The 111039-nt window shown below is 38.8% G+C and overlaps 2 protein-coding genes and 1 non-coding gene across 8 annotated transcripts; 2 read left to right on the forward strand and 1 right to left on the reverse strand.

The window, feature by feature from the left end:
• The first annotated feature begins 19656 nt into the window (after window positions 1–19656).
• LOC104589013 (glucosidase 2 subunit beta-like) lies at window positions 19657–86672 on the forward strand. Of its 6 annotated transcripts, none has more exons than XM_088903707.1 (16): window positions 19657–19912; window positions 19994–20107; window positions 20528–20623; window positions 29816–30055; window positions 38944–39119; window positions 39285–39389; window positions 39632–39736; window positions 53194–53524; window positions 53635–53736; window positions 53830–53931; window positions 54038–54095; window positions 54277–54345; window positions 85335–85437; window positions 86052–86113; window positions 86218–86269; window positions 86360–86672. In XM_088903707.1, exons 1-16 carry the CDS (start codon window positions 19804–19806, stop codon window positions 86420–86422), a joined length of 1887 nt encoding a protein of 628 aa, XP_088759833.1. In that variant the 5' UTR covers window positions 19657–19803; the 3' UTR covers window positions 86423–86672. The 6 variants fall into 6 exon arrangements, with proteins under 6 accessions (XP_088759833.1, XP_088759834.1, XP_010245476.1 ...); XM_088903708.1 differs by having other exon boundaries at window positions 85335–85422; XM_010247174.3 differs by having other exon boundaries at window positions 53197–53524.
• Window positions 86673–107273: 20601 nt separating this feature from the next.
• On the reverse strand, window positions 107274–107380 carry LOC148792271 (small nucleolar RNA R71). The gene has a single exon (XR_016071006.1). It is a non-coding gene; the product is annotated as a small nucleolar RNA R71 (small nucleolar RNA).
• An 801-nt stretch (window positions 107381–108181) lies between these two features.
• LOC104589022 (uncharacterized) lies at window positions 108182–109150 on the forward strand. The gene has a single exon (XM_010247189.2). It carries the CDS (start codon window positions 108182–108184, stop codon window positions 109148–109150), a length of 969 nt encoding a protein of 322 aa, XP_010245491.2.
• The last annotated feature ends 1889 nt before the right edge of the window (window positions 109151–111039 follow it).

A 111039-nucleotide genomic window follows, 5' to 3' on the forward strand; every position in this document is an offset into this window, starting at 1 on the left:
AAACCTTTAGCCAACTCTGGAGGTATGCGGAGAGGATGACACGCACTGTCAAAGACACCTCCTCATACAACAGGAATGAGGCATATGCAGTTGACAGGAAGCCTAGAAACAATGGAGGAGTCAAACAAGGGCCGTACCAAACCGATAATGCCCTAGGAAGAAGAAGTGTTTCTCCCCCCTTTCCCTGCACAAGGGAGGAGGTGATCATGATAGTGAATAAGTTAGTCAATGACAGGGTCATCAACTTGCCGCCACCACTAGCAGGAGTAGACCCGAAGAAGGACAAACGTGGCCGGAGATAGTGCAACTTCCACTAGTCATCGCACCATGACATGATGGATTGTTTCACTTTGAGAAGATTATTTGTATAGAAAGTAAAGTTGGATCAGTTCGTCAAAAAAGACCCGGCACGTGTAGAAACTAATCCCCTCCCAGCCCATACCCAGGGTGGAAGCATCAATGTGGTAGGAGTAGCCAGCCAGAACCAATCTGATGCCCTAATAGAAAAGCTAGAGCAGAGCCAAGAACTACAGCAATTCTTCACTAAACAGCGGGCAAACACAACAACGGAGAAACTGGCCATCACGGCACTAGTGGAAGTCTCCAGGCATCCACTACAACCCTATAGTCGTGAGCATAGTAGTGTAGAGTTCACAGTAGATGACATGTTGGCCACTGACCCCCACCACAATAGACCGTACATCATGGCGAAAATAGGCGGTTTTAAAATAAGAAGGTCGATGGTTGACCCAAGAATCTCTATCAACTTCATCGCCATTAGAGATGACAGACTTCAATGGGAACACGTCGGTAATAGAGGGGTCCATTAAACTGCAAATAACGTCAGTAATAGGTGATCCTAGGGAAGACCTCATACCATGCCCTCTTAGGATGCCTGATAATACATGCCTTGGCCCTCATCCCTTCAACATACCACCAATGCGTCAAAACCAAACATAGGGAACGATCAATCAAGATCCCAGCCACCAGGGCCCCCTTCGATGAGACAGAAATGCACCTACAAGATGTTATGTACTTCACAGAGTTGTTAGGCAAAGGGGAGACGAAAATAGCCAAGGTTGAGGGGACGAAGCTTCCTAACCCCACAGAGAGAAAGCTTGCAGAGATCGCGGAACGAAATAAAAGAAGCAGATGCTTCCGAATGACGGGGAGCAATGGAAAGGACTACTACACCATCTTCGTGGATTATGAGGACAATGAACTACCCACAGTCAACAAGGCCTATTCCTAAGGTATGACTTTATAAATTATGATTTATCCTATCTGCTAAGAATAAAAAGGTGACCTTATTGCGGTTTGTAACCAATGTCAAATGCTTCTCTTTCAAAACATCCATCCCTGATGTATGATCCCCTTTAGTTTTTCCTCGAGTTCTGATTGCTTGCAATATCATCATCCAAGAAAATACATTTTGAACTACAATTTCCTCCAAAGTATATCGGTGTAGTCCTCTGTTAAAACATATACAGTCTATCCTTTTCTTGCCAAGAAAGTCACCATAATCATCTAACAAAAAACTCTAAGTAATGTTTCAACTATTAATATTTCATCGCACCATCCTCGCAAACCAATGTCACTGTAGTAATGCCAGCGGACAACGAACTAATCACTGAGCATGACACCAAGGTACAACATTTAATCGCAACTATGCCAGATAGAAAAGCCCAAAAAATGTATGAGACAACTAGTAACGGGAGCAATGACAGGAGTTGAAAGAGGACGTTTTAGAATACTACAATGAAGACAGAGCACCTCCTAGGTGCATGACGGATTCCGTTGACACGGTAAAAGAGCCGTTAGAAGAAATCAACTTAGTGGGCGAAGGAACAAAAAAAAGACCAATATACATATCGGCCAAACTAGCAGCTAAAGACAAAGGAAAACTTATCACACTATTGAGAGGCAAGGATCTCTCCTTATCGCAAAACAATAAATGCTATAAACTAGCCTAATCTATGTACCTTCACAGAGTTTCAAGATGTGTTTGCCTAGTCATATGACCAGATGTTGGGCTTAGATCTAGACCTCGTCAAACACTCCCTGTGCATAGATCCCAAGTTCCGACCAGTAAAGCAACCATAGAGGATTTTCAAGCCGGAAATAACCTTAAAGATCAAAGAGAAAGTATAACGACTCCTAAAAGTAGGTTTCATCAAACCTATAGTGCACCCCCAGTGGCCATCCAATATATTACCAGTAAGGAAGAAGAATGGACAACTCAGGTTAGTGTTCCCCACCTAGTCCTTTAACAATAGTACACCTTATCGCATACTAACCTCACCGTATCGTAGGTGTTGTGTCGACTTTAGAGACTTAAACAAGGCTTGTCCAACGGATGAGTTCCCTCTACCCAATATGGAGGTGTTGATAGATTCGACTGCGGAACACAAGCTCTTCTCTTTCCTAGATGCCTATGGCGGGTACAACTTGATATTTATGGATCCTGTCGATGCACCCCACACAGCCTTTAGGACAACAATAGGGAATTTCTACTACAAGATGATGCCCTTTGGCTTGAAGAATACTGGGGCAACATACCAGAGAGCGATGACTAGTGTCTTCCATGACATGATACACAAAAAAATCGAACGCTATGTGGAAGACATAGTAGTCAAAGCGAAGAAGAAAGAGGACCACTCCGAAGTCTTAAGGAAAGTCTTCACCCGATGCAGGGATTTCAAGCTAAGGTTAAACCCATTAAAATGTGCATTCGAAGTGTAGTTAGGCAAGTTCTTAGGCTACAGAGTGGACCAGACAGGGATACACCCGGATGAGAGTAAGGTCAAAGCCATCTTAGATCTCCCACCTCCAGCCAATGAGTCTCAACTAAAAACTTTCTTAGGAAAGGTTTCATACCTAAGGAGGTTCATCCTTGGCCTCCCGCATGCAGCACTACCACTGATGAAGTTAGTCAAGAAGTCTGTCGAGTTTAAGTGGACCCATAAGCATCAGCAAACCTTTGAACAACTAAAAGCAACCCTTGCTAGGGCCCCAACCATGTCACCACCCAAGGACGGGCGAGAATTTAGGCTATACAACGCAACAGGCCTAGAGGCCACAAGATGCTTATTAGCAAAGGAGGACGATGATAGAGCGAAACTCCTAATATACTATGCCAGTAGGACTCTCAAACCAACCGAGAAAAATTACTCCCACATTGAATAGCAGTGTCTAGCGATGGTTTTCACTACACAAAAGTGGATGATGCAACTCAATGAATACACGATAGAGTACACCCAGCCAAGGGCTATTAAGTGTCAAGCAGCAGCAGATCTGTTGTCCATGTTCCCCTCAAGTGGTGATTTCCCTATATCAAATGAAGTACCTAGAGATAATACCCATGATCGCTATGGCCGAAAGAAGTGAGTGGGTTCTGACCTTTAACGGGAGTAGCACTAACACCTTGGTTAGCGCTGGGATTACCCTAACCTCACCTGATGGACAAACGTCCACCTACTCCTTCAAACTTCAGTTCCCCTACTCTTACAACATAGTTGAATATGAACCCTGGTCCTAGGTCTGATCAAAGCAATAGAAGTCGGAGCACAGAAGATAAAAGTGATTGGTGATTAGCCAGATTGATGGAAGTACAACAATAAAGGAAGTGACCATTCTGCCATATAGGACCCTGATCCAACAATTAGTCCATAACCTAGACATAGATTCCAAACACCAAAGTAGAGCAAAAAATAGGTTAGCTAACGCACTAGCTACCTTAAGGTCCAAGATATAAGCTAGCATGAAGCCAATAGAGATCACCATCCAGTTGGTCGACAAGCAATCAACCGTCACATTGAGGGATTGGGTAGAAAAAGAGGATGAAGTAACAATGGATGATTGAAGGCATGAAATAATTTAGAAACTGAAGAGTCAAACCATAGGGACACAAGATAGAAAGTTGATCGCAAAGTTCCAACTAGTGAATGTAGTACTATATCATAGACAATCGGACGGAGTAAGGACGAGATGCCTGGGAAAAGTGGAGGCTGAAACTGTCCTGAACGAAGTGCACAATACTCACTGTGGGAATATCACGAGCACATTATTCCAAAAATTGCAAAGGTTAGGGTATTGTTGGCCTGCGATGAAGTGGGACTCCACCAAGGTGCAATGGGAATGCAATAAATGCATCCCACAAGTAGATGGCAGAGACTGCCTCTTGGATTGTGAGGAGGACTGGAGAATGATGTATATAGGCTACCTAAAGGACCACACATTGCCCATTGATACTACATTAAGGAGGAGGTTATTATCTAAGGCCAGGTGGTTCTACCTCCAAGATGGACTGCTATATATAAAGTTACACACAAGAAAGCCCTTGCGATGCTTGGCTAGTGACGAGATTGAAGAAATACTAGAGGCAGCCCATAGCTCCGAACCAACAGCCCATCAAGGACAGCTAGCGTTATACAATCATATCCTACACTTAGGCTTCTACTAGCCAACCATGATGGAGGATACACAGAGACATGTAGCATATGCCATAAGTGCCAAATCCATGCCGAAAGAATTCACAAACCTGCCAAGAGTCTCCACCCAGTCATCACACCTTAGCCATTCCACACTTGGGGGGTAGACCTCATAGGCAAGATACATCCCCCTTGTAGAGGGTACTAATTCATCATAGTGGCTACGGATTATTTCACCAAATGGGTTGAGGTCATACCCCTACGCAGAAAACATAGCTAATTCCCTAAGTCTGAATGTGGTCCATAGAATCGGAGGCCCAATGAAAATCCTAACAGACAACGGCCTGTCCATAAAAAATCAATAAGTTTGTAACCTCCTAAGGGAATATGGTGCAAGATTAGGAACATCAACAACATATTATCTACAAGAAAATGGACAAGAAGAAGCCACAAACAAGACCCTACTGAGGATGTTGAGTAAAACAATGGTTGATAATCAAAAGGATTGGGTAGAAAAGTTGTCAGAAACCCTTTAGGCCTATCGCACCTCTATTAGAAGGAGTACACAGGCGACGCCCTACTCATTGGTATATGGTCAAGAAGCAGTACTACCAGCAAAAATATGGGCCATATCTGCCTGAGTAGCCTTTGCGATGGGTAAGAAAGTCAGATCAAAAGACATGGACCACTTACTCGTAGACAAGTGATGAGCACATAATTTACTTATAATTTATGAGGTTTTTGCATGGAGTTTTATGCCGGTTTAATTGAATTTTACCCTATTTTAGCTTGATTGCAAGAAAGATTTCAGGGGCAACCAACTCAAGAAAAAAAAAGGCAAAAAGCAAGAAAAGAAAGCCCAATTTTAATCAAATTCAGCCCGACCCATCCATGAGAGCAAAGGAGTATCATTCGGCCCAAATAGTGCAAGCTACACTCTTTGAGAAAACCCAAAAAAAAGAGCCTAGCAAGAAGAAAAATTTGGCCCAGCAAAGAGGAGGCCCATTTCAGCCCAAGAATAGCCTAGAGTGCAGCCAAAATATGCTCAAAACAAAGCTAAGTTGCAACCCAAATAGCAGCCCAAAGGGAGCTAGGGGCGGCAACTTCTAGAGGATTCTTGAAGAGAAGGAGGGAGCACTCTAAAAGGTTCAAGAGGGGTGTAATGCACCCAATTCTAGAGGCTTCAAGAAGAGGTTAGAGCTTCCTTGAAAGCCTATATAAGGAGGTCCCTAGAGGGGGGAGAGGTGTTCATTTGCCCAAGTTCAAGGCTCTCCATTCCCTTAGGGTTCGAAATTCTTGAAGAGAAGAGGAGAGAAGGAGATAGGCGCAAGAAGGAGAAAGGGCTGAAGAGATTCAAGCAACCAAGAAGAGAAGAAGGTGAGTTCGAGTTTGGGGAAAACTTGATTGAGAGATCCTTGGTTCTATTTCTACATAATTTTTGTTTTCTTGAGTTCAAATTCAGCTTCAATCTATGTAATTTCTCTTCCTCTCTTTAATTCTTTCTTGTTGTAATCAAATGCTGTAAAATTTCAGTTTGTGTAATCAATTTTCTTGAACCATTCAAGTAGACCAGATTTCATCTTGTAGTTTCTTCAATAGAGTTTGAATTTTAGATCAGATTGGCCAAATTTATCTCTTATAAACTTATATCTGAAATTTCAGATCTGAGATTTGTAAGGTCTTAATTGCTTGAGAAAGAATTCAGACCTTCATAATTCAAGTTGGCTGATTTGATCTAATATTTGGAATTTTTAGAGTGCTTGAGAGAGACTGTAGGGATTCAGATCTGCTATTCAAGAACTGAATTGCATGCAAGGTTAGAGATAACTTGTACAATTCAGTTGGTGATCAATTCATATCTGAATTGATGCCCTTGAAATGTTTGAATTAATGCATGTATGAATGATTAGATTCTTGATAGAGATATAAGAATCATCATTCATGCATAGGATGAACATGCTCTTGAAAGAGGTTGTTCATGGCCTTGGGGTTTCACCAAACCAAGGCTGAATCATGGCATATTCAAATGAGTTAAGAAGTTTGGTTGCTGAATCATGAAATTGGAGTTTTAGCTTACTCTTTCAACTTGAATGTAAGGTATTTGAGCCAATGCTTCTTAGGTAGATTGTAGCTTAGGATTTTAAATTGAATAAAGTTGTGATGTTTTGTTAATCAGATAAGCGTGACCAATTTAGTATTAGTAGTTGCTTCCTAAATCCTCATGGGAACGATACTCTACTCATCTCTTTATTACTTGAACGGCTAGTACACTTGCTACTGTCACAATGAGCCACACCAACAAGCTCGAAGTTATAGATGAAGCTAGAAACCAGGCCTTCAGGGGCAGACCAAATATAAACAAGCCCTAGCCACAAACTTCAACGGACTTTTGAGACCCAGAAACTTCAAAGAAGGAGACAAGGTACTCAAAACAGCGATAAACGTTAGGCAGGGCAGGTCTATAAGAAAATTTGCCCCAACATGGGAGGGGTCATATTTTATACAAGAAGTCCATGCTTCGAGGTATTATGTATTGAAGACTATAGACACAAAAGAAGAAGAAGATGAAACAATCAATGGCTATTAGTTGAAACCTTACTTCGAGTAATCCTGTACTTCTGTAATTCCATTGCTACGTATACTTATTTCATGAATAAACGAAAAATGTTTCAATATATCTACTTTCTTATTTAACTATATTGTTAATGCATGTATCAACAACTTGCACTTCTGCGATAAAGTTTCTTTTTATATATAGTTCTGGTTGCGATAAAGTATGTATGCATCTATATACTTTGATAGTAATCAAATGATCGAAATGTTATAACTTGTGTACCAATTTTCAGATATGCTCTCCATACTTGGTCACACCTCGTAGAAGCCCCAGGATTGCACTCATTCCCCGGCAACCTCGGGAAAGCCCTGGCAACCCCAGGCACATTCATTCCCTGGCAACTCCGGGAAGGCCCTACAACCCTAGGCTCATTTCATTCCCTGGTAACCCCAGGCACATTCATTCCTTGGCAACTCTGAGAAGGCCCTAGCAACCCTAGGCTCATTTCATTCCTTGGCAACCCCAGGCACATTCATTCCCCAGCAACCCTGGGAAGGCCCTGGCAACCCCAAACGCGATTTCATTCCCTAGCAACCCCAGGAAGGCCCTGGCAACCCTAGGCACGATTTCATTCCCTGGCAACCCCTAGTACGGTTTCATTCCCTACCAACCCCGGGAAGGGGCACTAGCAACCCTAGGCGCGATTTCATTCCTTGGCAACCCTAGGAAGGCCCTGGCAACCCAGGCGCATTCATTCCCCGGCAATCCTCAGAAGGCCCTAGCAACCCCAGGCATACTTATATCACTTGGCAACCCCAGGCTTGCACTTACATTTCTTGGCAACCCCAGGCACATCCACACCCCTAGGCAACCCTAGGGGGGCTTCGTTTATGTCAGGTACGATCTTTACACAATTTATAAGCACAGATGATTCTGTCCAACCCGCACAATTGACGCTGACACTTTGCTAAAGAACAACAATAATTTTGGTCATTGATATCTCACTTCCATAGAAAGGCTTAGATAGCCCTCTCATGCGATGGCCAAAACCATACCACAAAATCAACATGGTTGCAAAGAAACTCTGACTTATGCCAATTATTCATACTACGACCGACCTTAACTGTATCGCCTGTGAAGGGTCCCCATCGTCCTCAGACACAACAAGCCTCAACCCTGGCATCAGAGGCAGAGCAGCAATGCATCTCAACCTTTTTTTCAAACATGAACCTTAATGTTCACCTTACAGCAGACTATGTACTGGTCTCTCACACTTGACAATGTTGTGATATCGGACAACTCCTCTTTATGAGCATGTTTAGTATTTTGTGATTTTACGTAACCTTATCGTACATGATAGTACTTCATACGGAGGAATAACACTGCTTGATCCGCAATAAAGTTTACTATGTCAGTCCTAAGTGCAACACTCTCCAACACTCGCAAACATTCACAACTCTTAGTGACCTGCACCGAGCCTCCAAGATAAATGACACGCATGGTATTGTTCCCATTAATGCGCAATTAGTGCCTGATTACGGACACAATGGTGCCCAACTACAATTAATCTCCACAGTACTCCAAAGTACTTATTTACAACAGAAAACACAAAATGCGTAACTTCAGACAATTTGACTACCATTTGACACTCACACTGAAACGGATTACGACAAAGTCCCATAAACAACATGATTTTCAAAGGAAAACCGCACCACAAAAAGCTTAGACTACTTCTCATATGCAATAAAGTCTTATGCAACATAATTCTATTTGTGATAAAGTATCTCTCTGGTAAGTCATAAGAAAGGCTCCCCATAGGGAGATCGAATACAAATGATCACGATGAGAAGTACTTTTTACCCTCACAGTCGTAACAGAGGCAAAGTAACTAAGACACACAACCACAAAAACATCGAAAGACAAATTGAGCAAAACATGGGTCTTTACATTGCACTAAGCATTTTTCTTTACAACAACATTTTTACAATCATGAGCGAGCCCAACTCTGCCTTATCTCAACAAGGATCCTCTACTGCCTAAACTACTCAGCCTTGAGTTCCTCCAATTTACCCAAGACCTTGGCGATGCTAGCTTTGACCACCTTCCGACAAAAACTCACATCCTTCATCGAACAAAATAGTACATATTGCGATACATTTAAACCGGCCTTCCAAAATGCATGAGCCAACACCATGACCTTGCATTCGATGTCAGACATATCAAAACCCATCGTAGCAAAGGTCTTGCATGCCTCAAGCCAACAGGCGAAGTTAGACTAGGACAGCTCCTCAACAGGCGTGTACATTATATGATCCATCATAGTGGCAATAGTGTTCAACGTAGGCCCGACAACCACTGGATGAAAATTCGCTGAAGGGAGCCATCCATGTCATATAATTGTTGAGGCAAATATAGCTACCGAGCCGGAGAAAGAGTACTTCTCACCCTCGCAGCAGCCCTGAACTTCTACAGGATCCTCAATTTGATAACCCAGTGGAGGGATATTATGCTTATCGCAATACTCCCTCAATTCCCGGTAAATCTGGACCAACTCCTCTAACGAAAAGACAAGCCCAGGCTCCGCATTAGTATCCCCATACTGATTCTCCATGTCTTCAGGGGTCTCAACTTCTATGATGGGAGACTCTGGCTCAACAGAAGCCCTAAGTCCCGCATCTATGGGGGCTTCGGCGTTGATAGTGGAGGCAATAGAGGGCTCTTCACAATGAGTCGTCGTGTCTATGACTACAGCTGCCTGACCCGCCTCACACACCATAGTATCAGGAGCAACATTGCTACCCCCGATGTCCTCAACAACTCTTGAACTGGGACTGGGGGGCTGCAGTGATCTCAACTTTTCAACCAGGCGTCTAATGAAAGGCGTGTTCGGCACGCCAGAAGGATACACAGTAAATGGTACCTGTGATAAAGCTAGACACAAGCAGTCAACACAATAGACCAGGATATGTGCAAAGTAGTAAATGTTTAACGAATAACAAACAGCGCCTACCTCTTGACCCGGCTTAGGGACCCCTGAAACATCTATGCTAGGTTGAACGTCCTCAAATCCCACTCACTTCAAAACAAATGACTGTATAACCGTTAGTCATCATAATGTGCAACGAGCATAACAACATTCAAAACATATAAAAAAATAATAATAAACAATAGTGCTCGTCTACTCACCAAATTCACCTCTTTAGGGGAGTTAACCGAGGCTCCCGCTAATTGCTCAAAAGGAGCAACCGGAACCTCCATTGCCCGCACAAGAGGATCCACCAGGACCTCCGTTGCCTACGAAGCATCACTACTCACCTCAGACTGTAGAAAAACAAACTAATGCGACTCAACCACACACACCAAATGAAAAGAAGGGCAGTATATCAGACACCAAGACTAAGGGAGCAAAATCAGTCTAGCGCCATACTGAATCATCATCCGTGGGCCCCCATTTTGGCCGAGGAGGGGTCATCCTATTCATACGCCCACTTGAAAATCTAACACAAGTGATCTTACCAATAGGTGTCGTCACCACCAACTACGCTAGACCCACTATCAGCGTCGCTTCCTCTATAGACGGAGATACTGGAGATTCCTGATCAGCTTCCACTTGACGCTACTAAGCCTATAACGAAGTCTTGCCCGAGCGAGCAGGGTGTAGCATAGACCTCGGTGGGTTACTACGAGATGCCCGCGCCGTCCTTCGCCTTTTTACAACAAGAGGATGAGCACGTTCTCCCTCCTCCAAAACAAGCCCCCTTTTCTCGCGTGTAGCATTCATTTTCTTTGTCAAAGGCAACGAAGGGGGGACTAGCTCCTGTCCAGGTTAGCAACGTGACCCTCCGGGGGTGCCAATACATGACGGGGGCAGGGGTTCACCCAAATAAGCTACTGAAAGCCACCAAATAAGCTCCTGAAAGCCACCAAATAAGCTCCTAAACCCTAAAACGACCTACAATGGGAAACCTTGATATCCTAGGAAAGGTGAGCTCATGACACCAAGTCCAGAAAACATCCTCCCGCAAAGCTTTCAAAAACTGGGCACCAATATCATCGTACCTAAATTGATGCAACACTCGATTTGGACGGTGCACGGCCAACTATGTTTCGCCAGTGCGATCAAGGTAGGCCACCACACCCAGCCAAACCACCAATCACGCTATACCCACAGAAGCACTCCTGACGTCCACAACACAATGTTGGTCACCCCCCTCTAGAGAAAACATGCCAATATAGAATGGCATAACATGTAGAACGACCTGAAATATAGGGCTGCCAGGTGAAGCCATCGAGCGAAGTGAGTCTTACATTGATATAGCTCATCTTGAACTCCTTATGCCTGTCAGCTTGCAACCAACGCTTCCCGCAGCAGACATAGAACACCTTCTCTTCAAACTCATTCCCTACCTTGGTAGCCACAACAATGCGCATTGGAGAGAGCTCCCGAGTTGTGACACTGAGATTGAGACACTCATACAAATACATCCAAAGAAAGGGGGCACATATGTAACTAATACGGCGCTTGCAACTGGGATCCATCATCTGGTGAACGATGTCGTCTAGTTTCTCATATAAGTACCCCAGAAACATAGACGCCAAACCAGGGAAAGGAAATTGCAAAGCCACATATAGAATGTAGGCGGCAAGATGTCATTGGCTATCTGCCCCACGCACCATCGCGTCCCTCCCACTGTGGCATTCAAACCAATACACCAGCCAGTGTTCCAGCGGAAATTTCCCATGAGCAATGGTCCTGTCTTCTTGGGTTTTAAATGACGCAATCTCCACAAGAAGCTGGTCATAGAGTCCCCTAAGATCATTCGAGATAGACTCGATATGCTAGAGGTGTTGAGCAGACATGGAGCCCCCAACGGGCAATGCCAACAACGCCACCATATCCTCCACTATAACCGTAAACTCCCCAAATGTGCCAACGAAGGTATGAGTTCAGCAACACCAATGTTCTAAGAGGGGTTTCACATACTTCACACCTTCCTGACCCCTCAGCCTAGTATAGCAACCCACAAAACAAAGAAGACCGCATCTTGTAGCATCCTTCTATACATAGGGTTTTCCAGCATGAACTGTGTCCAGGCACTATAGCTATTCGGGGACTTTGAGTTGTCAGTCCAAGGCTCTTGGCACTTGTAGGACACCAACTTATCTAATTGGCCACAGAGACACATCAACTCGATGACCTTGACGACACCGAATGAACCACCTTTGCCTCTATAAACCGACATTGGGCTTTCCCCCGTTGGCCACCGCAACTGCTTCCCTCTCCAACAAAAGTTTCACTGTATCAACTTCCTTGACAAAGTTAAGGAAGGGACATTCGACCTTCTTCTCCACCTTCTTCCCAGTCTTCTTCTCTACCCTTTGCTTACGGGGAGCCATTACAAGAAAAGAAAAGAACAAAGAAAGCGTTGAGATGAAATTGAAAATACACCTAGAGCAACAAAGATACGAATGCAAGGGTAACCAGAGTATGGACCCGATGCGTTGCTTCCTACACGACTTTTATAGGCAGTTGTCACACACTCGAAATACCAAACGACACCGGAGAACATCAAACACTAAATTAATTCACCCCATGAGGTTGCATGCGAATAGCTTACAATCAACTTTCCTATTGTGATGAACCCGCAATGCACCATTGGTTTTGCGATGAACTCATAGAACGCATCGTAGAATCTCGATAAACCCACGGTTCACCGCACGCCTATGAGCCCATTCGCGGCTCGAGCCAAGAGAAACCCAAGCTAAGCCCATGGAGAGGCTCGCGTGTGCCCAAATCCGCGATAAACCCACAGCCCATCAAAACACGTGGTGGAACGCCACGTAGGGTTAACAAGATACCGCCCGCTGGGTAGTGACGTCACTAAATGTCACATCAATTAAATAAAGTACACGAGAGGTAATAGCACACATGAGTAATGAGGGATCTTGAGGGGAAGGAAAGCCGATCCTCAAGGAGATCTCCACGAGACACGTGGCAAAAACCCAGTGGTGCACTTAATGATTAACATCGAATCTAATATTTCCTTTCTCGATAGGTCATAAGTACCTTTATCTCCTACCTTTTAGGATCTCGGGATCTCCTCCATAAATAAAGATCCTCCTCATATTGGAATCCATTCAGCATCTAGCACTCAAGCACCCTTTTGCTTTGACTACTTACCCTAGCACCCTTAACCCGAAAGCCAATCTCCCTACTTCTTGGCTTCTCTTTGTCTTTCAAAGAGACTGTTCCCCAAGCCTTACCCTACCTACAAGGGGTATTTTAGTCTTTTAGGTTTATCTATTTGAGAGTAAAAGGTCTGTTTTATTCAAGTTTAAGTTATGTGTCCCATCACTTATAAGGGACAATATTGTCTTTCTTGTAACTGAGTTTATTTGATATAAATACAAGTGGGTCGACTAGTGAGGTAACTTTTCCTCTACTGGCTAAATCCTTCTTCTTCTTCACCTTCTCCTTCTTCTTCTTCTCTTCTTCTTCTTCCTCTTCTTCTTCTCTACTTTAAACTTAGAATTGGATAGGGTTGTTCACTACTAACTGAAACTAACTACCATTATAAACTAACAAACACAATGGGGACCACATTAATGTTCTCTACACACTCCCCCTCAAGCCTAACCATCACAACTCTAAATAAACTTAAACTTGGGTGCCATCGACTTGAACCTCGGTGTGAACATCATTTGTCACGGTCTCCTTCCTGCCCTAACTGTCTTCAGGCTTCCCTCATCCTTCTTGGCCTCAGTGAAGGGGTCTAGAATGCCAGCGTCAAAATTGGGGACGACAGCTAGCACTTGCCCCTTAACAGTTCAAACCCCTCCAAGTACGATAGGCCTCTGAAGTCAGCTAAGTCCTTGTGCTTGTTCATAGCCTTGTAAGCCTTGATATCCCTGATTGCCAACTCATCCAACTTTTTCTCCATGAACCACAACTCCATCTTCAAGTCCTTCACAAGGTATTTCTTCAACAAGGCCTCAGCCTTGGCTTTTTGGCGCCTTTCCTCCACATGCTAAAGCCTTGCCCCAACCTCCTTGAGCTTCACTTTCAACTTCTGGTTGTTGGCCTTAGCTCCTTAGGAGTGACCTCTAGTCTCAATCAACTCTCGCTTAAGATGGTCGGCACCTGCCTTCACCTACTTCGATGATAGGGCTTGGACTTTGAATCATAGAGCCTGGCAAACATCGAGGCCAGCTGTAACAAGACCGAGTAAGGATAAAACAACATATTATAACATGATAATTAGCCAATACAGGGAAAAATTAAATACTTACCTTAGCTAGTTTTCCAATAACATCCCTTGGAAAGTTGAAGATGACTCCCGAGCCCAAGTTTGACGGTCGTCGGGGAGAACTATCCCCATTGTGATTGTAGATAATGCTAGCAAACTTTGTTGATCAAGGCCTATCACCCACGCGAGGAATCTTAGCCCTATAGCCATCGAGGATATGGTACTTATTGCAAAGCCTCTCTATATCTGCATGACGAAGGGTGTTGTCCAACTCTGATTGCACTGCCTCGGTGCCCTCACCCTCGACTTCATTCCCATTGATCTAGTCACCCTCGGATTCAGCTTATCCCTCTCTTTCCTCACTCTCTAGGTTCACCACCGAAGTTCCACTAGGAGTGTCAACCCTCGGAGCCCTTGGTCTTGTTGACCTAGTACTCTCCTTTGACGTGTTAAAAGTTTGGCTACTCGGCCCCATGAGCAACAACCCTCTTTGCAGGACCTTCAGCTTTGGAGGTCAAGAGGAACTCTCGAAATTAGAGCTAGATTCATAGGATGTAGAATAAGATTGATTGGGTGGAGTCATTTCAAGAGCATCATAAGCCTCTCCTCCCTTTTTATAGGAAATTGAATGGTCCAGATTTGCATCCAACAATCACCATTGCCTTGACTCAACTTCTTGCATTGCCGACCACCATGTTGTCACGGGGGTAATCGTTGGGGCCCCGTGCGGCACTCGAAATGGGCGAGTAAGCCTACGCAACAAACCAAACACACACAAAAAGGCAACAAGATGGCACACGAATTAGCAAAAGGCTATTTGTAATTGCATTAATCAGTGGTAAGCACAAGCACACAGTACAGTGTCGAGGGGATCTCGTGCTTAACCTTTACATGCTTATGAGCTCACTCGACTACCTACCTCCCCTCAAAGAGTACGTTAAGCTTTTGGGGGAGTGACAATAAGAAACATCAAAAAGGTGAAAAGTCATACTACAGTATTACAATAATGCCATTGGCAATCCCCCATACAAAAGTACATGCATAGCCCACCCATGACACACACTTGGACACTAGAGTGGCGGCTGAAGGCATGATGGTTGGCACTTGATGGCGCGGCGAAGAGAACACTTGTTACAGTCTCCCCCACTCAATTCAGTCTTCGTCCTCGAAGACTAGCTTCTGCTTGAGGCTTCAACTTGTTGTTGGTGTAGGAAGGTTCTTCGACTGCTCCACGAACAGGGTTTCTTCCAAAGCCCAGATGGGAGATTGGGTAGATGGCTAGTGGATGTCCTTGATGGTTGGAAAACCTATGGCTAGTCCCTAAGTTAAGTCCCTGCCTGGCTGCTTCTAGGTAGGATTTTGGATGGTTCCTGATGGTGGAAGGAAAATTGGTGGCCAAGGCTGGGTCAAAATGGTATTTTGGATTGTTAGGGTGTTCGTTCCCATGCATTTTTCCCCAAGGGTGACTCACAGGGCTACTACAGGATTTAGCTTGAGGGATGGTGTGAATATGGTCCCTAAATGGCTTGCCGGCACTCGTTCTCCCCGATGGTTGTGGTAGTAGATGTTGGCAAAGTTTGACACGGCCTTGGGTCTTCTGATGGGCCCACCAGTTGTGGGTGTGTGCGGCTTCTACTGCAAAGGTGGCTTCCGCTGCTATTGTTGTGGCGGCATTGGCACTGACGCTGGCGCTGGCGTTGACTTCTTCCTAGAGTTGCTTCGATCACTTCTGGTTGCACTGGTGGTGGTTGTAGATATCTCTGCCATCAATGGTTGAGGGTGGTGTTGGAGTTGCAAGGCGGAGACTTGCTTCTTCTTGGTGCTGGTTGTGGTGATCATGTTGACCATGCAAGGTGACTGCTCGTCCAAGATCATTAGGGTGTCAAGGTGAGGCGCCGGTGCCGCTTTTGCCTGTATCATGAAGTCCATTCCAAGGACAATATCAAAATCATCTATGTGGACGACAGAGAGGTCAATCTCTCCATCCCAGGTGCCGAGTTGTAGTCTTACTCGGCGAGCCATGCCTTCAGTAGGTTTGGCACCTGTGTTAACTGCTTTGAGCCAGCCAGGCTCTTTGGAAATAGCCAAATTAAGTCTCTTGGCCTCTGCAATGGATATGAAGTTGTGAGTGGCCCCTGTGTCAACTAGGGGCCCTGGTTGGCCTCCCGCCAATGGTTACATCAACATACCTCAGTCCTCTCTTGACTGAGGAGGGTTGTTTGGAGGTAGCCCCTTTCTTCATCATGGCATTGAAAAGTTGGAGGGCGCCCACTCTTGGCGCATGGGTACTCCGTTCCCCATCACTTTGCTCATCATCACTTAGCTTGGAAATGAGGGCATTCAACTTTGCTCGCTTTGGGCAATTCCTGGTGAAGTGCTCCTCCCCACAAATGTAGCAAATGGGAGGACAGTTGGGTCTCCCTTGATATTTGTTGTTGTAGTAGCTTTGACTTCCTTGGGGCTGCTTCCCTTTGTGATGCTCGACTGGTTTGTGGTTGAAGGGTGGCTTTTCCTTCAGGGGACTTGGTTGTCTATCTCCCCCACTCGAATGTGTGGTACGCGAGCTGCCTGGTCTGCTTCCTTCGTTATCCGATAGTCTCCGTTCAATAAGTTGTTCAGCCACGGCCATGGCGGAGGCAAGGTCCTGAACATTGCGTCGTTGGACCTCGAGCTCGGCCCAAGGCTTTAGGCCATCCATGAAGTTGAACAATAAGTCATTGTCTGACATATCGGTGACTTCTAATGTGAGGGCTGAAAACTCTTTGACATAGTCATGGAGGGAGTCGCTGTGCTTGAGAGTCTTCATCTTGCGACGAGCGAGGTATTTCATGTTCTCTAGGTAGAACTGTCTCTTCAGCTCTCTTTTAAAGTCAGCCCAGGTACAGATAACACACGTACCACGTTCTATATCAATACACCTTCTGCGCCACCACAACATAGCGACATCAGTCAAATACATAGTAGCAGTACGTACCTGAGTCATTTCATCAGTCACATTGGCGGCGGCAAGGTACTGTTCCATTTGCCACAGGAAGTTGTCGAGCTCTCGTGCATTGCGGGTACCCGAATAGGGAGTTGGCTCCCTAATCTAGATGTGGGAGGGAGTATGTGCAAAGGGAGTGCTGGCTGGATTAGCGACGGCCCTCTTCAAGATTGCACATTCTGCTTTGAACTCCTCTAATTGAGCTTGGGTGTCGGAGAAGGCACATGCGGCGGACTTCAGTGAGGCCGACTCCGCTCTCATTTCATCTAGTTGGGCCTGCACGACCATTGATGTGGAGGTGCTTCTTCTCCACGTTGCCCACTCATTCTTCATCTCATCGAGCTGGGCTTGAAAACTGTCAAGCCTGTCTTGGACCTGCGAGTTGGAGGAGCTTGCTTCTTGTTGGCGCGCAGTGCTGCAAATTTGCTTGAGCGTGCCATTGATTATGTCTCGGACCTCGTCCACGACTCCACTCAAGCGACTTTCAATCTCGACCAGTGTGTTGTCCATGGCTTCCATGTTTTGATGTAGCTCGTCTATCGAGTCTTGCATCTCACCTACGGTGGCTTCGCAACGCAGCATGCGCAACTCAACGGCTGCATGCTTGTTGGAAGATTTCTCACGTTTGCTGGGCTTCGGTTCCTTGTCCTTGCCGATGTCGTCGGTGGTCGCATCATCGGCCTCATGGGATGTGGAGAGTCCATGCTCGATCTCCTCCACGATGTCCCTGTTGTGCTTCATGCTGTAACTCGCGTCGCGGGTCGAATGGCTTAAAAAGAGCTCCTGCTCTGATACCAACTATCACGGGGGTAATCGTTGGGGCCCGTGCGGCACTCGAAATGGGCAAGTAAGCCTACGCAACAAAGCAAACACACACAAAAAGGCAACAAGATGGCACACGAATTAGCAAAAGGCTATTTGTATTGCATTAATCAGTGGTAAGCATAAGCACACAGTACAGTGTCGAGGGGATCTCGTGCTTAACCTTTACACGCTTATGAACTCACTCGACTACCTACCTCCCCTCAAAGAGTATGTTAAGCTTTTGGGGGAGTGACAATAAGAAACATCAAAAAGGTGAAAAGTCATACTACAATATTACAATAATGCCATTGGCAATCCCCCATACAAAAGTACATGCATAGTCCACCCATGACACACACTTGGACACTGGAGTGGCGACTGAAGGCACGATGGTTGGCACTTGATGGCGCGGCGAAGAGAACACTTGTTACAATGTGGTACTAGCCTCGATAACCAAAACAATGCCAAGAGGTTTGACCCTAGTTTGTCTCCACCCTTCGGGTCAGACCTCTTGAACCAACACATGTGTGTCCCAAGTCACAACTTTTACCAATGGACGAAGACATGGAGTGACGTCAAGCACAACCACTAACTTCATCTCTCTACTCCCTTCACCCGAAGTCGAGGTCTATTTGCTTAAGTCGACAACGCACACCACGCTAACTCCTAGGCGACACTGACTATATAAAGGACCCTTGGCCTTAGATATCTCACTTATGCACACTTGTATTCTCAATTTACTCTAGCTTATTGAGACCTCACCCTTCTTTGAGCCCTCAACTAACTTGACTATTAGAGTACTCGCCCTTGGGACAACATTATGGGGACTCTAACATCTTATGATTGGTTGCAGGTGGGCCCCTTGGCCTCTTCACCTTGAAAGTGACAAAAAGAACTACATGTTATATTGTTAAAGGCTTCCAGGTTACAGCCTTTAAGATGAAAATACTTTGTTTTGTTCTTTTCTAGGGTCCCAGCCCGCCTGGGCTTGTGTCTTAGGCCCGCATCTAGCCCGCCTAGGGTTAAGCCCGTAATAATTGATGCTAAGCCTCGCCCACCCAAGCCCATGATCACCATTGGGCAGTCTTAGGGGTGAGCCAAAAAAAAACCTGAAAAACCAAACCAAACAAAAAAAATTGGTTAATCGAACCGGTCGATTTGGTTTTGGTTCAGTGTTTTTTAAAAATTGAAGGTACCAGTTTGGTACCACCACCGAAGGTACGGGTGGTTAACCAAACTGACCGATATACATATATTTCTATATATTTTATACATATTTATGTATATCATATATTATATATATTATAAATTAATAAATATGCATTATATATAAATATATATTTGTAATATATGATATATTATTTATTATTTAAAATATAATATTATATATATAATTTTTTATTATATATTTATATATATTTTTATAATATATTGTAAAAATCAAAAAGCCAAAAAATCGATGAACCGAACCGGTCAACCGGTTAATCGACTGACTTCGGTTTGATTTTGGTTACCGGTTTCCAAAAACCGCTAGTACCGGTTCGGGTCAAAAAACCCACGGTTCGTTTAACCGAACCGTGAGCACCCCCAGTCTCTCTCTCTCTCTCTCTCTCGTACAGAAGCTATTTATGATTTCTGTCTTTCTGAAAGACTGAAACAGAGAGTAAAAAATTTCACAAAAAATTTGCCCGTCCATCATCGCTATTTGGTTGAAAAGAAATGCATGTTTAATTTATTTGATTCGCATTATTATCTGGTATTTCTCTGTTTGGATTTCATTCGATAATGATGGGAACCTGTCGATTTTCTCTGCTGCTGGGCATCTTCTTTCTGCTTTCAATTCCCAGATCAGGTTCTGCTGCGTCGAAAGATTCACTTGGAATTGCTCCCGAAGGTGAGGACTTATTTATCTTCGTATTGTTTGTCTCTGGTTTAAAGTAAACTGAAATATTTCTGGATTTCTTTGACTACTCAGATGAGAAATACTTCAAGGGAGAGATTATTAAATGCAAAGATGGATCAAAAAAATTTACCAAAGCTCAGATGAACGATGACTTCTGCGACTGCCCGGATGGAACTGATGAGCCAGGTTTGCCATTGTAGCCTTTTGCATCGGCATAATGCAAATGGGTATTGCATTTGTTCTCTATGTCTCCATGAGGCTTTTCTGGGTGATTTTGTTTTCTGGTCTAGGTGTTTCGAATCTTTGGCTTGGTTGGTTTTTACTGCTAAGAAGTACAGAAAAAAGCGGACATTAGAGATCATTTTGAATATATAGAGAAGGGAATTGGTTAGTCGGGTTATTATACTGGTCTGGGGTCTGAACTGATCATAGGGATAGACGCTACAAAGTCTTTTATTCAAAGGAACTGGTTATGGGATTTTGGTTTTCTTATGTGTTTGGGTCTTTTTGTTACATTGTTCATTGAACATAGAAGCTGGCCTGATTTTTCTCTACTTTCTATAAATGTTATTGTCAATGTTTAGATATCAGTTTTCTGATTTGCAGGCACATCGGCATGCCCGGGAGGGAAGTTCTATTGTCAAAACGCAGGATATGTCCCTTCTTCACTGTTCTCTTCGAGAGTCAATGATGGCATTTGCGGTGAGAATGGGTTTTTCCTTTTCTGAATTCATTGTTATTGTAAAAAAGGTGATTGGTGGGAATTTGATTTTATGCTTCTAAAATTAGCTAACAAGACATTGAATTAAGTCAATTTGCTTTATGCTTCCTTTCAATCTCACTATAATGATGTCTGTTTGGTCTATTTAGTTTTAATATTTCTTTATAGTTTTCATGTTAAAAGATTGTGTCATGTCCCATGTTATTAGTATTTTATTATTATAATCTAGTATTTTAAAAAGAAACTAGTATTTTAACTAACAAACTGAATGGTTTAGTTTAATAATGTCTATTTTATTATTATAATCTCAAAAAATCAAGAATAAAGTATACAATGGCACCATGTAGAAATCACGAAATAGCTAGCCAATTAAGCAAGACCCTCCATGGTTGCCTTTTCCTCTCTAGATGTTGCCTTAACAACTATGGTTCTTATCCTTTTGGTTTGTATCCTTTGTACATGTTGAGAGTATATATGGGTGATATGATAATTTAGGATCCATTTCTTATGAATAAGGGCACTCTTGCCAATATCTTATCATAAATAGGGGCATATTTGTAAACCCACTTTATCTTGATTTTAATGTAAAGAGGGTCGACTACTATAGGGTTGATTGAGCTTTCTATTTTCTTCCTAAGCAGTTTGGTCAATTCTTCTCCTCAGTTCTCCTCTCCTTTTCTTCTTTTTTCTTCTTGATCACTTCTTCTACTACAACTCTGATTCCATAACAACATATTAACATGGTATTAGAGCAGGGAGAGTGAGAAATCAGAAAGGAGATCTCTCTTTCCTTATTTGATTCCAAAAACTTGGTTCCCTACCTTATTCTTGAAGGGATGAGAGATCCATCATATGCATGGCCAAACTTTGCAGGAAGGTTGGGCGAAATTTCAAAATTTCTCTCTCACCCATGTGGGAATCACATTCCCTGTTTTAGAAAACTGCATTTTCAAGGATCAATCTTGAACTTAAACCAGACTAGATCTGAAACTAAAAGGGAGTGGAGGGTTATACCTGATACGAAGTAACAATAACCTCCAATGAAGGTGTTCACGCCCAAGGAAAGATCCAAAGACTTTTTCCACCGAAGATGATACGGTGCAGGATGAAGCAAAATCAACAAGATGGCTCTTCAGCAAGAACCTGATTCTTTAGCAAGAATCTGATGGAGGGCCAGTGAGCACGATTTCTGATTATCTTTTCTGCCAAAGGTAATATCAAGAACACTTCTTGATCGCTTCCACAGGTGGAGATCGAAATGGTATGGTGGAAGGAGCAGGAAAGAGCAGAAGATAGGAGCAGTCGAACTGCAAGTTCTTCTCTCTCTTTAATCTCTAAACTGAGAATTGTGTATTGGAGGTTCTCCCTGCTCCTCTATTTATAGCCTTTAAAGAGAGCATCTCCTAATCCCATTAGGAGTTTCCTAATCCAAATCTTGTATTTGGATCTGGACTCTCTTTAAGAGATAAGGATAATCCCTTATCTTGTCTGCAGATAAAGATCAACCCTCCTAATCTAATTAGGAGTTTCTTGATCCAAATCTTTATTTGGATTTGGACTTCTCTGAGTGGATAGGGACAATCCCTTATTCTATCTACTGATCTAAATCCCAGAACTGCCCCCTTTTAATTAATCTCATTAAGTCAGTTCGAATTGGGCTTTAGGCCCATTAAGTCCATCTGCTCACTTACCCTCCAAACTGCTGCCCAGTTGGATATTCTTGTATTGCATGAAACCTAAACATTGATCTACACATCAGCTACATGGAACCCAACCTCTGTTACAAGGTCTGGCCGAATTCACTATAGGAGACAGTGAACCCCTGAGTCCATCACCATGGGCTCTTAATGGGCCCAACATTTACACTAAATGGTCTTTGGGTCAAACCATCTTATAAAAACCCAAGGACTGTGGGCAGATGCAAGATTAACCCATCAGGTATTACCCTCAATGGTTTTACACTTAACCTCTCAGCCCATAATGATCAAACACTACCTGACAAGAGAGGACATCTCCCTCGGTTACAAGGTACAATGCTGCACTCTCTATTCACATGGATCCCGGGAATTAAAACCTTTTGCAAACATTTTGAAACCATAATATATATATGTATATCTCTGTATAAATATATTTTGCAAAACAAATTTCAACGGTTGAAATCAACTGCTGGCAGTTTTGGTTTCCATCAGAGAGAGTGCATCCCCGAACATTCACTTTGTCCGACAAAGGGGCTGATCTTGTCACTATGATCACCCACTCGGATGAATTCTCGGACTGTCCCAACATACCTAGGTTTTGACACCCTCTAAGGATCTCACTGATTGGCATATCAAAGACAACCCAATCCAACACCTAGTGTAGTATCATAATCGAGTCTAGGGGTCAGGTGTAACATTCCAGTTTTGCCCATCTATCTCCAAGGTCTAGGGCAATACTGGAATTTTGGTCCGGTTCAGGGTTTCAAGAAAACCCACACTGCATGTACCTCAGGTCTCACCCTAGCAGCTGAGACAAGCCACCCCAACCAACTTGGTGGCACATCAGTGTCAGCCTTGGCAGGATAAATCTCCCCAGATCTATCCAACGGTTGTGAAGATTCTAAACTAATATGAGTCTCATGTGTCCAGTTTAAGAGTATTACACAGAAGCACACCATAATAACATGAATCAAATATGTACTTTATTCATTTACATTAAATGTCATAATGTACATCATTCTGATTGGAGCTAAGGGCATACACTGTCTAACAATTCTGTGGTGATTGCACCAACCAAAGGGCATACACTGTCTAACAGTCGTGATAGGTGATCATTGAAGGGAGACCCTCTAGTGGGTAGAAACCAAGAGACGACAATTGTTTTGTGGAGATTTCAAGTCTGAAAGTATGTGTGGTGTGATTCGACTGGACGTGTGATGAATAGAAGTGATTTCTTCAAGTCTGAAAGTATATGTGGTGTGATTCAATTGAAGGAATGATCATATACATGATTTCCTACCCAATTTGATGATTGACTTTAAGTGAGTGACCATGAAGAGTGATTCATCTGGTGACTGAGTTGGTTCTTTCTTATTTTATAATATTATTCAAGACAGTTATTGAGTGCAGAACCTGTTAGACACCTGCTTATTTGATCCTTGTTGAATATGAATGACTCATCAATTGTGATGGTATCAAAGTCATGTGTGTTCATATGACATCCAATAAAGTTAAATGGAAGTGGTAATTATGCTGTATGGGCTAAATCAATAGAAATGCAGCTGGTTTACATGGTCAGGTATTCACTAAAGGTTCTACGTGTGAGATATGAAGGAAGTGATAATGAATTGGATGGAGAGATTAGAGAGAGACTCAGGCTCTTGGACGTAGTCTGGTTGGTCGTTTTTTTAACTCCGATCTAGATGTGGAGAAGATTGAAGATTGGGCTGCTGCTGAGTGGCGACCTGGGAAGCCTTTTCAGGTCAGACGTTTGAATGCTGGTTTCTTTTTGTTCACTTTCAAAAGTGAGGAGGCAAGCAATGTCCCATTGTCCTGAGAAGTGAACAGAATAAGATTCATTATCCTGACCTCAGAATGGGAAGGTGGATTCCTTAGTTGGAGCAATCAGGGATATGGGTCCTTTAAACATGGTGTGGCTTACTGTGTTCGGGATCCCTTTGCATGCGTCAAGTCTTCAAACCTTCAAGGCTGTGGGAGATGCTTGCAGAAGATTTAGATTTGTTGGTCCTATAACAATCTTGTGGAGGAATTTGATTGCTGCTTGTATTTTAATCGAAATTGATGAAATCCACCTTGTCTGGACGCCCCTGTCTCTTTGATTTGTTGGTGAAAGTTTCGACTTAGGCTGGTTATAGAAGGTTCATACCCAGTAAGATGGATCGTAAATATGAAGAGGTGGAATGAGGAAGCTAAGAAGGTTTGCTTGCATTCTGGTGGACTTGGAAGGAAGACAAACAGTCAGGTCGAAGGAGAAGGGTGAAAGGTTGATGACGAGGATATTTTTGGAAGTAAAAACTTCAATGGTTTGGTTGGGGATTTTTCCTTGGACCGCATTGAGATTAATGATCGGAGAGTCCCAAAAAGTGTTGAAAGTGGTGGGGCTCATGTGGATTCAAGCAATGAGGCATTTACCAAGATAAATGGGGCTGTTAAGGGTTGTCCTTTATTAGAAGGTGATGGTGATAGGGGGAAAGCTAGTCCTCTGGGACATGTGGAAGATGAAAAAAAGGTGGGTGTTGGGGTGGTTAAAGAAAAGGTGGGTTTTGGAACTTCAGAAGCCAAGGAGGTGTCTTGGATTGGAAGAAGTTATGGAGGGCCAAATGTGGTTTGTGACTCGAGAGTCAGGCTCCCTAACAGATACGAAGTGATATCCAAGAAGCACCGCTGCAGGTTAAGGGTTTTGGAAAGGAGAAAATTCAAGCAGAGTCAAAGATTCAGGCTTATGGTTCAATCTGAGGATACTGGTAAGTGGCTCTTGAGTCTAATTGTTGAGGCTGTTCGTGTGGATTTCAAGGAGGGAGTTCAATGTGGTAGCTATGAGAATAATTTTGATCCAAAGGAATTCCGTGGTGGAAGAAAGGAGACAAGACTTGGTCAGCAAACAGGTAAATTTATTTCCTGGGTGATTTCGTTGTTGAGCTATCTCCTAATTCATCCCCTACATGGAGATTGGATGTGGAGGATCAAAACACTGGCCTATCTCCTAATTCATCCCCTCCATGGAGATTGGATGTGGAGGATCGAAACACTGGCTCTTTAGAAGGCAAGAAGGAGGGAAGGTGGGCTTGGGGGAAGCATGGAGTCAGTAAGGTGGGAAGGAGAGGGCAAGGAAGGAATGTTAGGAAGGGATGATTGGGAAGGAGGCAAAGACAAGAGACCAAATGCTAGTTGCTGTGCTAAGGCTTCAGAAGAGACTTTGGACAAGGATGGGGAAACTGGTTGATCAGCAGAGTGCGAGGAATTCCAAAAGCTTGATGTTGCAGTTAGGAGGATTGGGGTCAATCTAGGTCAGAGAAGAAACATGAACACAGAAGGAGACGTTAAACCTCCAGAAGAGATGAAGAAAGTCAGAGAGACAAGTTTTATTTTGTCCACATGTTGAATGAAGAAGAAGTTTGTAAGCGAATGAGGAAAGGTCTGGGACGAGGATGACAACAGGTATGACAAGTCATTTGAAGCTGAAGACTAGATGCTTTTGCAGTGGGGGGGGGTATCTGTTTTCATTGTGTTTGATTGTGTCTTTGTTGTCCTTTCTGTAGCTGGTTTTGGGTGTTACCTTAGCTCCCATGTCTGGTTGCAATCAGTTATCTTTTTCTATCAATAAAATTTTATTGTTTACTCTTCAAAATTAAAAAAAAAAGAAAACTGAAGTGCATCACCTACTAGAACCAAGATATGGTGATCTTAAGTATGCTGAATGGATTTAAGAAGATGCTCAGATAAAAACCTGGTTGTGGAACTCTATGGAGCCTAAGATTAGTGCACCTTTGATCTTTCTTGATACCTCTAAACAAATCTGGGGTCAGTGCAAGAGGATGTACTCGGGTAGTAACAATACTATCTGAATTTATCAACTATTCCAAACATTCTTTTGCTTACAGCAGGGAGATAAATTATTGGAAGATTATTATTCAAATATGGTGTGTAAGGCCATGGACTGTGGTTTCACTCTGAAGGCCTGAAGAGGGTGGTCTGAACTGGGGGGAGGAGAAAGAAGAGGGAAGAAGATCTGGCCAGACCCCAAGAGGGGTTGCCTACATGCCTAGATTGTCTTTGAAATGATGTTTGTGGTTTGCTTTCTAGCATTTTTGTTAATTAAGTAACCATTAGCCTCCAAAATTCTGAGGAATTTTACAAGTGATTAGCCCCCAAAATTTTGAGGAATTTTACAAGTACGTGGTCTCCAAATTTTACAAGTGATCAGCCTCAATTTTCCTTTTTTGAAAAAATTAAGCAAAACAATCCCCAATTTTTTTTTTGAAAATTATAAGTAAATCAACCCCAAATTTTCTCAAAATTTGTGAGAAATTAGCCACGGTTGCTTGGAAGGGGTCAACCCCTAGTGTTGGTAGGGTAACATTGAGTAGTGTAGGGTTAAATGTTTTGTATAGTAAGCCTGCAAAATAGCATAACATGATCAATAGTGGGTTTGAACTCATAATAGTACAACACTAGGCCATGGGAGGTTTGAACGTGGGAGGTCAGTTGAGTAAAGCTGTAAAGGTGTAATTTCCTTGGGCAAGGCCATGGAAAGCCAGTCGAGTAAAGCTGCGGAGGGGTAATGTCCTCGGGCAAGGCCGTGAGAGGCTAGTCGAATAAAGTTGTGAAGGGGGCTCCGCCCTTGGACCCTTGACCACGCCCCTCGAGATAAGCCCCAACAAGTCTATATTAGGGTCTGAAATTCTTATTTCTCACATAAAACCTGGGAGAGCTCCGAGAACCCCTTATTTGCTAATGTTGTTTATTCATTCATTGTAATAAAATATCTTCTTAAAAGGCAATAAAAGTTATAAAATCATTTTTTTTATGTGAGAAATAAGAATTTCAGACCCTAACGTAGACTTGTTTGGGCTTGCCTCGAGGAGCGTGGTACAAAGGTGACTCATAGAATCAAGAATGCAATATGTTTTACATCACATTAGCTACTTGAAGTAATGCAATTAAGGAGAAAAAGAAATTGTGGGTTTTACATGCTTGAAAATGCTTTATATGTTTGCTTTTATTTTTAAATTTTCATTTGAATACGCTTTACATGTTATGTTTATGTATTTTAATTTTAGATAATAGGTTTTTTAAAACGTTTATTTTAAAATTTAAGTTTATATTTTTATTAATATTATGTTTAATATTTTTTGAATTTTTTTCATTTTTTTAAAATTTTTGGCATTTTTTGAATTTTCTGACTTTTTTTTGTAATTTTGTGCCTTGCTTAAAAAGGCCCGTGCCTTGCCTTGCACCTTGTGCCTCAGGCGCAAATTGGCCCTTGCACTTTTTTTGCGCCTTGCGCTTTTAAAACGCTTAGGGGGGCTGCTGGAATTATTTGCAACAGCTTCTTAAGCTTTCTGATAAACTTGTGTAAAATCGAAGAGGAAAAAACTCTCCCAAGTTTGGACTAAATTGACAATCTCCCTTGTTAGTTTAATTGATGAAAATCTTAGTCTCTAAGACTGCTTTCAAATCTTTTATAGACTTTGGTCTTTCTAAAGTTCTATTATGAGTTAAGTAGGAAGATTCCAACTAAGTTGGAAAACTAATTAAAAGATCACACTAAATTAAGAGTGCAACTTACCGCTGAACTCACGTTGTCCAACAAGTGAACTCGCCCAAGTGGTGTTGGGCCTAGAATTCAGCTTAGTTAATGTCATACAGTAACACTTGTGTCTTAGCCACCCTATGAGCCCAAGAATATTAATTTGGAAACATCATGTTTTTGGTCCTAATTAGACACTTGCAAACAATCTCTTAGCTAGTAATATGAAAAACACTACTGATAGGGGAGGGCCTATTCCCCAATTACACAAGGCAGTGCCACACTCTTCGCTCAAATGGATCCCAAGATTAAAACCATTCGCAACCCTTTTATCGAAATAAATTATTTGTTAATATAAACACACTTTGCAAATCTGATTTCAAATACAAGTTGGCATCCACTACCAATGGTTTTAGGTTTCCATCAAAGAGAGTGTAAACCATGATACTCTCCTTGTCCAACAAAGTGGCTGATCCTATCACAATGATCACACACTCAAGTACTATTCCAATCTACTCCAACATACCCATGTATTTGACCATAGAAAGATCTCATTGATTGGCATGTCCAAAGCAGACTAGTTCGATACTTTAGTGCAATATCATTATCAAGTCAAGAGACCATAAGCAACTTTCCAGATTAATCCAACAGTCACCAAGGTCTAGGATTAAATTGGAGATGGTCCCATTCAGTGTTTACCAAACACCCATTCCTTGTACCTTAGGTCCAACTTGAGCACTTGAGACAGATTGCTCCACCAGTTCGACAGTACAAGAATGTCAACCTTCGCATTACGAACTCATGTTTGTTCATTGGTTGAGAACATTTAAGCTCACATAAGCCTCATAAATGTGCATCTAAGGGGTATTGCACAGAAACATACCAATTGACACATGAAATAATAAATGTCAGTGTACAACATCCTATTGAAGTTGAGGGCATACGTTGTCTAACATTCCATTCCTTAGAAGGTCCTTTTCTATTGGTTATTTGTGTTTTTATTTTGTTACACTGTTATTGCTAAAATACATCCAAGACTCCAAGCCTCCATTCTGAATCATACTTGTTACTTCATGCCTTGTGATTCTATAATTTAAAGACAGTTATTGGGAAGATCAAGGGGCTGATGTTTTCTAGTTTTCTTTCCTGAAAGAATTAGGGTGTTTTAATTTTATTTTTTTTAATTCATTAATTCAATAGGAGCCAATTTCTAGTTTTTTGCATATGTTCTCTAAAGGGGTTTTCTATTAGGTGAAGGCTATCGTATTTGGAGTTGGTCCCCTGGTCTTACTTTATCATGAAAGAACACCTTTCTAGCTGAGTTCAAGTTGGAGAACTATGAATTCTTAACACCTTAATGGAATGTTTATTTGCAGGTGGTCATTTATTCACTTGTTTTTTTTCTCTTTTGATTAGTATCAAAAGATGTAGAGAAGACATTACAAGGAGAACAGCCATTGCTGACTAAACAGAATACAAATCAGGGGAAAGGCTTGGCTGTTTGGAAAAAAACAGCCTGGGATGGTTTGAAGGTTCATATGCATGGGTGTGGGGTAAAAGAGTAATTGCAATTGTTGATAGAAAAAGAGTAATTGCAATCAATATTCATTAAAATAATAAAGAAAGAAGAACTAAGTGGGTTAAGATGTCAGTGCAAGAAGCTTCAAAGCTGTTTTCTCCAAACAGCCAAGCTTTTCTCACAAATCAGAACCCCCATAAAAGTCTATCCTTGTTATAACCCCCATTCTTGCAAGTCCATCAGCTAATTCATTTGTTGCTCCGGGCATCCATCTGAACAAGCAGTTTAAGTTAGAAGCCAGAATTCGATCTGAACAAGGCTATTTGTTTTTTTAGTTGATATTTCTTCACCTATTTCATCCTGCTCCTTATTTTTCCTTAATATTCTTTTTATGTATAATAAACAGATTGTTGTGATGGGAGTGATGAATATGATGGTAAAGCGAAGTGTCCGAACACATGTTGGGAAGCTGGTAAAGTGGCTCGAGATAAACTGAACAAAAAGATTGCAACATATAAGGAGGGGGTCATTATAAGGAAGCAGGAAGTAGAACAAGCAAAACAAGCAATAGCCAAAGATGAAGCAGAATTATCGAAGCTGAAAAATGAGGAGAAGATACTTAAGGATCTTGTTCAGCAGCTAAAAGGTATAGATTTGGCACATCACTCTTCTTTTTTAAATTGTAACATTGCATTTGTTTGGGGCCATTGCTTGGTGCAATGGTAAAAATCCTGGGCTGATAAGTGTGAGATGTGGAATCAAGTCTAAGAGCAGCTGCTTTTTTTTTGTAATGATTTAAAGTATAATACAACATAAATGTAGGACATTTTACTTGCATATATAAAAAAGGAAAGGGTATAATATAAACATTTTAATCATATGAATATATCAAAAAAGTATACTTGAATGGAAAACATCACACTTGTTTTTGGTGAATGTCCTTTGACTGGGAACTCTGAAGAATGTCTCACTCACCGATTTTTTTTTTTTTTTTGATTAGTAAATAGCAAGAATTTTATTGAAAGAAAAGAAGTTACAAAAAGAGGGTGATAGACAGCACCTGAGAACAAAGAAAAGAAAAGAAAAGAAAACAAAAGAGCCATCTACCAAACTAGGTAACAGGCTCTGCATTACATATTTGATATCCCAGGACCTCTCCTAACCCACTCCCAAAATCCTCCTTTTTTAGTTGACTGAATTCATGAAGAATCAACACCCATTCTACCACTGATCTGCCCATAGCCGCAACCATCTTCTCCATGCTACAAGCCTTGTCTTCGAAAGTCCTCCTGTTTCTTTCCTTCCATATGTTCCAGCATATTGCAAATGGGATACAACTCCATAAAACCCTCACCTTCTTGCTCCCAGATAGCCTGGGCCATGTAGAAAAAATCTCTGCTGTTGAGGTTGGATGAAATCCAGAGACCCTGAACATGGAAGTAAACACTTTCCACAGGAATCTTGAAAAATTGCATGAGATGAATAGGTGAAACGTGTTCTCCTCCTGAAATTATGCTTTATGGGGTGCCTTTCTATCATACACAGTGAGATGATAGATGCATTTAAATACTTTGTGATAAGTGGGGCTAAACCATAAGGTTAAACAAGTGGTACTTAGGCTGTCAATTGTGAGAGTGCAGGTGCTACCCGACCAAAAGTTTAAAATGTCAACATTAGTTATCCAAATATTGGAAACATGTGGGAAGTGTCATGGAAATATTGTAAAAATAAGACCTGGTGGAAACATTGTGAAATATGCAGAGATATATAATGGTATTTTATGAAATGGTAACCTACATACATTTCTTTAGATTATTTTGTTCCAAACCATCAAAGCCTAGAAACTAGGGTTAATAGACAAAATAATACCCTGCAAAGTTGTCGTGTAGACTTTAAGAGTTAAAACTACATAATATAGTAAGTTCAAGAAAAATTTAAATTCACATAAAGTGCAAATTATTCTACATTACTGCCACTACACATATTTACAATACTGTTGCCAACTCATCATGTTACTGTATCATTTCATGCACTCAGCATAGTGCTGGTTTTTCACTGTAATATTTCATGTTAGTACCTATAGAAATGGAAATATGTCATGGAAATATATTTTTTTTGATTACAACTACTTCATTAATAATAAAAAAATTGTGAAACCTCAGATACAAAAGGGGAGATAAAATGTCTTAGCTCCCCATTAACAGAATACAATGAAAGAAAATTAAAAATTAGCCCAAAAGATCGACTCCCTATTCACCCCTTGCTTGGCCAACCCATCCGCAAATGAGTTGGCATTCCTCTTCACCCAGCTGTATTGTATCTCAATGTCCTTACACAGCCAATAAGAACTTTTTCTTTTCATTGTTGTAGCTCCACAATTCACTGTCCTCTTTCTTCAACCAACTAACCACCACCTTTGAATCACCTTCCAGGATCAACCAGCTGATATTTAATTCCTTTGCTCTTCGAATTCCTTCCAGCGCTGCAAGGATATCAGCCCTAAGAGAGTCACCTTCTCCAATAGGGCCTGAGAACAAAGCAATAACAATCCCTTCCTCATTCCTGAAAACTCCTCCAATCCCAGAGGGCCCTGGATTCCTTACACTACTGCCATCAAAATTCAATTTTATAAATCTAGAGGGAGGAGGGGACCAAGAGGGACTAAGAGTCCTCTTGCACCGAGCAGTGGTAGCTACCTCTTTCCAATTTCTTAACAAGTCAGCCACAGGAAAGTCTGAAAACAATTCCATAGATTTTAGCCAATGGGCAGCCTTTAGTAGTATTAGGTCTAACAGTTCTTCCAAGGTTCTTTCCTTGTCTAAAAAAATATGTGAATTTCTTTCTTCCCACAGTGACTAGCACACGGCTGCCCTAATACTCCTCCACATAACCTTCCCTCACTTATTAGGCCATCTGAAAAATGAAGGAGAGAACAAACTTTGGACACTCTCGGGAGGATTCCAAGAACACCCAAAGCTGGAAAAAACCCACTCCCATACAGTTTTAGTAACCTTACAAGAGACCATGAGGTGGTAACCGGATTCCCCATCAGCTTTACAAAGAGAACATTTATTAGGAAGTAGACAATAGTTGGGTCTCTTTCTCTAAAGTAAGTCAATTTGTTTATTCTTTCCAGGAAAATTTCCCAACAAAAAAAACCAACCCGAGGAGGAATAAGCTTACTCCAAATTTCATTAATTGGAAAGGACAACCCAATAGGGATAGAAGGCTGAGTTAAGGTTTCAAAGAACGAAGTACAAGAGAAAGTACCAGAGGTGGAAGGGGTCCAAATTCTGGTGTCTTCCTTATCAGGATCTAGGAAAGCATTCTCAAGGGTGGCTAGCAAAAGTAAAATGCTGTCCATGTCTATATCCCTAATTGCCCTACGCAGGCCCAGGTTCCACCCAAAACTAGAAATGGAGTTTGAAGGACTCAAGAAAGAAGAGATAGGTTCATTTTTCAAGTCTGACAGAGCGTACAGGGAGGAAAACTGGTCCTTTAGAGGTGAATCCCCAACCCAAAGTTGTTTCCAGAACTTTATTCGGTTACCAGAGTTTAGACCATACCTGATCCAAGGGGAAAAACTAGAAAGAGTGCTCAACATGCAGACCTAGTCTACACTAACTTGTCCCTTTCCCTGTCCCTATTGGGCTCGAGCAATAGCTGCTTTAGGCGCTCGACCGGTGGATCGAATTGATGAACCCGCTGAACCGAACATGGGGGAGACGAGACCGGACCGGCGCAGCAGTTCTTCCATACCAACTTAGCTGCCCGGCGCTGCTATTGGCATAACAACCGGCACGCTTTAGGCTAGTTCAGGAATTAAAGGCACCTAGCTATGAAAATCCAGAATGTAAATAAATGTCAGGTCTCAAACGGGTAAAAAAACTCTTTGCCTGTCCTCTGAAGAGTGACGAGCCCTACTTGAGTGCTAGTGCGGCGCGGTAGCACAGCCGTTTTCTTGCTGCTAGCGCGCGCAGTAGTTTTTTATCATGCTGCTACTAGCACGCAGATGCAAGAAGTAGAATCAAGAATCAAGATCTTGATCTTGAATCATATTACTCGCGAGTCTTTCTTGTTTGTACCGATTCTTTAAGGATCTTGGGATAAAGATTAACACTTGACTCATTGTACTCATGACCCGACTTAGAATTTGATAAATAGCACTACACTATAAGACGACTTACATGAGTAGAGAGTTGACAAAGTGGCCTGGACAAGTGGGCACGAGTACTAAGAAGATCAATAGGACTAAGGCCTCAATATTGAACCATTGGGTAGACAACTTGCTACCTAGCCCTTCACTTGCTTTGTAGCTTGCTGCCTACGTTTGCTGCTTTCGAGCCTCCATTTGCACCGTTTGCTGGGTAGGGGAGACAGGGTTACGCGCTGGGTAGCGCAGCGCATCTGTTTCGGGTACAGAGACGACGAGGCGGCCACCCAACCCAACAGGGCAGGGGCGGGCGGGCCGGCCATAGGTTTGAATCCTGCCACCTTGATTGTGGATCATCCTGTGGTTACCGGATGATGGGAAAGCAGATAGGGTGGGGCTGCAGAACTCACGGATCTTGTGTGTATGCTCTACATGACAGGGGAATGGTTTAAAGTACCAATAGGTGGTTTGGTACTCAACATCCTCGGTGGGATCCTTACAATGTGGAAGAATGAGGAAGTTGACTGTCAGGAGGAATTGATAGGGCAATACTCAGTATCAATAAAAGCCAAGGGGATGAGTGATGGAAGGGAGTGGGTGTTGACTAATGTGTATGGGCCGAATTCATATAGAGAGGAACAAATTCTGGGAAGAGCTAGCTGCAATCAGAAGCATTTGGGAGGGCCTGTGGTGTATGGTGGGGATTTCAATGTAATAAGATATACAAATGAGACAGACAACCCCAACCAGCCTTTAACAACTAGTATGAGAAACTTCAATTCCTTGATTGAGTCCCTAGAACTAAAAGAACCTACCTTGTTATAAGCCTCTTTCACATGGTCAAATCTCCAAGAAAACCAAGTTTGCTCAAATCTGGACAGATTCCTTTTTTCCATTGATTGGGAAGAGTTGTGGGGAACATTGACTCTGAAAGCCCTACCTAGAGCGACATCTGATCATTGCCCTTTAAGCCTCTACCAAGAAGATCTTATTGGAGGCCCCACACCTTTTAGATTTGAAAACATGTGGCTAGAAGTTCCAAATTTTTTGCAAAAGGTAAAAGAATGGTGGTCAAAAGGTGGGATAAGGGCTAGAAATAAAGTGGTGAGGTTTTCCAAGAAACTGAAAAGATTGAAGGAAAAGGTCAATGAGTGGAACAAAGAGGAATTTGGAAAACTTGAGGTCATAAAGGAGGATTTAGCTAGGAAGATAGAGGAAGTGGACCAAAAGGAGGCCCAGAAAGAGTGTGGGTTGGAGGATAGAGTAGAAAGAAGGAACTTAAAAGTGCAATTGGAAGAGATCCTAAGAAAAGAAGAGATTTCTTGGAGGCAAAAATCTAGATGTAAATGGCTTTTGGAGGGGGATGGAAATACCTGATTTTTCCACTCCCTAGCAAATGGGAGAAGACGGAAAAATCAAATTTCTAGTATAGAGGTGGAGAGAAGAATAATAATTGCAAAAGAGGAAATTGAAAGATGCTTTATGGATCATTTTAACTCAATCCTAGCATCCTCTGATGAAAACATTGCAGAAGTGGGAGATTTATAGTGGGACAGAGTGCCAGAATCTGAAGTTGTCCTACTAGAAAGAGCCTTCACTATTGAGGAGATACATGAAGCAATATTCTCGATGGATAGATCTAAAGCTCCGGGGCTAGATGGATTTTCAATGGCTTTCTATCAAGATTGTTGGGAAATTTTGAAAGATATTAATGGATGTATTTGTGGAGTTCTTTTAAGAAGGAAAATTGTCACCTGGAGCAAATGCAACTTTTATTGCTTTAGTGCCAAAAAAGGAGGCCAAAACCCCTAAGGATTACAGACTGATAAGTCTAGTGGGTAGCTTATATAAAATCATTGCTAAAGTCCTGGCTAGGTTGAAGACTGTATTGCCCTATGTTATCTCTCAAAACCAAGGAGCTTTTGTAGAAGGGAGACAAATTGTGGGTCAAATCTTAGTGGCAAATGAGTGTGTGGCAGCTAAGAGAAAACAAGGTGGCAAAGGTTTGATTTGTAAATTGGACCTAGAAAAAGCTTATAATATGGTGGATTGGTCCTTCTTGTTGAATTTAATGGAAAAGATGGGGCTAGGTGAAAGATGGCGGATGTGGATTGAAGAATGTATTAGCTCAGCACGCTTCTCTATTTTGATGAATGGGGTAGCAAAGGACTTCTTCCAGGTTAAAAGAGGACTAAGACAGGGTGATTCCTTATCCCCATTCTTATTCACCTTTGTAGCTGAGGTTTTGAGTAGACAAATCATCAAGGCTGATCAAGAAAACTAGTTCAAAGGTTGGAGAATGGGTAGATCAGAAGCGGTGGTGTCTCATTTGCAATCTGCTGATGACAATCATTTTCTGTGAAAGTTGTGATGAATCCAGTCTAAGGAATCTTAAAAGATTGGTGGATGAATTTCAACAGGCCTCCAAACTAAAAGTCAATTGGGGAAAAAGTTGTATAGCTGGAATCAACATTGAAGGGGGGGACATCCAAGCCATGGCAAATCTGCTAGGTTGTGAAGTGAAAAATTGGCCTATGGAGTACTTAGGTATGCCCTTGGGTGGGAATCCGAAAGCCGAAAGTTTTTGGAAACCGGTGGTAGAGAGGTTCATAAAGAAGTTGACAATGTGGAAGAGAAATTATATATCCTTGGGGGGAAGAATTACCTTGATAAAATCAACCCTAACAAACCTACCCACTTATTTCCTTTCCACATTTAAGATCCCAGTGAAAGTAGCTAGGAAGTTGGAGAAGATTATGAGGGACTTTTTGTGGGAACCAGGTGAAGAAAAGAAAGATCATTTAGTGAAGTGGGAGCAAGTCTATAACTCTAAGGAGCAGGGTGGATTAGGTATAGGGAACCTATTGAAGAAAAACAAGGCCCTTTTAGGGAAATGGCTGTGGAGATTCCCTTGTGAAGAAGAAAGATTGTGGCATAGGGTCAATAAAAGCTTACATGGTGAAGCAGACAACGGCTGGGATGCAAAACTAGCCCCCAATGCAGCTCCATCTTCTCCCTGGAAGGCAATCTTTGAGGTATATCCAACTTTTCTTCAATCTATCAGGTTCGATGTTGGTTGTGGTAACAAAGTTTTATTCTGGGAAGACCTTTGGGTTGGGGAAGTGCTTCTTATGATCAAATTCCCAGACCTCTACTCCTTATCAAACCATAAAAATAAACCTGTTGCTAGGTTTGGTGTGCTTTCAGATTCAGGGATCTCTTGGGATTTTTGTTTCAGAAGAGGGTTGAGGGAAAATGAGTGTGAGTCTCTAGTGCTTTTGATTTCAATACTTGAGAAGGTCTACTTGGACCAATCTATAGCTGATTGTAGAGTTTGGTCCCCAACTTCTGATGGTTTATTTTCCTGTGCATCTTTCTTTGGTTTGCTCACTCACATTGATCCTATGGGGGTGAACTTCCCAGTGAGAGAAATCTGGTCTAAACTGATCCCTCCAAAAGTACAAGCTTTCTATTGGGAAGTGTTCCTAGGGAAGGTAAACACTTGTGATGTGCTACAGAAAAGGAGGCCAAACAATTGCCTCTCTCCTCATGTGTGTGTCCTTTGTTTGGGATGTGGTGGAACTCTAACCCACTTACTTTTATCTTGCTCTTTTGCTTCTGGTATTTGGAATGTTGTTTGTTCTCTCTTTGGATGCAGATGGTTTCCCCCACAGGATGTGGTAAGCCTATTCAACCCCTCCTTCCTGTGTCAACATAAGAAAAGAGGAAAGTGCTTATGGAAGGCAGTAAGAGCAGCTACAGTATGGACTATATGGGAGGAAAGAAACCTAAGAATCTTTTTTGGAAAAAGCAAAACAAAGGAGGAAGTTATTGAAGCCATAAAAATCAGAACTGCACATTGGGTGAAGACTATGAAAATATTCCGAAACTACTCCACGAATGAGATCCTAAGAAATTGGGCTGAAGTAGCACAAACAGATATACCCAAAGTACCTGTATGTATGGAATGGAAGCCACCGGCACTAAACAAACTAAAACTGAATTTTGATGGGAGTTCTCTTGGCAACCCAGGAAGGGCAGGCATAGGGGGTGTGTTTAGAAGTCATCTGGGTGTGGTGGTGGCACTCTATTCAGGACCAATAGGTTTTGGTGATTCAATACAGGCTGAATCTCTAGCCACTTCAAGGTCTAAAGATGGAAATAGGAACAACAGACTTGGAAATAGAAGGAGATTTACTATTGGTCATCTCTTGGGCCAAAAACACCACATCAGCACCTTGGAAGCTCAAATTTGTCTTCAGAGAAATTGACACAATTGTAAGGAAGTTCAACTATAAGTTTAGTTGGGTCAAACGGGATGAAAGTGGGATGGCGGATACGCTAGCAAAACAAGGGGCAAATAGATCTTCCTTGTACTGGGAAGAATTGTAACTAATTACTGGAGATTGCAGTCGGTCGCTCTGCAATCTTTATCTATTGTAACTTAATTTCTCTGTTATTAATGAAAGTTTTTTTGCTGATAAAAAAAAAGACTAGCAGGTGGTCTCCTAATTCAGTGGAGGAGATTTTCTCCAAGTGGCCAAATGTAAGGGGAAATGTTAAGGCAAAGATCGCCTGGAGCTACATTCCTTTTGCTGTCTGCTGGGAAATTTGGAAAGAAATAAATAGAAAAATATTCGAAGAGAAGGCTCGAACAAGGGAGCATATCACATTACTATGCTGTAAAAGGATTATGGACTGGGTTCTCATTCTCCCAAAGTTTGAAGGAATTACAAAAGAAGACCTTGGTTCTGGTTTTTGGAACATTCTGGAGCTGGCTTTAAAGTTTTCCTTATGTTTGGTTTATGTATCTCTCTTTTTTTCTATTGAGTGTCTCCTTTTTGTTTGTTTCCCTCTCTTTTGTAGCTTTGTTTTCTGGTGATATTCATCACTATCAGATGTACCGCTTTCTTTTATTAATAAATTTTCTTTTTTATTTATTACCAAAAAAAAAACTCTCATAATAGAGCTTTTGGCGGCAACCAATTCCCATTTATTCTTCCCTCGTCAGTTGTCACTTTTCCAAAACTAAAACCCCTTTTCTTCTTCCCCATCTCTTTGGTCGTCTAAATCCATGAGTTCTGTACTTTTGTTGAGTGTTTTCTCAAGAAAGCACTGTGTTTTCAAGAACGAGTTAAAGGGAAATGGAAGTGATAAGCAAAACACTCTGCGTGGCCAACCAATGAGAAGCATTGGAGAAATCTACAGAAAAAAAACTACCTTGAGAGAAATATCTAAGCTCCAGAATTTTTGGTTTGTACTCTTTCTTTTACTATTTAATATTAATGAAAGCCATAGTTATTGATAAAAAAATTAATTGTTAATGTGAATCTTTCTGTTGTATAACAATCAACAGCACCTTTTCTTCTTCTTCCTTACAGGTCGTAAGGAACAGATAGAGAAGGCAGAAGAGCAAGAGCGCTTGGAGAAAGAGAAAGAAGAGAAGAGAAAAAAGGAAGCCGAGAAGAAAGCTGATGAGGAAAAGAATCAAGCCACTGAAACTTCTTATGATGATGTAATTGGGCTTTTGGAGGACCCTTCAGATGAAACTAAAGTGGTAATTATTGACTTTGATGCTTTACTTTTATTTATCTCTATGATATTTAATCTTTTTCATCTGTTATCCTACAGTTAAAAGAAGAAATCACCTTAATTATGATATCTTCTTTATTGATAAAAAAATGATATCTTCTTTCATGTACATATGTGATCAATTTTGAAGTTTGAAGCTGAGAAGAAAGCTGAAGAGGAAAAGAATCAAGCCACTGAAACTTCTTATGATGACATAATTGGGCTTGTTGAGGACCCTCCCGATAAAACTAAAGTGGTAATTATTGAGTTTTGATGCTTTTACTTTTATTTACCTCTGATGTTTATTTTTCATCTTTATCCTACAGTTAAAATAAGTAATCACCTTAATTATGGTATCTTCTTTCATATACATATGTGATCAATTTTCACGTTTTGGCCTTTGATATTTTTGACTCTTTCACCTTAATTATGATATCTTCTTTATTGATAAAAAAATATAATATCTTCTTTCATGTACATATGTGATCAATTTTGAAGTTTGAAGCTGAGAAGAAATCTAATGAGGAAAAGAACCAAGCCACTGAAACTCTTTATGATGACATAATTGGGCTTGTTGAGGACCCTCCAGATAAAACTGAAGTGGTAATTATTGAGTTTTGATGCTTTTACTTTTATTTACCTCTGATGTTTCTTTTTCATCTTTATCCTACAGTTAAAATAAGAAATCGCCTTAATTATGATATCTTCTTTCATATACATATGTGATCAATTTTCAAGTTTTGGCCTTTAATATCTTTGACTCTTTCATCATAAGTCAGTATGGAAAATAAAATTAAAAAGATTTATCTTTGCAAGTTGATGGCTTTAATTGATGACAAAAGCTCCTTAAACATATTGGGTAATGCACCTTAGTTATCATTGGCAGAGTACCTTGTTGCCTAAGCACTTACATTCCTGTCTAGGCATGGTCTGCACATTGGTTTTTAAAGAAAGAAATTATAATATAAAATTTTTGTGCCATATTGGTATACATATATTTTAACTTTCTTGTCATTTTAGATTAAAAAATAATAAAGAATATCCAATAATAGTGAAATCAAGACACATTATATGATATATCATTCATTTCACAGGGCTATATCATTTCTAGTTGTAAATTGCACTGTTAACAGCCTTTTGATTGTCACAAAACAAATTAACATGTTCTGTAATTTTTATATTGATCTCTAGAAGGTATTTCAACCATATTAACTTACAAGTAGAATGTGTCATGACCTTATGCTTTGCTTTTTCTTTGTGCCTAGCCATGACATCCTGTTTCTTGCTCTTCTAAGTTACTAAGTTGCCTCCTAGAAATGTAAGAAACCAGTGATAGACCTATACAAAGATGATCGGGCCCAATTGGCATTTGTTTAGCCTTCTAACTACAAACTACTGTCCTTCTTGTATAGTAGACCGTGTTTTGGTGCACCCTTCGAGTATTGCAGAACTTTGATGATGGCTTCCCAGTGAGATGTTCAAGGACTGTGTGTGAACTAGCTTAACATTTTCACACCAAAGGAGATATTAGGTCCAATGTTGGTTAGGTGCTTCAACTTCCTAACCAGTATCTAGATCAAGTGGTTCTACCTGATTATTGATTCTCTTCACATTAGGATCCATCATTGTATCTATTGGCCTTACTCCTTGTAGAGTTGGTTAGCATGTTATTTATGTTGCTGTTAGCATGTTAGTTATTTCAGTTACTTGCAGCTGCTGTTTATTTGTGTTAACAGTAGGGGCAATATTGAAGTTCATCATGTTTTAAGTTATTAATATAAATAGCTGAGTGAGGCGGCAATCATTAACTGACCCACAATCTTTTCTGACATCTTCTCTCTACAATTTCTCTCTTCTCTCTCTCTCTCTCTCTTCTTTCTCTTCTATTCTCTGAACTTTTTCTTATTGAATTCTCATCTAGTGTAGGACTGGTTAGTCTCTACAAAACAAGTTGGTATCACTTATCAGAGCCAACCTAGGGTTTCTCATGTGAGTCTAATCAGACCGATCACCGATTGCATGAGAACTTCCTAGGGTTGGAAGTTTTAGCAAGAATAGTCCATTGTCTTGTTCTTGGAGATTACTGGTTGAGTGCAGCAGCTTTCAAGAGGTTGTAGAGCCTTGGAAAGTGTCCAATGATCAGGAAGAATCAGAGGGAAGGAAAGAATTTCAAGATTAGGGTTCAGACAAGGATTGGAAGTGGCAGCCAGGCCTTTCTGGGTAAGTTTCAGTTTTCTTTTGAGATCGATAGCAATCAGAAGTTGGTTAGAGTGATCTGGAAGGAGTGGCTGGTTTTCTCTTAATTTCTCTGAATTGTTTTTAGGGTTTTCCCAAACATATGATCAGTTCTAGTTGGTTAAACCCTAGCATTCTGACTGTTATTGGTTTCTGGGCAACAGTTAGATCTGTTTTAGCAATCAGATTGACTGATAATAATTTTTGGGAAATTATTAGATCTGTTTCAACATTTTTGGGTGTTTGCTAGACCCTTTTCAACATTCTAAGTGGGCTGTTAGCAATTTCTGGGTGCTAATTACTTCTATTTCAGCATAAAAAGGATTCTTTTGATAAATTTCTTGATAGAGATGACAGGAACTGAGTTAAAGACTCAAGGGGAAGGTGTGTTAGGGGCTGGAAACATAATTGAAAATACTTTTCAAATTACCACTGTCAAATTCGATGGATCAAATTATTTGGAATGGGCTCAGTCAGCTATGATGGCTATTGGGGGTAGAGGTAAATTAGGCTATGTGATGGGGGATGTAATGAAACCAGTCAAGGAAGACCCATTATATGCCAAATGGGTTCAGGGAAATATTTGGTCATGACTTGGTTGTGCAAATCCATGGAGCCTCATATCAGCCGAAATTACTTGTGGGCCAAAACTGCCAAGGAAATTTGGGACATCATGAGAGAAACCTACTCCCAGTCACTTAATGTTGCTAGGGCCTATGAACTGAAGTGTGAAGTCAATAATCTTAAGCAAGGAGAGAAACCGGTTTCAGTTTACTTTTCTAATTTGAACTCTTTGTGGCATGAAATTGATCACCTAGGGACAATTGATTGGGAAAGTCAAAATGATGTACGGACATACAGAAAACAGGTTGAAACCAATAGAGTTTTTGAATTCCTAACTGGTTTGAATCCAGAATATGATTGTGAGGCAACAACTTCTCACTAGAGAGAGTTTGACCTTGTTTCAGGCCTATTCCATAGTGCACAGTGAAGAAAGTAGGAGAAAAGTTATGCTACAATATCAGCTTGTGGAATCAGCCCTAGCAGTAGAGGAGGATATACTAAGATGTTTTAAAACATTGGTAAGTACATGACCTAGATAGCCAGGACTAACATTATTTAACAATAATGGCCTTAAAAGGTAGAGGATATACTCAGATGTACACAAGTATGGATGGAAAAACTTGTAGAGACTCATTTGTCTTTTACATATTCTTTCCTTCTTTGGCTGAGGGGCATAACTGTCTTTTCTCATCTTTGTACACAACTCATATATAAGATAACATTTTAGGGCGCTTGAGACAGTAGAACACACCCTTTTATCTGGTTCTCTCTCTCTTTTGTTCGAACTGAGTTGACATGGTATCAGAGGAGGTCTTTCAACCTGTCTTTGGTTGAAATCTGTTGGGTTTGTGAGGTCAACCTACCAGATCGACCTATCTACATTAACTTTGGATCTCTCTGGGTGCTGTATTGATCAGCACAAGTTTCTTATTTTTTTTTGGAAAATTGCCATCAGCCCTAGAGTTTTCCCTCTTTCTCTTGATTGGCTACTTCAGTCACTGTGAAACTTCAGATCTGAAGTCAACCAGGTCTGCTTTAATTATTTCTACAATTTATTTCTGGTTTGGATTGCATTTGAGGGGTGCTTTGCTCTCTTCCTTGTTCGACAGTCCAGGAAACTTACCTTTTTTGAAATGTCATCAGTTCACAACCTTATACTGGCTGATCTGTAATTGGGTATGATCTCTCATTGTGGTGTGATTGGACACACATCTGATATGAAGTTTTGGCTTACTTGGACCTTCGGCTGCCCTTTTTTCTTGAGTTTCTTGATTTATTGTTGCTGAAATGGTTGTGGAGAAAAGGGATATTCTCCTAGTGAAGTTCAATGGGACCAACTATGCTTTCTGGAAGTTCCATTTCCAGTTCTATGTTGAGGGAAATGGCCTGTGGGGGATTGTCGGTGGTTCCACAAAGCAACCCCGTGAGTTTGATTCCAAGGGGCTGAAACAAGGAAGTTTCTAGACTGATATTGCTGTTCCAGTGAGAAGTTTCTAGACTGCTAGTGAGATGTTCAACTATATGGAAAAGGTGTATCAACAGTCCAACATCTCTTTTTTTTTTGATCAATAAACATCTCTCATCAATATCAGATTGAGATGGAGATTTTTTCTTATAGTCAGGGTGAGAAGAAAATACAGGAATATTATATTGGCTTCGTGAACCTATGGACAGAATATAAATTGGTTCATATTGGGTGAACTTTTTAATGCACTTCCTAATGCATCTGTGACTTGAGTATGAAATTATAAAGTCAAACATTCTCAATAGGGGTACTCCACCCACACTTGAGACAGTTTTGGAAGAACTTCTCAGAGAAGAAACTAGGCTCACTACACAATCGACCATGGGTCCATAGTGCTATGAATGCAAAGAGTATGGGCATGTCATCTCACATTTCTTGAAGAAAAATTTGTGTACTTATTATTGTAAGCAACGTGGGCATATAATCGCTGAATGTCCTACTCGGCTAGCAGGGTAATGGTCCAGGTTCTAAGAATAATCAATACAAGGCCTTCCAAACAACAATTGAAGGTGCAAATACATGGAATACCACCTCTTCAGTAGGAAAGGATGAGAGTTTTGGAGTTATTACAGATGAAAAAATGTGGTAGCTAGTATCCTCAACCATTTCCTTTGCGTTTTCAGCCATCGGTTTCTTTGGTGAGTCATCCTATTAGTTCCTCTCCTAGTTACTTGTGGATCATTGATTTTTGTGCCTCTAATAATATGACAGGGGCATACACTAGTCAGTCTGTTAAATCCAAGTCCTTGAATAAGCATATTGTTATTGCTAATGGGCAAAAAATGGATATTGTTGGATGTAATGATCTGTCTTTGTCTGCATTTGTTAATTCCTTCTTTCATCTTCTTAAGACTATTTGTTCCCAAATTTATAACAAATTTGATTTCAATTGGCCAATTAGTTGAGGATGGTAACATTGTTTCCTTTTCCCATGATGGCTGTTTGATACAGGACTAGTGCACTGGGACAGTGAAGGGGAAGGGGCGTAAATTGGGTCGGTTATTTTCCTTGGAACTCGAAAAGACATCGGAACGTTCTTTCACATCTTGTTTTCTTTCTACTACCCCTAGTTCTAAAGTTGTTTGCAGAAATTATTTATGGCATAGGAGATTTGGTCATCCCTATGCAAATAAACCCGAGTCTTTGTTTCGTGATGGACTTTTGTCTTCTAAAGGTACTTCTTCTAATAATGTTAATAAAGATTGCATTTCTTGTTGCTTGAGTAAGAGCTATGTTTTACCTTTTCCTTCTAATGCTGAACATGCTTTTGTTCCTTTTTTGTTTTCTTTTAAAGGGCTACACAATAGGGGGTAGCCCATCCCCTAATCCATAACCCCCCAACAAAGGTGTAGGCGGGATTAGATCCCAAGTCTTCGCTACGACCAGCAAGAGACCTTATCAACCATTTGGTTGGTACCTTGCATGCATTTGTTCCTTTAAACTAGTACAGAGTGATATTTGGTCATCTTTGGTTGTTTTAAGGTTGGGATATAAATATTTTGTTACATTTGTTGATGACTATACTTGTTTTACCTGGATATATTTTTTGAGAAATAAATTTGAGGTTTTTCCCACCTTTAAAACTTTCTTAACTAAGATCAAAAACCAGTTTGATGCAAATATTGGGGTTCTTCGTTCAGACTCGAGGGCGAATACTTTGATGGAGACTTTAAAACCTTCCTTAGAGACTGTGGAATTCAATCATAGAGATCTTGTCCTTGCATTCCATGTGGCAAAGTGTAAGAACAAACACATTTTGAGCATTGTTCGAACCCTACTTCATGATTCCTGATGAAGGGTGATTTGGCCCGACCTAGCGAAAAGGGGACACGTGGACACGACCTGACAAATAGACGACAACTCATCCTGGCAAGCCTAGTTCGCAACATTTGAGCTTGGGTATTCAATCACCTCGGCACAGAGTCACCTCGGCATAGAGTCACCTCGGCACAGAGTCACCTTGGCATAGGGTCACCTTGGCATCGAGGCACCTCGGCATTCAATCCAGTTTGGAACTAAAGAACTGAAGTATCTGCTCGGGGCTACCGACTCCAAACCTCACAGGATCATGCCGCATAACGACATGTCTAATCTTCTCCCCGCCCGGATCGGGCGGAATTGATAATCTTTATTAATTGATGCGTTATTCCCCAATTAAAGCGGAAATGGATCCCCTCAAGACGAAGATCTCGGAACCGATTCGCAAAACCCGCGAGGGCTCAACTATATAAAGGCACCAATCCCAATGGCACAAGGTACGCGTGATGTTTCTACTCTCTAGCTCTCAAAGCTTTCAGCTCGCATCACAGTATACTAACTTAAGCATTGGAGCGACCTCGTTGGGTCAGCCACCCTGGGTTCTCTGATCCGCTGTCTTGTAGATTCACCTAGCTCGTTGCTCGATTGGAAGCTAGATCATCCTCCAACGGGGAGTAGTCAGATCACACTACATCAACTCCCATGCTCCTACTTCCTTCTAGGTGGAGGCGGCCAACATTGATGTCTACCATATTAACCTTCTTCCTTTGTCTATTTTGCATAATTCCTCTCCTTCTCAAAATATGTTTCATTGTTCACTTGACTTTTCTGTTCTTCATGTCTTTGGATGTGTATGCTTCATTCACCTTCCACCACACAAATGCACAAAGCTCACTTCACAATCAGCAAATATGCTTTTGTTGGATATAGCCTTGACCTTAAGGGTTTCCTCTGCTATGACCATCAATTTCGTCGGGTTCGTTTATCTTGCAAAGTTATTTTCCTTGAAAATATTTCATTTTTTGCCTACATTCCTAATCTACATCCTACTTCCATTTCGATGCTTCATTCTTTTGATTTTGTAGGCTCTTTGGATTCAGCTCCTATTCCTAGAATTGCTTTGTCTTTTTCAGGAAGAGGCTAGCTGCTCCAGCTTCAATAGCTCCACCCCTTTCATCACCAAAAGCTGGTCCATCATCTCTAGCCACAAGCTCCTCTTCTTCTCTTGACCCTGTAAGTACACCTGCACCTGTTCTTTATCCCCAACCATGCTTTGATCCCCCTTTACGTCGTTCATATTATGTTTCTTGCCCTCCTGACCGCTTTGGTTTTCCCTCAATTGTAAATCACACTTGCAATAATCTGAATTAAAAGAAAATAAATAGGAGAGAAAAGGAGATTGAAGAGAGAAAAGTGGAGGAAGAAGATGAAAGAAAAGGAGGAAGAAGAGTGAGTAGTTCAAAACCTCTCTTTAGCCCCCAATGATTTCTTTTATTCTTTTGTTGTAAAAAATAAAGACAATTACATGAGTGCCCTTAGTAGGGCACTTTCTTTTATTCTTTTATTCTTTTGTTCAAACCTCTCTTTAGCCACTATGCCCCACTTTCTCCAAAATTATCTCTAATTCCTAAATATCTTCTAAATTATCTCTAATTCCTAATTATCTCCAAAATTATCTTTAATTTAGTAGAGAGTTTATCTCCTAAATTATCTCTAATTCCTATTCATCCTCTCCCCTACTTTTTATCTATATCTATCTAAAGAAAGTTTGGATTAAAAAAATTAAGAATTATTTAAGTATTCTAACAAAATTATATAATAACTTTAAAATATTTCTTAAAAACACAAAAAATAATTTTGTATTTTTACAAAATATATCACGAAATTATGTACTAACAATTTAAATTATATTTTTCTGAATTATCAATTTAAATGTTTTTCAAATATTTAATAATATGTAATACCTTTAAATAAATAAAATTCAAATAACAAAAAATTTTAAGTCTTTTATAGATTATTTAAATATTTAAGTAACTAAATATTTATCATAACTACATTTTAAATAGTTAAAATAACGAAATTATGTAATAAATTTAAAAAAAGTTCTTCAAATTAGAAAATTAATTATAACATAATATTGAAACTAAGAATAATTTAATATATTACATAATTAATAATGAAATTATGTAATAATAGTATAAATTATGATTTTATGGATAATTAAATTCATAAAATATTTTACATATTATTTAAGTATTTAAATAACTAAGCATTTTAAATAACAAAATATTTAACATAACTAGATTTTAAATACTAAAATAAGGAAATTATGTAATAAATTTAAAAAAATTTGAAAAGTAGAAAAATAATTATACCATAATATTGAAATTAATAATAATTTAATATTTTTACATAATATTGTAAATAACTAATTTCACTTATATCAAGTAATAATTTAAGAAAATAACTTTCAAAAAAATTAATGTTTAATAATAATAATTTTAAACTCTTAATTTGTATTTATTATAAAATTATATATACTAAAATTAATGTTTATTGTATTTCAGTAATTATTTATTGTTTTTTGTGATAAATGTATTTTCAATGATTATGTATAAATTTATTTTGTTTTGTTATTTAATAAAAAACTTTCAATAATTATTGGAGGTTAAACTACTATTATTGAAATTTTTAAATTTAATTTCTTGTACTTATTGTATTTATTGTATTTTTGTTATAACTTATTGATTAATATTTATTAGAGATTAAACTATTATTTGAGATTATACTATTTATTGACTAAGCTAATATATTTTTAGTATTTATTGTATTTTTATAAATATTGTAATTATTGTATTTTTTTTCGTTATAAATATATTTTCAATAATTGTGTATTTTCGCTATAAATTTTCAATAATTATTGGAGATTAAACTATTGTTATTTATTAGAGATGAAACTATTAATTTAGATAAAATTATGAGCGTTCATGAGTTGGTTCAGTTTGGTCGTAGGCTATTTGGCCAACCAAATTGACTTAGTCAGGTTGGTGAGTTGGTCAGCTGAAACCGACTGACCTTTTGTAAAAACTGACCCACTCAAGTTGTATTGGTTTGGGTCGGTTTTTTGGTTTGGTCAGTCAGTTCAAAAGATTTAAACTTAAAAATTAAATTTAATTTTAAAAATTACAGTGCAATTATTAAAAAATAAATTTAAAAATTAGATTTTTGATATAAAACATTTTATACTAAGAAATATGGGAAATTTTCCACTTTTCCATATTAAAAATTATATTTAAAAAATAAAATATTAATAAATATCCATTGTTAGGTCGTTTGATTTTGGTCGGTTTACAAATGGCCAAAGTGAAATTGATCCAACTTGGTCAAATTGGGAAATTTTTTAACCAAAGCCGACCTAAAATACTAGAAAACCAACCAACTCGGGTTGAGTTGATCGGATTGGTTAGTTTCATCAGTTTGATGAATAAACCTAACTGAAATTAATTATCGTTATTTTTGTATTATGAAAAATTTATTAAAAGTAGTATATAAAATATGAATAATTATTAATTATTTAAAAAGTTGAAAATATAAAACAATTGTATACTCTTATGTGTTTCTATTAGGGTCATTTACTAGAACACACCTTATAGTTTTACATATTTACTTAAACCATCTTATAGTTTTCATTTTACTAAAACATCCCATATATTTTATAACTTATTACGCCTCAGGCGTACGTCAGTGCCTCTGGCACATGCCTCAGGGCGTTTTTTGAGCGCTTCGCCGGGAGGCGCGCTTCCAGGCGCACGCCTCCCACACCTTTTAAACTGACTGATCACATTAACCGCATATTAGATATCTGATCGTGTCATGCAAAGTTATAACAACTTCCCTAAAAGTCTCTGGAACACTCCCCTGTCTGCCAAAAGTTCACCACAATCGGTTGAGAGTTTATGGCTAGCATCAATAGGTGTAGAAACAGGTTTGGCACCAAGTTTCCTAGTTTTCGTGAGAAGATCTAGCACATACTTCCGTTGGGAGATGAAGATGCCATCTTTAGACCTAGCAACTTTGATGCCTTGGAAATATCTCAATTTCTCTAAATCCTTAATTTCAAATTCTGAGTTAAAGGAATTTCTTGAGTGCTTGAACTTCCTCTGTAATCACTCCCTATAATGACAATATCATCAACATAAACAATGAGGAAGGTAACCTGAGTGCCTGTTCTCTTCACAAACAAGGTATGGTTGGACTGTATTTGTGTATAGCCAAATTCAACAAGTACAACTCTGGATCTATCAAACCAAGCTCATGGGGATTGCTTGAGGCGATAAGGAGATTTCTTCAACTTGCATTACCTTGCCCTGCATTTCCTTACCATACATACCTCTTTAGTCAAGTCTCCATTTAAAAAAGCATTCTTCGCATCAAATTGATATAAGGGCCAGTCATGACTCACTTCCAAGGATAATAGAACTCTAACAATGGTCATTTTTGCAACTTGTGAGAAAGTCTCCATATAATCAACTCCATATACCTGAGTATAACCCTTGGCTACTAGCTGAGACATATACCTCTCAATGCCTCAAAGGTGCCATCAGCATGATACTTGATAGCTGAGACTTAACACATTCTCCATTACTTTTTGTGTTGGTGGTGGAAATGTTGAGTAGCTTATTAAACAAATGTGTGGAGGCAAGTTTGTTTAGGGGCTTTGAGGTGGGGAGAGAGAGGCTGACTATTTCTCATTTACAATATGCTGATGATACTTTGAGCTTTGTGGATGCATCAGCAGAGCAAGTGTTATGATTGGGGTAGGAAATGTGCAGTAGGAAACTACTGAAGAATGTGCAGCTTCATTGGGCTATTTGATAGGTGAATTCCCTTTCACATGTTTGGGATTACCTATTGGCGCAAAAACTTCACTATCTACATGGTAGCCAGTTTTGGATAGAATTGAGCAAGGGCTAGCAGGGTCTAAGGGAAAATGTGTCATTTAGGGGGAAGATTATCATCATTAAAAGTGTCGTTTCAAATCTTCCAATTTTTCATTTGTCATTGTTAAAATTCTGTCGGGGTGAGTCAAGAAGTTGAAAGGTTTCGGAGGGAGTTTTTATGGAATGTTAAAAGTGGCTCAAAAAAAGTTTCATTTGGTGTGATGAGAGTGTGTGTAGGGCAAAGAAGGATGGTGATTTGGGGATTAGAAGGGTGAGGACTTTCAATCAATCTCTTTTGGGGAAATGGGTTTGGAGGTTTGGGTGGGAAAAGGAGGCTTTGTGGAGGAGGGTTATAGCTTGTAAGTATGGAGTAGTGAGTCTTGGGTGAGACCCGAGGGAGGTTAGCTCTTCTTATGGGGTGAGTGTGGAAAGGAATTATGAAATTTCAATCAGCTGTAAATTCTCGTTTATCTTGGAAAGTGGGGGATGGCTATAGCATCAGAATTTGGGAGGATGTGTGGTCAAGTGTGGGGAAGTTGTGTGATGTCTATCCAAGACTGTATAGGCTCAACAGGTCTAATGTTACAATTGCTCAATGTCTTGAATGGATATGGGGAGGTGTGCTGGTACCCCAACTTCAAAAGGCCTTTGCTTGATAGAGAAATTGAAGAGTGTTTGGTGTTGTTATTTAGGCTGCAGGATGTGGTGATTCATCTAGAGCCTCGGATGCTAGATGGTGGAAGGGAAATAGAAGTAGAAAATTTTCTGGAAAATCCTTCTATAAAAAATTCTGACTCAAAATCAGATAGAGGCATCATGTGGGAAGAGTGTGGGGCAATTCAATTTTCTTAAAGTGGAGGCTTTTGCTTGGCTGGTTGTGAGAGACAAGTTCTTAGGATCATTGGAAGAAAAGAGACTTAATCTTTGCATTTTTTGCAAACAGATGTGTCTCATGTGAAAGTGCTGAGAATGTTATGCATTTGATGGTTGACTGCATATACATAACATGTATTTAGTACTTTTTCTTTCATCTCTTCAAGATGGGGGGATGGGATCTCGATTACCCAAAGAAATTTTTGAGAAGTGGCCAAAGGTGAATTGTAGCAAGAAAGCAAAGAAACATGTGGAGCTGTATTCCTATTGTGGTTTGTTGAGAGGTGTTGAAAGAACGAAATAGAAGAATCTTTATGAACAAGAAGAGCATTGGAAGACTTTGTGCTGTCATTGGTTGGAGATTGCTTGATCCTTTGTTGATTGTTTTGGAGTCTGAGGGTCTCAAGAAGGAAAAATTTGGAGCTAATTTTTTGGTCTTCCTTGAACGTGTCTTAGTTGGATTGAAAGCATATGTATTTGATGGCTGTTCGTTTCATTTGTTTCTATCTTTTGATTTGTATTTTGGGCAGTGTTTTAAAAGCGCAAGGTGCAAAAAAGGCACAGGGGTCAGTTTGCACCTAAGGCGCAAGGCGATGTGTGCGCCTTTTTACGCAAGGCGTAAAAATTAAAAAAAGGCTAAAAAATAAAAAAAAGCCAAAAAATTCAAAAAATGCAAAAATGCAAAAAATTATTAAACATAATAGTAATAAAAATGTAAACTTTAATTTAAAAAATGTTTTAAAAAACCTATTATCTGATATTAAAATAAATAAATATAACATGTAAAGCATATTCAAATGAGAATTTAAAAATAAAATCAAATATATAAAACATTTTCAAGCATGTAAATCTCACAATCTCTTTTTTTCTCAATTGCATTACTTCAAGTAGCTAATGTGATGTAAAACATATTAGATTCCTGATTCTATGAGCGGCCTTTGTACCACACCTCTCGAGGCAAGCCCAAACAAGTCCACATTAGGTCTTAAATTCTTAGTTCTCACACAAAAAATAATGTTTGTATAGTTTTTATTGCTTTTTAAGAAGACATTTTGTTATGATGAATGAATGAACAACAGTTCCAAATAGGGGGTTCTCAAAGCTCGAGTTGCCAAAAGGGGCGTGGCATGGGGTCGGGGGCGGAGCCCCTGGCCCAGTCACTAGACACATAAAAGCAAAAAAGTGTCAAAGTTTCAAAAGGAACACACCTTTTGAAAGGGTTGTGCCGAGGACTTGGGAGAGGCGCCTACCCTGAAATGCGCCTAGGCGTGCCTTTTAAATAATTGATTTTGGGTGATGCCTCATCACCTATCACTTTGTACATTTCTTTATTTAATGAATTTTCTTCTTTATTTATCTTCAAAAAAATAACCAAGCTTGTCCTATGGGGTTGGTTACATGAATCCTGTTCCATCACTGAATTTTATTATTGGGATAACAAGGGTCACCATCCCTAGATTCTAGTAATTTTGAAGAGGAGAAATTTCAGATCATCCCAAAACTGGTGAAATCCAAGAATATGCAATCTCTCTTGTTTGACATTCTAAAATCCACACAGATTACATCCAAATTGTATTTCCCATTCCTCATTACTAACCACTTGGCACCAATGATGCTTCTCCAATTGATTCATGAGCCGGAAGTTAAACAACATTTGAGAGGAACTAAAGTTTGCTTGCTAATTAAAATAATATCATACTAGTTTTAAGTATGATGACTTTACAAAAGATGTCGGCACATTTGACACTATACCTCAATGGACATAAATAGCACATAATGCTGGAAATTAATATCCAAAGTTTTGTAACTTTTACATTTTGGCAAAGTTAAAGCTTCTCAACTTCTTTCTAGTTGAATAATAGTTGGAAGCTGGTAGAACTAATAGTTTTTCTTTAGCAGGAGCTGCATCTGAAGATTGCAGCTAACTTTTGTCCAATTTAGAAACTTGATTTAATGGAGTTGCAATTTAATACCATACAACCTCACAAATATTTTGTGCAATACTCATTTTTTCTTTCCTATGCAATATTATTAGGCAACTGTGCACGCCATGTTTAAGACCTCAATTCCTTCTCTGACAATCAAAATTCTCTTTGTGAAGTGCATTTATTGCAATTGGTATATGTAACTTATTCCACAATAAATTTTGTGGGCTGCTATTTGAGCAGAATGAAGTATCTGATAATACTGAGGGATTGTCAAAAGAAGAGTTGGGACGTCGTGTTGCTTCTCGTTGGACAGGAGAAAATACCGCATCAAAAACCAAGGAATATAATGCTGCAGAAGGGGAAGGCCATAAAATTGCTGAAGAGGCCCCAGAGAGCAAACGCGATGAAGTCTATGGACATTATGCTTCAGAAAATGATGAGGATGACCCAATATATGATGATGAAGACATTGAAGATGGAGATATCAATGATGAGTTGAATGAAGAGTATCATGATGATTCTAGCACTTCCTACAAACCTAAATCCGAAGACCAAACAGATTTTTCAGGTATGTGACTACTTGTTAAGTACAAGCATGTATTTCCTTTTGCAATTTACTGTTGTTTTTAATTGCCTAAATGCTTCTATTTTTCTTGTACTGCTTTGTTCCATATTTAGATATTAAAACAAGTCGGCCATCTTGGTTGGAGAAGATGCAACAAAAAGTTTTTAAACTTTTACAGAAGCTTAATCTGTTCCAGACTCCAGTGGATAAATCAGGTAGAAAATCAAAACCTTAAAATTTGCAATTCTTGGATGGAAAACAGATTATTAGAAAACAATTCATTTTTTTTTTCCATTGTGCTTCTTTAGAAGCTGCTCGTATTCGAAAGGAATATGATGACTCCAATTCAAAGTTGACTAAAGTACAGTCAAGAATATCAACTCTGACTGAAAAGCTAAAACATGATTTTGGTATGTTCAGTAATTGGATTCCCAGACTTTATATTCCAGTATCATTTCTCAGAGAAGTTGTTCATAAATTTGTTACTTATGATTCATTATTTTCTTTAAATTTCAGGTCAGCATAAGGAATTTTATTCATTTTATGACCATTGCTTTGAGAACAAGCAGAACAAGTACAGAAACTTCCTCTTCCTTTTTCAATTTTTTGATAAATTTCCCCTTCTTTTTTCATTCTTTAATGGAAAACTTTACTACTGTCACTCTTCTTTATTGGTTCTCATTTACACTTGTACTACATACTTGAACTTTTTTTTTCATTTTCCTTTCTTTGGAAATGTACATCCTTTCTTTCAGGTACGTCTACAAGATCTGCCCATTTAAAAAAGCTTCCCAGGTGGAAGGTCATAGTACCACCCAATTAGGGTATGTACCTCTGATTTTCATTTTTTCCTAATTGTTATAGTAAAATTGCACCTGACAGATGATTCCTCTAAGGTACTTTCTTTATTGGGGAAGCCTATGGCTGTATTTGGTGAGACAATGTGGCAATATTTAAAGGCATATACATAAAAATTTTTATAGGGTTGTGATGTATTTCCACCCTGGCAATCCTAGAATAGAACTTAAACTAGGTAGCTTTACTTTCTGACAAGTTATTTATTGTGGACTGTTTCTATATTTTTTTATGTGCACTCTTATGAATGCACTGCATCAGATACACATGTCAACACTGAAATGTTTACTGACAAAACCCCAAACCACCTTGTTTATGTACTGGAACAGTGAAATGCCAACACTGAAATGTTTACTGCTATGAATGATACACATGCAAGTAGTGGCTCAGCTGGAGGGCTTTAGAAGCTGGACCTATGCACTACTGAAGAATGGACTTGAATGCATTAGATATTCCAAAACCATTTACTGGTCTTTCTGAACAGCAATCTCACTTGATAATTGGTTGCAACAAACATGGCCGGCTGCTAACATCATCATTGCAAAATATTGATGTCAGTTTTCAAGGCGCGAAGGCGAGGCTAGGCGACAAGGGGGGTGCCTTGTCGCCATGGTTTAAAGTATCAATACGATTCACGCCGTATCGGGCGTATCGTATCGTATCTTTTGAAAACGATACGCTCCGAAACACCTCCAGGTGTTTCGGAACCCCAACTTTTTTTAATAAAAAAAGCCTGTTTTTAGCTTCCCAAAAAACCAAAATTTGAAAAAAAAACTAAAAAAAAAAGTTTCGGGCGTTTCTAAGTACCAATACGATACTACCGATATGCACATCATATCAATACTTTGAACCTTGCTTGTTGCCTAGTCGCCTAGGCAGGTGTCTAGGAAATGAATTTTTTTAAGTAAAAAGCATATATCCTAGGGTAGTTCCCTAGGTTCCATAGCCATATTTCCTTAATAATAATAGCTCATCAAGAAAAAAAATATTTCCTTAATAATTATCCATTTTTTTCATAAGAAAAGTATAAACTTCATGTTAAAGTATAGAAAATCAACATATTCATGAGAAGAAAAAGAAGAAAGAAAAGAAAATTCAAAAAATATATAGGGGCTGAGCCCCTATTTTTGTTACATAGAAAAGAATAAAAGAAAACGTGTTGAGACAAAATTTTAACTTATTACTGCTTCAGGTTTTGAAGTCTTTGAGGGTTCAATATAGCTGTTAGTAATGTCTATGTTGATTAAACCTTAACAAATAAGAAAATAATAAAGAGTAATTAGTATATAAACACACAAAATGAATGTTTTAGTTTAATAATATCTATTTTATAATTATAAACTCAAAAATATTAAAAATATAAAAGTATTTTATGACACAATATACAAAACTGCTTGGTGATTAGGTGAGGCGATCTTCACCTTGATGACTCGACATCGCCTTGATTACTATGAGTAGGATGTATGGTGGTCTGTACTCACTATAAAGGCCATTCCCCAATCTTGATTCGAGCTATATGGGGTCTTGGAAGGGGTAAACTGAGTATGATCCTAAGCTTTAGCATTTTCTTTTCATACAAAGTGGCTCTTCTCAGATTTGGACATGCATTCTCACACTTGCCAGCCTGAGATTTTACCATTAACCAAGTAATTTCACTTCAGCTATACTCACAGATAACACAAGAATATAACAAGTACCTAATAGAGCACATTTATGTTAAATTAGCAACTAAAGAATGTTAAAACTTTAATAGAAGAATTCTTTTCATTATTATAAGTCAATACTGTTATTCATAAAAAAAGTACTTTATACTAAGAAAAATTAAGATGAAGATTAGCATAGTGAGAACAAAAAGACAAGGGGAGGAGCCCTTATTCTATTTAATGTAAAAAGGAGAGTGCAGTTGTAGGAAAAAATAAACATCTTTTATCCTGCGCTTATTTCTTTCTATTTCCATTCTCAAATTTTTGGGTTTTTATATTCCAATAGTAAAACTTTAAAACAAAGCATAGGTAAGCACTAGAGAGACGGGGGGAGTGCGTGATAAAATTTATCTAAAACACATACTAAATGATGCTACCTGTTATCAGACCTGCAAGAGAATGAGAGAAGTTTGGAGAAGAAGAGAAGAGAAAGAACTGAATGGGCTGCCACAATAGAAAGTCTCAGCTGGTCCTAGATCTTTTATTAAGATTGTAAACATAATGGTACAATAAAGTACAAAAGTACCCCTGATTAGTAACACCCATAACTAAATACTTAGAAACACTATTGGACCCAATAACTAAAGTCCACAAACAGCACTAAGACTACTTGTCTAGTAGAGACTGTGATCAGTCCTACTCTAGATGAGAATTCAACAAGAACAAAAGAGAATAGAAGAGGAACAAGAGAGAGAGAGGTAAAGAGAGGAAGAAAGGAGAAAGAAGTCGAAGAGAGAATTTAGAAAAGGAGTGTGGGTAATAGCATACATTGCCACCCCACTCAGCTATTTATATTAAAGATTTAAAAGATAACTAACTTACAATAATGCCCTTACTAACATAACTTATCAGGAACTAAAGAAAGAAACTGAAATAACTAACATACTGACACTACTAACATGCTAACAACAACATAAAAAAAACATTATTTCCCTCCAACTCTACAAGACTTAATGATAGATATGTGACAGGCCCATAGGCCTCCATGTGAGAATCAGCCATTATAACATTCCCCTTCAAGCCGAGCATAGATATCAGTCATGCCCAGCTTGCCTAGAAGATCATGAAACTCCACAAACCCAAGTCCCTCGGTGAGAACATCTGCAAGCTGTAGTTTTGAAGGTATGTAGAGAATGCATAGTTCTTTGGAAATAATTCTCTCCTGCAAAAAGTGTCTACCATCTCTCAACCTCTATATGTTTAGTTCTGTCATATTGCACTGGATTGTTGGCAATGTTAATGGCAGCATTGTTATCACAATACAAGCTGAGAGGACTATCAATCTTTATGCCAATGAGTCATAGCTCCATACTTAGCCTGCACTTGATCTAGCAATAACATTCTGGTTTTTACTTCTCCATGTGACTTGATTACCACCAACAAATGTAAGTACCCTGATGTCCACTTCCTGTCCCCTATGGAACCTGCCCAGTCAGCATCAGTAAAGTTTTCAACTTCAAGTTTGCTTGTTGAATAATAGACCTTTCCATAGACAATTCTTCAAGTATCTGAGAATCCATTCAGCTGCCTTCATATGAGGGACCTTAGGAGCATGCATAACAACATGGACAACATAAGCAATGATTGGTTGAGTAAATCAACTTACCAAGTCTTTGATATCTTTCCTTGTCAGGATAAACCTCATCTTTTGATTCTTGAAAGCTATGATTCTATTCTAGGGGAGTATCAACTGGTCTACTCCCCATCATTTCTGTCCCTAACAAGTCAAAAGCATACTTTCTTGACAAATGTATATGCCTTGCTTTGATCTAGACACTTGAATCCCAAGAAAGTATTTCAGCAGTTCCAAATCCTTGATTTCAAACTCTGATGCTATAATCATTCCCAATTACCACCGTATCATCTACATATACAATAAGAGCTGTGTGATTTACACCATATCATCTACATATACATGTGCCTCACCAGATATATCTGGGAAAGTGCCAAAGTCAGGAAGATCAAGAGGAGAGTATGAAAGATTGGGAATATGCAAGCACACGATAGGGGGAGGAGAAGAAATCTCTTCCACCCGACTAGTCTCCCCTTGAAGAGGATTCTTGGATGGTTCAAAGAAGGATTGAGACTCGAGGAAAAACCGAAAACCACATCTTTAGTAACAAAATTTCATTTCGGATCCAACTTGGTTCTCTTAGGATCCTTTACATGAATGAAGCAAACACAACCAAAGACTCTAGGAGGTGAAGGGAAATCTTCTTCATTTGGAGAATACGGAGAAAGGAGTTTTCATGTCAAACACCTTGGATGGCATCTTGTTTATCAGATATGAAGCAGTAAGAACATCTTGGGACCAATAGCTTTTGGGTACCTTATGTTGAAATAGAAGAGTCTGAATTGTTTCAAGTGTCCGTTCTTCCTCTCCGTGACATTGTTTTATTGAGGGGTGTGTGCACAAGAGCACTGATGCAATCACCTTCATATTCAAAAAATATATCCAAAGATTTTTCAAAATATTCTACTACATTGTTAGATCAAAATTGCTTAATTTTATTGCCAAATTGTGTTTCCACCATTTTGTAAAATACTATTGCAATCCATTGTACTTCTTCTCGACTTTTCGTCAAGTAAATCCAAATATGTCTTGAAAGGTGATCGATAAATTGATAAAAATAGCGATAGCCATCAATGGAGACAAGGAGTGAAGGGCTCTAGACATTAGAATGAACCAAATCAAAAGGAGCAAGAACATCTTTATTAGAAATTGGATAAATGGTTTTACATTGTTTTGGTAATTGGCAAACCTCACCCCCAAAAAAAGACTGACTAAAAACAAACTGAAATAACTTTGGAAATAACTCTTTTTTTATGAGTAATAAACCATTCATTAAAAAATATTTTAAGATGGGTTTACAGCTGATTCAACATTTAGTTTTCCCAAGAGGTGCGAGATGCAGCCTCAAAAAACAATATAATTTACAGTGTAGCCCAGAATAATTGACCCCTATTCTCCCCTTGCTTAGCTAGTAGGTCTTCCAGCCTATTTCTCGATCTTCTCTCCCACTGAACTCTGACTGTTATATTAGAACTTAGCCATTTGAATCTTCTCAACGCCCCCCTGAAAGGCTAAACTTCCGTCTCCGGTTCTTTCAGCCATCCTATTACCACTCTTTTGCTAATTGAAAAGACAAGTGACCTAACCTAGCATGCCACAAATACACCCTAGCTACTAACTCATTGTTATCATTCTCAGTAAAACAAGATAAGTGCATGGCAGGCTAGAATCCTCATTGAAGGAGTAAAGGCCTCCCTCTTCATGATCGCTTCTAATCGTTCTCCTCGTCAACCTGTCCTGCAAACACAATGAGTAGGAAAGAAGGTTATATTATAGTCCAATCTTATTGTAATTTAGAAACAAATAACGGGTTAGAAGCAAATCCAGGGATATGGAGACTGTTAGAGTCGACAGTCCAGGGGTATTTGAGTCATTCCATAATGTTTTACTTTAAGTTGTTTTATCTATTGTGTCTGAGATTGAATAGAGCGTCCCATACATAAGGAGGGGCACAAAGGTCCTTGTACTTAAAGTTAGAACTATATATATATATATATATATATATTACTTTGGTCAGCTGGGGAGATTGATTTTTTCTCTTCTGGAGACCAGCCGAACCAACTCTTCATCTTCTCCTCTCTTCTTCTCTCCTTCCTTTTTTCTTTTTTATTTCAGGAAGTAAATCAGGTCTGATCGAATAACTAACATGGTATTGGAACCCTGATTTTCTTCCTTTTTTTTCTCAGCGCCTTCAGCACATTGACTTTGAGGTTTCTTGGTGATTACTTGGAGGATCGAAGAGAGAATAAAAAGAGACTGGTCGTTTCTTGTCTAGACAGGTGTCCATGCCTCCGGTTGTAGTAGAAAGTGCTGTTTCAGTGGAGTTTTAGAGAAACCCTCTAGTCGATGTACCGAAGAGGGACTGTCAGTGATCAGTTTGTGTGCAACAGTTCATGTGGGGTGTTTCAATGATCTGAATGGTCACAATTGTGGATTTCTGGACTTCTTGTGGTTGGCCTATTAACAGGTATGTGAAGAAGTGATTTTCTGGATGTTTCTTGTTAATGGAAGTGAATAACAGGTGTGAGAACAGTGATGAAATCTGTTACACCACATGTTTCAGAGTTTCTGTGTGTGTTTCTTGCTGATAGAAGTGGGTAATATGTGTGAGAACAGTACTGAAAAGTAGTATGGGAAACCGTAGGACAGAACAGTGATAAAAAATAAAATATTATGATTCCCCCTGATTTTCTGAATGTACAAATGGCACCTACCAAGCTGAATGGTGAGAATTATGTGCCATGGGCCAAGTTTGTGGAGGTCTTTCTTAAAGCTAAGAAGAAGGTGAAACATATGAAAGAAGAAAAACCCTCAGCTGATTCCCAAGGATATGGTGATTGGGAACAAGAAGATGCATAGATTACGACATGGTTGTAAAATAGTATGGAACCCAAGATCAATGTGAATTTTATGTTTCTTGATACAGCTAAGGAGATATGGGATCATGCAAGGAAGTTCTATTGTGGACAAGATACTACAAGGGTATATCAGCTCTATCAAGAATATTTTAATCTACAAGGAGCGTGGATTCCCCCGCATCGAAGAAGCTACTTTTGTGCCTCATCACACTTGAGGAGTATAGTGCTAGTATGAGGAACCTTTGGAATGAGCTAAATATCTATCATCCTTTGACATCGAGTGTTAAAATTCAGTAGTAACAAAGGGAGCAACTAGATGTGACCCGATTTTTAGTGGGTTTGAAGGCTGAGTATGAACCAATTAGAACTTAGATTCTAGGAGGCTCTACTCTACCCTATCTTGAGGTGTTTGCACAACTCCATAGGATTAATATTGGGTATTTAGGGAGTCCCACAGTCTTAGATAGATCAGCCTTTGCAGTGATGAGAGGGGGAGGCTGTGGAAATAGAGGAGGTTGTGGAGTTCAGGGAGATCGTGGTGGTGGACATAGTGGAGGTCGTGGTAGAGATTGCACTTATGGGCCTAGGAAGTGTACACATTATGGGATAGAAGGATACACAGTTCAATTTTTCTATGATCTACAAGGACCACCTTCTACATGGGCCAATCATGTAGCAACAAGAAGTGGTGATGAAGCAGTTGATACATAGCAGACTAATCAAGCACCTTCTACATCTACTAGTGTCTTTGGGAAGGAGACGATGAGTATTTCACATGATGAGTATGAAAGGTTCCTTTAGGCTACTGCCCAATAGAATGCAACTACTCTTGCCCACTCAAATGTGTCTTGTTTGGCCTCCAAACCTTCACCCAGGATTATCGATTTTGGAGCTTCCAATCATATGACTGGGGCTCTGGGCTTTTGTTCCTCCCTTTCTCCATCTTCTATATCAAAAACAATCACTTTAGCTAATGGTTTTACTTCTCCCATTCGTGGTGTGGGCAACGTAGACATTGCATCATTGTCTTTTATCTTCAATTTTTTATGTGCCCAAATTCCCTTTCAATCTAATGCTTGTTAGCATATTAACCAAATCTCTAAATTTTTTTGTAAACTTCTTTCCTAACTCTTGTGTTTTTAGGATCTCAAGACGGGGATGAAAACTGGTGGAGGGCATGAAGCCAGTGGATTGTATTATCCTAATGGTGGTGGTTTGACAGTAACTCGCTAGTCCTCTCTTACACCTCTCTAATGCACTATAGACTTGGTCATTCTCTCAAGACACTTTAGATACTTGTTCTGCCATTGCGTTGTCTTTCTTCATTGAAATGTGAGTCGTCTTAGTATGGGAAACATCATCAAGTTTCCTTTAGTCTACAGTCGATAGTCGTAGTTCGTGTCCTTTTTCTTTAATCCATTATGATATTTAGGGTCCAAACGGAGTTGTGTCATACAATGGTTATAAGTACTTTGTAATTTTTGTTGATGATTATTCAAGGATGACACGACTTTATCTTATGAAAGAAAATAGTGAATTGTTTTCCATTCTTCAAAAATTTTATGCTGATATTCGCACTTAATTTAGTGTTCACAATAAAGTTCTTTGCCCTGACAATGGGAAATAATACTTCTATACCCCATTTCAAGAATAATTGGAACAACACGGGATCATCCATCAAACCTCTTGCACCTATACACCTCGACAAAATGGGGTGGCTGAATACCAGAACCGTCATCTACTTGAGATTACTCGGTCCCTTTTGCATCAAATGAGTGTTCCTAAACGCTTTTGGAGTGATGTTGTTCTTACAACTTGTTTTCTCCCTTTCCTCTTATTCCCAGGGTTTTCAGATGTGTATGCTTTGTTCATAATTTATGCTTGAGGATGGACAAGTTAGATGCATGCTCCACAAAGTGTATCTCTCTTGACTACTCTCGAACATGTAGAGTATCTTTCTTGACTACTCTCGAACGGAAAAGGGCTCTAAGTGTTGTAATCCATCTTTTCAATGTTCCTTTCTATGCCCTAATGTCACCTTCTTTGAGTTTATTCCATTCTTTAGAAGTAGTGATGTTTCTTCTTTACCTCCTGAAGATGTTCAAGACTGCTATCAGTCTTGGGCACTAAGAAAATTTAGGTTCGAACAGAAGAGAAAGTGAAGAAGAAGAAGAAAGAGTAGTGAGAGAGCAGTAGAACACAGGTTTGAAAAGGAAGGACAGATTCTCAATCATCTGCCACCGCCACTTCAATTTAATATTTATATGTTATGCTAGTTACATGAAAGGACATATCTGCCCTTGGTGTTTACATCATAACACTTAACAATATAAAAAACTGAAAAGTAAATAACAGAACTAGAATAACAGAATAACATAACAAATAGACTAGATACATTCTACCCTACGGACAGAGTGGCCCCACAGCTGTGGGGCCCACATCAGTGTGGCCCACATCAGTGTGGCCCACATCAGTTTCTCTACACCTCCCATGCTTCCACTTCCAATAACTGTTGTCGACCCTATTCCTCTTATTCTTGTTGCTCCCAAGTCTTCATCTCCTCCATTGCAGGTTTCTATTGAGTGACCACCTATCAGGAACATGTATACGCATCGACAGATACCGACTCCTCCAATTTCTTCTCCATCAACAAATCCGATAGTTGTTTATAACCTTGTGGTGCCGTCTTAATCTGACCTTGATCTTCCATTGCCTTGCATAAAGGTAAACATAGTTGTATTTTGCATCCTATTTCTAACTATATTTTTGTTTCTCATCTTTCAACTTCCCATCATCAGTTTGTTTCCCTTTTGTCTATTGTTTCTATTCCTAAGAATGTCTAGGAAGCTTTTACCTTCCTAGAGTGGCACCAAGCAATGGAAGAGGAACTCTCAGTCCTTATCATAATCACATGTGGGAGCTTACCACTCTTCCTCTTGGTAAGCATGCTGTAGGTTGTAAATGGGTGTATACCATCAAATACTTACTAGATGGAAGCATAGAGCGCTTGAAGGTTTGGTTGGTGGCCAAAGGGTATTCTCAGTTGATATCCTTAGCAGCTATGTATGATTAGTCCCTATTTCATCTTGACATTAAAAATGCCTTCCTACATGGTGATCTTAGTGAAGAAGTGTATATGGAGCAACCACCAAGGTTTGTTGCTCAAGGGGAGGATGGTACGGTGTGTAGACTTAAGAAGGCATTTTACAAATTGAAACAATCTCCCCGTGCATGGTTTGGTAGATTCAATGAGGTAATTAAAGATTTTGGTATGAAGCAATGTTAGGTTGATTATTCGGTGTTCAGCAATGATTTTGAAGCTAGAAAGGTTCTGTTGTTGGTTTATGTAGATGACATTGTCATTATAGGTAGTGATAAGTTGGGGGTTGATAAATTGAAAATTTTTTTTCATGATCACTTTTTTTTTGTTTGATAGGTAAAAAATGAAAATTTCATTAAAATAAAAGAAAATACAAGAAGGTGATTAGTCATCACCCATTACAACCAAGAATGAAGAATCCAAACTCAATACATATTTTCCAGATTACAAATCTGAATTTCCAGTACTTTCCCTAAATTTTCCCACATATCCCTTCTATCAATATGTCTGAACTCTGGATGAACCATAACCCAATCAGCAATCGACTTGCTTACATCAGCCACAATCGTATCCATGTTATAGAATTTGGCTTCAAAAATTCTTCTATTCCTCTCCTTCCACAAGTTCCAACAAATTGCAAAGGGTATGCAGCTCCAAAACACCTTATCCTTCTTGGAAGCTCTTAACTTCGACCAAGCAGAAAAGATTTCTGAAGCAGAATTTGGCAGAAAGTCAAGTAGCCCAAACTTTTTGGAGAACAGTCTCCATAAGAAATCAGTAGACTTGCATTTGATAAACAAATGTCTGACACTCTCTTCTTGTTCTTGCATTGTTAGAATACTGTCCATCGCCAGTAGCCAGGCAAATGCTTCTATCCTTGGGGGAACTGGATTTCCCCATACTCCTGACTAGATTGGATTCAAATTGCTTTTGCAAAGTGCTAGATAACATTACTTCACGGAAAATTTGCCATTTGAGCACTCCTTCCACCAGAGTTCGTCCCCTCCTCTGAGGCGAAATCTTCACCTCATTTAATTTTCCTAACAAATTTATGCACTCCACCTCTCTATCCAGCAAAGGCCGTCTGAATTTTGGACTCTGTATCAACTGATCTCCTCTTCTTTCTTAGCAGCTACTAATATTAGATTCAGCCTCAGCCAGCTTATACAATCTTGGGCACAACTCAATCAGCTTGCCTTCCCCACTCCAACCTTCCTCACCAAACCTGATTCTTGAACCCTCTCCTACTACGAAGCTTATTAGGCTTCTGAATTCCACATTAAAACTCATTATCCCCTTCCATATCCCATATGATGACCTTACTTCTCTAGGTTCACAACCCAACCTTACCACCCCATATTTACCCAACACCTTACTTCTCTTCCACAAGGACTCCTCTATCCCTAACCCAAACCTCCATAACAATTTCCCCAACAAAGCCTTGTTGAAAACTCTCAACCTCCTAATCCCTAGCCCTCCCTCTTTCTTTGGTCTACATCCCTTATCCTATCTCACCAAATGGAATCCCCCGCCCCTCCCAAAGGAAATTTCAGCCTTTTTGCATGATCACTTTCAGACAAAAGTTCAAGGTCAGATTAAGACCTTGGAAATTTCCACAACCTATGGACAACACAAAAAAAAAGGAATGTTAGGATCTACAAAATTGACTCAAGAAATTGGTGCATTGAAGCAAAAGAAGTATGGTAAGCAAGTAGAGGAGGGGAGAGTCTTGGCAGGTTTGGACCCTATGTATGGGAACATTCGGTCACATATACTGGAGTGAGATGAACTACCAGATTTGCAGAAGTTTTAGACTCAATCTTAGCCCTTTGAGCAATCATCCCTGATTTCCACATCTCCTACAAGAAAAAATGGTTATAAGAAGCACCTGAAGTGCTCTCATTGTGAGGGAGAGAAACATACTAGGGATACTTGTTAGACACTTCATCCAGACCTAAAACCAGCTGCACTGATAAAAGGTAAACCTCATAAGGGACAGGTGTCAGAAGGTAATGTTGCTACTTCTAATATTGCAGAATGGTTCAGAAACTGAGAAACATGCACATCAGTTACTACTTTACCAAAGGGACAGAACACTATTCCTGCTAGTAAGGTAACTTCTTGGATTTTATTGCTGATAAGGTGAAAATCCTTACTCGAGAAACAGATCAGTTGAGAAATACCCCACTTCCTCCTCTTTTGTTAAGATAGGTACAACTTCTGCCCATAGTGTCTCTAGCTCCCTTCAGTCTCATTCTTGGATCATTGATTCAGGTGCCACCAACCACATGACACATCAGTCCTCATTGTTCATTACATATCAGATTTTATTTGGACAAGACAAGGTGAGGGTAGCTGATGGTTCCCTCACCATCATTTCTAGAAAGGGGGAGGAAAACCTAAGCAAGGATCTCTCCCTCAAGTCTGGTCTATTCAATCAGACCTGATTTACTTCTTGACATAAAAAAGGAAAAAGAGAAGAAGGGAGAAAGAAGAAGAAGAAAGGAAGAGAGAGAGAGGAGAAGATGAAGAGATGGTTCAGCTGGTCTCCAGAAGAGAAAAAATCAATCTCCCCAGCCGACCAAAGTAATATATATAGATTTCTAACTTTTAGGTACAAAGACCTTTGTGCCCCCCTTTATGTACAGGACACTATTCAATCTCATAAAGTAGGAATGACTCAAATACCCCAGGACTGTCAACTCTAACATTCCCCCTCAAGCTGGAGAGTATATATCATATAATCCCAGCTTGTTACATATATAATCCACTTTTCCTCGACTCAACCATTTAGTAAACATAGCAGTCCATGGGCTCCCTGTGTTCACATGTACAGTATTTATCACTCTACTAAGCACTTTTTCTCTTATAAAATGCCAGTCGACTTCTATGTGTTTTGTTCTCTCATGGAAGAATGGATTAGATGCAATGTGAATTGCAGTTTGGTTGTCATATTGCAGATTCATAGGATTGTTGAGTGTATAACCAATCTCATGGAGGAGGTTTTTTAACCACACTAACTCACAAGTTCTGTGTGCCATGGCTCTATATTTAGCTTCAGCATTGCTTCTTACTTCAACTGTTTGTTTCTTGCTCTTCCATGTTACCAGATTTCCTCCAAGAAAAGTATAGTACTCTGTAGTAGACCTTCTATCAAACAATGAGCCAGCCAAATCTGCGTCTGTATAACCCTCTATTTCAAGGCTTCCTCCTGATTTGTATAATAATCCATGACCTGGAGCCCCTTTCAAATACTGCACAATTCTTAAATTGCATTCCAATGGGGAACCCGAGGCTTGTGCATAAACTGGCTGACTACATTCATTGCAAAAGAAATGTAGTGCCGGATATCAATTAATTCAACTTACCCACTAACCTCTTATACCTCCCAGGATCATCAAATTCTTCACTCGTAGTAGTGCTTAATTTGATGTTGGGTTCCATAGGTGTTTTGGCTAGTTAAGTACCCAACAATCCTATCTCTTCTAGCAAGTCAAGCACATACTTCCTCTGACACAAATTTACATGGTTTCAAATGTCGCGACATTTCGCTAATGTCGCCTGACATATGTCGATGTCGTGGCTCACTAACATGGAAATGGATGGTAATATAAAAATTACATTATTTCAGTCGACATTTCCTATATTTTGGAAATGTTGACCAAATCGGTCCAAATAACCAAAAAAAAAGACAGTTTTTCCTACTATATTGACAGGATGTCGACTAATGTGCATTAATAATATAATATATTAGTATATTATATTAATATAATACAATATATTCGTATAAATTATTCCATTAATAATTTCTATTTAATATTTCAAATAAAATATTTACACAAAAATAATTAACAAAAATAAAAACAAAAGAATAAAGTATAATGCTGTTTTTTCTTCTTTTTTCTTATTGTTCTGATTCTATGATATGCCGCCAGGGGCATACTTGTAATTTCTGATTCTTTTATGAAGTTAATATAAATAGAAAACTGGCGGCAGCCAATAGTGACTTTTTCCTCTCAACCGTACCTCTCTCTTTCTCTCTCTCTCTCTCTCTCTCTCCCAATCCCCACGAATCACCACATGGTATCAGAGCCAGGTTTTCTGGGTTGAAAAAGACCTACGATCCCTCCTGCCCTATTTTTAAAAAAGTGTTTGGACGTGGTTGTTTCTGCAGAAACCCTAGTAGGCTCTGGCGGTAGTTTTTTTTGGGGAAACCCTAGCAATTTCTAGCGGTAGCTTTTGTGATTTCTTTTTCTTGGTCGTAATAGCAAGAAAACCCTAGTCGAGAAGGGCGATGTTGGTGTAGACTCCTCTGTTCGATGCTGTGAAGCCAAGTTCAGATTAGCACCTTCGAACAAGTGCTGAACAGGTGTGTTTTTGTTTCAGTTTGTCTCAGCATTCTTTGGCCGATGGTGTGTATGGCTCATGCCTTGATTATATAGTTATTTTTTTGGACGCTGGATGGTTAGAGTGTGTGAACTACAGTCAGACTGATTGTAATGTCTGTATTGATGGTGCTGAACTGATTACCGGACTGGTTTATTGTTCTGTTTGGACGTTGTGTTGACTGAACCCCTTGTTCTCAGCAGTATTCCCTTTGTTCTCAGCAGTATTTAATGTTCTTTTGCTCACATTCTAGGAGTAAACCTTGAGTTGCTCACATTCTGATTGTGGCGGCAGTATTGTTGGGTGGTATTTGGACTGGTTTTCAGTAGTATTCGATGGCAAGTCATGAATCAACTTCATCGGGGGCTACACCAACCCGCAGCACAGTGGGTATGGGAGGTGAAAACATGGTTTTTCTCATGCCAATTACCCCTTTAAACGGTCTGAACTACCTGGAGTGGGCTAAGAGTGTAAAACTCTATGTAACGGCAAGGGGTAAAGCTGGTTACATCAATGGAAGGGTGAAAGAACCCAAGGGTGATACGGCTGAACATGATAGGTGGGACCAAGAAAACAGTATGGTGATGTCTTGGCTCCTCGCAACCATGGAACCTGATGTGAAAAAGAATTTTATGTGGGTAGACACCTTTAGTGAGATCTGGGAACAGGCCAAAACTACCTATTCTGAGCAAAGGAATTACGCCAAGGTTTACCAGTTGCAAGCTGAATCCTCAACATGTAAACAGGGAAACCGTAGCTTTTCTTCATACTATTCAGCCCTTACCTCCATATGGAAGGAATTGGACCATTATCAGGCCATAGAGTGGAAGCACGATGATGATGCTAAGGCCTACAGGAAGCTGGTCTCTCAGCAACAGGTGTTTGCTTTCTTGTTGGGACTGAACCCTACATATGAACCGTTGAGGGTGCAGATCCTAGGAAGCAAAGAGTTGCCTATGGTTCACGAGGTATACTCCCTTGTCCAATCTGAAGAAAGCAGGCGGAATGTGATGGTTACAGCTGAGGGGGAGCAACAAGTTGCCTTGGCTACAATGAATAATAGCTCCACGGGAAAGAAAAGTGACCCTAAGAAGGCGGATGACAAAGATAAGCTATTCTGTACCCACTGTAGGCGTTCACGACATACACGGGACACTTGTTGGGACATCCACGGGAAACCCGAGTGGGCAGCAAAGAATCAAGAACAGGGTAAAGGTCATCTGAAGAAAATGAGCACAACACATGTGGCAACCCAAGATACTCAAGGTGCCGGTAGTACCCGAGACCACCCTAATAAGTTTGACCCCAAGGAGGATATAATGAATTCCTTCAGAGAGCACTTGGAATCTTATGGTAGGGCCTTGCGGCAAATGAACAGCTCAGTCACTGGTACTCCCTCTACTTCATTTGCATCTACTTCAGGTAATGTGGCTTTTGCGTTCCATGTCACTCCCACAGATTCCCCTTGGATCATTGACTCAGGGGCCTCCAATCACATTACCAGTAAGCTTAACTTGTTTCAGTCTTATAGCCTTTTGTCAGGAAGGGATAGAGTGAGACTTGCAGATGGCTCTTTTTCTTCCATTGCAGGCCAAGGATCAATATCCCTTCCCCATGGCCTTAACCTGAATTCTGTATTGCATGTCCCTTAGCTTCCCATAAACTTGCTTTCAATTAGTAGCATTACAAGCTCCTTGAATTGTAGTGTGACCTTTTTTGCTGACTCAATTGTTTTTCAGGATCTAACTTCTGGGAAGATGATTGGTAGAGGAAGCCTAGTGGATGGTCTCTACATTCTCGACAACAAAGCTGGTCTCTCGGTGTCATCCTCAGAGTCGCATAGTTAGTCAAATAAGAGTCAAATTTTTTTGTGGCATAGTCGTTTAGGTCATGTTTCTTTCGAAATAATAAAATCTTTGTTTCCAATTTTATTTAAGTCATGTTCAGTGTCAGAGTTCATGTGTCAAACGTGTTAGTTGAGCAAACAATGTAGAACAACTTTTTCCTCAAGTAATAAAAGATCAAATGTTCCTTTTCATGTTGTGTATTCTGATGTATGGGGGCCTACAAATGTAATCTCTGAGGGCGGATATAAGTACTTTATTACATTGATCGATGATTACTCTCGCTATACATGGGTAATTCCTATGCGTAGCAGAGACGAAGTTCCAAAGATAGTGAAAGACTTTCAGAGGATGGTGTTTACGCAGTTCCATGTTGAAATACAGATCTTCCAATCTGATAATGCGAAGGAATACTTCCATGGGGAGCTCAATGAGTTCTTCGCCTCCCACGGATCTATTCATAGGAGCTCATGCGCCAGAACACCACAACAAAATGGTGTTGCAGAAAGGAAAAACAGACACCTTCTTGAGGTAGCCCGCGGGATGATGTTACACATGAATGTCCCAAAAAGGTTTTGGGTGGATGCTATACTTGCAGCTGCGTATGTCATCAACCGCATGCCCTCTAGAGTATTGAACTACATGGCCCCTCATCAGTTATTGTATCCTTAGTCTCCTTTGTTTTCCATCCCCATGAGAGTCTTTGGTTGTCGGGCCTTTTTCCATGATTTGTCTCATTCCCGAGGTAACGGTCCATTCCGTGTGTCTTTCTGGGGTATCCCTCTCAAAAAGGGTATCGGTGCTTTGACCCAGTTAGTCGTAAATTTTTTGTGCCTATGGATGTGTCCTTTTTTGAGTCCGAGCCATTCTTCCCTCCTCCTCAAGGGGAGAGTCGTAGTGTGGAAGAGGAGAAGCAGGTTCAGGTATCTCTTCCTTCAATTCCGGACCTTACTCCCTTTCGTGTCTTCCAACGTACACGTCGGAGAGATCAGTGGTGTGATAGAGATATGGAGCAGCCAAACACTGAGCAACTGACATCATCAGACTCCCAGGAGGTAAGTCCACCCCCTAACCCTACTCCTACTGTGGATGACCTTGACATTCCTATTGCCCAACGAAAAGGAGTCAGGTCCTGCACTACCAAACACCCCATTACCCACTTTGTCTTCTATGACCACATTTCCCCCTCGTACCGAGCCTTCCTATCGGCAGTTGATTGCATCCTTATTCCCAAAAATGTTGCAGAAGCCTTAAAATGCCCTGAATGGGTAGATGCCATGAAGGAGGAGATTAATGCCCTCCACAAAAATCAGACTTGGAAATTGGTGGATCCTCCAAAGGAGAAAGACCCCGTGGTGTGCAAATGGGTGTTCACAGTTAAGCACAAGGCAGATGGAACAATTGAAAGGTACAAAGCAAGATTAGTAGCCAAAGAGTACACACAAGTATACGGGGTTGACTATGATGAGACTTTTGCCCCAGTGGCTAAGATGAACTCAATTAGGGTTCTCCTATCCTTAGTGGCTAATCTTGACTAGGAATTGCATCAACTGGACATAAAGAATGCTTTCCTGAATGGTGACTTAGAAGAAGAGGTATACATGGTTCAACCTCCTGGATTCTATGCCAAGGGAAGTGAAAATAAGGTGTGCAAGTTACGAAGGTCTCTCTATGGCTTAAAACAGTCTCCCAGAGCCTGATTCAGTAAGTTTCACATGGCAGTTCAAGAGATGGGGTTCAAACAATGTCAGTCTGATCATACTCTTTGTGAAGAGATGTCAGGAACAGGTTGCTGTAAAGATAGTGTATGTAGACGATATCATCATTACAGGAAGTTGGAGCTCAGAGATATAGAACTTGAAACAATTCCTTGAATCTAAATTTGAAGTGAAAGATCTAGGCCTCTTGAAATATTTCCTTGGGATTGAAGTTGCCCGCTCAGAAAAGGGTATCTTTGTCTCTCAAAGGAAATACACCCTTGATCTATTATGGGATACGGGTAAGTTAGGTGCAAGGCCGGCAGATACTCCTATGGATGTGGACCACAAGCTAGGTGACTGTGTTGGTGAACCTATGAAAGATGTGAAGCAGTTCCAAAGGTTAGTGGGAAAGCTGATTTATCTATCCATGACCCGTCCAGACATTGCCTATTCCTTTGGGGTCCTGAGCCAGCTTATGCACTCTCCTAAGAAGTCACACATGGAGGCAGCAGAGAGAGTCCTTAGATACTTGAAGAAATATCCAGGAACAGGCCTACTATTCAATAAACACAATCACCTAAAGGTGGAAGTCTTTACAGAGGTTGATTGGGCAGGAGCTGTGGATGATAAAAAGTCCACTAGTGGGTATCGCACATTTGTGGGAGGAAATCTGGTGACCTGGAAGAGCAAGAAGCAAAGTGTGGTAGCAAGGTCAAGTGTTGAAGCTGAATATAGAGCTATGGCACATGGGGTGGCTGAAGTCCTTTGGCTAAAGAACCTTCTAGGGGAGCTTGGAGTTGTTGTTCATAGTCCTATGTCCCTGTACTGTGACAACAAGGCTGCAATAAACATCGCCAGCAACCCAGTCCTACATGAGAGGACCAAGCACATTGAGGTGGATAAACACTTCATAAGGGAGAAACTGGAAAAAAGGGAAATTTGCATCCCTTATGTCAACTCCAAGGAACAACTTGCTGATGTCCTTACAAAGGGGCTTCCATGCTCGCGGCACAATGAGTTATGTGACAAGCTGGGCATGATAGACATCTTCAGCCCAACTTGAGGGGGGGTGTTGTAAGGCTGACTTAATTGTTACTTTATAGCTGCTGTTAGTAGGCTGTTGGACAGTTACAGTTACTTGTTTTTTTTTTCTTCTTTTTTCTTATTGTTCTGATTCTAGGATATGCCGCCAGGGGCATACTTGTAATTTCTGATTCTTTTATGAAGTTAATATAAATAGAAAACTGGCGGCAGCCAGTAGTGACTTTTTCCTCTCAATCGTACCTCTCTCTCTCTCTCTCTCTCCCAATCCCCACGAATCACCACAGAAGCATTCATACCCATGATTTATTACAAAGATAGAGACCCAACCGGTGTATTATGTGCAAACCAAATGGTGTGAATGCATACCACTTATTAATCTTTGTCCATTTGTCTACTGTATTTGGGATTGATTTCTTGCTTGTTTAGGATGCAGGTAGACTCTTCCTATTAGCTTGGACAGGTTGTTTCATGTGACTACATTCAGGTGCCCAAAGAAAAGAGGTAGAATCATGTGGAGATGCACAAGAGCTGCAGTACTTTGGACTTTGTGGAAAGAAGGGAAGACAAGAATTTTTTATGTGAAAGAAAGAAGCAAGGAGGCAAATATTGAAAGCATCACATTGAGGGTAGAACATTGGGTCAAGAATATGGACTTGTTTTCAGACTTCACAATTGATGATCTTTTCAAAAACTGGGGTGCAATTCCAGGTTCATCATCTAAAAAGCCAAAAATAAAGAAGGATTGGAGACCACCAGCAAGGGGGTAGGGGGTGGTTGAAGTTGCATTTTGATGAAAGTAGTGTGGGTAACTTAGGGCCATTTGGAATTGAGGGAGTAATAAAGGATGAGAATGATACTTACAAAAAAATAAATGGTGAGAATGGGGTTGTACTTGCAATTCGGGTCCAATAGGGGAAGGAAATTCTATCAGGGCAGAGCTTATGACAGCAGTGTTTTGGGTGCAAAAGTTTCAGGAAATGGGGGTTGATAGATTGATTATTGAAGGTGACTCCAAAATGATTATTAGTTGGTTAATTAAGTGCAATAATGCTAATTGGAGTTACAGAAATGAAACCAGATGCTTTAAATGATTCTCAAGAGATATGCAATTAGAAATCCAATAGGTACAAAGATCAGCGAACAATTTGGTTGATTGGTTAGCTAAACAAGGGGCTAGTAGGCAATAGTTATTTTGGGTTCAAATGTAAAAGGTGTGGTTTTGGGTGAGATAGCAGGGGCCATGCTCACAAAATCTCTTTGAAATGTAATCTCACAACGTCTTGTTGAACTTACTAATTGCTTAATTGATGGATTTCTTGATCCTTATTACTGATAAAAAAAAGAGGATTCTCAATCTAATAAAAATATGGTATCAGATCAGAAGATACAAAAGTCAAGATGGCAAGCAAGTGACATTGTAAAGAAGAGAAGATTGCTAAAAGGATGCACAGAGATGCTATTAGGTCTCTTAGTCTAATATTATTCATATACACAGTTTTGCAATGTTTTTTTGAGTCTGTGCAATTGGTTTTTTACTAACAATTCCATGTTTTTAGAAATTTTCCTTGATTTGTTTTGATTCTCCAGATATTTTCACAAAATTAGCAAAATATCCTTGAAATTTCCCAATATATACATGGTGAAATATCTATTCATGTTGAAGAAACTATGGGGTTGGTTGAGCTCTATGATGTTATGTAGATTCTTGATATTGAAAGGAGCAGGATTTCTAAGTTGTAGGACTAAATCTAGAATGTAATATTACTAGGAAGCACAAATGAAGTCCAATCCCTGGTTCACAGTGAACAGAGCAGCAAGCATGTAATAAATACTCTAGGTGCCCTTGCTTATGTCAGTGTGAATCCCAAGATGTCACCATTGCCAGTTGATTGAGCAGGGGAAGAGAAATTGTATGACATTTTTACAAGAAACCCAAGCATACAAGGGAGACTTGTTGGAAGTTGCAACACAATCTTAAGCTTGCAATTTCAAGACCAACAAGAGGGGTTCATGAACCGAATTTAGACCAGCCAAGAAGGCAAAGACTCTCCTGAGAAAGTAACTTTCTATATGCTGAAGCATCATCTTCACTTTTCCAATCAATGGTTCTGTAAACGGCTTGTCACCTTGCTTTAGGCTGATGATTCAAGTTGAATTTGATAGATTCTACCATAATGCTTTTGTTCAGAGTAAGCCGATTTTGCTTGGTCTCCTTAGCCATTTCAGCCTGCATGAATGTGCAAAGCCTTTTTGACTATTTTGCTGGTAACTGGACAAAGAAGAGGGGAAGAAAAGCAGTTATTGAGGTAATCACCGTAAGGGTAGTTTACTAGGTGAAATGTATGGCAATTTTTGAAGATAACCCTATAATGGATTTGCTGAATAGCTGAAAGGAAGTGGCATCCTTGGCTCCTAGTAAAAATGTTCCCCATCCTTTGTGGACTCCACCAGCTTTTGGCTTCACTAAGTTGAACTTTGATGGCAGTAGTGAGAGAAACCCCAGCCCTTCAGGTATTGGAGGAGTTTTTATTAATGAGGAAGGTGAGGTTATTGCTATGTTTTCAGGCCCAATTGGGGAAGAGGACTCACTCCAAGCTGAAATTATGGATGTTTTGGAAGGTAAAAAAAGGGTCAGGAGCATCAATAGATTGATCGTTGAAGGAGATTCGAAGTTGGTAATAGAATGGTTATAAAAGGAGGATAATGGCATGTGGAGCTACATTAATGAAAGAAGGATTATTAAGTGGACGACTCATGGTATGGAAATGAGACTGCAATTGGTCAAAAGGTGTGCAAACTCTTTTGCAGATGCACTTGCTAAACAAGTGATGGGAAGGAATCAAATGTTCTTGGCTACATTGTAATTTTACTGTTATTTATTTATTTATTTATCTATTTATATATATATTTTTTTTGGGGGGGGGGGGTTAAGTGAGTTTATCTCCCCCCATTTTTGTACTTGTTTCTCCTTTCTTTTCATTAATAAATTGATACTGTTATCGATCAAAAAAATTAAAATTGTATTTTTACTAATTTGTTGGATTGAAGTCTTTGTATGTATATTCGGCTGATAAGAGTTCTTATTAGCCTATACTTAAGTTTAAGTTGTCCTGTACTGGGCCTTTGGTAATGGGCTTAATCCTGTTTAATGTTTTAAGTTGTCTGTGTGTCCCATCACTAATCAGGGGCATTCTAGTAACTTCCTGTATCATTGTACTACATCATAATATAAATAATAGTACTGTCGACTGAGCAGTTTAGTTCGACATTCCAGCATCTCTTCTTCTTCTTCTCTTTTCTGCTACTTCGGCTACAGTAATTTAGCTTTCATGGTATCGGAGTATTAGCTTCTTCCTGGTTTCAGCCGGCACACACTCTCTTCTCTTGCTGTCTTTTCATCTTCTCTCTTCATTTTCTGGGTTGCTGCAGTGAAGACCTAGGGGTGTAAGAGAGTAAAGCAAGTTCGAACCTAGGGTTTCTCTTGGTTGTAGGACTCAAGGGAAGCAAGACCCAGAAGTAGATGTCCTACTAGGTTATTTCCAGCAAATAGTAGCTATTTGGCTACTAAGAGAGGTCTGTGTAGGACAGACCTAGTTGAGGACTGATTTCAGCAGTCCTAGCACTAGCCAAAAGGGGCTTAGCTACTTCTACAGTTGCAGCTTCGGTGCTCCAGCAAGACTCGCACAGACTTAGCTTCTTCTACAGAGCACTGTTCACTTGCTACTGTTGCAGCCTCGAACTGTTCACTCGCTACTGTACCCGAACTGTTGCAGTTTTTGGTTCAGCCCAAGTGAAGTCTATCTAGTGTTCTACCAGCACTGTGAACACTTCTACCAGCATAGCAATGTGGCAAACAGCTCCAAGTTCAGGGTGGTTATCAGTCCGAAACCCCTCACCACTGCTGTGAGATTACCTAGGGAGCTGCCAGCTCCAGATTGTTCAGCACTGTGAACTCTAGTTGAGGACTGATGTCAGCAGTCCTAGTATTGGCCGCAAGGAAGGGCACTCTCTTTACAGTTGCAGTATTCGAAGTTCAAGTGGAGTCTGCATAGCACAATAGTTGAGAACCCTTAGCTTCAGGTCGGTTACCAGCCCAGAACTCCTTGCTTGCTGTTGTAACTGAACTGTTTCAGAACTGTGACAGTCTCGGCAAGTCTGAAACTGTGTCGAGTGCTGTTAGAACCTACTGTGATCATTTCAGCTAATCAGATCTGCTCCAGAACTGGTTCAGAACCTTCAGAACTGCTTCGGATAGTCTTAATCAGTGTCACCTACACAGTGGCTGCAGTCAAGATGTCTTCAATACCCAGAGATGTTTCTTCTAGAGATAACAGGCCTGCGACAAGTAGGAATTTTGTCACCAGCAACAATGATGACAACCCACAAAATACACCAACAGTGTCTTCTTCTCCTATGGAACAGGTTGTTGATTCCTTTGGAACTAGTACTTTGGGCTTCACTACTAGTGAGGTTGAGGTCCTTAGCAGGGCATTAGCCCGTCTAAGAAATAATTCTTTTGCTTCTACATCTCTTGCTAGATCAGGTACAGCCTCTGCCTTCAGTGCCACTGGCTCTATTGACTCTACTTCTTGGGTTATTGATTCCGGTGCTACTGACCATATGACACATATGTCTTCCCTATTCTCTTCATATCATTTGTTGTCTGGTCAGGATAAGATGAGAGTTGCTGACGGGTCTTTCTCCACTATCTCTGGAAAGGGAATCGTTGACCTAAGCAAGGACCTCTCTCTTAAATCAGTTTTACATGTTCCCAGTCTTACCTCAAATCTTTTGTCTGTTTCAAAACTTACCAAAAATTTGAACTGTAGTATAACCTTTTTTCCTACTCATTGCGTCTTCCAGGATAGATTGACAAGGAGAACGATTGGGTGCGGTCATGAGTATGGAGGCCTCTACTACCTTGATGCAGACATCGGCTCAGCCTTACAAGCATCTGCTGCTAGTAATCCGGAAAGTGTGGAGTCAATAGCTAAGCTGCATCTTTGGCATGCTAGGCTAGGTCATGTGTCTTTCTCCTCATTAGAAATGTTGTTTCCCGAATTGTTTAAGGGCATTCCAAGTCAGAGTCTAACCTGTGAAGTATGTCAAATGTCAAAACAATGTAGAACTGTGTATCTAATTTCCAGCAATGAAATTTGTGCTCCTTTTGATTTGGTTCATTCTGATGTCTGGGTTCCTTCACCCATTGTTTCCTTTGATGGCTTCCGGTACTTTATCAGTTTTATTGACCACTACTCTCGTTGTACATGGATCTACCTGTTAAAAGGACGGGATGAAGTACCACGGATAACCATGGCATTTTGCAAGATGATTGAAACACAGTTTAATAAGAAGATTAAGCAATTCAGGTCAGACAATGCTGCTGAATACTTTGAAAAATCCTTGAACTTATTCATGGAAGATGCTGGCATACTACATCAGTCATCCTGTGCTTATACTCCTCAGCAGAATGGGGTTGCTGAGCGCAAGAATAGATATCTATTGGAGACAGCTTGAGCCTTACTATTCCAGCACAAAGTCCCCAAGCAATACTGGTCTCAAGCTGTACTTTCTGCATCATATCTGATAAACCGGATGCCATCTAAGGTGTTGGATATGAAAACCCCTTTCTCTATTTTGTGCCCCACTCTTCCAGACTTTCCCCTTCCTCCTCGGGTCTTTGGCTGTATATGTTTCATACATGTGAAGGATTCAAAGAAGACCAAGCTGAATCCTAAGGCTACAAAGGGAATATTCTTGGGGTACTCTCCTACACAAAAGGGTTACAAGTGTTATGACCCTGTCTCCAAGAGAAAGTATGTCACCAGAGATGTGGTCTTCTTTGAGTCTCAACCCTATTTTCAGTCTTCTTAGAATCCTCTTCAGGGGGAGACTAGTGGGATGGAAGAGGATTCTCATTCTCCCTCCTTTTTTGTTCCCCTATCTGCCTCGGGTCTTCCATCCTCTCCTCCTACTCCTTGTTGTGACATTCCGGGTCAACCCAGTGAGGCTCTCACTGTGCCGGTTACCTCTCCTGATGCTGCAGATGTTTCTGAAGGCTCCAGTAGGCAACAAAAAGAGATACTTACATACAACAGAAGAAAAAGGGGCCCTCAACCTCACGACAGTAACTAGTTGGACTCGGATCAATCTGTCTCTACAATCCAAGGTAATTCCAACTCTCATACTTCTGATTTGGATCTTCCTATTGCTCTCCGTAAGCCTATCCGCTCTTGCACCACCCGGCACCCCATTGCTGATTTTGTTTCTTACTCACATTTATCTCCTGCCTATCACTCCTTTGTGTCTGCTCTTTCCTCTGTGCGTGTTCCTTCTAGGTACTCAGAAGCTGTGTCTGATCCAAGGTGGAAAGAAGCTATGAATGAAGAGATGAAAGCCCTAATGAAAGCAAGAACTTGGGAATTAGTGGATCTGCCAGAGGGGAAGCCACTGTTGGGTGCAAGTGGGTGTTTACTGTAAAGCACAAGGAGGACGGGTCCATTGAAAGGTACAAGGCCAGACTTGTGGCAAAGGGGTTTACTCAGAAAGAAGGGATTGACTACAAAGAAACCTTTGCCCCAGTAGCAAAGCTCAACACAATTTGGGTTCTATTGTCACTAGCAGCAAATTTTTCATGGGAACTTCATCAGCTGGATGTGAAGAATGCCTTCTTAAATGGTGACCTTCATGAAGAGGTATTTATGGAACCTCCACCAGGCTATGACTTTAGTAGAAAGGTGTGCAAACTGAGGAAAGCATTATATGGGTTGAAGCAATCTCCCCGTGCATGGTTTGAGAGGCTCTGTGGGGCCATGAAGAAAGTGGGGTACACTCAGAGTGGTGCAGACCATACCTTGTTCATAAGGAGACAGGATAGCAAACTTACTGCACTCATTGTTTATGTGGATGATATGGTAATTACCGGGAATGACTTGGAAGAGATAAAAAGACTGAAGGAGTTTCTAGCTTTTGAATTTGAGATCAAAGACTTGGGTCATTTGAGATATTTTCTTGGGATTGAAGTTGCCAGGTCAAGAGAGGGAATCTACATATGTCAGCGGAAGTATGTTCTTGACCTCCTAGAGGAAACAGGCATGATGGGGTGCAGGCCAGTAGATACTCCAATGGAACAGAATCATGGCCTGTAGGAATCAGTAGGGGAGGACTACTATGATAGAGAGAGATACCAAAAATTGGTAGGGAAGCTGATATACTTATCCCTCACTCCGCCAGATATTGCTTATGTTGTGCATGTTGTCAATCAATTTATGCACTCTCCAAAGATCCCTCATATGAAAGCAGTTGAAAGGATTCTCAGGTACTTGAAGACTTGCCCAGGGAAGGGAATTCTCTTCAGGAAAAACAATAGAATTGAAATTGAAGCCTACACTGATGCAGATTGGGCTGGGTCTGTTGGAGACAGGAAGTCGACCTCGGGTTACTGTACATTTGTGGGAGGAAACCTGGTCACATGGCGCAGTAAGAAGCAGAATGTAGTGGCTAGATCAAGTGCAGAAGCAGAGTATCGAGCTATGGCCCACGGGGTTGTTGAACTCTCATGGCTCAGAACTCTTCTTAATGAACTTGACATTAAGGCTGAAGGTCCTCTCAAGCTGTATTGTGACAATAAAGCTGCCATCAACATTGCCAACAATCCCGTGCAGCATGACAGGACAAAACATATTGAAATTGATCGGCACTTTGTTAGAGAAAGAATTGTCTCGGGTGAACTTTGTGTGCCTTATACTCCATCTGAGATGCAAATTGCAGATGTACTGACTAAAGGGCTGGCAGCAACAAAGTTTAGGGACATGCTTGGCAAGCTAAACATGATTGATATCCATGCTTAGCTTGAGGGGGAGTGTTGGATTGAAGTCTTTGTATGTATGAGTATTCGGCTGATAAGAGTTCTTATTAGCCTATACTTAAGTTTAAGTTGTCCTGTACTGGGCCTTTGTTAATGGGCCTAATCCTGTTTAATGTTTTAAGTTGTCTGGGTGTCCCATCACTAATCAGGGGCATTCTAGTAACTTCCTGTATCATTGTACTACATCATAATATAAATAATAGTACTGCCGACTGAGCAGTTTAGTTCGGCATTCCAGCATCTCTTCTTCTTCTTCTTCTCTTTTCTTCTACTTCGGCTACAGTAATTTAGCTTTCATAATTAACATTGCCCAAAAAGAAGGTTTTATTCTGACATGGAAAGGTATTCCAGGATCCAATTTAGCCTGCCAATAAGGATAGCAAGAGAAATGTGTTGCTACTTTGGGTGCAAAACCATTTCTCCACATGGATGGGGTTGCAAACTGATCTGATTAACACAATTCAAATTTGATCCATTTATAATTGGATTGAATATGGACCCCACCCCAATCTGATCTGATATGGTATGATTCAATGAAAGTATTTAATCAAAACGACAACTTCTTAATTGGATTCAATGAAAGTAGTACTTGCTAATAGTTTTCCTAAAGCAATTCAGCTGATCCAGATAACTACAGACCTACCATGTTATGGTACATAGATATCAATGCAATGTCTGGTGAACCAGACTGGGCATAGAACTGGAGAAGGGAGACGTTCATGGGTTAGAGGTTCAACCGGGGTCAAACCGTGATGACGTGGCATATATGTAATTATGTATATATGCTATGGTCATATAAATATTATATAATATATTTTACAACTTTTAATATAATTAAATATGGTGGATGGATGGCAAATTCCTTAATTTTTAAATCAAATGACCAGGGTTCAAGTCTCTTAATTTACATTTTCTTTAAAATATGTATGTAATAAAGTAATATATAAAATAAAGTGTCATTAAATAACACAAGAGGTAGACTGGTAATTAAAAAATATATGAAAATAAGAGGTCATGAGTTCAAGTCTTGCCGAACATGTTTTAAAATTTCAATTATTTAATGGCTCTGACGGTTTCATGAAACTAGGACTGGTTTACTGGTTTTCTGGTTAAACCGTCTAGCATAGTTGTCAAGGTGACTTCTAGGAGACAAGGTGCCCTTGGAGGCTCGCCTTGCCTAGCCACCAAGTAGTTTTGCGCACTATGTTATAAAATACTTTTATATTTTATATTTTTTTACATTATCTATACTACTTTAAAAAGCACGAATGGCCTTAAGAATATTTCTGGAATTTTCTAAAGACAAAATTTACCCCTCTATATTTAAATTTATTGATAAAAAATGAGGGCAAATAGGGTAATTGGTTCTTGATATTAAATGAGTTGAAAATAGGTAATTTAAAGATATTCAATTTATTCAATTCTCTCTCATTAAATCTAACATTTAAGTTATTAACTTGCATTCATGTTCATTGAATCATATATTTAAGTAATTTTTGTTTCTTCTCATCATTAAGTTCTATTAATTAAATCCATACTTAATAAATTAGTAATTCCAAATTTTCAATAACATAAAAGCTTATAATTTTAAAATCTACCTAGAAAAAATAGTGTTTTCATCTAGGTGGTGGTAAGAAATTAAATCATTTTGGGTCGAATGGGTTAATCCATGTTGCCACGACTAAATAATAAAATTAAAAAATAAATAAAATAAAAAAATAGAAATTAAAAAATGGGGGAATTTTTAACATACATATTAAACAATAATAAGTATGATAAATAAGAAATGTTTTTATTAATAATGGAAATGGAATGTAAAATTTAAAAACAATTGGAAATAAAAATATTTTCCTATTGTCCGTCTCTCTTTAAATCCTATATTTAAGATATATTTTTCTCATCATTAAATTCTTGTAGTTAAATTCACAATATTAATTTTAATAGTATAAAAATAAATATTTTGAAAATTAATTTGAAAACAAAACCATTTTCTTCCCTTCCGGTGGTGGGCAAGCAATTCAACCATTTGGGGTCAAATGGATTAATAAATAATGCCATAATTAAATAATAAAAAATTTAAATAAATAACTATGAAATGTAAGAAGTATTTTTATTAATGATAAAAATGGAATGCCAAATTCAAAATCTACCTAGAAATTAAATGATGTCATAGTCAAATAATAAAATTTTTAATAATAAAAAATACAAAGAATCACAAAAATAAAAAAAAAAAAAGATAGAGAAAATTTTGGGGACATATCTAATGTTATATATTTATAAAAAATAAAATATTGGGTACATCTCTAATATTGTGCATTCATTATATTAAACAAAAATAAGTTTTATACATAAGAAATGATTTTATCAATGATGGAAATGTAATACAAAATTTAATGTCAACCTAGAAATCAAACAATTTTTATTTTTAGATGGTGGGTTAGTGGTTTGAGTCAAATGATACCATAGCCAACATGGGACTTTTAGTCCCTGTTGGACACAGCAAAAAACCTATACCGAAAATAGGTTTTTATTTTCTCTCCCACTCCCTTTGTCTCTCGATCTCCCTCCCTTTCTCTCTCACTCTCACAGTCATCTCTCGATCTCCCGCTCCCTCTGTCTCTTCCACTCTCTCAGCTTAGGTCTGTAGGAAAATCAAAACCTCTCTCTCTCTCCCTCTCTCTCTATTGTTCTCCCTCACTCTCCCTCTCAGTCAATATCTCCTTCTCTCTCAATCTCTATCATTCTCCAGTTGGTGTAAATTTCATAGCCAAGAGTTTCTTGTGATTTTTTATCAAATTGGTCTAATAATTTTTGAACCATACCAAGTTGGTCTCATGTTCTTTTATATGATCTGATTAATACCATATAAGTGTAAGAAAATAACACAAATGAGAGAGGGAGCGGGAGAAACTAAGGAGAATGATTGAAATTAAGGGAAAAGGAGAGATCAACCAAGGAAGAGAATGAGAGAGATTGAGGGAGAACTATAATAAAGAGATAGAATGAGAGAAATTGATATAGATAACGTAAATACAAAAACCAAAAACCATTTTTATTTATTTTCAAATCACATAGTCGTTGAGCAGATAAAGTTGACTGTGAGTGAGATGGTGTGAGGGAGATTGAGAGAGAGAGAGAGAGAGAGAGAGAGAGACTAAAAACCTTTTTTTTAATTTTCCAATCATCTAACATTAAAGGGCAATTTTAGTATAAGCTTTTTGTTGTGTCCAACATGGATTAAGAGTCCCATGTTGGCAATAGCCACATAAGGCTCTGATGACATGGCAAGGGTTTTTATAATTCAAAATGTAGAGCCAATTATCAGAGCTAAATTGGTTTATGGACCAACTTGTAGCCTAATTTTAAATGTACAGCCGGCTTTGACTATAATTTTCCCTAATTTAAAACTAATCCAAAAGCAATGCTATTTTCTTATCTAGATGGTGGGTCAATGATCCAACTTTTCCAAGAAATCCATGATGTCATAATTGAATAACAAATGTTTAAGTTTATTTTTAATCATATTGTTACTTTTGTTAATTTTCAATTTCTATCTTAACTATGATATATCTAAAATTCAAGTAATTAATATGATGAAAATTTTCTCACATGCAATGCATGTGCTTAATTACTAGTAATTATAAAATAGGCATTATTAAACTAGAATACTCATTATATGTGTTTATGTACTAATTTCTTTTTATTATTTTCTTATTTGTTAGGGTTTAATCAACACAATATTGCTAAGTGCAGTATTGAACCCATAGTTCAAAGTATCAATACACCTCCATGTATCGGCAGAGTTGTATCAGTACTTATAGCAATACTCCCCCTATTTTTTATTTCTTTGGTTTTCAATTTCATTTTTGAATATATATATTATTCTAAAAAATGGGTTTCTGAAAACACTTGTAAACATGTGTATTGGGGCGCCAAAGATATACACCCGATATAGGGCGTATCATATTTGATGTTTTGATCCTTGATTGAATCCTCAAAGATTTCAGAACCTAAACCAATAAGCAAGGGAAGAACTTAAAATTTTGTCTAATCAACACATTTTCTTCATACAGATCTTCTTCTTCCACCTCTCATTTTCTTCTTTTCCTATAACAAAAGTAGGGGTTCAGTCCCTATATTTTTTGAATTTTCTTTCCTTTGTTCCTTTTCTTCTCATAAAATGTTGATTTTCTAAACTTAAAACATGAAATTTATACTTCTCTTATGAAAATTATGGATAATTGTTAAGGAAAAATGGTTATGGAACCTAGGGAACTACATTATGATATATGGTTTTACTTAAAAAAAATCCATCCCCCAGGCTACTAGGCGACAAGGCGCGCCCCTGTCGCCTAGCCTTGCCTTGGCGCCTTAAAAACTATGCCGTCCAATCAGCCGGTTTTCACCAGGTTTTTAGCAAATACGGTTATTCGGGTGTGACTAAACTGGCCCGGGCCCTGGGTCATGGTTCAACCAGTCTGACCGGCCGGTCTGGTCCAGTTTCCTAGACATTGTATCAATGTCATGCATCCATTTATATCCTTGCGAGGATTAGCAATCAAAATTCCATGCTTTACATGATAGATTGAAAGAAAAATCACTGATGCAGAAAACAATAGAATGCAAGGACATGTCTTAACATGATAAGCTTGCCAAATATCATATTGGCTGAGAAAAATGGCTGATTTTCAATTCTAAAGAAATAAGCTTTTCTTATGATTTCACAATTTAAAACAAATCTAGAATTTAGGAAGTGATTCATCTTCTTTTGATATGTATGAAATTTATGCCCTATCCTAGCCTAAAAGACGGTTTATTTATTGGAGGGATGATCTCTTACAGTTTTAGAAGTTACCAACTAATACTTTGTCCAATTTTTGAAGGCACTGGGAGAAATTTGAGGACTCATACAAAGTCATGATATTCTCACATGGTGATAGATGCTGGAATGGGCCTGATAGAAGCTTGAAGGTACCAGAAACCATTGTATATCCCTACTGTGAGGATCTTCTGAGATGTGAACATTCATAGCTACCCCTTTTTTATTTCCCAGACCATAAAAATCCTGGATCCTGATGGGTTGTTCATAGTGTAAAGCCACACCAGTCAAGTACACCATGTGATATTGTCAATGCAGTGATTTAAACGGAATGCCTGGGTTTTACATTCTTGAATATGTTTTATATGTTTGATTTTATTTTTAAATTTTCATTTGAATATGTTTTACATGTTATATTTATATTTTTTATTTTTAAATAATAGTTTTTTGAAACATTTATTTTAAAATTTAAGTTTATATTTTAATTAATATTATGTTTAATATTTTTTTTTGGCATTTTTTTTGCCTTGTGCCTTGGGTGCAAATTGCCCCTAGTGCTTTTGAAACACTGTCAATGACTATGCAGACTATTTCTTTCTCTGACCAAGAGATGTGCTTTGTTGAAGACTGGTGTGGTATTTGGGCTATGAACAATTCAAGCATTGGCTCAAACCATGTTTCCTAGATAAAATGGCATGTCAGTTCGAGGAGATTCCAATAAGTAATCACTTGAACTGATCCTTGGAGTTTATGCAATTCTCAGCATGAATGCTTTTTACAGGTAAAGCTTAGGTGTGGATTGAAGAATGAGCTAGCTGATGTAGATGAACCCAGCCGTTGTGAGTAAGTATCCCCAACCCTCCTTTCTTGCTTGTAAAAATAAAAAAGAAAACCTCCTTTCTCTGGACTGACTCAGCTTTGGCCTCATTTCTCTTTATCCACTGTAGATATGTAGCAGTGTTGTCAACCCCTGCTCTATGCTTAGAAGAAAAGCTTAAGGTACTTTTCTATTCAACCTAGGAGATCATTGCTATTTTTTTTTGATAATTAATCTCTTCATGAAAATATGAAAAACCATGAATGTGACAGGAACTGCAAGATAAGCTAGATTTAATGAACAGAGGACAACCACAGAGCCACGATGAGCTTTAAACTGCTTGTATTTACCAGGGATGCGCTCAGGCATTTGAATGGGAGCACTATATAGATTTCTTGATGTAGAGATGTTCAAAGGGTCTTTTGGGGCCAGTCATCTGGAGACTACAAGCCAAATGTGTAGTAGCCTCCTGAAGTTTTTTCGATTTTTTAGCTAGTTTAGCATTAGAGTTGTAATTCTCTCCAAAGATGACTCAATATTGAGCTAACTTTTGATTCTAATATTAACCAGTCTATTTGCATCCAACCTTGCTGAGATTTATCACCATTACAAATTGGTGTGGTCAGTTTTATGTCAGTGATTTTCCGCTGTATTGAGACCTCATCAATAGTAAGGCTTAAGGTAATGAGATATATCTTTCATACGAAAGAAATTCAGCATATCAAATTGTTAAACACGGTAAAATCCTTTATTTCACTGTACTGCAATATTGAATCGAATTCGATTGGAATCTGGCACAAATCCAATGGGCAAAATCTGATTCATTTCTTTTGGTAAGAAGATTCAAATTTGAATATGAACGAATCAAATATGGATCTTCCTATATATTATTCAATACTTTTGCAGCCCTAAGTGTTGCCCAAGGCCTGGCCCTAAAATGTGTTGGCTGATGAGGCTGTCTATAAATGATGACCTTGTATGTAAGGTTCAAAATATTGATATGCCTGATATGCCAGTAGAGGTGTATCGGTTTCCATGTTGGCCTAAAATGGGGGCATGTGGAATCGGTTTCCATGTTGACTGAAACATGGCAAGGCCGGAATGGCCCCACTTTTAAACATTCCACTCTATGCTACGCTTGAAACATTCAGCCAAGGTTCAAAGTATTGAAAATGCAAAGTGCATCGGAAAGGTAATTTTAAGAGACGTATCGAGATACACTTTGGAAACGTATAGATATAGACGGAAAATCAAGATATGCATGGATACACTAGAAAATCTAAAAAAACATCTTTAAAAATATGAACAATAATAAAAATGAGTTTTATGTGAGTATAACTAATTTATTTAAACATAAAAACCATTCTTTAATGATTTATATAAAGTATCGAATAGAACTAAAATGTGTGTATATATATACTAATATTTATTAGTTAATATTTTTTTGAAATCATTTATTAATTAATATTTATTATGTATACAAGTTAATATATACCTTAATTTTTAATAAATAAATATAACTTGTATTATATAAATATTAATAATCAAATTGATAGCATTTGTTGGGAAACATCCACCAAGGCAAGAAAGTCATTCTAATAAGTAATTAAGATTGGCATAACGGTTAATTAATTATTGTTATAAGCAAATGACTTGGGTTTGAAACTTGTTACCTTTAGCTTGTGATTTTTAACAAGTTATTTCACTTAAATAACATTTAATGACATATTAAATGCTGTAATCGAAGGTAACTTAAATGAGCATTTGATTAAATTATATTAGCATTTGTGACGTCTCAAACTTTAAGACTTAATTAAAATTTATATTAATGAGAGAGAGAAGAGATAATTTAAAAAGAAGAGGGAAACTAAATTCAGTTGATACATAATGCGTATCGACGCGTTTTGGGTTGTATCAGCTGATACAAAGTTGATACGGATCCGTATTGGTCCAATACGGATGAAAAAATATGAAACCATGTAATTATATATGTTCCATGTATCGGAACTCTTCCGAAACAATATGTATCGGCTGATACGTTGCGAAATTTAAAACCTTGCATTCAGCCAAATTTAAATTTTAAAAGGTCATCATTTATAGAACACCCCCTATAGTTTTACTAAAACTTATCATTTACTAAAACATCCTTGTTTCACAATTTTACTAAAACTTATCCAATAGTTTACATTTTATTAAAACACCCCCTATAATTTGCAACTATATTACTTAATCAACTTTCTATTAGACAGAAATGGAAAATGATATTTTTTGCACCACATATGTTGAAACAAATTTAATCAAAAGAAAGTAAAAAATGGAGATTTCATTCATATCCCTGCTAAAACATGGGCAACCACTATTCCATCAATTGTTCCATTGTTTTCTCTTCGTTTTGCTAAAAACCATACACTTTTCTTTCTAAAAGCTTGATATAAAGTATTAGGGGTACATTTGGACATAGGCTCATGCCTTTAAACATTTTCTACTTGGTTTAATCAGTTGCAAACTATAGGGGGTGTATTTAAACACAAACTATAGGTAGGCTTTAGTAAATCCATGAAATTATGGGGTGTGTTTCAATAAATGACCCATTTTAAAATGTCCTATCTTTCTTGCCTTTTATGAATCTCACATTTAATGCTTTCTAACATTGCACTTAACTCATATTGGAACATCTATTTATATTCCGTTTTATCTACATGTATATCAAAATAACTCAAGTAGGCAACCATTTTCAAGATTTTCCTATTATCTCTTGTTAATTAGGCCATTCCCCATGGCCCTCTCTCCTCCAAATAACTCATGCCACTAATTCTCTTTCTTATCAATTACTTTATTAAATTTCTTAGTTCTATGTTATATCCAATAATTCTTATAGCAAAAACAAAAAGGAAAAAAAACACTAAGAAAAGAACTTGAACCTAGACATCTAAGTTAAATGATAACAAATCTATGACCAAATTATGCTCAAGTAGGGGGGGATTTGAGGTGAGCTGAGTTCGATTCAGGCAAAAAAATGAGGCTCGAGTCCGAGTTCAACCAAGATTCAAGCTAGATACATGAGCTCAATTCGGCTTGACTCAAAATCTCATATGTTTAATCTCAACTCGGCTTGACTTTAATAGTGAACCAAGCTTCATATCAAAATAACAAAGTTATACATATAAAAAATTATAAATGTGATATATAAGATAAACTTGATTAGGTTTGCGAGCTTCAAGAGATGAATTTTATTAGGATGGTTTGAATAGCAAATAAGCATGTATACTAGATTTATGTTTAGCTTGAAGCTCAATTTAGACCAAGCTGAACCAAGCTATTTACAAGCCAAGCTCAAATAGCTTGTGAAAAACTTGGTTTGTATCTACCCCAATGTTGAAGGTTCAAATAAAATTAATAAAAATAATTAGTTTTACAAATAAATTAATAAAAATAATAATCTTATAAAATTAATTTTTCTATGAGAAATTTATTAATTTTAAAACTAATTTTTATTAATTTAAATTCCATTTAAAATGTTTACATAAATAAAGCTATATAGTAGGCCTATGGCCTAACTTGGCCCATGATGAAACCTAATTAAGAATGTCATAGGGCAAATGCATACTAAATCCTAAACGATTTATTTATAGCCTTAGTTTTGTCATTCAAAAATAATAATGAGGCATAATGAAAAGTCAAGGTATGTTTAAGAGAAGCTTATAACAAACCTTTAAATGTGTATGCATTTTAACATTTGGGCTGATTTTGTTTTCGGGTGTAAATACTTATCGATGTAAAAGTACACCAATGGAGTTCAACACCAATCAATTTAAATGAATGACCAATTGTAACTTTGAAAAGTGTGATTATTGATGTAAATATTTATATTGATTTTTTCGATGTTGTATTTACATCGATTATCGATATAAAACTCTATCGTGAGTGGAGTTTACATCGATTTTCGATGTAAAACTAAACTCCATCCAAATGCCAGCAAATACAGGCTAGGAGTAAAGTTTTACACCGATCTACATTTACACCAAAAAAAATGCAGCCTTGGGTTAATCATGTTTATTTTTAGAGTTATTCAACCCATAGGTTTTGACTCAATTGGTCATATGCATCTTTCAAACGCAAATTTACCAAAGAAGGAATCATTCTCTGGTAAAATTTTTCGGCACTTGAATTACTAAACATGGTACCTTCTACATGGGGAAAAACCTTTCAGATGCACAAAATAAAACAACCCTGATTTAAATTGCTTGATTTTGGAATAATAAGAATTCCTTTCTAGTGCTAGGGCATGAAACCTAAGGCTCACGTGTCACAACCTCACATATTGTGATAGCAAGTCGGCACTAGTTTTATTACCAAATGACTCATTCTACCCTCAACTCAATAACAATGAAGAATCAATAATTGAGCAAGAACATGGAGGACAAGTATGCAAATTCATTGAAATAATAGCCAAAGCTCATGACTTAGGCCTTGTTTGTTTGTTTTGAAGTTTGACATCTGAAAGTGCAATAATTACATTAAGAGGTACATTGGTATTGATGAACTTTTCTTTACTTTGAACTCAGCAGGGAATGAATTTTGAATTCTGAATTCTAAAATTTATCAAATATCCATTTTGACCCCATATATGAGAATGAGAGTTTTTGTTTATCTTTTTGGGGTATCATTGGAAAACAAAAGGTTGTATGATTGCATTTTAAGAAATAAGAGATAAGAGGTAACGAGCACCCATTTTTCTCTTAAAATTAAAAGATTCCTCTTAAGAAATAAGAGTTAAGAGGAAACAAACATGCCCTTAGGTTTGGTAGTTGGTGGTGGTTGAGGGATTGTTTGTGTCCCCATTCAAGCCATAACTACTAGTAGAGAGATTGGCTTGTTAATAGTTGCAAATGGATCAATTTGGATTTGGTAAAGGGTATATCTGACCCAATCTGAATTTGATAAGAATCCATCAAATTTTTAAGAGTATGATTTGAATTTGAATTTGAACATCTTATCAGATATCTGATTCAACTAGAACTATTATAAAAAATGATATGATATAATATAAATAGTATATTATATTATAATATTTCATAACTAACGGATCAGATAGGGGTATATAATTTTTCAATTCGATCCAATTAATTAGGACCAATGGAGGTATCCAAATCCGGCTATTATTGGATTATATTCAAATTCAAATCGAGTTTGGTTTGACTTTTTTGCAGCCCTAGGTTTGTGTACTATCACTAAAGCTGAAATGAGAGTAGGTTAGGAAGCTCTCAATGTGGCCAAAGATTTTGGAGCTACATAGGTGGTTATTAGACTTGTTCACGGACCTGGCTTTAGGCTTGACTTACAATGTGTCAGGCTCGGGCTTTGGGTCAGGTTCCATCTAAAATTTGAAAAAATCCAAGCCCGAGTTCAGCCCATGAGCAGGTCTAGTGGTTATCAAAGGTGACTTAGTTGAAGCTACTTGGAGATGCAAATATTTTGAAAGAGGAGTGTTAGAAGATAGTTTGTCTTCATGAAGGTCAACTAAATGCCAACGTTCACTTTTACACAGAGAAATACACATAGAGAAAGCAACCTAGCTGTAGACTGTGAGATTGGCTAGCAAATGAAGGTCATCGTAGGGAAATCTCAACTGAGGCCTAGGTGTTAGATTATATAATTCTTGCAAAAAAAAAAAACCGCCTGTTAAGTTGCTCTTTTGGACATGTTGATAAAAAGGTGGACCAAATAAACGAGGCAACTACCGAGTTAGAGCAGTTGGAGGATAAGGGTGAGATCTTAGCTCAACCGAATGTTTTAGTGAGGACTAGGGCAAAACTTTTATCTCAACAAGAATCTTTTGGCAACAACAGTCTGGACAGCTCTGGCTGGCCAAAGGGAAAATACAATTTTTTTTTTTTTCACAAGGCCACCCTATTTAGGAGGTAGAGAAATAGCATAGATTGGATCAAACTGGAGGGAGGAGGCTAGTTGAATGAAAGAGATAGTATTTCTAAGGCTATTGTGGAATTTTATGAGGATCTCTTTACTTCATCAAGGGTTAGTGATTTTTCCCTACCTCAATTCTCTTCTTTAGGCGCTTTAAAGGCCCTAGGCCCTAATGGCATCTCGACTATTGTTTTCTGGAAATTCTAGGATGATGGACTAGGATTTGTATCAGATGTTCTATGAATTCTTTCAAAACAAGAAGTTTGTAGGTATGCTCAACCACACCTTTCTAACCCTTATTCCGAATACCACATACCCCCATAGGATAAAGGATTTATGCCCCATTAGTCGTTGTAATGTCCTTTACAAAATAGTATCCAAAATTCTAGCTAATCTCTTAAATCCTTTGCTCCATAAGTGTATTCCCCCTTCCAAAGTGTGTCCCTAATAGGCAGATTCATGATATTACAATTATAGCTTAGGAGCTCAAAGATTATGCTAAAAAGAGGAGGGAAGGGGGAGGTTTTTTCGGTGTTTAAGTTAGATATATCGAAAGCTTATGGCACGCTAGAATGGGATTTATCTATTGGGCATTCTAGAGGCCCTAGGCTTCAATAGTGAGTGGATTGACTTAATCAAACAATGCATTTCCACTACAACATTTTTAGTTCTTATATAAATGGTGTGGCAGAAGGTTAAATTGAAGCCTTGAGAGGTCAACTAATTCCCAAGGGTATAGTGATTGGGAACAAGAAGATGCACAAATTATGACGTGGCTGTGGAATAGTATGGAAGCCAAAATTAGTGTGAATTTTATGTTTCTTGATACAGATGAGGAGATATGGGATCATGCCAAGAAGCTTAATTCTAAACAGGATGATACTATATGAGTATATAGGCTCTATTAAGAATATTTTAATCTGCGACAAGGAAAAATAGACATTTGATGAGTACTATGCTAGTATGAAGAACCTTTGAGATGAGCTGAATATTTATCATCCCTTAACATCATATGTTAAAATTCAGCAACAGCAAAGAGAGAAACTAAATGTGACCACATTTTTAGTAAGTTTTAAGGTTGAGTATGAACCAGTTAGGGCTCAAATTCTTGGAGTCTATGCTTTTCCTTCACTTGAGGAGGTGTTTGCATGACTTGGTAGGATTAATATTGGGTCTTTAGAGAGTTCCATAGTCTTAGATAGATCAAACTTTGTAGTGATGAGATGGGGAGGCTGTTGAAATAGAGGAGGAGGTCATGGAGTTCAAGCTGGTCGTGGTGGCCCTATGTTGCACCATGGTAGTGGACGTAGTGGAGGTCGAGACTCAAGGGGAGGTCATAGTTATGGGTATAAGAAGTGTACGCAATGTGTGATGGAAGGATACACTAGTAATTTTTGTTATGATTTACATGGGTATCCTTCTACATGGACCAATCATGCAGTAACAGGAAGTGGTGGTTAGTAGGTAAGTTGATGATCTTGGGAGGTACATGAGGTTAGTAGGTAAGTTGAATTATTTGACTATTACCCAGCCAAACATTTACTTTGTAGCATATGCAGTTAGCCAGTTTATGCAAACTGGAATGCAATTCTAAGGATTGTACAATATTTGAAAGGAGATCTAAGTCATGGATTATTATACAAATTAGGAGGAAGTCTTGAAGTAGAGGGTTATACAAATGTAAGTTGGGTCGATTCATTGTTCGATAGAAGGCTACTATAGGGTATTATACTTTTCTTGGAGGAAATATGGTAATGTGAAAGAATAAGAAACAAACAATGGAAGCAAGATTTCGTGCTGAAGATGAATATAGAGCCATGAAACACACAACTTGTGAGTTACTATTGTTAAATAACCTTATCCATGAGATCGGGTATACACTCAACAATCCTATGAAGTTGTATTGTGACAATCAAGTTGTTGTTCAAATTGCATCTAATCCATCTTCCATAAGAGAACAAAACACATAGAAATCGACTGTCATTTCATAAGAGAAAAAGTGCTTAGTGGAATGATAAATACAGTACATGTGAACACAGGGAGTCATTGGGCTAATTTGTTTACAAAAGGGTTGAGTCGGAGAAAGGTGGATCATATATATAACAAGCTGGGATTATATGACATATAATCTCTAGTTTAAGGGGGAGTTTTAAAATCGACAATCATGGAATTTGAGTCATTTCATAGTATTTACTCTAGGTTGTTTTGTCTATTATGTTTGAGATTGAATACTGTCCCATACATAAAGAGGGGAACAAAGGTCATTATACTTTAAATTAAAAATTTATATTTATTGTTCTAATCAACTAGGGAGAGGGACTTTTTCTCCCTTCAGAGAACAACCGAACCATCTCTTCATCTTCTCCTCTTTTCTTCTATGTTTATGAAGCTTAAGAATGTGGGGAATGGATTTACATGGGTGTTGACCAATGTCTATAGGCCTAATAGTTACAAAGAAATGAAAGAACTTTGGGAGGAACATTTTGACATTAGGGGTCTTTGGGATGGTCCTTGATGCCTAAGAGGGGATTTCAATGTGATCTAGTTCACTAATGAATCTAGTAACCTGAACCAATAAATCTCCACTAGCATGAGAAAATTCAATGAGTTTGTTGATACTTGTGAGCTAAGAGAGATCCAATTTCAACAATGCCTATTCACTTGGTCTAATTTATAGAGCTCCCCGACCCACTTGAAGTTGGATAGATTTCTTTTTAGCACTATCTGGAAGAGTATTGGTGGTTAGGGCTCTACTAAGGATCATCTCCGATCATTATCTAATTAGAATTGGTATTGAGGACTTTGCGAGTGGCCTTACCCCCTTAAAATTTGAAAATATGTGTCTCACTCACCCTAATTTTTTGAAGAAGGTGAAAGAGTAGTGGGAGAAGAAGTGAGAGGAGTCTAGTGGAAAGAGTTATCTTTTCATAGGAAGATTCAAAGGTTTAAAAGCAAGTTAAAGGATTGGAATACAAGGAGGGTGAAGGAATAAATGGATCAAGGAGGGTGATGGCAACACCAAAATCTTCCATGCAATTACAAATAGTATAAGGGAGAATTTTGTTGCTATATTGGAGGTAAATGGAGTAACCTTAACAAATCAAGAGAAGATTGTGAAGTATTTTGTGGATCATTTTAATACAGTGTATAAAGGGATGGAGGGTATAAGGTTTAGTGTAGAGGGGTTGGATTGGCCACAATTGGATGAAGGAGTAGCAAGGCACTTGGAAAGGGATTTGATTTGGAGGAAATTAAAAGGGTTGTATTTTCTATGGACAAATCTAAAGCACCAAGCCCTAATGGTTTCACAATGGCTTTTTATCAAGATTGTTGGGAGATTATCAAAGAAGAAATGATTTGTGTGCAAAATGGATCTTGAAAAAAGTCTATGATTTAGTGGATTGACCTTTCCTCCTTGAGATATTGAGGTGTTATGGTTTTAGGGAAAGATGGTTTGATTGGATTGAAGGTTTTCTCAAGACTTGTCACTACTTGATTTTAGTAAATGGAATAGTTAAGGATTTCTTCGTAGGTTATAGAGGATGGAGATAGGTGAACCCGCTTTTTCTTTTTTTGTGTACCTTGGTAGCAGATTTGTTTAACAAGTTATTAATGAAAGAGGATTGCAAGGGTTTATTTAGAGGGTGGAGGGTCGGAAGGGATGACTTGGTAGTTACACACCTACAATTTGTAGATGATACAATCATTTTTTTTGTGAGAGTGGTGATCCTTAAATAGGGAGGAGTTGTTGAAGGTTAATTTCAATAAGAGTAGAGTGGCTGGAACAAACCTAAATGGGGATGAGTTATTGGTCATTGTAAATTCCTTTGGTTACCTGACTCTATACTGGCCCCTAAAATATCCAGGTATATGCATAGGGGATAACCCTTGGGACAGTAGATTTTGGGGTTTAATTGTAAAGTGGTGTTTCAAGAGGTTAGTAGTGTAGAAGATGAATTATATATCATAAAGGCAAAATCACTTTGATAAAACCTACCCTAGATAACCTTCCAATTTCTTATATGTCAACCTTTAGGATGTTGTAGGGAGGTGTTAAACATAGAAAATGTTATGAGGGATTTCCCACGTGAACCTAGGGACGGAAGGAAGGATCACCTACTTAAGTGGAAAGATGCTTGTAAGAGTAAGGAGCAAGGGGGTCTGGGGTTAGACAACTTTGATAAGGATCGCTTGCTTAAGTGGAAAGACATTGGCTTCTCGGTTTAATGCCATTCATGGTATCCCCCAATTTTTAATAAGATTTGATACGTGAATTGGAGATAAGGTCTTGTTTTGGCAAAATCTTTGGATAGGTAATTGGAGTCATGAGGATCGGTTTCCCTCTTTGTACTCTTTATCTATTTTCAAGAACGACCCTTTAGAATGCTTTGTGTATTTCTCCCCATCATTGGGTATTAGTTGGGACCTTGGGTTGAAAAGTGGTTTGAGGCACCATGAATTTGATCAAATGGCCTTACGCATAAAAGTCCTTGACTTTGTTTCCTTGGACCATACCCTTGCAAATAGTAGAATTTGGACTCCTATCCCCATGGGCCTATTCTCTTGTGCTTCTTTCTTTTCCTCCTTGTGCTTAAATGATTCTGCCCTTGCTTTTCCTTTTAAAGATGTTTGGTCAAAACCTATCCCACCCAAGGTTGGAACTCTTTGTTGGAATCTTGTCATGGGAAGTTAAAAACTTTAGACATTCTACAAAAAAGAAGACCTTTCATGTGTCTTTCCCGCAACTGGTGTATTATCTACAAAGCTAATAGTGAAGTTTCCATCATTTATTTATCTCTTATATTGTTGTTATTGGATTTTGTTTAAGGTTCTTTGTTCTCTTTGGTCGTAGGTGGTCTTTACCTCTACAAATCAGTAGCCTTTTTACCCCTACAACCTTCAGGTGGCGGAAGAATAGGAACTTCTGGAGATGTGCAAGAGCTACCTTGGTGTGGACTGTTTGGGAAGAGAGAAATGCCCGAATTTTCAATGGTAAGGAGAGTAGTGGAAATACTATATGGGAGTGCATTTTAAAAAGAGTTACCTTCGAAGATATTTGATGAAATTGGGGAGCTGTAGCAAGGAGTTCAAAACTAAAAGTTAAGCTGGTTAAAGCTTGGGTACCTCCTAAAGAGGGCTTCATCAAGCTTACCTTGGATGTTACCAGTTTGGGGAACCCAGGACCCTCAAGAATTGGGTGTCTTTTAAGGGATGCATATGACATTATATTGGCTTTGTTTTCTAGTCCTATTGGTGTGGCCGAGAGACTCGATTCAAGCTGAGTTTCAAGCCGTTCTATAGGGGATGCAACTTACTAGAGAGTTGCATATAGATAGACTGCTAATTGAAGGGAATTCTATGCTTATAATTGGTTGGCTTAAGAATGAGGATGCTATTATGCAGGCAAATAGGGATGCATTGAAAAGATTCAAATGAGTGAGTTCTAATATGACAATAAGAATTAAAAGGGAAAGGAGGTCGGCTGTTATAGAGGATGTAATGAAGTGCTGTTATAGAGGTTGCACCTCGTGCCTCCCCTTAGAAAATCTTTGTATAACTCAGTTCTAATGTTCTTTTAATAAAATCTCTTTCTTTCACTTATAAAAGAAAGAGTTTTTTTGGTTCTTTATTCAATTTTCTCCTTTCTTCTTTCTTGAAGTAACAATTGTTGCTTTTCTAATTGTTTTGTTAATAAGGTAACCCTTAGTTGGAAGTCTACTTCCATCTTAATGAAGCTCCAAGAGAAATAAAAATGACTTTGGGCATGGGCGACTTGTGAACCTAATTCTAAAAGAGTGAGCAAGCCCAACCCATCATGGAGGAATCATCTTCAATCTGGCATCCTAATTTGAGTAGGTGGAATTGGTACTATGATGTTTTCACTTAACCTTATTGTGTCATGACTAGAGCTAGGCATGGAGGGCGTAAGAAAAAGAAAAGAAAAAAAAATAAAAAAGAGTGGTGTGGAGGCTCCAATTCTTAACCACGGGTAGAAGTTATTTTAAGTGTTTATTTCATAGGATGTTTATTTCATAGGCTTAAATTGCGTAAATGAAGCCCAAGCCCATTTCTAAAATAATTGAATATGTTAGGATCCCCACAATGTGCGCATCAAAGAAGGGAGGCCATCCTTGGTTGTTTGTTAATACCTCAAAATAAACCAAAGAGTTTGGTCAATCACCATAGGTAGCACTTTGAGGTTTACAACGATTAGCCTTTTTTTCATGAGCCACATGAATCGTACCCTAGTGTGGGGTTGGACTATGCCTAGAAGAAGGTACAAAGAGAGTCGCTAATCTTGAGCCAAGAACTTATCTATGTTTAGAAAGAGGCCTCTTCCCAATTCTAATCTATCTCCATTCTTTTGTTGGACTATTGAAATTTTAAGTCACTTCAATTGGCATTGAAGGGCACACCTACTTACATGTGTTTTGTTTGATGTATTTGGAAAGCTAGAAATAAGGCTATGTTTGGTTTGAAGGAAATGGTAGGAAAAGGAAGGGAAAGACAAGGAAACCAATACAAGGGTTGTAAAGGTTTCTTTACCTTTCCCTTCCTTTCCTTATATTTTCCCTCAAGCCAAACATAGCCTAAAAGTATCTTTGAAAATAGTACCACACTTAGCTGGATAATTTATCACAAGATTAAAACTTATGTGGAAAATTTTAACACTAAGGTTATGTTTGCGTTGAAGGAAAAAGTAGGGAAAGGAAAGGAAAGGAAAGGAAGGGAAACCTTTACAAATCTTGTATAGGTTTCCTTGCATTTCCCTTCCTTTCCCTACTCTTTCCTTCAAACCAAACATAGCTTAAGTGCTTGGTATGAAAAATGATCCTAAAACGGTTAATAAATCAACACCAAGGCTCAGCTTGGCCTTATTTAAAGGATGTTCAGACTTCTCAGGAAAAGGGTATTTGAATGGTTGGTAAAGAAATTAGATGACATTTGATGGGAATTTATGTCTTTTCACATCCCACTTAATGGCTGGTAATGGCAGATACTAAGTTGGTATGTTTTGAAAGTTTAAGTACTGAATTGGAAAGCTTTAAAGTTCCAAGACCAAATTGAGACTAATCCCAAAATATAGGGTGCTAATCTGCATTTTTCCCAATTTAAAATGGATGGATTTTGTGGGGATTCGAGGAAAATCAAATAGAAACTATCTGAATTGGAGTGAGTCATGCTTCTGGTGGAATATCACAAGGGCAAATGGGGCTAGATGCTACAGGATGCTTAATTCTAGATTGGATGGGAAGATGGAGCTACAACTTTACCATGAATGTGGGGTTTTCTACTATCGGCACTAGTGAACTTTGCCCCAACTATTATGAATGGGCTCATCTTGGCTTGGGAGAAAGGCTTTTGGAAAGTCATTATGAAATCATACACTTTACTCACTGTTGCTTTCCTCAATAAGGGGACTTCCAATTCATTGGTAAACATCTTTTACAATACTGGTACAAAGAGGCAAATTGATGTATTTATGGTCTTGCTAGAATGGCCTATACCAATTCATTGGTGTCGTTTGGTAAGTCTTTTTTGAAAGATCTTCCAACAGATCTAACAACCAAAAGACGATGTGAGCTTTTGCATTAAGATCTCAGTAGTCTAAAGACCATTTAATTAAAGCACATCTTCTCACGTATCTTTCTACATAATGATGTGATGAAAAAAGTTGAAAAGCTCCGTTTGGAGCATCCTGAAAATAGTCTAAAATGGGTTTCACACGTCTTTTCGAGGCGACATTTTTTGGCGGTTAGATCTTTTCCAACCTGTTAAGAGTGTGGGGGCATTTCTATCATTTTGTGTTTTTTTTTTGTATTTGGGCGCCTATTCAAGGGCACCTTCGTAATTTTGATTATGAAGAAGAAATGAAAAGTCTCTTGGTGTGAATAGTGCCACACTAAGCCTTCTTGACACTTTCTTCTTCTTCTTCTTCTCTCTTCAACATCTCTAAACTTTACAACTTGATATCAGAGCTATGCATGATCAAGAAAACTCTCTGTTGATGGTCATGACTTATAGACAGATCTGCTGATGTCAGCACACCGCCGATTGACGTCAGCAATTCGTACAGTCAGTAGCATCTTCATGGGTCTTTGATGGTCGCTGATTCACCCTAATTTTAGGGGAATTTTGGTATAAGTCTCATGGTGGTTTGAAGTTGTTTGGGATTTTTTGGATGAAAATTGGCGAAAAATCCAGATTTGAAATTTAGGGCTTGCATGCTCGTATGGTGGATTGGTTGCTGCTGAAACCTCTTTTGTTTAAGTCATGGCAAACCCCTGGGACTATAGGAAATAGTCCTGAATTTTTTAGAGCCCTAAAACTTATTTTGAGAATTTTTCCTTCCCATATTTTGCCATTAGTACCTATTTTTCCTAGGTTTTTTGCTGTCACTCAGGTCTAACCTTGTAGAAAAAGTGGTTGGGAGTTCAGCTATTGTTGGAAGATTGTGGTGCTGGTGAGAAATTTTTTTTGGAGGGGCTGTGATCAATGGAATCACACAAAGACACCCGTGTACCTACCTATGTTCTCCTAGGAAGCAATGACAATGCCGAAGGATAGATTACTATTGTAAGACTTGGTGGGACAAATTTTCTTGAATGGTCTCAATCATCCAAGCTTACAATCGATGGAAGAGATAAGCTCGAATTTATTACAGGTAAGGAAGCTAAGCCAAAGCCTAAAGATCAACACTATTCCAAATGGGAGCAAGATAATTTGCTGGTTATGTCATGGCTTGTATGCTCTATGCAGCCACACATCGCCCGTAACTATATGTTCCCTTCAACAGCTAAAGATATTTGGGACAGACTAATTGCAACTTATTCTCAAGTGAAAAACACTACTAGAATTTATCAGTTGTGAAGAAAATCCTGTAATAAGCAATAGGGGGAGAAATCAGAGGCCATGCTTTTCTCTTCCTTACAATCAATTTGGGAAGAAATTGATCATCTTGAGGCTTTGGAGTGAAAAGATCCTGTTGATGCTGAACAATATAGGAAGTACATGTGAAAAAACTCGATTTTTCAATTTTCTTGTTGGGCTAAATGCTGATTATGACTTCACTAGTCAACACATCCTTAGTGCTGATATTTTGTCACTCTCCACAGCATATTCTCTTGTATAGAATGAAGAGAGTAGGAGGAATGCTATGATGCAAGTGTCTATAGGTGAGCACACCGCTCTTGTGTCCACAAAGCCTAAGTAGAGTTTTGGTAAACAGAAGAGGTATTTTGTGAATATTGTAAGAAGCCGAAGCATACCAAGAATAAATGTTGGAAACTAAATCCCCACCTAAAACCTAAGAAGTTTAAAATTGGAAAGAAAGTAAATGCTCATGTTGCTACTACAAGTCACAATTCTCAGACTCACATGCTTGAGGGAAATCCTCCTACTTTGGCATCTACTCATGACACCTCTGGTGTGATGGAAAAATTGAGAGGCATCTTACTCAATCTTGAAAAGAGCAAGTTGCTGACATCTACTGATTCAAATGCTTCTTCTAGTGCCTTTGCAAAATCAGGTGCTGCACTTGTGTGCCATGTACCACCCTCTCGCTCTTGAATAATTGACACATGAGCCAATGAGCATATGACTGGTATGCCTTCCTACTTTACCACTTATAGACTTTTTTCAAGGAAATGTATGATTACCATTATCGGTGGATCCCAGACCCCAATATCAGTTTTGGATGAACTTAAACTTACCTATAGCCTTTCTTTGAACTCTATACTCCATGTTCCACAATTGCATAGAAATCTCTTATCTGTTAGTTCTCCTACAAAGTCTCATAATTGCTCTATAACCTTCTTTCCATTTCATTGTGTCTTTCAGGACCTAAGTACAGGGAAGACAATTGGTAGTGGATGGTGAATCCGGAAGCGTGTCGTTAACCACTTCGGAACACTAGTTTTAATATTTGTAAGTTCTCTGATTCTCAAAATAACTACAAACACAGTTAGTGGTGAGAAAGGGGTCGTATCCACAAGGAAGCGAGGGAAAAATCACTACGTACTTTAATCTGGACAAAATAACATGATGGGAAGTTGAAGAAACACAAAACTTTAATTAATTAAACTAGAATCCATTAAATTAAGATTCTAACAATGTTGAAAGTGAAAAGTGCAGAGAAATAAATAAATAAATAAAAGAAACTAAATGAAAAGTCTGTAACTTGGTCAGAGGTAGTAGTCTACGGATATCTCCTTTGACCCTCGAACTTCTCGAGCTAGGCCTTCCGTCTTATTTGGCCGAATTCCAGATCTGCAGAAAAGAAATAAAGCCAAAAAATTAAACTAAATAAAAGTAAATTTGCAAGAAGGAAAAATCAGACTTGAAATTAAAGAACATAAGTTAAATCTAAAATTGAATTAAAATGGTTGGGATCCGATTCCAAAGGTGGCAATAGTGGCTTTGGCGAATTGCAAGCAAGAACCCCTCCTCTTGTCTAGGTGTTCTCCTCTTCCTCTACCCTTGAACTTTTCAAGATCAGACTTCCGTCTTACCTGGGGGCAGAATCCAACCACTTCTCTGGACCCCTTGGGTCCTTTTTATAGAGAAAGGTGGATAATACTGGGATTAGAGAAAAAGAGGGGGCGGCAACTGGGTTCTAGCAAAAATATGGGCACCCTAGGGTTTAGAATGAAGGGTTATGATGGTTCTAAGGTGATCCTAAGGCTAGGAAGAGAAGGAGAGGGTGCCCAATATTATGTAGGGCTGAGATTTGGGCGCCCAAAATTATAGTGGAGATTTGGGCGCCTAGGGCTGAAAGGTGGAGATTAAAAGGAATGGGTGGTACCCTAGAGTTAATGGCTGAGATAGAGAGTGGAATAGAGGGCTGAGATCTAGTGGCTAAAGGTTGAATGGTGAGGATTAGAAGTTAGGTGATGCCCTTGGGTTACAATGCTAGAAAGAGAGTGCCCTAGAATGAATGGTGGAGATTAGAAGGGATGGAAGGTGAGGATTTAGCAGTTAGGGGCGGCTAGGGTTTGTTAGAGATGAAAAGAATGAGTGGAGAGGCGCCCCAGAGTTTGCTAGGGAGAGGGGAGTATGCTAATATGGTAGGAGGGGCACCATTCTGGGTTTACTAGATAGGAGGCGTCCTCCTATGCTCAGTTTTTCACAAAAACATCTCCTCTCTTAGCTGGACTTCACGCCAGTTTTCCAAAAACTGCATTTCAGCAATGAAACTTCCCTAGTTTTTCACAAGATTTGCATAGAGTCCCTTAGAGGTCACAATATTGAATTTAGCTAGAAAGAGGGGGCATTTTGACTATTCTAAGGCCTAAAATACCGCTGAAATGATGCCCTTAAGGCATCAAACTACATAGTTATCAGTGGACATGAAGCTAATGGAGTTTATCTTCTTGATTAGTCTCCAATGTTAGGGTTGATGTGTCAGTTTGTGTCTTGTCATGATGAGAAACTAAGTCAATTAAAATTATGGCATCATCATCTTGGGCATGTGTCTTTTGGTTCCTTGAAGTTTTTGTTTCCTAGTTTGTTTGAGTCCTTGTCTAGTTCTGGTCTGCAATGTGAAGCCTGTCAACTATCAAAGTAATGTAGAACAACCTTTTTATGCAAGTAACAAAACAAGTAATGTTGTTTTTCATTTAATACATATTGATGTTTGGGGACCTTATCCCATTCCATGTATGGATGGCTATAAATATTTCATTCTCTTTATTGATGACTACTCGCAGTATACTTAGTTGCATTTAATGAAGAGCCGATATGAAGTTCCTTTAATTGTGAAAGACTTCTTTAGTATGGTGGAGACATAGTTTGAGAAGAAGATTAAGATTATTAGATCTGACAACGCTAAGGAGTACTTTGAGAAGCACTTAAAAACCTTCTTTGAAGCAAAATGTGTGATTCACCAGAGTTCTTTCCCTCATACTCCCCAACAAAATGGGGTATCAAAGAGGAAAAACAACCATGTTATTGAAGTTGCCAGAGGCTGTTATTCCAGATGCATGTTCCAACTCAGTTTTAGGGGGATGCTACTCAAACAACTATATATCTTATTAACAAAATTCCCTCATGGGCCTTGTATCTCTAGTCTCCTCATCAAGTTCTTTTTCTTGATGAGGATACATTCTATCTTCCTCCCATGGTTTTTGGGTGTGTTTGCTTCATCCATAAAATGTGTCATTCTAGGCTAAAATTTGATCCAAAGTCTATCAAGTATGTCTTCTTGGGATATTCTTCAGTCCAAAAGGGGTGTCGTTGTTATGACCATTGTTTTTGGAGAAAAGGTATGCATCCAAATATGTCACATTCTTTGAGTCTACTCCCTTATTCTCTGTCTCTCGTCCTTCTCTTCAGGGGAAGGATGTTAGTAAAGATTGGACTCCCTTTTGTATGCTAATTCCTACAATTGATGCTGTCAATCCTTCTCCTCCTCCTCCTCCTCCTCCTCCTTGTGGTCGTAGTAGTCCTCCTCCCATGCCTCCTCCTATTCTTTGGTCTTAGCATCAGTTGTTCGTCAAACGAAGAAAGAGGATGACTCCAGAGATTGAATGTCCATTACAATTTGACCTCCCGGACTCAGGTAATTTGGATTCTGAACATCTTCCTATTTCGGATGCCTGTGTTGAATCTATTATTGAGCCTCCTCTTGTAGATTCTGACCTTAACCTTCCTATTGCAATTCATTAAGCAAGACAGGCATGTGCTAAGTATCCTATCTCAAACTATGTCTCTTATGATACTTTGTCACCCTCTTATTGTGCCTATATCTCTTCTATTGCTTCTGTTTTTATCCCTCATAATGTTATCGAGGCAGTGCAGTTCCCTCATTGGAAGGATGCTATGAACCAGGAAATGGAGGCACTCAAAAAAAAAAAAAAAAAGACATGGGAAATTGTCTCTTCCAGAAGGCAAAAATCCTGTTAGATGAAAGTGGGTTTACATGGTGAAGTATAAAGCTGATGGCTCAATTAAAAGGTATGAAACTCGACTTGTGGTAAAAGGGTACTGATAAGCCTATATCTGTACATATTTTCATACCTCTAACTTGATGATTTTGGATAATAATGTTTTTAGAATTACCATGGTATTGCACTAATTATGATGAAATTATCTTGCAAGATGATTTGGATCTTAATTGTGCAATTTTAAGGAGTTCGATTTAATTGATCAAGATAATCATAGAGGAAGGACCATGCAGCAATGATGCTCCATGATGTAGCCATGAAGGAGAGAATCCATTGAAATCGGATTTGATATGTATGCAAAAAAATTGGGAAATTTCTTATTTTGATATAGTTCCCGTATTTTGGGCATAATTTTCTTCCTACAACTCGGATTGAGGTGATTCAAACGGATAATTAAAGATAAGAAAAAGGGCTACAACTCTTGTGTTTATCATTCAACCTAATCCCTCCGCCAACCTAGTGCAATTCGAGCTACAAGTTTCGGGTCTGGTAGTTGGCAGTGCAGAAGAGATAGGAATTCAACTGAGATAAAGACTAAAAAACCTAATTTGTATTGAATTAGGAGTCTGCATTGAGAAGCAATTGATGGGGAGGCTACACTATAAAAAGGGCCATAGACTCAAGGCAAAGGAGCACATCCTTAGAGAGAATTCAGTAGAGAAGAGAAGAGGAAGCAATCTTAGCACATCAGAAGAGAAGAGGAAGCAATTTTAGCATGCCAGAGAAGGAAAGGAAGAGTTCGAATTCAAGAGGGAGAAAGGCTTAGTTGCTGCACTTGTCTTCTACCTTCAAAGGCTAAAGTTTTCTTGTTACTCTATTCATTCTTCGATGTGTTCTTGCTGTGTTTCCTCTTTAATTTTCTTGAGTATGTTGAATTTAATGATGTCTAGCTAAATTCTCTTAGCTAGGGTTTAGATTGATTTTGATCTTAAGATTATATAGTTATTTGTTTAATTCAATTCAAGACCATTATTATTTGCATGAGAAATTTTTATTGCTATGCTTAATGCTTTAAAAGAATTAGTCAATATTTTAATGATTTGATGATTCATGCATGACTGACCAAAGTATTATTATGAATTAGATCCCTAGGCAATAAAAATCGCACGATAGACTATAATATTGAAAGATGATTAGCTCATGTGTGAGAATCAAGAAAGCTCAGTGAGTCAAATCCCCTTCTACGATTAGAGGTTTCCAAAGAAATTAATGCTTATTTTTCCTTTTGACAATCACTTAGAAATTTGATGGTAGAATTGGATTAATAAAGGATTAATATGACTTGAGAAAGCTTATTAACTAATTTAGGAAAATCCACCATCACATGCAAATAACTTTAATATACCTTAGGGTAATTTCGGTCTTGAGTTGGATTAAATAGGTAATTATGTAACCTTGATTTAATGAAATCTAAACCCTAACTGCATTCATCCATCAATTCAGCTTTTATTAAGTTCTTGGATTTGCATTAATTCTTTTAGTTTTTATTCATTCAATTTATTCATGAGTTCAACTTGCGTTAGTTTAAAATGATTTGGTACTGTGATCTAGTATCTATGGGATCGACACTTTTCTCATCATTATACGCACATTTGACTAAGTTACACTTACCTGAATTAATTGTGTATAAATCACACAACAAGTTTTTGGCGTCGTTGCTGGGGACTAGTTTATTGCATATCAAAACTACCTGAATTAGCCTTAGATTGAACATCTATTAGTTTTATTTTCGGATTTAAAATTTTCCATTTCAATTTTTGTTGGGTTCAGCCTTATAAAATTTTTTAGGAAATTTTTAATTTTTTCTCTTTCTTTTTCTTTTCTTTGAAGGTTCCTAGTGCATGACACGCACTAGTGGTGGAAAATTAATACCCTTGATCAAGAAATCGAAAGGACATTGAAAAAGCGAACGAGGGAGAGAAAGAACAAGATGACTCAAGACCAAAATAATCCAAGGACATTGATCTCCTACGCTATACCTACTCTGAATGGTACTACATCAAGCATTAGGAGGCCGAATGTGCAAGCAAACAATTTTGAGATCAAGCCTTCAATTATTCAGATGATCCAGATGAGTGTGCAATTTTCTGGCCCCAATTATGATTCTAACTCTCATATTGCTAATTTTCTTGAAATATGTGATACTTTTAAGCATAATGGAGTTAGTGATGATGCCATTAGACTTAGGTTATTTCCTTTCTCCTTAAGGGACAAAGCAAAAGATTGGCTTAATTCTCTTCCTACAGGTTCGATTACTACATGGGATGACTTGGCACAAAAGTTTTTATTTAAGTATTTTCCACCTGCTAAAACGGCTAAATTAAGGAATGACATAACAACTTTTTCTCAATTTGATAATGAAACCTTATATGAGTCGTTGGAGAGATTTAAGGAATTGCTTAGGAAGTGTCCTCACCATGGTCTACCTGTTTGGATGCAAGTGCAAACTTTTTATAGTGGCATTAATCAATCTAATCGTTCAATGTTAGATGTAGCTACAGGTGGTACCCTTATGAGAAAAACACCCGAAGAAGCATATGAACTTTTGGAGGATATGGCAACCAATAGCTATCAATGGGGCAATGAGAGAGCAAATAAAAAGGGAGTTGGAATTTATAATGTTGATTCTATCACTGCTTTATTGGCTCAACTTGCTGCATTAAATAAGAAATTGGAAAGTTTGGGGGTTTCAGCTATGAATGTTTCTTCTGTAAAGTTTGTGGACAAGGGGGACACGCTAGTGTAGACTATCAAGTAGGAAATCCATTTTTTTCTTCTTCTGAACAAGCGAATTTTGTTTCTTATGGTGGCAACAGGTCCAATTTCAATCCCTACTCCAATACTTACAATCCAGGATGGAGAAGCCATCCAAATTTTTCTTGGAGTAATAACCAACAAAGAGTACCTCCTAGCTTTCAGCAGCAACAACAACAAAATTCACAAGAGAAGAAGCCAAATTTAGAGGATATGATGGCAAAATTTATCAACAGTACGGAGGCAAGAATTCAAGGGATAGAAACTCAAATTGGACAACTTTCTTAAGCAATTTCAGAAAGGCCACAATGAGGATTACCTAGCAATACCGAGAAGAATCCCAGGGAACAAGTAAAGGCCATCACTCTGCGAAGTGGAAAAGTACTTAGAAAAGAAGAAAAAGATGATGAGCAGGTAAAAGAGGAACAAAGCCAAAACCTTGAAGCCAAAGAAGGAGACCATGAGTCATCAATGGAGAAAAAGGGAAGTTCTACTCTTAATTTAAAATCCTACAAACCTCCTCTTCATTTTCCTAAAATATTTCTTAAGGCTAACTTGGATAAGCAATTTGCTAAATTTCTAGAGGTGTTTCAAAAGTTGCATATTAACATTCTTCTTCTTGATGCTATTTCTCAGATGCCAAGTTATGCCAAATTTTTGAAGGAAATAATTTCAAACAAAAGAAAGTTGGAGGAGTTTGAGATGGTAAAACTTAATGAGGAATACTCAACAATCCTACAAAATAAATTACCTCCAAAACTCAAGGATCCAAGGAGCTTCTCTATTCCGTGCACCATTGGCGAAATTAATTTTGATAAGGCTTTATGTGATTTTGGTGCAAGCATTAATTTGATGCATTTTTCTGTCTTCAGGAAGCTTGGGTTGAAGGAGCCAACACCTACCACTGTTTCTCTACAATTGACTGACAGAAGTATCAAATATCCAAGGGGAGTAGTGGAAGATGTTTTGGTAAAAGTAGATAAATTTATTTTTCTTGTTGACTTCATCGTTTTGGACATGGAAGAAGATTATGATATGCCCCTAATTTTAGGGAGACCTTTTCTTGCCACAGAAAGAGCTTTAATTGATGTCCAACAAGGAAAACTTAGCCTTAGGATTAATGATGAGGAAGTTATTTTTAATGTGTTTAAGGCTATGAAACATTCTAATAATGAAAAAGAAGTCTTAATGAAATATTGTATTGATGATTTGGTAGAAATAAAATTTCATGCATTTAGGTTAGATGATCCTATAGAAAATTGCATTGCTAACTCTTTTAATGTGAAGGAACAAATTTTAGATGAGAGGCATAAGGAGTCCGTAGGCTATTTGGGAGAAAAGCAAAGGGGATTCGTGACAAAAAGAGAAATTTTTGCCTTTGGATATTTCTTCCTCTTCTTCAAAAGCCAAGCCATCAATCGAGAAGCCTCCTACTCTTGAACTTAAACCTCTTCCTTCGCATTTAAAATATGTTTATTTAGGGAATTCATCTACCTTACTTGTGATTATTTCTTCTTACTTGACAGGTCTTGAAGAAGAAAAGTTGATAAGGGTGCTTAGGGAACACAAAGGGGTAATTGGATGGAGCATTGGTGACATTCAAGGAATAAGTCCATCAGTTTGCATGCACAAAATCATGATGGAAGAAGGATTCAAGCCTATGGTGCAGCCCCAAAGGAGGTTAAATCCTAATATGAAATAGGTAGTAAAGAAAAAAGTGATAAAATGGCTTGATTTAGGTATTATCTTTCCTATCTCTGATTCTTCTTGGGTAAGTCCATGCAAGTTGTGCCAAAAAAGGGTGGGGCCACTGTAATCGAAAAATGAAAATAATGAATTAATCCCTACAGGACAGTAACAGGTTGGAGGGTATGTATCGACTATAGGAAATTAAATGATGCTACTAGAAAAGATCATTTCCCCCTTCCCTTTGTTGATCAAACGATTGAAAAACTTCCTGGTCAGGAATTTTATTGTTTTCTTGATAGTTATTATGGTTATCACCAAATTCCTATTGCTCCTGATGATTAAGAGAAAACTACCTTTACATGCCCCAATAGAACATTTGCATTTAGGAGAATGCCTTTTGATTTATGCAATGCCCTTACTACTTTTCAAAGATGCATAATGTCTCTATTTTTGGATTTCATTGATGATTTTATGGAGATATTTATGGATGACTTCTCTATTTTTGGATCTTCATTTGATGCATGCTTGCATAGTTTGTCTTTGGTGCTTAAAAGATGTGAGGAATCTAATCTTGTTCTTAATTGGGAAAAATGTCATTTTATGGTTAAGGAAGGAATTGTTTTAGGCTACAAAGTATATTTTAAAGGTATTGAAGTGGATAGAGCTAAAATTGAATTAATTGAAAAACTTCCCCCTCCAAAATCGTTGAACAAAGTTAAAGGTTTTTGGGACATGCAAGTTTTTATAAAAGGTTCATTAAGGACTTTTCTAAAATTGCCAGGCCTCTAACTAATCTTTTAGTGAAGGACACACCGTTTGTGGTTGATAGTGCTTGTTTGCATGCATTTAATTGTTTAAAAGAGAAATTGATCCAAGCTCCCATAGTTTCGGCTCCTATTTGGAATTTGCCTTTTGAGATCATGTGTGATGCAAGTGATGATACTTTAGGTGCAGTTTTAGGACAAAGAATAGATAGGAAATTTCATACCATTTATTATACAAGTAGAACCATGAATGAGGCACAAAGAAATTATATAACAACTTAAAAGGAACTACTTGCTGTAAAATTTGCTATTGAAAAATTTAGACCTTATTTGATCTTGTCTAAAGTGATTGTCTATACTAACCATTCTGCATTGAAATATTTACTTGCTAAAAAAGATGCAAAACCTAGGTTGATAAGATGGATTTTATTGTTGCAAGAATTTGACCTAGAAATCAAAGACAAGAAAGGCATCGAAAACATGGTAGCTGATCACTTGTCTAGATTGGATGAAGAGTATGTGGAGAGCATGGATGAACACCCTTTGCATGATGAATTTCCTGATGAGAAATTATGTTTTGTGCATGATAATGATGAACTGTGGTATGCTGATTTTGCTAATTTTCTTGTAGGTGACGAATTGCCCCTAACATTTCTTTTCATCAAAAGAAGAAAATTTTATCTGATGTAAGGCTCTATCTTTGGGAGGAACCATATATATACAAGATTTGTGCTGATGGCATGGTGAGAAGATGCATACCAAAGGAAGAAGTGCGGAGTATACTTAGTTTTTGTCTTGACAAAGAAGCTGGTGGACACCATGGACCATCCAAGATGGCGGCGAAGGTTTTACAAAGTGGAATTTATTGGCCTACAT

Source organism: Nelumbo nucifera, chromosome 4 (genome assembly GCF_055504915.1).
Source record: "Nelumbo nucifera cultivar China Antique chromosome 4, China Antique-T2T, whole genome shotgun sequence".
Taxonomy (NCBI): Eukaryota; Viridiplantae; Streptophyta; class Magnoliopsida; order Proteales; family Nelumbonaceae; genus Nelumbo; species Nelumbo nucifera.

Bases quoted from the DNA above. Each gene is read 5' to 3' on its own strand.
- LOC104589022 (XM_010247189.2), top strand. From the start codon at position 108,182: ATGGAGAAAAAGGGAAGTTCTACTCTTAATTTAAAATCCTACAAACCT.
- LOC104589013 (XM_088903707.1), top strand. From the start codon at position 19,804: ATGATGGGAACCTGTCGATTTTCTCTGCTGCTGGGCATCTTCTTTCTG. The intron at 53,525-53,634 runs GTATGTGACTAC...TTCCATATTTAG, and splicing joins AGACCAAACAGATTTTTCAG to ATATTAAAACAAGTCGGCCA. The intron at 53,737-53,829 runs GTAGAAAATCAA...GTGCTTCTTTAG, and splicing joins GACTCCAGTGGATAAATCAG to AAGCTGCTCGTATTCGAAAG.